This window comes from Phycodurus eques, chromosome 1, assembly GCF_024500275.1.
Source record: "Phycodurus eques isolate BA_2022a chromosome 1, UOR_Pequ_1.1, whole genome shotgun sequence".
Lineage (NCBI taxonomy): Eukaryota > Metazoa > Chordata > Actinopteri > Syngnathiformes > Syngnathidae > Phycodurus > Phycodurus eques.
Genome location: NC_084525.1, coordinates 31,116,102 through 31,242,865, shown reverse-complemented (window position 1 = coordinate 31,242,865; position 126,764 = coordinate 31,116,102). Strand labels below are relative to the sequence as shown.

Sequence of the window (126,764 nt, the reverse complement as noted above, 5' to 3'; positions counted from 1 at the left end):
CACGCCTCTTCAACATCGCATGGACATCGAGGACAGTGCCTCTGGATTGGCAGACTGCGGTGGTAGTCCCCCTTTTTAAGAAGGGGGCTCGGAGGGTGTGTTCCAACTACAGGGGGATCACACTCCTCAGCCTCCCTGGTAAGGTCTATTCGGGGGTGGCGGAGAGGAGGGTCTGTCGGGAAGTCAAATTTCAGATTCAGCAGGAGCAGTGTGGTGGAACCCCCTGATACGAGCTGTTCGGTCCCTGTACGACCGATGTCAGAGTTTGGTCCGCATATCCGGCAGTAAGTCGGACTCGTTTCCGGTGAGGGTTGGACTCCGCCAAGGCTGCCCTTTGTCACCGATTCTGTTCATAACTTTTATGGACAGAATTTCAAGGCACAGCCGAGGCGTAGCGGTGGTCCGGTTTGGTGGCCTCAGTATTACATCTCTGCTTTTTGCAGATGATGTGGTTCTGTTGGCTTCATCAAGCCGTGATCTGCAACTCTCACTGGAGGGGTTCGCAGCCGAGTGTGAACCGGCTGGGATGAAAATCAGCACCTCCAAATATGAGACCATGATCCTCAGTCAGGAAAAGGGTGGCGTGCCCTTTCCAGGTCGGGGATGAGATCTTCAAGAAGTATCTTGGGGTCTTGTTCACGAGTGAGAGAAGAATGGAACGAGAGATCGACGGGCAGATCGGTGCAGCGTCTGCAGTGATCCGTTGTGGTCTGTTGTGGTGAAGAAGGAGCTAAGCCGAAAGGTGAAGCTCTCAATTTACCAGTCGATCTACGTTCCTACCCTCACCTATGGTCACGAGCTGTGGGTTGCGACCGAAAGAACAAGATCACGGACACAAGCGGCCAAAATGAGTTTCCTCCGGAGGGTGTCTGGGCTCTCCCTTAGAGCTCGGTCATCCGGGAGGGCCTCAGAGTAGAGCCGCTGCTACTCCACATCGAGAGGAGCCAGATGAGGTGGCTCGGGCATCTGATTAGGATGCCTCCTGTGCGCCTCCCTGGTGAGGTGTTCCAGGCACGTCCCACCGGGAGGAGACCCCGGGGACGACCCAGGACACGATTGAGAGAATATATCTCCCAGCTGCCCTCAAAACGCCTCGGGATCCCCCCGGAAGTGCTGTATGGAATGGCTGGGGAGAGGGAAGTCTGGCTGTCCCTACTAAAGCTACTGCTCCCGCGACCTGACATCGGATAAGCAGAAGAAAATGGATAGATAGATGGATTGTTATCAGGGCAAAGTACAAAAGATAGCACCTGTGATGGTATGGAGGTGTGTTAGTGCCCATGGCATGGGTAACTTACACATCTGTGAAGGCACCATTAATGCTGAAAGGTACATAAAGGTTTTGGAGCAACATATGCTGCCATCCTAGTCATGTCTTTTTCAGGGATGTCCTTACTTATTCCAGCAAGCCAAGCTACATTATGCACTTGTTACAACAGCATGGCTTTATAGTAAAAGTGAGCACAAGACTGGCTTGCCAGCAGTCCAGACCTGTCTCCTACTGAAAATGTGTTATGGAGCATTATGAAGTGCAAAATACGACACTGAGACCCCGGAATATTGAGCAACTGAAGTTGGACATCAAGCAACAATGGAGAAGATTGCAGGCATCAAATTCATAATGAAAATGAAATAATGAAATTGAATGAAAGTGTTCAGTTTGAAGATAAAATGTCTTTGTATAGTATTCAGTTGAATATAGGTTGAAAATGATTTGCAAATCATTTCATCCTGTTTTTATTTGTTTTACACAACATCCCAACTTCATTGGATTTGGGGTTTGTATAAAGAACTATAGTGTGTTGCATTTATGAAATCACTGAACTGCCATAGATAACACAGCATTTAATTCCTGCATGTAGCGAAAACATTTTGAACTCTGAAAAAAGTAAATGTCTGTGTTCGCCTCATATTCATGAAACAAAGCCAAATTTAAATAATCCACCTGCAGCAAACCGAAAATGCCGTTTGCTTCTGTGTTCCGCCATCATTTTATCGCATGTGGAGAGTGCAGAATTAAAAAGGACTATTCTAGCTAACATTGTAAAACATATATTTGCAAAATAATAGCCTAATAAAATATTTATTTTACCTGTTTAATGTGATTTTTGCTCCTGAACCTCAGCGCACAGCGTCAGCACATCAGGGTTGTAGACGTCACTTTCATTTTCACACACATTGTAAGCTGTCATCTGTGAGTTAAATGTGTTTTTTAAATTTTCAAAATCTTTTATTTTCTTGGATTAATGCATCGTTTGCCTCCCGGGGGTGGAACAACTCAATAAATCTAAAGCGTCAGATGTCGCACATCGGTGATTGTAATGAGCGACAAGAGAAAAAACATTTAATGTTTCATGTTACAAGACCACCATAATCTTCAAATTCAGAATTAAATTTGAAAAAAGAAAGAACTCATTCAAATTTGAATGAAGTACTCATTATTTATTTTCCAAAGTCAAAGAGAGGCACAGCAGAAGGATGAAAGAGCCATATGTGGCTCTGAAACCGCGGGTTGCAGATCCCTATGCTAAATATAAGAACGTATTTGATTAGCAACTTAAAGTTATTAGGGCGTGTTTTCATGACCAGTGTCTGAGAGCTAAGAGAACGTCTCAATTTTTCATGATTTTGAAGCCTCATTTTATATACAGTACTTGGCAATCCATTCAAATTTGGCCAGCTTGTTAACAACACTCTTCTCTGTGATGTGTCAAATTGATGAGATTTTTATTTTCACTTCACGGGGACTTTAGGTAGTGTCAACTGATGTATAGATTGATACAGTAGATGTCACACTTATTCTGTCACTCTTTCATTATGATGTCCTTTGTGTGTACACTTAAACGGGTTGCACCAAAAACAGCAGATGTAACGGTATAATACTTTGTTTCCTTTGTGAGGACACACACGAAGTGAAAACTTGACGGAATAGTGGTTGGGATTTCTGAGCCCTCTAAGCTTTTGGCTCGCAGAGAGAAACCAATGGAGATTGGCTAGCCTTATGCAATGGAAAAGACAAGGGAACATTTAGAAAATAAAGGAGACACGGGGGTACTACCAAAAAGGAAAACAGCGTTATGGGGCAAGGTTCCACTTTAACATTTGGTGACCACATTTTTTTGGCAGCAAACCTGAATGAGCTCGGTATTCTAGAAGGAGCATTACAGAAGAGCTGACATGAGCTGATCTGTTTTTTTAGCTTTACAGTGAAACAGGCGAGCAGAGCAGTGGTGTGGTCCTGTGGTACATAGTGTTACTCTGAGAAAAAGACAGCCAGCGCCAGGAAAGAAACCTGACGTCATTCAACCCATGCGATGCTGTTGAGTGTTCTGCTGCCATGGAGATGGTAGTGATGATGAGTAGAGCAGAAGCAATGTTATATGCCGACAAGGACCGTTATGACCATAATATAATAACAAAAACCGTGTATGGAATATATATCCATCCATCCATTTTCTGAGCAGCTTCTCCTCACTAGGGTCGCGGGCGTGCTGGAGCCTATCCCAGCTGTCATCGGGCAGGAGGCGGGGTACACCCTGAACTGGCTGCCACCCAATCGCAGGGCACATACAAACAAACAACCATTCGCACTGACAGTCACACCTACGGGCAATTTAGAGTCTCCAATTCATGCATGTTTTTGGGATGTGGGAGGAAACCGGAGTGCCCGGAGAAAACCCACACAGGCACGGGGAGAACATGCAAACTCCTCACAGGCGGGGCCGGGGATTAAACCTGGGTCCTCAGAACTGTGAGGCTGACGCTCTAACCAGTCGTCCACCGTGCCGCTGGAATATATATATATATATATAAAACACCAATTCCAATGAAGTTGGGACATTTTGTTAAACATAAATAAAAACAGAATACAATGATTTGGAAATCATGTTCAACCTATATTTAATTGAATACACTACAAAGAGAATATATTTAATGTTCAAACTGATAAACTTTATTGTTTTTAGCAAATAATCATTAACTTAGAATTTCATGGCTGCAACACGTTCCAAGAAAGATGGGACAGGGTCATGTTTACCACTGGGTTACATCACCTTTTCTTTTAACAACATTCAATAAACATTTGGGAACCGAGGACAATAATTGTTGAAGCTTTGTAGGTGGAATTATTTCCCATTCTTGCTTGATGTACAGCTTCAGCTGTTCAACAGTCCGGGGTCTCCGTTGTCGTATTTTCCGCCACAGATTTTCAATGGGAGACAGTTCTGGACATCAGGCAGGCCAGTCTAGTACCTGCACTCTTTTACTATGAAGCCACGCTGTTGTAACCCGTGCAGAATGTGGTTTGGCATTGTCTTGCAGAAATAAGCAGGGGCGTTCATGAAAAAGATGTTGCTTGGATGGCAGCATGTGTTTCTCCAAAACCTGTATGTACCTTTCAGCATTAATGGTCCCTTCACAGATGTGTAAGTTACCCATGCCATTGGCACTAACACAGGCCCGTACCATCACAGATGCTGGCTTTTGAACTTTGCATCCATAACAGTCCGCATGGTTCTTTTCCTCTTTGGCCCGGAGGACACGACGTCCACAATTTCCCAAAACAATTTGAAATGTGGACTCGTCGGACCACAGAACACTTTTCCACTTTCTTAGATGAGCTCGGGCCCAGAGAAGCCGGCGACATTTCTGGGTGTTGTTGATGCATGGCTTTTGCTTTGCATAGTAGAGTTTCAAATTGCACTTACTGATGTAGCGCCGAACGGTATTTACTGACATTGGTTTTCTGAAGTGTTCCTGAGCCCATGTGGTGATATCCTTTACACATTGATGTCGGTTTTAGATGCAGTGCTGCCTGAGAGATCGAAGGTCACAGGCAATCAATGTTGGTTTTCGGCCTTGCCGTTTACATGCAGTAATTTCTCCAGATTCTCTGAACCTTTTGATGATATTATGGACCGTGGATGATGAAATCCCTAAATTCCTTGCAATTGTACGTTGAGGAACATTGTCCTTAAACTGTTCGACTATTTTCTCACGCACTTGTTCACAAAGAGGTGACCCTCGCCCCATCTTTGCTTGCGAATGACTGAGCAATTCAGGGAAGCTCATTTTCTACCCAATCATGGCACCCACCTGTTCCCAATTAGCCTGTTCACCTGTGGGATCTTCCAAACAGGTGTTTGATGAGCATTCCTCAACTTTCTCAGTCTTTTTTGCCACCTGTCCCAGCTTTTTTGAAACGTATTGCAGCCATAAAATTCCAAGTTAATGATTATTTGCTAAAAACAATAAAGTTTATCAGTTTGAACATTAAATATCTTGTCTTTGTAGTGTATTCGATTAAATATAGGTTGAACATGATTTGCAAATCATTGCATTCTGATTTTATTTAGGTTAAACACAACGTCCCAACTTCATTGGAATTTGGGGTTGTGTGTGCGTGTATATATATAGATACACACACACACACACACACACACAGTGCCATGAAAAAATACTGTCCCACTTCTCAAATTCTTATATTTCTACGTAGTATCCCAACTTTAATGTTTAAGATCATCAAACAAATGTAAATATCACACAACTATAACCCAAGAGAAATTAAAATGCTATTTTTAAAATGGTGATTTCATTTGTTAAGGAAAATAAAAACTATTCAAAATTACCTGGCCCTGTGCGATAAAGTAATGGGCCCCTAAACCTAATAACTATTTAGGTTAATAACCATATAATAATAATAATAATAATAATAATAACCATCAGCAGCAACAACTGAAATCAAGCATTTTCTATAACTGCCAATGAGTCTTTCACATTTCTGTGGAAATATTTTGGCCCCCTCTCTCTTGCAGAATTGTTTGAAATCAGCAAAAATTTAGGGATTTCCCACTCCATTTCAATCTGATTCAAATCTGGACTTTGACTTGGCCACTCCAAAACTTTCATTTTGTTTTCTTAAGCCATTCAGAAGTTCACTTGCTGGTGTTTTTTGGACCTGCTGCAGAATCCAAATGCGCTTCAGCTTGAGATCACAAACAGATGGCTAAACATTCTACTTCAGGATTTTCTGTCAAAGAGCAGAATTCATGGTTCCATCAATCACAGCAAGTTGTCCAGGTCCTGAAGGACCAAAGCAGCCCAAGACCATCACACTACCACCACCATGTTTGCCTATTGGTACAATGTTATTTTTCTCAAATGCTGTGCTCCATTTACGCCAGATGGAACAAGACACACACCTTCCAAAAAGATCAACTTTCATCTCGGTCAATCCATAAAATATTTTCCCCAAGTTCTTGCAAAGCATTCAGATGTTAAAGTAAGACAATCCTTTATGTTCTGTTTGGTCAAAGTTCACTTGGGCTACATTTGTCTGATATTTACATTTGTTTGATTATCTTCAACATTAAAGTGAGAAAACTATGCAAAAATATAAGAATTTGAGAAGGGGGCGAATACTTTTTCACAGCACTGTATATATACATATATGTACACTGCTATTTCAGTGAGCACCAGAATCAATGCTTTAACTGGGCCAGAGGTTAAGCTGCTGTCTGTGACAGGGTTTCTTTTTCTGTTGACAGGAATGTGAGTGTGGAAGTTGATGTGCTTGGGTTGCAATACCACTTAAGAAAATTGGCAGGTAGCCATGACATTTATAATTTACTCTGTCAAACATTGGAAGATGGACAAAATGATGCCATTGACTGTTTTCAATTTCAATACATTCTCTGCAAATGACTTTAGTGTAACAACCTTATGATGATGACATTATTTGTGCAGTCGGTTCCTGGAAAGTCTGGTAATCATGGCAATTAAGTTCGATAGGTTTGACATTTTCCCTGAGATTGGCATACTGTAGGGCTCCACTGTCTCTTGTTCAAAGTTAGCCGGGATAATCTCCAGTTTACCCGCAATTTAAATGAGGGACAAGCGGTGTTGTAATGGATGGATGGTTCAACACATTTTTTCAAACCCAAGACTTCAGCTCAAAGAGAACAGCGTGTCATTTAACATCCAGAATTTGGTCAATGGAAGTCATCTTCCAGACATTGTGCATCAACAAAAATGTTTGAGCCCGTATGTTTATGCAAATCAAGGCATTGAAGGCCTAAAAATGCGTTTCAATGGCCACTGCAATCACTTTCTATGATAGGAAAAAGAAGGCAAACCAGGGGCGGATTCATGCCGCTTCACAGATGCCCTGTGATTGACTGGTGACCAGTCCAAGGTGTTGTCTGCCTTTTACCAAAAGGCAACTCGGACTGACTCAAGCTCCCTGCGACCCTGGACAGGATCATCATTTCATGTTCCTTTTTTGGACAGATTTACAGTAAAGTATAGACCTTTTTGAGAAAGGTGTCTTATCTTTACATTTTTTTTTTTATAGTTTCATAGATTTGTCTGTTATTATTTTAATACTTCATTCAACACCAACAATTGGGTGTTACTCTCACAATAACGATGTTCTTGAATTCCTCACCTATGACAGGAGAGAGACATCCAAAAGCATGTAGACGTGCAAAAGAAAGTGTTTGGTTTACCCATCAAATTTGTCATTTTTTTCCTTTTTTTGAATTGCAGGAACAGTTGCAGTGACAGCAGTGCCTGGCTGGGGGGCGCCACCAGAGCAGCCAACGGCAGTACTTCCCTTGAAGTTGAACTTGTCACTTTGAGTCACTTGGTTTTGGTTATTCTCCACCAACTTTCACTGTGACACTTCCTGCATTAACATTCAGAGAGAAACTGAGTGGAAGTAGGGACTTTCAGTACACAAGTCATCCTTGGCCAGTCATCAGTCATCTGGCCTCATTTGTACATTGGGGTGAAAAAAAGGCATCACTCAGCAAGACCACCACAGACACATTAAGAGTCAAGCATTCTCCTCAAATCTCCATAAAATATCCAATCTGATGCCAGACAGGAATTAAAAGCTGTGATCAAGCATCTCATTCTGTTGGAAATAAGAGCGAAAAGTTCGTGTCTCTCTCCAAATGGAATAGACTTTTCCATACACGTATAATTATTAGTCTCCAAGGTAACTTTTTATACATTTTCCAAAAACACAATTATGTACCTTAAGTACAAAAGCAGAAGGTTTGAGCATACTAGCTCAGCGATAAGTCATCATATACCTTCAGTGATGGACTTGATTTTTCTGAAATTGTATACAATATACTGTAGGAGTTAGTGCAGCTTGCTCAAGGGCACCTCGACATACTTGAGAATTAAAACATGGGAAAAGCAAAACACTCACCACAACAAAACAACAAGGAAAAAGTGGCATGACAGGACTGAGGAAACATTACATGTGACAACAATGATCTGACAAAGACTGAAAGAAACCAGGAAAATAAATACAAGCAAATTGACGGGACAACGAGGCACACCTCAAGACACGAGTAGCTGGAGGGAGCTAATTGGTTGACACACGGTAGAGGGCTGACGAGAACAGGTGGAGACGAAATCCAAACGAGCAGACAAGACACGAACATGTGACTGACACAGGAATGAGACAAACTAAATCTAATCAAAACCAAGTCAACAAAAAGAGATCATGACAGGTGGTTAAGATTTCCTCCCAATTGTTGACATCAACACTTTCATTTCAATTATTTCTCCGACAGCTAGTTTCCTCTCTGCCTTTGTGCAGGTCAGCAGCGAGGGGGGTGGAGGCTTGTCCCTGGAACAGCCGTGCCTGCAGAGTCACTCACATTCCTGGCTGGGATCCAATGACTGAGCCAGACACACAAAGGGGAGGGGAGGGGAGGGGAGCGCGTGCGCGTGCGCGTGACCGCCAGACGCAGACTGGTGGGGGAGAGAGAGAGAGAGAGAGAGAGAGAAGAGAGAGAGAGAGAGAGAGAGAGAGAGAGAGAGAGAGAGAGAGAGAGAGAACTCATCTCCATACAGTCACAGTGAACTGCGGGGGCCGACGGAGCGGTCCTCGAGAGCGGAAAGAACTGCTGAACCAGGATTTCAATCCGACCACTACCGACTTTCTTACATCCGACCTTCATTTGCTTTCGCCCTCTATCCTTCGCAGTTGTTCGCAAGGAACTTTGTTTTTGTACTGTGGTCTTTGTGGACTTTGGAAAGCCAGCCCCCCTCCCCTTCTATCCGACATGGACAGTCCGAGAGCCGCTTCAGGGAGCTTCTGACCGGTGTTCACTCACTCGTCACGGACATACAAGCGTGAACCACAGGGAGTGTTTTTTTTTTCTTCTTCTTCTTCAAACTAAATGTTTGATGAAGTGCTTCGAAGTTTTGGCCAATTCTCGGACGCGGTGGATTTATCCGTTTCAGGCGCGACAAGACGCTCGTGGTCCCCGCTCGCTGTTCGCTGGTAAAGTTGCGGGGGAAACATGGAGACTGTGAGTCGGCAGAGCTTCCAGCCTCATCCGGGACTGCAACAAACTCTCAAGCAGTTTCACCTCAGCTCTATGAGCTCTCTAGGCGGGCCGGCCGCCTTCTCCGCCCGCTGGCAACATGAGCTTCTCTTCAAGAAGGACGGGAAGGAGCCCGAGCCGGTCCTGCAGCATCTCCCGCCGCCAGTGATGCCCGGGCCCCTCTTCATCCCGTCGGACCGTTCCACGGAGAGGTGCGAGACAGTCCTGGAAGGCGAGACCATCTCGTGCTTCGTGGTCGGAGGGGAGAAGCGGCTGTGTCTCCCCCAGATCCTCAACACGGTGCTGCGGGACTTCAGCCTGCAGCAGATCAACTCGGTGTGCGACGAGCTGCACATCTACTGCTCCCGGTGCACCGCCGACCAGCTGGAGATCCTCAAAGTCATGGGGATCCTGCCCTTCTCGGCGCCCTCCTGCGGCCTCATCACCAAGACGGACGCCGAGCGGCTGTGCAACGCGCTCATCTACGGGGGCGCTTATCCTCCTCGCTGCAAGAAGGAGGCGAGCAGCGGAGGGGCGCTGCAGCTGGAGCTCACCGACAGGAGCTTCAAAATCTACCACGAGTGCTTCGGCAAGTGCAAAGGCTTGTTCGTGCCCGAGTTGTACACCAGCCCCAACGCAGCCTGCATCCAGTGCATGGACTGCAGACTCATGTACCCCACGCACAAGTTCGTGGTGCACAGCCACAAGGCGCAGGAGAACCGGACTTGCCACTGGGGCTTTGACTCGGCCAACTGGAGAGCCTACGTCCTCCTCGGCCAGGATTACACGGGCAAGGAGGAGAAGAGCCGCCTGGAGCAGCTCCTGGACGAAATCAAGGAGAAGTTCGATTTCGCTAACAAGTACAAGAGGAAAGCATCGTCCAGGGTGAGTTGGCGTGAGCCTTTTAATTGCACGAGCTCATTTATTTCAGATCATGGTTCTTTAAAAGGCTCTTCAAGTGACTTCAAGTGCAGCAATTTGCATCTTCTTCAACGTCAATGTGCGTTTTAGCAACAAGGATATATGATAGGGTATGGATGGATGGATGGGTGGTATGTTCTCCACCCAACAATCTCATGAATATTATTAGGACAAATGGGAAGTGCACTCTTACTAACCCGCGGGGAGAAGTGGTGTGTGTGTGTTTTTTTAATGAGTGTTTGGTCATCATTGGCATGTTATCACTAATTAGGCCCTATACAGTAATGACACTAAAACACCTCTGGTGGCAATAAAGCCATTATTTGCAGGGGAAACACCTCTCAGGCTCAGTTTTATGGGGCCTTACTTTAAATACAATTCCATTTACCAACAAATGCCTCACGGGGACTGTGCAGCAATATTTATTTGAGGTGAAGTAAAAGAAACCATGTTTTAGTGACAACACATTTTTCTTCCTCTTCTCTGTGTATAGTTGACATAAATTGATATTTTGGTCTTGTATATTTTTTTCTGTTCTTCCAATCTGATGAGATTCTTCCAACTAGTTAGGTAGTGAGGATGAGAAATGTCATGTATGAGCAGACCGGCAGACATGGAAACCTGTATGAATGCATTTTAATGAGAGAATTGATGTGCCGGTAGGAGTTTGCAGGGAAGAGAAAGAGAGAAGTTTGTGTGGGAGATTGATAAAAGAATCCTACCCCCACCCCAGCCCAAGGAAAAAAGACTAGTGATGCCATTTGCATGAACTGTTACACATGAATGGGGTTGATGAAGCAGAGTTTAGAAGTATTGTGGTGGAAACATAATATGATCCCAACAAAGAGGAGCATTCAGCAAACATCGGGCCCACCCCTCCCCCAAACATTCACCTACCCCAGGCCAGTAACCCACCTCGGACACACACACACTGATCCTCCCCCTCCTTTACCTACTTTGTACTCCAGTTTGATTGAGTGGAATCGTGGGACGCAATGCTTGGTTTGAACAAACCTAGAAAGCAAAGTGTTTGCAAGCGTCTCATCTCCTGTTCAGCACAGAAGATTCTCTCAGACGAACATATCAAAGAAAGAGAACTCGGAGAGACCCTTGATGTCCTGGAGAGTGCCAAAGTTCTGCCATGCATGGTGAATACCCCCTCTTGGCACACACGTTCATTCAAGCTAGAGTGGGCACACCTCAAGGACTCCACTTTTGAGGGCCTCTTCAATTTTTACAGAAGAGCCCGCAGGGCACTCAAGTGTTATGCCAAAGGCTCATTTGCTTTTTAATCTGACTCCTTTATCCCCCCCCCACCCCCACCCCCAAATACTCTTGTTTCAAGAAACGCTAATGAGGGAATACATGCTGGGTAGGAGTTGAGGAAAATTGCTAAACTTACGGCAAAAGAGTTCCCCTTTGTCAGCACATTTAAGAAAAGAGGAGGCACTTTGAAAATGTTCTTGGAGCACGTGAGTAAAAAAGTGCCAGACTATGGTGCCTTATGCCTTTTTAGCTCACAAGAAACACTGTCATCTGTGTGCTGTCAGCAGCGGAACTATACAGCCTCTGTGAATATTAATGAGTCTGTTGCAGCAGTGTTAGCAGCAGTCTCGCATGCAGACAGACACAGGAAATGAGATTGCCACACTCCCCCCTTGCAGACACTCCTCAAAGAGCTTCCTTCCGAGACGCACACGTGCAGAAGTCTGACTATGAGAAAATTGTACTTTTTGCAGCATGTCTTTACTTATTGAAAGTTATATTTGTGTTCGCAATAAGAAATATAGATTATTTTTGTCAGGATAACAGCTGCTGAGACAATTGTAAAAATCAGCACTAATGAGGTTAAAACGAGTGAAACCCTCTTCCGAGTCACCAGTACTTGACTAGAGTTCTCTCTGGTTTGCTGGTTCACATGTGGGAAACACCCGTTATCTCTTTCTGTCCACTTTGGGATCATATGGCCAGGACTGATTTAATATGTTGCTTACATTATAGTATTTCTTGAAATGGAGTGCTCATAAGTTGTTTCTGATTGCATGGGAGACCAGTGGTTAACCATGGTTTGAATCATAGCTTGGGGTGTTTCTGTGTGGAATTTTTTCATTTTCCTCTGTTTTCCCTGTGTAGGTTTTCTCCTGGTACTTGTTCTGGCACACCCCCATCAATAAAAACATGTAGCAGGTAACCATGACTAGGGTGCTGACTCCATTCAGATCTGGTCCTTGTGAGGCGTACAATGGTTGCGGTGCAGTTTAGTTCGCATCGGTACGGTTGGAATCAACCAAAATCAGATCAGGCTTGTTGTCCACACTGGGATGTGTAGGCGGTATAGTGATAGCTGCATCAGCTATGTAAATAGTGTGACATCATACCAGAAAACAAGTTGCGTTTAATCCGATATAAGTGCAAACTACTAACATATTTGGCAAATCTGGTACAAGCTTTTCCGCTCGGGTGACTAGGGAAGGAACTTTAATCATCTACAATGTATTTTTTTTTTTTAAACACACGATGTCACCACAGAGCCATTAAAGATGACTTTATGCTGTTTGGGGTTTGTGCATGTTTACATGCCGGATACCATATTTGCAGAAATAAATGACGTGTATTTTTTTTCCAGAATCATCTTTATTTGCCAGGTATGTCAAAAACATACAATGAATTTGTCTCCGGTAGCCGCTCTAGTACGACAACAGACAGTCAATTGACAGAGAATACTTTTGAGACAAAAAAAACATAACAAACACCGTCACTGAGCAATAAAAGGTTACCAGTAATGTGGTAATGCCGGGACATTATTATTATTTTTGTTTTTTGGACAATTGTGAAAAAATGATGCTCAGTCCTCTAGCAATTATAGCAGTTTTAAATGACGAATAGAACAATATTCCGGTGCAGTGACCATTGTGCAGCTGACGCAGACTTCAAGGAATTTATGCAGTTTAAAGTGACGAGTAGTATGATAATCTGGGACAATGTCAATTGTGCAAATGGTGCAGATACTTCTCAAGCACATGAGAGGCCAGTATTGGTCAACAACAGATATGCAAGTAGTGCAGGGTGGCAAGACTACTACAGTGAGTGCACAAGTAATGTATAATTGGCCCGACAGAGATGTGACGACAATCTAAAGACAAAATTGGCAGCGTGTTACAATGGAATTGTAAGTTAACTGTTTAAGAAGTTAATGGAAAGAGGGAAGAAGCTGTTGGAATGTCTGCTTGTTTTAGTTTGTATTGATTGATAGCGCCTACCTGAGGGAAGAAGCTGGAAGAGGTGGTGACCAGGATGTGGAGGGTCCAACTTCAAGTTCGGCTTCAAACATTAATATAATCAATCCTAGTTATGATCATTAGCAAAGCACACACAGGAAGTTAGCTATTCCCTGTTCTGCGTTGGTCACATGACGTTCCGCATCTAGCGTATTAACCCGACATACTTCAAGCAATGTGTGGACAGTCCCTGTAAATCAAAAACATGGCTTTAAATTCTCCTTCTGTCATAATCCACTGTATTAGTATTCACTGTAACAATGAAGAAGACGGTAAATTCTCTGTTGCACAATAAGCGGACAGTGGTCTGTCTGTCTCCGCCCCCCACAAACATACCACTGCTATGCCACAGCCGTGGCCCAATGGTTAAGGACCATCCGCCAAGATCCCCCGGACTCACGGCTGTGGTGTCCTTGAGCAAGACACTGATACCCCGAAATGCTCCCCGGGCGCTTCAGCTGCCCCCGACTCCAGTGTGTTCCACTAACGTGTATGTGTTCACTGTGACGGGTTAAATGCAGAGAACAAATTTCATGTGCATGCATGTTCATGACAATAAACGGTGATTCTACTCTATTCTATTCTATTCTACCGGCAGACTAGAAAGTTACTGAAAGGTGGTATGGTTCAAGCTGGATATTTTGGGACCGTTATTAATAAAAAATGGATTAAAATGCATCCCGTAACTAAAAAGGAACTGTACTGCTCGTTGGAAATTAAGCTTTAGAGTGGATACTGAAATAAAAACGTAAATAGGGACAGTTGTGTAAGTGGGTGGATGCTGTAGCTCCCAAAATGGTTTTTGTTACGTGCCATATCCATCAGCGATTCTTTGGACACAAAAGAAACTGAATGTTTTGGACTACCATTCGCATTCTGATTGAGTGGTGTTAGACAGGCAGCCACAACTATGTTACATCTCAGATCTCCCACTAGATTAAAAGAATAACATCTTTGGGTAAGAAATTTGAATAAGCTTGTCTGATTTCATGCTTATACCTGTATGTCACATCCATCAACAACTCTGTCGCTGGGCTTTGAAAAAGAAAATGTTGTAACTGTCTGTCGTCATTGTGAACAACAAAGGTGAAGTAATTATGTTGTGTTTTGCCTCCTTGTATACATTGATGTGCTCTAACACATCCCTACAGGGTTAAGACCTTAATTTAGTTTAAAAACAGAATTTGTGCACTATGGAATTATTATGTCTTGACATACATACAATTCTCAATTTGGTTTTAAAGTCTGTACCCAGACATGTATATAGTCATATTTATCTGGTATTCTCTTTGTTAATACTGGGTCCCTTTGAGTCCCACCGTGAAGGCTCTTAGAATCCTTTATTGATCCTCTGGATATTTGGCCTCTATGTAAAGGGACCACTTGTTTCAGGGACGAGGTGGCGCAGTGGTGCTGCTGGGGGCTCAGAGGAAGTGAACTCCCAGAGGGGATAGTAGTCCATGTCCTATTTCATATGCAAGGCAGAGTGTTGGCTAAGCCTGCTGACAGCCAACCATGTCCACACAGTGGACAGAACAACAGCTGGTGGCTGTGCATTTCAGTGGCTGCAGAGGGAATATTTCCATCCTTCTTTAGTTGCAGATCAGCAAATGTGACAGTTGCAAACGTCTGCTGCACATCCTGAAATAGCAGTTGTGTGGGTTTGTTCCCTTATTTTCTTTTCCTTCATTTAATTTTCCAGAGAAAAAGTAACATTTTGATGTTTTCCCTCTATGGTTTGAAAATGAGGACATTTCTAATTAAATTAGCTCTTAGAAATGAGTTGCATGCTTGACGAGGCTGACGAGGCTAATGGAGGACTGTCAGTCCTCAAGGGTTGGGATACAAAGATAAAATGCTACATTGACATTTATATGTATTTATGACAAACACGATTGAAGACTTCGGCTCCCCTCGAACCTAATTTCAATGGAGCAACAGCAACTGGGAAAGTCCTCTTGCAGGAGTTCATTGGTTGGTCTGAAACAAAGTACATTTGTTATTTAGCAAATAACGTCAGTAGGATTATACAATGAATGGACCACATTCTGAAAAGACATTGTTTCCTAAAATGAAAACACATTTTCAATTACTGAGCCATAATAATTGCAAGAAACCAAAATGCGAAGCAAATGACAGCCAGTTCAAACAATGGTATTTAGAAGTTAAATTTAGGACTTCACAGATTTTCTCATTCATTTACATACATGTGCATTTTTATAACAAGCATATTCATTATTTTCCTGCAGAAACTGAATAAAAAAACCTGTACAATTATGTAAATAGCTCATTTCCATTTCTCACTTATAGACGTACAGAAGGCCCAACTTTGCTTAGCTCTTAATTGTAATGCTTATTTAGTACATGTGAACAAAAGTGTTTCTATTTCATCAAACCAGTTTCAACATTAAAACATTTACATTATTGTGTTTTTGGGGGATTTCAGACTTGAGTGCGTTTGTATTCTAGTTCGAACAAGTGCAATGGTAAATACCACAGATACTTTGACATAATTTGCAATAGCTTCCTGGAACAGATTTTAAGTTATGTAGTCTGTATTGTAGAAAATATCTTTGTAAATCCACCTCCAAACAGTTTTAACCTTTTTTTTAAGTGTTAACAAGCAAAATAGTGCAATGCTAGAATACTTCTTTTATGGTGATATTTCACTATAAATCTGTTTAACACAGGATTCTGATGAATTGTCAAAGCCTCTCAACAATATAAATGTTCTCCGATTTCTGGAGTCCTCCATGAAAGCAGACTGATCTTTGTATTTAATCAAAATCAGACATTTGCAAAAATCTGCTTTGACTTGGGAAAACATCAATCAACATTTGTGATGTTGACATGTTACGCAAGAGCATTCACAAACCCGACCCCCCTCCCGCGCAAGACCTGGACGAAGTGACTGGGAAGAGGGAAGTTTCGGCTTCCCTGCTTAAGCTGCTGCCCCCATGACCTGACCTCGGAAGCGGAAGAAAATGGATGGATGGACATGTTACGGACCAAACTAGTAACTGAATCATAATCAATTTATGTTTTTTACATTTTCTGCAATGTCCTGTTTTTTGAATAAAAGGATGGGAATTAAAAATATATTTTTTAAATCCAATTCATAAATTAATTGACAAAAATTATTGACAGATTCATCGACTATTAAAATAATCGTTAGTTGCAGCCCAAGTGCACAGCTTTATTTAATACACCATTCCAGCCTGCTGGCTTCTCCCTCCATCAACAATACGCTTGAAAAATCCACACTACATTTGAAGTGTACTTTACAAAGAGCCCAAACAGACTGCACTTATCAAATTGCAAATTTCCCCATTGTGGGACGAATAAAGGTTGTCTTATCTTATCGTATCTTAACAACTCACGAGTTTCAGTCCATTTTTTGGCCAATTGGCAAACAAGGCATAGAGCACTGAAACAAGCCACCCACTCGGGATACCAAGCTTTCTCCTACCTATTCACACATCTTCTTAAACAACACGGAGGATAAATCGTTTGCCATAAAGTATTGCATGAAGGCAGTGTTATAGGCAACCATGCATGCTACGAGCTGTCGTGGAATGTGCTACATGCAAAGTTCAGCGCACATGCGTTTCAGGAGAAAAGCGTGCATGGAAATAAAAGTATTTCCTTGGTGAAATCCCTGGCAGAATATTCATAGCCCTCTGCTAACTAGCACATTCAGCTCACAGTGTCTATTCTTAAATCTTCTAAGGACCTTAAGCATGTCTCATTGGGATTATTGTAAAAGCAGCACGGAAGGAAGAACTCAGTGACCTCCTCCAGGTGTTGCGTGAAAAGGAAGCTCTCTAAATCAGATGGTGCAATTTGATGACTGGACTGTCTGTTGGCTTGTGAACAACTGTCAATTTTTTGTGAGCATTCAATATTGATGGTAGGTTACCGTAGGCGTTGCAATCCAGCTTGTTTATTTAATGAGCTGGTCGTTGAAATATTCATTGACACACATGGTGCATAAGCCTGTCTATAGTGGCAACTACTCAATACAAGATATCTTTCTGTTGAACTATTCAACATGGTAAAGCCATTTTCTATCATGAAATGTGGACAATGTCCGAATGTATTCAATGGAGATCATAAAGGACAAGGATTATTGAGGATAATACAATGATTGACCAGTGAAAATATACAGCATCATGCTTGGTAGTTAAATCTTTATGTACATCACCATGAAAGGGCATAAATTCAAGATTGCTCCGTCGCAGGCAGAGTCCACAAGACTGGCGTGACAAAAACTTGTTTGGGTTTATGATTAGAGCAAATCAAGTTGTTGCTCACTTTAGTTTGATTTTAAAAAAAAAGTCCAAACCAAAGAGCTAATATATGATAATTAATCTGGACTAAAATTAAACATTCATTGACAAACCTTTGTTCTCGACTGAGTCAGACATGATGTTACCTTCAAGAAGCATTTCATTTGGTTCAGAAAAAGGGTGGTGCTTAGCTGAGCAGAAGCTATCAACATGTATTTTTCGGGCTATTCTTGAGCATGGGTGCAGGTTTTCAAGGGAAAAAGCTCCCAGCAACGCACTGCAAAACAACAGCAAAGCCAGCAACAGCATTCTCAACAAACATGGCAGAGAAGCTGCAAACATACCTTTCTGAAAAGTATTTTTCCATGTTGTATCTTTTTCCATAATTTCCAAGCCTTTAAACAAAAAAAGTCTGTTTTCTAGCTGACAGTCTTACCCCTTCCAAATTATTTTAAGAACAAGTTCTTTTGTGTGACCATGAAGTGCTGAGACTGTTACTGACGGTGCTGTATTGATGCTTGAAAGGCATCACATCGGATATGCTTAGTTTAGGCAAGTAACAATCTTCCTATTGTCTCCTGATTAAGTATTTAACACGTCACAATTTTTCTCCTTTGATATATTTCCAAAGATCCTATTTCACCAGATGTTGGGAACAACACAAGTAATCCATACATACAAAGAAAGTAGAACAAATAAGATCAGAAATTAAGTTGGGTGTAATAATGTTAAATGACACAGGGGAAAAGTATTGAACACGCCAACTAGTATTTATTTAATACTTTGTACAAAAGCCTTTGTTTGCAATGACACTTTCAAGACACCTCCTGTATGGAGAAACTAGTTGCATGCCTTGCTCTGGTGTGATTTTGGCCCATTCCTTCACATAAGCAGTCTTCAAATCTTGTAGGTTCTGCCGGCTGCTTTTACCTTGGGTTTCAGTTCTTTCATAGATTTTTGATTGTACTCAAGTCAGGTGATTGGCTGGCCCATTCTAGAAGCTTTATTATTATTTTATTTGAATCCAATGGAGAGTTTCCTTGGCACTATGTTTTGGCTCATTCTCCTGCTGAAATGTCCACCCTCGTTTCATTTTCATCATCCTCGTAGATGGCATCAGATCTTTGTCAAGAATGTTTCAGTACATTTGCCCATTCATCCTTCGTTCAATAATGTTAAGTTTACCAGTACCATTTGCTAAAAAGCGGCCCCAGAGCATCATGTTCCCACCTCCGAACTTCACTGTTGGTATGGTGTTTTTAGGGTGATGTGCAGTGCCATTTCTCCTCCAAACGTGGCGTGCATATTATGGCATCCAAACAGTTAAATTTTGCTCTCATGTGACCAGACTATTTTCTCCCAGTATTTAACTGGCTTGTCCAAATGTTGTTCACCAAACTTTAAACGAGCTTTGACATGGGTTTTTTTTCAGCAGTAATTCCAGGTCTTTTTGAAGCTCTCCACAGGTGGTCCTTGGCTATTGCACTCCTCTGTCAGAAATCTTGCAAAGAGCACCTGATCGAGGCAAATTTATGGTGGTATGATTGGCTTTCCACTTACGCATTATGGCCCCAAGCTTAGATATGCGCCTTTAACCAATGCCATTGTTATGTTTTGCAACAATTACTTTGCGATGGTCTTGAGACAGCTCTCTGGTCTTACTCATCATGAGATGTTCCTTGACTCACACCTGGGCAATGAGACCTTTGTTTTTGTTCAGTAAGTATATATATATATATATATATATATATATACTTACTGAACAAAAACATCTATGCACCACTAGGGAACAGCTAAATGGCTAAAGCATTCCGTGCCTCATTGAGTGCGTGATTGCACATCAGTCAGGTCTAGTGTATTATTGGCTGTGTGTGTGTGTTTGTTTGCCGCCTGGATCAGCTGTAGGAGCTGTAGGAGGAGATTAGCATGAGCTCACTGCCTACTCATTTCCATCCCCATCTGCCTGTCTCCCACCCCTAACCACACACATACACATATGGGTGCACCCCCCCCCCCCCCCCGACCCCCACCCCCACACATAGACACGCACTCACGGACACACACACAGATGCACACACACTACTGTCATTGTGTAGCACAACATCTGCCTGGAACAGTCTCCCTTAGTCACAATCCAGTGGTCGAGATCAGACTTTTTGGACAACATTCCATGGATGTGCAGTTTTATCTAAAGGGAAACTCCATAATTGAGTCTAATTTTGGAAATGGGAAGTAGATACTAGCAGATTTTCAAGTTAATTTTAACTGAGTTGATTCCTTAAAGGACAAAGCTGCCAAGTTAACCTTACAGCTTTGCAAAATCCCCCAAGACAAGTGGATGGGCTGTTGGTAGCAAACAGTCACTTAAATACTCTTCATCACTTATACTTTATCACGCAGGTTTAGTTTTGGAACCCATGGTGGAAGAAATATTTTGTGTGACAGAGAAGACATTGTTAACGTTTTAAGAAGTTTTTATCAGCACTGGATTTCTTTGACACATTGAAGTTGAAAATTCCTATTTTCATTTAACCACAGATACTAACAATGATTTTTGAAGAAAAAACAGGTCATCTCGCAAAATGAGCATTTGGAAAGCACTGAGAAAATGCTTGATGAGAAAGATCCTATGTTGTGCCATAAGATTAAAAGGATGAAGAAGGAAGGCGGGTTCACACTGGCTTTGACTCAGCCATGTAGAGTGGGCAGCTGACAGGAGCTCAGTGAGGTATCTGCACACTGACTGGTTATTTTCACCACTTTTGTGTTCGGTATCAGCTGTGGATCTATGACTGTGAGACAGATAGAGGTGATGACCCCCCCCCCCCCCCCCAACACTGGGTGATCAGGCTCGCAAAGCACCTGAGTCATAGGCTCATGCACGATACTTTTTCCATCAGTTTTAGATGTTAAAGCATTTAATATGGTCTCTGTTTTATAATGGGTCCCAGTTTAAGGGTTTATCGTCTAGTTTATGCATTCAATCTTATTGTTGACACTACAGCTGGTCCTCTCTTTTCAGAAGACCCCAAGCCGGAGCATTTATTTAACAGACCCACAGTTACTGTCAAGATGGTTTTAGTTACGACAAGGCCAAGTGGGTTAATCTTAAACAGGATTTATCAGTAACTGCCTTAATGATCCATTAAAACATTGTCCTGAACATTGACAAAGCCATTATAACCTTTCTTTGTCATAAATATAGTCATAAAAATAATGATTCACTTGTCAACCCTTCTGTAGATCTTAAGTAAAGTTACTATGTCATTGAAAACTCTATGGGGGTGAGATTACAGGTCCAGTCTTGTGGTCATACTGCTTTGACTGCAGAAACATTTAGACTGAGAGAACAGAACTAGACGCCTTTCATTGACGCTGCCTGGACAGAAAAGAAAACAAAAAACAAAAAGAAAACTCTAGTCACAATGTAGCTGTAGCTTTTAAAAACGTTCAAATGAATGTTTGTGTGCATTTTTGGGACTTCTTGTCTAGGAAGTGATTGGATTTCTCTCCTCGGGAATGAAGTGCTGGAAACAATGGGTTATAATGGGGTTAACATCTTTCCTGCAAACTGCCTGAGAATTCCTCCTTTCAAAGTCACCCAGCTCCTGAATTAATACGTATGTCCCAGCCACACCGAACAATGAAGCATCTATGCAGATTTTAAATAAAATAACATGCGGAAAGGGGATCCTTCCCTTTAGCATCTATAACTTCCTTCTTGGGTTCCAGAAGCCTCCACCTGTTGCAGACTTGTGCACCCACCAACTTAAGCCAATTAATTTCTGTTAAATCCTCTCTTGCCCTTCTTCATCAGTCACATTTTTTTTATTGCAAAGCTTACACAAGTATCAGACACACAAGTTTCTCTATTGGCGGACCTCTCAGGTACTGTATCGTCCATCCATGAAATTCATGCACTTACTGCTTCCATTATACTCAGTAGGCTAGTACGCTACAGGACAGACAATAGACTTTTTCACGGCCGTGCTGTATAATTAATGTAATTATAGATGTCTAGGACAAGGTAATGTGTGGACTGTGTAACCACCAAGTGCCTTCAACCCACTGTGAGCACAAAGAAGTTATTCTCAGCATCTTCCTTCAAAGAAACTCTGCCAAGGCCGTCTTGAGTAGTCGGACATCTGTTTATATAAAGCGGACTGCCATTTATATACTGTACGTCTGCTGTCAGTGTGTATGTGTGTGCGTGTGTGTGAGGGGGGAAGGTGAGGCAAGCTGACTTATCCCATGTGACCTCTATAGTCTTCTCAAAGGGCTCATCTGTCTGCCTTGTTTAATTATCTTTGAACACACACACACACACATGCACACAGACACACGCGTGTGCACACATGCAAAGGTCAGGGCTGCAACTGAACCTTGCCACACCATTGCTGCACCCCTTCCCTTCCTCCTTCCCCCATCCCCCAATTCCTTCTCTCCAGTCATGGCAGGATGCTGCCGGTTGTCTGCATGTCTCTGCAGAGGATTAAGTTAATTTGACGTGTGTTTGTGCGACTGCGCACATGGGCTCTACACATAAGTTACCACTTACCACTTTTAACACGTTCACAATGACTCTCCTTCTACAAATAGGAAATGTGATATATCATAATTTAGACTTGTTTCTATGACATGAGGGAATTGCATTCCCAGACAAAACAGCTGAAGGGAAATAAGTTTATAATACAATTCTTGAAATATGAATCCCCTCTAACTGGATGTCTTAACCCAGTGTGTAAAGACAATACAGGTAATTGCACTTCTGTCAGAAAGTGAACATATGTAACCGAGAACAGTATCCTATTAAAATCAAGACAATCAAGCCTTAAGGCTTCTTTATACTCGCTCTGACGCCACTACGGCTATCCCGCACGCAGTTTGCCTTTATGCCCGAGCGCAACCCATGCGCGCTGTTTTGAAAGTGTGCTGCAGTTCTCCCTCCAAGTCGGGGGTGTCGCTACGGCTGGTATTGGCTAGGACGCCACGGGGTGGAGTTTCCTCTGCATTTTGTGGCCATTTCCGGTAGTCACGTTTCCTTTCCTTTCCAGAGAACAGAACAAATGGACCTAGATGACCAGATGAAACGTTTAGTTATGCTGCAAAATCGATCGAGAAGGCGGCGGCGTAGGTGCTATGTGTAACCGGGAGGAACTCTGATTACATCATCACAGCACGTGACTAAAACGAACCAATCACGAGAGATGCGCAGCAACAATTTTTGCCATGCGGGCGTTGTCGACCGCGCGACCGTGGGAGTATAAAGAGGCCTTTAAACTCAACTCCGGCATTACAACATACTACAGCTGAGGCTGATAATTCTTCACATTATATTAACTACTGGCTGCCTTTACAGGTGATATAATTACATTTCAGCAAACATTCATTCACATTTGGCTGGCCCAGATGAAAAGACACCATCAAGGCCTAAGCAAGAGAGCAGTAAATTTGCTTCATTTTCCATGCAGGGAGGTTGGTATTCTGGGAGGAAACTGAGATGGGAGGTGGTGTTTAGTCTTGGCCCAAGGGCAAATCTGGAGGTGTTATGTCTCGCTGTCTCCTTGTCTTTCAGCCTTTCATGAACTGGTTTCTTCCCCTGTGTCACACCGCCTCCCCAACCCTCACATCTCACTGCTTTCACAGTCAGTGGCAAAGCCATCCACTCAGGAAGCACTGTGAAACATCAGATTCAACTTCCTGCAGAAATCAATACAATCTCCAGCACACTCACAACTGAGTACACACAATGCAGTCGCTCTTTCATTTACTTCTACACTTTTTGTGAATTCACACTTTGTGGAAATCACTTTAAAACAACAGCTGGATTAGACTCTTTCATTAGAGATGTTCCAATGACGTGGAGTCAGCTGTCAGTGTCCTAATCAATCAACTGAATAGTAACGTGTCAGTCAGCCACCATCTTTAAGTACTCAGTGTGGAAGCATCACTGTTGCTATTGGAGCCCAATGTCATCATGATATCCTGTCAACAAATTTTCTGAGGTGAGCAGAATAAGAAAAAAATATATACCTGTATTATTTTCACTACAGTTCATTGTATGTGTAACGATACAAATAACAATGTAAAATACCCGTTAGCACAGATTGGTTTCATGAGCAAATTCCCCCCCCCCCCATTTTTAATACTCATTTCACATGAGTTTTTCAAGCATTTGTTTTGGATAAATGGATGACTCTATGGATCAACTGGTGATTCATCCATTGCTCCTTCCCCCTCTCCTCCCCATGGCAGTAATGAAATGATAGATCTTTGATGTTGATGGAGCCTGAAGTGAAGGGATGACCTCACAGCCACCTAATCACCGCAGAGGGACAAGCAGGCAGCTAATGTGTCCATTAGCCATTTGACGAAGGAGAAACCAGGCTGGCTGTGAGAAAGACAGAGTGGGAGAAAGATGGAAGGGAGGACAATAAACTTTACGGCATCAATTTGGTCCCTTGACAGACTGATGCTTTAACTCAACTCAATTTGATCGACATACTGTACAGTATATTCTGCTGCTTTTGAGACATGTTGCATTTACTGGCCTTTTTGTACGGTTGCCGAGACGGGTCACAATAATTGCGTACGCCACAACAAATGCAAACGCCACAACACAACAACATTAACACACAACGGAAATGCAAAAGCCACAACATATGGTATTTAATCCACAACATAGTGGCTGTCAAGCTCCTTACATTTTGCCATGCAACATCCCCGCTTGAAAGGGATAGAATCGTCAACTCAGCGGTTTCACTGGAATTCGCTTAAAATGACCGGGCAGCTTTCCTTTTCTTCCTTTTATTTGTGTGCAGTTTTAGGACATGTCAACAAGCCGTTAGCCTCTAGCCTCTAGCCCCAGCCTCTGGTCTCAGGTGAAAAACCTTCAAATCAAAGAAACATTCAAAAAAATTATTTGAATTATGTACATAATGTCATTAATATTTCCAACAGCTATACACAAAATACAAGAGAAACACCTGAGAAAATACATCCTGTGACACCTGACCTATTCCATTAAATTGAAAATTAAGTGCAAATCCGGCGACCCACTGTCAATTCTTTCAGCCTGTTTGAAGTATGAATCTATGAAAGTATGAAAGTAAGTATGAATCTCACTTTTTAATATTTATTCTTAGTCTATTTTTTAATGCCTTTTAACATGTCTCGAGTTTATAACTGTTCTACCACTATTTAATATATTAATTACTTTTAAATCTTAGTAACTGATTAGCAAGATTTTAATAAAATGAACTTCATACCCACAGTATGAACATGATGTACGAACATTAAAAAATACTAAATGTTCAATCAATCAATTTCACTACATTTCAATAAATTAGAGACATTAACAAACAATTAGTAACAATTAGTTGCACAAGTTTTAATGAACAAAGTTGGACTGTTGATGATTTTTGACAATTCGAAAGTGCTTAGTTTCCGAAATAGCTTACTTTCAACTACTTTTCCAACTTTGCTCATCAAAACCTAATTAATCAACTTATTATCTGTTCTATAGAACTAAAGACAGTCCAAAAAAAAAAAAGTAAAAGTAAGTCAGAAATGATGTCAACTGCCAAGGTGAACAATGTAAAATGCTTGCTACATCCAATAAACTTGGACAAACAGCAGACCTCTCTCTGGGTTCAAGGCCCCCTCTCTTCACATTGGTGTGTGTGGTTTGACTACTGAGTTAAAGCTCTCCCTCCTTCTTTACGTCTCTTTTGCACTTTCTCAGCTCCCAGAATTCAACAGTTGAACAAAACGTCCGGCTTCGGAATGGAAAGTGCCAGTGTGTGCTGGCCAGCCAACTTGATTTTGACCAATGGCCCTCTTTGTGCTCTGCCATCACAAAGATATACACCACAGTGAAAACAAACAAACTAACTAACAAACAAAAAACAATTCTAAAAATGCAGGTGGAGACCACCTGCATTCATCCAGGCTCCACTGAGAGAACCTGCCAGAATTATAGGTTGCAAATAAAACCCAATGAAGAAACCCAAGAAGAAAATAGGAAGGAAGTTTTCAGTCTGAACTGAAAAGGCCCCACTTGGTTAACTTCCCTTATTCCTCTTCTTATTCTACCAGGCCATGATGGCTGGGCAAGTACTTTTGAACATGCATTCCACCATGGCCAAAATACTGTACATACTCACTCTCACCATGTAGAAAAATAATCATTTTAACAATCTGCAATCAAAGTTCACTTACATCCATTGTCAAAACTTAAAAAAAAAAAAACATTTTATTTGAATTGTGCATGGTTGTAAAACAATATCAAGTGATTCATCATAGTCTCGCATTTTCCAAAACCTGCCATTTTAACAGCACTATGTAGACATTTTATATCCACGAAAGCCCTGGTTGTTGGTATTGGAAAAGGTAACCTGCTTGTTAGTGTTTCTAATGTACAGCAATACATGAGAGCCAACATTTTATATTGTAAATATTTTTGCCATGTGTGGTATATAGACTTTACACCGCCGATCTGATTGTCTTGATCGGTATCGGCCAATAATTAGCATTTTATGATGATCGGCTTTAATGTCATAATAATCCGATCAATAACGTCATTGATCGGCTCCGCAAAAGACATTTACTCCGCGTCGCCATCGTGTACAGTATATTTGAATCCAAAAGCTAGTTTATTTTTAGCCTTGTCGTGTGTCTTTTGACGTACTACTGTAAATATCTGACCCCCGATAAAGTTATTTTTAAAAAAAACATGTCGGCGGTGTGGTACAAACAACACGTCTGAGACAGACAACACGTAATGCCTGGATCAGACTACAAGACAAATTTGGTCTTTCACGATTGCACTATGTCAGACTACTGCAATAAAATCTTGTATTCAGATACCACCGCATCCCGTCTTTTACGATCACTGGGCTACTGGATACACTCGTTACCATGGCGACTACAACAACAATGGATCGCGTCGCGTGTATGATAAAAACAAAACGGGAAAAAACGTAGTGGTGGCCACCGTTGCTCGGGACAGGACTTGAATTCAAGGATTGCTTGAGGTATGTTCACATACTTTTCATACGGTATGGCTCGCAGACAGGGAACAAAACGTCATGTAGCCTAGCAAGCTAGTCCTAGCACGAACCAACCTTTATGGAGCCAAGGCACATATTTTACAATTGAAAAATCTCACAGCACATCAACAAACAAAAATGTCACAAAAAGTGGATTCATTAATTACTGTATGTACTTCCTGCCATCTAATAGAAGACCATTCATTGGTTCTGTCTGTCACTATGCCTCACTGGCATAAATAAATGAACAAAGATACATTATTTCTTGTAAATAAATATTTTTTGGAGCAATTAAGTACAATTTTACAATTTCTCACGGCACACCGGAAGAGTGCTCACGGCACAACTAATGTGCCACGGCACACTGGTTGAGAATCACTGGACTACAGAATACTTTTGAAGATACTCAGTATAGAGTACAGTATATACAGTAAATGAAAAAGTCATTTAAATAGACACATTGCTCCATCTTGTGATCGGATCGGTGATCGTTTTTTTAAACAAGCTAATCGGTGATTGGCCCCAAAAATCCAGATTGTGTAAAGCCTGGTTGTATATTGATGGGTTTCTGCAATGACAATGTGATCGGAGGTTCACAGATGAATTGTTCAATCATTCAATAGTGCCAACAAGGTTTACACTCTTGACCAAGAAGCATTGTGTTTTAGCTGAAATAACAAAAACCCATGTCGAAAAGCACCTCTGACAGTCATGAAGAGACAGCCAGACACAATCTACAATGTTAACACAGCTCTGACCGGGCTTTATTGACTCAGAATATGTTTGTGTGTCTTCATACAGTGGTGCTAATGAACTTTGAGCCTCATCATGAGGCCTTAGCAGCCGTCTGTGATAGTGGAAACACAGTCGGCTGCTGCATTGATGTTGTTTTCTGCCCTTGATCAAACAACCGGTGTTTTCCACCGTGAACTCGTGGCTTTACAGCTTCACACACGTATTGCATGGGCCACCTTATTGTTGACTGCCGGCTGTTTACAGGGTGTGTTGAACAAAGTCCCATTCAGACTCCTAACCTGACACTCAGGACTTCCTTATATAAATAGTACTGAGGTCTTTCTGTGACACGTTTAAAATATTTTTTTGTGGTTTTTGTGCCACAGAGAACAGCAACAACCACTGACATTTCTATTTCAGTCTGATTAGGTTGATTAGGGGGTGTGGGGGGAGTAATGCTGCAGACAGTCAGACACCACCATGGTATAGAGAGAGGGAGGGAAAAAGCGATCATGGATTGACTTTAGAGTGTGTTTCAAGGTGCCAGACAGTCTCTCTCCCTCAAAGTGGGCTAGCTGGAGCATTAAGGCAATGCAGTCTTTCTTTCATGCTTGGAGAGAGTTGAATCATTAAGTGAGGGAGACCAGTGGCTAGTGTGAGTGTGTTTATGCTTGTGAGCCTAATGCACCGCCTCCACGCAGCACACAGCTCCCTGGCCCTGCATTATCCCAAATGCTGCTGCAGTGATTGGAGCTCTAATGTGGTTGCTAAGCAAATGCAGTCATCCTGGACTAAATCAGAATGGGAAAGACTGCTTCCTGGCGGGCTGGCTGGTGGGCTGGACCTCAGCTAACATGAGTCACACAACACGCACATGCACAGCAACAGATGATGCTCAGGAATTAGCTGCATTAGCTAGTTTACTCTACAAACTAAAAGCTGTCTTTTAAAATCTACTGGTCAATGAATTAGTGAGCAAGCACTTTTTTGCGGCTAATCTTATTCGATTGCAGAAAATATTAAATAAATGATGTTTTTCCACATATTCCAAGAATTATATTCTCAGACTTCTGCAATGCGTAAACATACCCTGTCTGGGTTTAAAAAAAAAACAAAAACAGAAAAATAGGATGAAACATAAATGCAAAGCTTCAACTAGCTAAACCTCTTAAGCCTTAACATGCTTAAATTTAAGAGCAAACTTTAGTGTAATTCATTCACTGCAGCAAAGTGATTCTTTTTTAAAAATATGAGCGTCTCATAATATGAAAACAGTCTGGTGAGAGTAAGCCTAGCAGCTAAACAAATTCTCCAAGGGTACCAAATTTGAGTTATGCAGCACTAAAGACGTGTCACCTTTTGCCACCTTTGTGGCACACCATTCACTGCCAATCAAGCATATATGGTATTGCAGTATTTACTAGGAAATATTTTTTTCACCTTTCTTGCCAACACGTGTGTGAGTGTATCTGCTGCTGGTTGCACCAACTGCAATTTATAGGACCGTGTACAATTATCACAAAATATTTATCTTGTTGCTACAGTGCAGTGAGGAAAGTTAAAAAAAAAAAAAAAAATTCTACATTAGACATCAAATTGTCTCAAAATTATATTTTTGAGCGCTACTGTCTATAAATAAAACGACAATAAACAAAACTATCCAATTCATCCAGCTCTTGAAGCTCCACGTTTTTGTCTACAGGATGCATGATTTGTAAACGTGTAGTATTGTAGGACAAACTGTTGTGCTTTTCTATGCACGTTGCATGATAAAAATTGTAAAAGGGAGTAATTGGCTGTGTCATCAATCCCTTCCAGTAAAAAAATTGTTTGATTGGCTCGTTATGGTCACACGAACACAACAAGGGATACTGCAGTATTGAATATACTGTGGCTGTGTAAACAGTGTGACAGCAGCCTACGTGAGAAAAATCCTATTTTATCTTTATTTAACAGAAATTGACCGCGGGTCCGTACGAGACCTTGACTTGGCCTGGACTCGGACTGCGGTCCCCGCCTTCAAGATACTGCACTTTGAGAAGTACTGTTTCCACAACTTCCTTGGTTTGAAGCACTAACTCCATTTGAATTTAAACAAATAGTTAAACAGTCTCTTGTGGAAACTACATCGTGAGGTATCTATATACAGTGGGTACGGAAGGGACGCCCTTAAATTTTTCACTCTTTGTTATATTGCAGCCATTTGTTAAAATCATTTAAGTTAATTATTTTTCTCATTAATGTACACACAGCACCCCATATTGACAGAAAAAAACTTAATTGTTGAAATTTTTGCTGATTTATTAAAAAAGAAAAACTGAAATATCACACAGCCATAAGTATTCAGGCCCTTTGCTGTGACACTCATATATTTAACTCGGGTGCTGTCCAGTTCTTCTGATCATCCTTAAAATGGATTTACACCTTCATTGGAGTCCAGCTGTGTTTGATTATACTGATTGGACTTGATTAGGAAAGCCACACACCTGTCTATATAAGACCTTACAGCTCACAGTGCATATCAGAGCAAATAACAATCATGGTCAAAGGAACTGCCTGAAGAGCTCAGAGACAGAATTGGGGCAAAGCACAGATCTGGCCAAGGTTACAAAAAATGTCTGCTGCACTTAAGGTTCCTAAGAGCACAGTGGCCTCCATAATTCTGAAATGGAAGACGTTTTGGATGATCAGAATCCTTCCTAGAGCTGGCCGTCCAGCCAAACTGAGAAATTTGGGGGAGAAGAGCCTTGGTGAGAGATGTAAAGAAAACCCCAAAGATCACTGTGGCTGAGCTCCAGAGCTGCAGTCGGAAGATGGGAGAAAGTTCTAGAAAGTCAACCATCACTGCAGCCCTTCACCAGTCGGGGCTTTATGGCAGTCTGAAACATGAAAGCCCGCATGGAGTTTGCTAAAAAAAACACCTGAAGGACTCCAAGATGGTGAGAAATAAGATTCTCTGGTCTGATGAGACCAAAATAGAAATTGTTGGCCTTAATTCTAAGTGGCATGTGTGGAGAAAACCAGGCACTGCTCGTCACCTGTCCAATGCAGTCGGAACAGTGAAACATGGTGGTGGCAGCATCATGCTGTGGGGGTGTTTTTCAGCTGCTGGGATAGGGAGACTGGTTGCAATCGAAGAAAAGATGAATGCGGCCAAATACAGGGATATCCTAAACCTTCTCCAGAGTGCTCAGAACCTCAGACTGGGCCAAAGGTTCACCTTCAAAAAAGACAATGACCCTAACCACACAGCTAAAATACCGAAGGAGTGGCTTCAGAACAACTCTGTGCCTGTTTTTGAATGGCCCAGCCAGAGCCCTGACTTAAACCCAATTGAGCATCTCTGGAAAGACCTGAAAATGGCTGCCCACTAACGTTCACCATCCAACCTGACAGAACTGGAGAGGATCTGCAAGGAGGAATGGCAGAGGATCCCCAAATCCAGGTGTGAAAAACTTTTTGCATTATTCTCAAAAAGACTCATGGCTGTATTAGCTCAAACAGGTGCTTCTACTAAATACTGAGCAAAGGGTCTGAATACTTATGGCTGTGTGATATTTCAGTTTTTCTTTTTTCATAAATCTGCACAAATTTCAACAATTCAGTTTTTTTCTGTCAATATGGGGTGCTGTGTGTACATTAAAAAAATAACCTAAATGATTTTAGCAAATGACTGCAATATAAAAAAACAGTGAAACATTTAAGGGGGTCTGAATACTTTCCGTACCCACTGTATCTGCAGTTCAGGAAATAAACACGTTTTATCAATCAATAAAGGATAGTGACATGTTGATTAGTCTAGCCAAAGCCCCAGCCTTCTCTCCGATTACCCATCAGCCCGCCAGCCACCAGCTCTTATTTCCAGTAAAGTGAGATGGCAACTTGGGCTCAACTGTCTGTCCGAGTAGGAGATAGCGGTGTAAGATGGGGGACGGGTTGGGTTTAGGGGTTGGATCCTGAGTGCAGCTTTAATTAGAGCAGCAACCGCTAAGGTTACCAGTCAACATTGCACATTCTTGTTAGAAGACCTGATAGGTCTTGGGACAGCAATTAGCATGTGTTGAAGTCAAAAGGTTCTGATGAGTAGTGCCAGGATGTACCAATGTGGATCCACTTTCAACAAGTTTGCGGTAGTATGCGCTTGTGCGTAAGAGCACAGTGTCATCTACTTTTAGCTTCACACTTTAGGTGTCAAATTTCCCACTTAACGCCCAGACTACTGGCTCAGTTTAACACTCGAGTTAAGATTTGATTTACACATGCAAACATTGGAATTAAAAGATTTTCAATTGTTTTGACGCAGAGGGGCAGCGCGGGCCAATTTGTCGGTCACGTGATGCAATGCGGGCGTTGTCGGCCGCGTGAGTGCGGGAGATTAAAGAGGCCTTAAGTGACCAGTTAGATAGGGATGTTTTCAACTAAACAAAACAAACATTAAATCAATTGTCCTTTTAGCAGTTAGTTTATATGACAAAAGCATTTTACTTCCATAACTCAAAATGAAATATACACTATGTGGAATATTGAATAATACATTTTGGGATAAGACGAGGAAGACAAGCAGTTGGTGCACATACAGGTATGTGTGGTACTCGACTGGCAATTGACTGTTTAAATGCAAAACTTTTCAAAACTGTAAAAAAACAAATAATCCTATGCTTGGTAGATTGTTGTCTAAAACAATAACAGTGCATGTTTCTCTGACTGTTTGCTCTATTGCACAATAATAATATTGTACAATTGATACATTAATAAAGAAAACAATTAGAATCTCAGATCGATTATGCGACTTTATGGCTGTTCTGCAGGAAATAATGAAGAAAAAATAATACTTAATAATTAACAGCAATAAATGATATTATTAATGGCAGCACGGTACTGGTGAGCACACCTGCCTCACAGTTCTGAGGACCTGGGTTCAAACCCCGGCCCCGCCTGTGTGGAGTTTGCAAGTTCTCCTCGTGCCTGCGTGGATTTTTTTCCGGGCACTCCGGTTTCCTCCCACTCCCAAAAACATGCGTGGTAGGTTGATTGAAGACTCTAAATTTCCCGTAGGTGTGAATGTTCGCGAATGGTTGTTTGTTTATATGTGCCCTGCGATTGGCTAGCGACCAGTTCAGGGTGTACACCGCCTCCTGCCCGAAGTTAACCGGGATAGGCTCCAGCAAGCCCGCGACCCTTGTGAGGGATAAAGCGGTACAGAAAATGGATGGATGGATGGATATTATTAATACTTGTGAGTTATTTGCTGAAAAAGGTTGAGATAGTAATAACAAATAGGTTGAACTGTTCCTTTAGCTGGTACCACGTGATGTGGTACAGCCCTGAAGAAGTGTGTTCTGCTGTATGAGCCGTGATGAAGGCCTCGTGTGGGCCTGACCTGATTCCAGCAGAGCATCGCGTGCCTGACCAGAGCGTCTCTCTGTTCTTGTCCTCTTTCTCTTTCGCATCCACCCATCCAACCCACTCTCACTTGCCCACTCCCCCCCTCTCTCATCCATTCTTCTGTCGCTCTCTTTTCCCTCTCTTTCCCCCCACATTACAGTGTGACTCACCACCCATGCTGCACAATTCACTGAAACACACTCTCTTTTGCACACACACATGTGCTCCCCCCCACACACACGATAGGTATGTTTTTAGGTAATTGTAACATGCATAGTATAGTCAATGAGCAGTCTTGAGGCCCCAGTTTAACCTGCCAAGTTGCCATTGGAAGGAGGCCAGCTTGAAGCGGAGGGCGTGACTCTGTCACGATTCACGTTTCACAGGGCAGGTGGAAGGATCGTGTGTGTGTGTAGTGTGTGTGTGTGTGTGTGTTTGAGCTGTAATCTGCAGTGGCAGTAGCTTTTCAATGTGCCAAAACGTGCCCACACAAATTCACCAACTGATGATGATGAGGATGATTAAACCAAAAGAAGAAAATGCCTTGCTTGGATTCGTAAGCATATTTTACCAGCAAGCGAGGAGAGCCATGTGCTTCACATACTCAACCAGTCTCTCAGTGTTGCAACTTGAAATTAAAGAAGCAGCGGTATGGTCCAGCTCTCAGGCTGCGCTGCGTCTATGCTGTGCCTCATTGCAAACACTGGAGCGTTCAATAAACCCTCACCACCCCTTCATCTTTCAGAGGTCCTGTTGTTGGGAGGGATGATCCAAGGCCTGTCATCCCCAATTACCCAGATGTGGGCCTCTATCCCTCTCTCTAATCCCCCCTTTTTCTCTCTCTTTCTTCTCTTTCTGTCTTGTGGTTAGGACACAAAAAGATAGCGGGCAGCAACATCATTGTTTGAGAGCCTTATATAAGGGTCATTAAGGCACATACTGTATGGGTGCTGCCTAATCCTGCTGTTTTCTTTCAAGTCGTTTTTGATATAGTGTAATTATCAGTGCTCAGCATAACCCTGTACAGTAGCATTTGTGAATTGAGATGTATTGATGTAGAGGAGCAGAATGGCAATGGCTTTAAGACAATCCCAAAATGATGTCCTTGAGATACTTATTTCCCTTAGTGGATGCAAAGGGAAACAACAGGTAGCTGCTTCAAAAATGTTACACCCGCTGGAAATCTAGATGACTTGGATTGAAAAACAGCATAGTGTTCATTTACTAATAACAAAATAATCAGGTAGACTTTTGTCAGCCTTAGTTTACAATCACAGCGTGATACGTCTCTATATGCTTCAAATGAAAGGCTTGCTATTTTTTCTTTCCTTTTGTGACAGAAACATCATGTACAGGGTAGCTCCACTTTTTTCACCTGGCTTTTTGTGCTCCAACTGGATCATCTACTGTATGTGGGCTGACCAATGCTGGTTAAGGGGAGAAAGGACAGGCTGCCACCAGTGCTGCGTCTTTAAAAACTCTACCCAAGCTGCTTATGAGATTACCAGGGCTGCAAACTAGGTAATCGCCCCTCAGCACGAAGGGGCTTATATACCAACTGCAAAGTACACACAATTCATTTCCAGCGCCACCTCTCCCTGCTCGCTGCGTTAATCCGATTCTTGCTTTTTCTGTTTTGTTCTCACTAGTATGCGAGTGGGTGCTGTTGTTTACTGCCCATTTGTTTAGATGCACTTACGCATATGGTTTTTATATGTGCGAGTGGCAGGATGTGCAAGCAGTGTGTTTGCTTCAATAATCATGCAACTCCTGCCAACATTTGCATGGTGGCACCAGTGCAAGGTTTATGAGTTGAGTGGAAAGTAAATATACAAAAGGGAGAGAAATATGCAAGAAGTATACAAAGTTCAACAAAAAACAAAAAACTACACAATTGAAAGAAATGTCTAATTGTACACAAATTGCTAAGAAAAAACACAATCCACTATATCTACTATATCTTTTAATGTTGACACAAGAGAGTAGGACCAGCCCAGAGAGTAGCACTGGGGGTTAGTTTTGGCACACAGAATGGTGCTGCTCTGGAAAGGGAACGTGAGCCAAAAAAATAGTGGGTAGGCAGGCATTACATTTTCCTTCTGGAGCCAAGACAAAATCTTCAACACCTCCTCCCCATATTGTTTACCAACGCAGGGGATCTTGAAATAATTGCTCACGCAGAGAGCTATTGCTTTAAAAGCAGCATCACATTTGGACAAAGACGGGAAATCTTTCATCAAATACATAGTCTTTCTAATATATTAGTAAACCTAATAGTCTTCTGTGCTACCCTGACTTGCTATGGTTGCGATGTGGTTTGATGAACATTTCAAAGCTGCTGCCCAATTAGAAAAAAAACATCCAGGAAAAAGTGAGTTTATTTTCTTTCTTGTGTGTTCTGGAGACAACACCCCCTTCCTCAATGTTCCCTTCTGAGCTCATATGCTTCCCATCAGGCAAAGTGATCTGGATGACGTCAGTGTGTACGTGTGTGTGGTGTGAGTGCATGGAGAATGGCAGAAAAACCAGTTCTGCTTTCCAGATGTGAGAGGAGAGGGGGAAATGTGGAGAACAGGATGGACGAAGGCGAGTTTAAGCCACAGACTGTAATGGAAAAACGGTTGCCCCTGTCGTTTCCATTAGTTTTGCCATCAATGTGGAAGTAGGATGGACCATGTAACCCAATGTCACCTAATGTCCAACCAGTTTCCTCATTTGCTCATTTTGCAAGGAATCTCTTATACAAATATGAATATTCCTTCCTTCCTCATCCTCAAATATTTTGGCATCCTCGAGTCCTCCTTCAGAACAAATACCCCTCTCAGAAGTCACAACAGCTTCTTTCTGAGGTGCTCAGTGTTAACCAGCCCCTACCAGAATAGTGACGGCTGTGAGTGAAGCCAAACATTTCTGTTGCCATGTTATTCAACCTGACCCTTCAATGACCTCGCTTTGGCCCGGGCACTGTGGCAGTTAAATGGGAGACATAAAAAAAGGGCAGTGACCTCTAGTCATTAAATGACATTTGGCTCAATTCAGCCTTTGAGTGCCCCTCCCTTGATTACTTCTCAAGACAGTGTTTGTAAAGTGAGCCAACATTTCTAACAGCCAGACACAGTCAACCCTCTGTGACTCCCTGCTTCTTTCTATTTTCACAGTCGTTCAGTAAAGCATTCGAGAGGTGGTTTGGACTATTTGTGAGGTCAGCAGGAGTCACCACCTTCTATGAAACCTTAAAATGCTAACCCTAGCCACGCCACACAATTCCTTTAGATTTTTCCATTGGAATAATTGAGGAGCTAATGAGGTCCCAGTCCAACAGCAAGCCAATTGTAAGTGACACTGCAGAAAAATACAAATCATCCAGCAAAAGAAACTGTAAAACCACAGTTTTACTTGCTATAGGAAACTGTAGATTTCTGTGCGGAAGGGTGGAAATCAGATGCCAGAGACTATATTATTGACAGTACTATTCCAATGACTTGATGAGAGTTAGTGTTTGGAGCCTTGTTGTTTTAGACTCTAGGTTTATATGACTCCAGGGTCAACTGGTCATGTTTTACAGGGGTGGAGGCTAGTTCACAGGCAGCTCAGGCCCCTCTCATGCCATCTGGCAGTCATAAAAGCAACCCAGTGAGCCTGACTTTTGTACTGTTTAATGGGACTCTATGGGGCTGAGCTAAGGTGGAAGAAGATGCAGCACTTGTTTGGTTCTTTATGCTTGACTTTCTAGCTAGCAAGTCTAGATAAATTTGTGTTAGAACTGGTGGAGTTCATGCCCCCCCCCCTCCCCCATATTCAACTCAAAATCACATCCTGCATAATTTTAATCGCTCCAAAAAGAGTCAAACATATAAAACAAATTTAGAAATGAACTCAAAGCCTGTACAGTGATGCAAGAATTGCGGGAATACAAACAAATAACCTTGAACCAGTATTAAGCAGTTTGGTTCATTTTAATATAATGGAGTGGGGAACCCGTTAAAAGCATGAACACTACATGGGTCCTCAAATAGGTAAAAATGAGGTCTGAAACCCTAGTTGGATGAAATAGCATTAAGCATCACACCTCTAGTGTTTTTTTCTCACGACAAAGTCCAGAACCAACAAAAACATTGATGTCAGCGAGCAAGTGCTCTAGCAGACTAGAATTAGATAACACAAAAATGTTTTCTCTGCAGTCTTGAACTTGCATCTCCTTTTTTCCATTTTTGACACTTCCTCTGCTGCTTTCGAGTGGAATCACTTCCACATGCAGTCAGGTTTAGCACACACGACAGATAAGAGAGTGAGAAAGGAAACTTTTGAGTACTCTCAGTGCCACTAGAAATTACATCTCCACCAGCTAATAGGTCACAGACAACTGCTATTCTCAGCCTCAACGCACAAAACTAGTAAATGATAACATCAACTATGGAATCATGTCTTGAATCGAGGATTCTTCTGGTTTCTTCAAGCATTCAAGTCCAAGCACAACAAATTTGACCAGTCAGAAATGAGGAGATTCCTGCAGAGGAGCTGAATGTAGTCTGTGGTCTTCCAGAGAGGGAGGCCCTGGGCAAAAAAAAAAAAAAAGCTTGAGGATAGTGCTTTTGTCACAATTACGGCTAATCCCTTTAGCTGCAGAGAAAGTGAAGACCCCCTATGAACCCACTCTCACAAAGGCGGAGCTATGTGGAGGGGAAAGCCAAGCTAATAGGGTTTGGAGGGGCCCTGTTGCCCCCCTCCCCCTCCGCCCAGAGAAGAGAATATCAGAAACTATCATCTGTCTTTTGTCTTTGCAATCCATCTACCTTTTCAAATGAAAACGTGCCACTTTACAGCCTGCATCTGAAACGTGTTAAGCAGAGAGACATTAGCCAGACCAATCCTGTTATGAGCATCATCAGCATGGGCAGGGGGGTGCAACGGGGGTGGGTGCAATCTCCTTAAGTGATTAATCACCATGTGAAAGTGAGACCAATTGAAGGATTTCTCCACCTCAAAACACATATACCACCCTCATTTTTGTACAGCATTGTACTCAGGGCACATCAAATGTAGCTTCTCAAAACATTATGCATGACTTTATTTTTATTTTTTTTCAAGTACCAAATCTCTGTGTGGTAGTTACTTGTTGGTGCTTATATCATCATATTTTCTTTCTGACAGCTTGTCCGGCCCAAAGGCAAGGGGAAAGGGCTTTGATGGGAACTGACTACAGTAAAATATAAAAAGATGTAAAATATTTCCTTGTTCCTTGGTATGAGAACAGTTGTTTGTTAAATGTTAATTAGTACTTTTAGTACTTGAGTGTTAAAAAAAACTATTTGGTTATGTTTCACCCTTATTGCATTCGTAGGTAGTGTGATGGAGAAAAGGAACCTCTTTTTTGCCTTCACGACTTAACTTACGTGTATAGAGAGAGATGTCAGTGGGGCTCAGTGCGCAAAACCCCAAAAATTAGGAAATGGGGTATACTGTATTGAACTGCGGGTCATAATCTCTCCACGGAGAAGGTAGTCCTGATTGATTTGTGTTATATGTTCTGTATATCACCAGTTAATCCGTGTAGTTGCCTGCACCCTGTTTGCATGATTAATCACTAAAACGCACAAATGCAAATGTATCTGATAGTGTGAAGGTACTTAGTGTTAGGTTAATAAGATGTTTGGTTAACATGGCAGCCAACAACGTCTGAGGTTCTGTCTTCTATTGACTATGTGGTAATGATCAATCGCACCTTTGCAGCAAACGGATGAAGTGCTCAAACTTTAGCATGAAGCAACATGTGAAGGCTACATAATGTGTATTCGCTACACCTACTTTTCCCAAGGTCGGGGTTCTCCTTCTCCTCCATCCCATGTTATCCTGACTCTTTCCTTATTATAGGATAGGATGTAGAAAGGCCTTTTTATGCTGCTGTTCAAAAGGTAATTACTGCACTTTAATGAGGCTGTCTGGGATTTCACAGGACCCCACTCCCACTACACCTTCATGTGACTAATGCAAAGCAAAAGAAAAATCTAGAACCACCACTGAAAGAGAGACTGCAATCCATTTGACGGCCATGAGAATGAAAAGAAACAGAAAAGTACCCTATCAGAGTGTTTCTGTGTGTGTCAGCACGGCAAAAGCAAATGTATTTAATTAAATTTAAACTTGCCAGTAAAAACCATTACCATGCTTCTATTAAACAACCCTCTCCTTTTTCTTCTTCCATGGTCCTCTGGCATGTTCCTGGTGCTGCTGATCAATAGGTAAGTGTCCATCACTACCTTGCTTTCTACCTTTTTTCCCATTTTTTCCTCCCACTACGGCAGTCTCAACACTGTGCGAGATATAGCAATGGCTGTCCATTTTCATCTTAATACCACATTACACATGCTTCCAGAGACACTGCTGTCTTTCACGCAATGGTAGTTAACCCTGAAGCTGCAATAAAAGCTCTTTTCAGTCTGACCAAGACAGTCCCGCTACATGTAGACTGTCGGGTAATTGTACGTTTTGGGTGACAAATGCTGCTTTGTTGTCTCACATGCAAAAAAAACATTGTCAACTGAGATTTTTATGGTAGTTTTTGGAGGGAGGTGCTGCAGCACGGGGAGGAAGGGTGCCGTAGTTCAACCAGCATTACAGACCGATGTGGGTTCAACCAAAATGGCTGGCCGCCACAGGTCTCGGAGAGATGTAGAGGGTGTAACCACAAGCTTCTGCTGTCTTCCACATAGCAGTGTTGCATTCTGCGACTGACAAACTGGTATACATGTTCACACAGCAAGGGTTCGCATTGTTCAGACTCATACTTTACAATGTGACAGTTTATTCACTGTTTCTCCAAAACCTGTATGTACCTTTCAGCATTAATCGTGCCTTCACAGATGTGTAAGTTACCCATGCCATTGGCACTAACACTGCAGCCTTTTGATTGCCTCTGTAAGTAAACCTAAGAAAACAACAGTAATTTGGCAGATAAATAGAGTATAATATAGCACATATTTTAATGGCATTTTGGATCTCTTTATCCTGACATCTTCATGTAGACACAGAAGCAGAAAGATGCTACAAGAGATTGTAAAGACAAAGAAAGCTGAAAAAGTGGCGGGAACTTCTTAATGCAGCAGTAAGCTTCAAACAAACACATACACGCACATACACACACACACACACACGCGCGTTTATCTGACACATAGGCTATATGCACGTCACCCAGGTATATATGTGTGTCTATTCCTCTAGGCCCTCTTTCACTCCACATTGTGTGCGTGTGTGTGTGTGTTTGCGCGCGTGTGTTTGCACTATATGTCTGTGTGTATGTGGCGGACGGCACACCCTTGGAGTTTTCTCGATCACTCACATTCCATTAATTTTTAATCCCTTTTTCCGCCCGGCACACAGCTCTACTTTGGTTAGTGAGCAGAAAGGAAGTGGAGATGGAGAGACAGGGCAGTAGGAGAAACAAGGAAATGTGGGAGGGATGGGTAAAGATGTGCAAAGACAGAATAAGAGGAGTGGTAAGGGAAATAAAATGGACGAGGAGACGGATGAGTAACTGGTTGTGAAAACTACTTCTACAAACCAGATCCGACACAGGCCAGCACCACAAACTCCTTGCTTGACAAACCCCATTTCACTTTTCCAGCCTCCTGCCGCTCTTCCTCCCAACCTCCCTCCACCCCATCCTCCTCTTCTCAACCCTCCCATTCTTTTCTGCATTGCATCCCATAGTCTCCTTTATCACCGCTGGTGAATAAATGAAAGGGAAAGGCTATCCAGCCTTTGATGGGAAACAGTAGAGTTTCAGCAGACTCGACAGCCCTCTACCATGGAGCACACACCACATTGTCCACCCCCTCCCGCTCTCTAAATGAAACATCAAAGGCAGAGGCCTGAACAAGGTGCTGTCTGCACCGCCAGCAATGCCACGCTGCTTCATCCTTGTTTAAAGTCATAGAACATATTTCACAGTCATTGTGACCCTCTTCTTCTGCCTGCGGTCTACTGAGGCTGCAAGTTATGACTAAACGAGAGAGGACTGTACTAAGGTAACACAATTTCAACAAAATATTCAAAACAACATACTGACGGATGGGTATTGGTTATTCTTGGATTACTATTCATCAAGAATATTGATCGGATGTAACGCCATGGCCATGGATATCTGGAGAGTAAACAGCAGTGTTTTCACAAAGTAGCTGAAGGTTTGCATGAATTAGGCAGCTGTGAGAGGGCGTGGATGAGCTGTGCAGCTCTGTGCCTGCCACTTTGAGGGGGAAAAAAAGTGAACACGACTGTTGAGCAGCCGCAGAGCTGAGAGAGCGAGCGAGAGAGAGAGAGATGGGTATTAGTGGAGGGGAGGGAAAGGGTGGGAGGGGAGGCGTGAGGATGGAACAGCTGCAGTCTGGGATTCCAGCCTACTGGCTAGACTGCTAAAAGTTATTATTGAGCTCCTGACCAGACTGCCTCCATCATTTGCCCATCCTAGCATCCCGAGGGGAGAAAGCTAACACAGCAGGCCTATAGAACTGTATGACACTCAATGATTTGTACAGTGTGTTAAAAAGTAGATAGATAAGCTAATTTGACTTTGAGTTGGGTTTATTTATTTCTGTATATATCCTTGTGTCTGTATATTTGTATAATGTATATGTGAGATTTTGTTTGCTCATCATATCATTACTCTCTGACTTCCTTTGGCCAAGTCCTTCTTTCACGTCATTTAGTTTTTTTAATCCTTATTTATGCTATGGTTGTTACTGTGCTTGTGCTTTCACTCAACAACTTGTGGTTGCTGTCATGTTTGAATCTATCTGGGGTCATTTTTCTATGCTCAGAGAAATTGTCCTGTGGTTAAACGTATGTACAACAAAAACAACAACAACAATAATAATAATAATAATAAAACTTTGATTCATGTAGAACCTTTCAAGGGACCCAAGGACCCTTAACACAATGTCCAGTTTCCCTGTCAAAAATGAAAAAGTACATTTTAATGTAGAATTGCTTGTGGAGAGGTGGCAGGGCTTCGATAAAAGACAGATGCGGGGAGGGAGAAGGGTACGGCGAGAGACTGCTGGCCCCTTGACGTGCCCTCTTTGAATGACCTTCCTCGTAAATAGCTTGTGCGACTTTCCCCCCGCTCCCTCATTCCGTTGGGGTGAAGACAGAGACATGCAGACATTAGTTTAAGCACTGCAACAAGCCCCTGTTTCATTTCTGCCAGTCTCCTTTTTGATAACAAGAAAGCCAGGTAGCAGATACCCACAAACCTGAGTTGTTGGCACCACGCATGAACATCCCCACCCCCTCATTGGTCTTGTTTTGATGGGAAGATGAAAAGTTGCAGAGGTGAATGCAAAGAAAAGGTTCCTTGTCAAAACGTCAAACAACATTGAAATTTCTCGCAAAGGTCAGAGAAGACTCAACTATTGCTCAAGCTGCTTTCCGATCGCATTAAAATATATTACATCACAAGACATATTCCTTAAATCATTTGACTGTTAAATAGAGCAGTGTTGCAATTAATGACTCCATAAACCGGTTTGCCAAATTTAATTGGCAGTGTGACATCAAGTCTCTATGGAGACGGGGGCAATCCTTTGGTGTCCGCCTGTTGGCTGAAAAATAGATGTATTTTTCAGCAAGTTAAAACGAAAGCGCTGGACTCAAATCAGGGGTTTCGGCAACACACTATTGTAAGTGTTGCTGACTTACTATATATCACACCATTCAAGTTTATTTTAATGAAGAAGCCTGAGCCAAGTCACTGTAATGGTTTCAAAGCTTCCACTTTGTATGCCGGATTATGGGCAAAAAAAAGGCTGTCATCGTCCTCCGTCCGTGTTCCCTCTTTGTCACCGGGATACTGTGAGTGCTGGCCTGAGCAGATGGCTCATGGATTGTGAAAGGGCAGGTCCCACCAATGCCCACCCGCCAACGCAGAAGCACCCACCTAGTTGCCACCTGCTCTTTTTGCCTGTTTGACCTTCTTGCCAGCACACTCTCACCAACGGACCACATGTATAAAATGGAGAACGATTTTACACTCAGACTCCGCCAACATCCCAATGCCCACATGCTCTCAGTCTGTTCTGCTATAGAAGAAGTTTAAAGTTAAGCCACCAAAAACTGTAATAGTAAACAATAAAAATAATTCAGTTTGCAGGGTGCATGCGTTAAAGATCTGTGTTCTTAGTTGCTACAACTATTACCACAAAAGCCTGAGACGATGTCCAGTGGTTGCTGTTGCTGGCTGAGTCTGATCGTCCACACATACTCTTGTGCTTCTATAGGAGACTTCAAGGCTGACCTACATACAGTAGCTAGATATAGACATGTGTTTGTTGTCTCCAACTCACCCACAGTGTCTCCCCCAAGGCTTTTTCATTCAAACTTGGTCCGATAGGGAATGATGGGCTTCTTTATGTTGCCACGCATGTAACACAATATTAGCCATTGGCATAATACATACATGTAACTCAGTCAAAATAGGCTATTTCACAGATCCGATGAGTTGTCTGGCACTGTCTGCCCAAACGTGGCTATTTCAGCTCACTTATAACTTGAGTAAACACTGTGCAGGAAATTGCAGATGTTTTGACTGTGCATAGACACGCCCACAGAATTTGCATTTTATTTTGTAATTTTTTTGTATTTTTTATTGCTGTTCATGTTGTGGTTAAAAAAATCAGAAGTTACTCACTATTTACTCAGTACGTAAGCTGTTATTTCACTGTGTACTTTTTACTCCTACTCAAGTAATTTTTTGGAGGACTACTTTTTACTTTTGCTTCTTTTACCTGCATAGGATTCTTGTTGCGGGACATTACATGAATTTGAGGTCCTCTCTTTGACAGTTTGATTTTTACAAGGGAGGCAGGGATTACCTCAGTGTGGGCCTTGAATAAGACTACTTGTTCCAAAACAGATGTGGTGTGTTTGTGCGGTGCTCTAGCAGAGAATGAGCTCATTGTTTACAGTTGAACCTGGTGCTAATCTTTTCTGAAATGCTAACAGCTGCCCAAGTGTACCCCCCAGCCAGCCTTGATATTGACTTTCACTGGCTTGTGTGTGTTGGGCCTGGCACACTCTTCAACAGTTTTTCCCAACCTTTATTGGCCAAAGCATCCATTACGACACACCACTAAACAAAATTCTCACAAAAAGTATGGATACAGGCCTGAAAAATACTGATGATCTTGGGCTCTATTTTCATAAACAAACGCAAGCGCAAAGCTCACTGCACGTTTGCCAATTTTGCAGACCAGTCTGCACCAAGCTGGGCGTACCGGTGCAACGAGGGTGTGTCCTTTGAGATGAGCCTGGCGGAGTGACAATTTGGTGGCAGAAAGGTGGTCTAAACTTACGCCTGCTGGAACAACGTGTAGGTCCATCGCAGTAGGTAGACCACTGCTCTAACGCGATTTTGGTGAATTTGATTGGGGCATAAGCAGACAGATTCTGAGCTACATGGACATGTGTGAGGGGTTTCAGACATCGTCTATTCATACATATGTGAACAGTGGGCATCAAATACTCTGAATTATTCTAGAAATCAATTTCTTGTACGCATTATTATTATCATTATCATTATTATATTATTTAAATCATCCCACAGCACAAATTACTGGGGGTGTGAGGCGGTCTCTAAGTGCCCACTTCATGGCACAGATATTTGTGATGTCCTTTACATTATCTACCCGCGGAGGTCTGCTTGCAGTTCCATGTAAACGTACTTTGTGCGCTTCGACCTGCCGAATTTGAGCAAATAATTTTTTTCTTTCGCCATGTCCAAGACTGTCAGTGTGCTTCTAGCACGCCACACTTAAAGATAATGAGAGGAGGCACTTTGATTGGACAGGATTGAAGTCGGCTGTGATCACACTCACACCAGCACAGACGTCCCTCTTTTATATGTTCCCGCCTCCGCTCAGAGTTACGCCACACATTGCGTCAGATTTATGCCAGTCACAAAATTAGAGCCCCTCGTCTCAATTTACTCACAAATTGACCAGAGTGAAATATGATTCTGTTTAACTAAACACAAAGCTGATATACTTTCAGAAAGCTGTGACTTATTCTGTAATATGAATGGCAATAGGTGGACACACAGGTTTGTTGCACCTTCTGCAATCTAATGGAAGTGGATTTAATTCATGCCCACGACAACAATTTTCCACAGCACTCCTGATGGTGTCTCATGGCACACTAGTGTGCCACAGAATCCTGCTTGGAATTCACTGCTCTAGAAGACCCACTAGGCACTTGACAAGGGCGCTGGCCCAACTCCATTTCAGTACACGCCCAAATCTAATCTGTGCTGAAAAAAAATGATTGACAACACAAGTCTAAATCCTCCCATGTACAATATCAGAGCTTGCTTCTTTGACTCATTGGTTACACATTTACTCACTTTGACATTTAGCTTTGCAAAAAATAAACATACATTTATCGACAGTATTTCTCTCTGCTGAATTGCAGTTACAGTATTTCATACTCCACTACAATGGATTGTGCTATGCCCCGTTCAGTCTTGTGTTACTACTATTTTCGTTAAGTAATTGCATTACAGATCACCCCCCAAAATAAAATGCTACTTTGGCGATTGTTTTGGACAGCATTCCAGAGTGAGCCTTAGTCACAGTTGGATTCAACATGCTGTAATAAATGGATCTAGGTATGTCAGTAAGACTATGAAAGTTGTATTTGGTACAATATAAATAAATAAATATAAAAATGACTGGATTCATTCCTATTGTGGGTGCAAATAAAACTAAGAGTAGAGACAATTCTTTATTGTCGCAACACATTTTTAATGAACTTGGGATGAAGCTGTTAAAGTCTAATTGCACTGCTAATTGACCAAGGGGTCTTATCTATTGCAGCTCCCTCATATATTTTCTACATAACACTGCCATTTGGATTATTCTCTATGAAGTTTAAACCAGTATGTGGTTTCACCATGATGGCGGCAGCAAAGACGTGACTTTCTCTTCCTTAAAGTGTATGCATTTTTTTATAGGTTATAGAGGCTTTTGGGTGAGGTGTGGCCCCTTGTTTGTGGCTAGTGTTTGAGCTCAAGAGGGTTTGATGTTAATTTCCATCCACTTAAGCCCAACGGGCGTTTTCATGCCGGTTATACCTCTTGTTGTGTTTTTTATTTTTCTTGCGCCTCCCTTTCCCTTCCTCTTTTTCTTTCATTGTTCTGTTTTCCTCCTGTATGCTTTTTCATCTTCCTATTTCCCACCTTCTGGCATTGAGCAGTAATGGGTAAGTGAAGAAAATGGCAGCTTCCCCTATAGCAATAACATCAGCCTTTATACAGTGAGTTTTTCTTAAATTAAAAGATTTTCACAAAATGGTGACACTACAATATACAATGACAAAAAGGAGGAAAATGTGACCAGCACTAAACCACTGTGCGTGCCTGTTTCAACACTACCGACATTTCCGTAATTTAAGACAAATTCACGGTTTTCCTATTCTACTACTCGTTGTGGCAGAATTGCCAGAATGTTATATTCTAAAATAAGCATTGGATTATTAATTACTAATTCAAAAGTAATTTTCAACAAAAGAACCTGAAAGCTCTCATACTTAAATAAATTAAGATAGTTCTTATTAGGGCAGCACTGGTTAGCATCTGCCTCACAGTTCTGAGGACCTGGGTTCAAATCCGGCCTCACCTGTGTGGAGTTTGCATCTTCTCCCGTGTGCCTGCGTTGGTTTTCTCCAGGTAGTCCGGTTTTTTCCCACATCCCCAAACCTGCAAGGTAGGTCAACTGGAAACTCAAAATTGCCTGTAGGTGGAAATGTGAGTGCGAATGATTGTTTGTTTATTAGATTTTACACCGATTTTATCGGCCTGATCGGTATCGGCCGATAATTAGCATTTTATGCTGATCGGCTATAATGTCATAATTTGCCGATCGGCTCCACAAAAGACATAGACTCCGCGTCGCCATCGTGCATAGTATATTTGAATCCAAAAGCTTGTTTATTTTTAGCCTTGTCGCGTGTCTTTTGACGTAGTACTGTAAATATAAAAAAGTGGATACATTAATTACTGTATGTACTTCCTGCCATCTAACAGAAGACCATTAATTTGTTCTGTCACTATGCCTCACTGGCATAAATACATGAACAAAGATACATTATTTATTGTAAATAAAACATTTTGAGAAATTAAGTACACAAGTATATACAATAAATGAACAGATTTAAATAGACACATTGCTCCATCTTGTGATCGGATTGGTGATCAGTTATCGTTTTTTTTAAATCGCTGATGATCGGCCCCAAAAATCGTGATCGTGTAAAGCCTATTGTTTATATGTGCCCTGCGATTGGCTGGCGACCAGTTCACAGTGTACCCCGCCTCTCGGCCAGAGTCGGAGCATTTGAGATTGTACGGTGAAATCTGCAGCTGGCTATGAGTGCGGACTGAATTGGTCGCAAAAATGGAGAAAGGAAATGCCAGTATTTTGAGGGTAATAGCCCATCGGCAACATATTGGAGAAAAAAAAAGTTAAGTAGTTAAGTAGTAACTTAAGTAGTTCATTTTTGGAACGATGAACTAAACTTTGAACGAGTTCGCTTAGAAAATTAACTTTCCAAAGACTGATCCTGTATTATTTTGCATATCGTCTGTTTAAAAAAGATCACGTCATTTTTTTCCCCAATATCGTGCAGCCCCAGGATACTGTGACTACACTATTATACCATAAAAAACAGGTATGTTGTTTAGTCTTTCTCATGCAACGAGTTATCGAAAGGTTTCACGTTCATGGAATCTCTGTGCATCCTTCTGGAGATGTGAACAAAAAAACAACAACCACGAGTTGTCCTATATTGTTTGTTTAACTGATAACTAGGACGTGGGATTATCGCACTGCAACATTATCTAGACTTTCTCAGCAGGAGACGTCAGTCTGTACATTCAGCATTTGATTGGGAGAATTATTGTATGTTGTCTGTGTGTGTGTAAAGAAACTGATGAAAGTAACTTGTGTGTTACACAGTGCAGTAGCAAAACAGACTGTGATAAGTCTGTCTGGGACTCTTGTCTTCTCAGCCACAGACATAACAGAGGAGTGCAATGTGAGATTGTGGGGGAATGTCACATCATTTACAAAATATGATTATGTCACTGTGTCATGATGCAGGGAAAGGTGGATGTGGCGAGTGTGGGAGGGATCTGGACAAACAAAAGGAAAAGTCAAAAGCTCCTACTCCACAAAAATAAATTCATCATATACAGCTTAGTAATTAAATGCAGGCCTGCCTTTGACCAAATGAGCGTTTGAATTGTTAGAGACGGAAGCAAATATCAGCACTTCAGCAATGGATGTTTAATGATATACAGTCCACTATGTGCACAAAGTGGTCAGTAACTGACTGAATCCAGAGATAGCTGATTGGGACATTGTCTGCAGGAGTCTCTCTGGCTCTTGTCTGTGTGTCATGTACGCTTTTCTCATTGCCATGGTCAGTGCTCCCTCCCCTCTTCCTCTTTCTCTCCTCCCAGCCTCCTAGCCCTGACATCCCAGAGGCCTGGGGTTGGCTAGGGGCAAAGGGGCTTATTGTCTAGAGTGATTAACGACTGGCCTATTGGCCTGGCCTGGTCATTGTCAGCTGACAATGATTGTGTGTATGTGTGTGTGTGTGTGTGTGTGATCTACTGTATGTGAACAAATTATTGGCAGCAGCGATGATAAAAAACAACATAGCTAAAGTCCAAAACGTTTACACCAAACAGTACAGTTGAATTTTTGTCCAACATTACAAATTAACTGATTAACTGGTCCCATATATTGACACCCTTCTGTAGGGTCACCATCTGTATTTAGAAGTCAGGGTGGAGCTAGTCATACATCTGTCCATATTGTATAGTCACCTCTGCACAAAATTATTGCAATGAAAGTAGAAGACCAAATATGCACCCTTAAAAAATAAAATACACGGTGTATACATAGTATGTCAAATTTGTTACATTGCCGATGCAGCTATTGGTATCGCCACAGCGTAAGTCAGATCAAGCTTCCCCGTTATAAACTGCACTGAACTGTGGTGAGAAACACTTAAAAGGTAGCTTCAGTTTTTTTTTTTCCAGACGAGTTCATGATGTCACGTTTTAGCTCATAAATTCTTATTACAGAATTTATTTCTTAACCATAATCTCCTCGAAGGGTCATATTGAACATACAGGAAATCCACTTATCAGCAATTACAAAATTTTATTTATATAGCACTTTAAGAACAACCACAGCTGCGACAAAGTGCTGCACATGAATCCAACTCAACCATAAGACCATTTCACATAACCTAATAGAGAAACAATCAAACAATAAAGTTTAAACTGGACAAGTTTAAACTAGTCAAAGTCACCCAGTTGACGTTTGGGAAACTACAGCATTTAAGTATTGGCAAGTTTACAACATTGTCGGAATTTGTTGTATTACCCTATATTTTTCCCGACAGGCCACACGATGCAAATTTGCTTCCTTTACCTGCTGTTGTTTTCCACTGATTCAGACACCCTTTGATATGTGTGGGCATCAATGAACAGTTTGTGTCTCAGGAAATGGCTTGGAAGTCAGCCTTCCCTTGTCTTAGGCCAGGAAACACTAAACGTCTGAGATTCGTCATTTGCTCCATCTGGCCGGGCAAGTGGAGGCTTTAGGGGGGTCCAAAGGCTTACATAACTAAAACAAATATCCAACATTTTAGGGGATTACGTCACAAGAACAGGATCGAATTGAAGCGTTAGTTGCAGCCATGTGTTGGGAAGATACAGAGTTTTTGAACAAGAGACGTGTACCAAATGACGCCCCTGTAGCAGCTAGTCCTGGCTAACTACAACATCATTATGTCAATACAATCTAATGATCCAACATGCTGTCTTTTTCTCTTGTCAGATGCATGTAAAACGCTCAAAACATTTTGCAGATTTGCTGAATGACGTCTGTGTTCAAAACTTTGTACAAGCCCCCGCCCTCCTTGTCCTCCTGGAATTGCTCGAAAATATGGCTTGAGTGCCCGATGAAGAGCGAAAGAGTGGGGAAAGGGGAGGGGGTCCTTCACACATACCAAATGAATGATGGATTTTATTTGGTCTCTCTTTGCTGAGCCTGAACTTGGCTGTGTCAGTCTGTTATGTCGGTTTCTATGGAGAAAAACACGGAACATGCCAGACTCTCTGAGTACTACAAGGAATAATGAAAAAAATGTGTGCAGGGATGAGGAGAGGGGAGGCGATGTGGTAATGTTGAAGGGGGGAGTCTTAATTCCAAGAATTCGGAGGGTGTGGAATCGCAGAGCAAGACATAAGAGAAATACATTATATATGCAGCTGACTAAAGCACTGAAGAAACCTGCTTTGACCATGTATCAATCATAGAAATCATCAGATGTCTCTAGGGATTATTCTTAAATTTGTCTTGACACACAACAGTGCTGACAATATGTCATACTCGACTACATCTTCAATTTAGTTGGTTATAAAGGTGACATTTAAATGATCAATTTAAGGGGCGAATCAGATTAATTATGTGAATGTACACATTTTGTCAGTCGTGGGGGTCATAAACAACAAATACATTTTAACACAAGCAAATGGGGTTTGCTGCATGCGATGACATAGCCGTGTTCATGGGCTCCTACAATAATTTTCTATAGGCCAGACTGTTTCCTGCATTTGGATAATACATACTGTGTTTTAAGTAACTCTTACAGTGAGTGGAAATGAGCTGCCAAAGGTTTTTCGTAGTCCATTGCGATAAACAATGATTTTTTTAAAAAATTCTTTAACAGTGTGAATCCCACTTTTTAGCATGAAAAGAGCTGTTGCTTGTTTAGCGGTTTCCTGTCCATGAATGAAAGACGGGCTGCATTTAGCGCACACGAAAATGTGATTGATTGTGTGTGTCTGTGTATGTGTGAAGGAGAGAATGGGGTATGTTAGCAGCAACAACACTTGGATTGATCGAATGCATTTTAATGTTTAATGTGTAATTTTTAATGAGATTGAAGTGAGTGAAAGGTGAGGCTGATGCTTCCACTACTACCATTTCCTTAATTAGTGTCCATGAGTATGTCTGTCAGAATTGAAATGCGTTTCCACAGCTGTGTGAAAATAAATGTTTAGGCTAAATCAAAGTGCTCTGGTTTCATTTCTGCATAAACCCTTTCCAAGTTTATCATTCCACATCTGTATGCAGGTAGAATGTTTCCATATGTCTTTTGAGTCGCTACCTTTTTTGTCTGTTATCAGTCTATCCAACTCCTTCTTGTCTTATGGAATGCAGCTTATTACAGTAAAGTGCCCCTATGCACACTAGCGGGGTATTTACTGAATCCATCACCAGGGTAGTCAGTCATTTGGCAAACAAAGGCACAGCAATGCATGATGATGTACGCACTCACATGCACACACATTTACACTTCTCATGGCTAGTGTTGCATGTCTGCAGACAGCCGAGGTGAGTCATTTGAAGCCTCTTTGGCCCTCTTTTTGTATGTGTTCAGTCAGCCCACGCGCACACATTGAAAATCTAGCCAAATCCATTAGCAAACAGATGTCACTTTGACCAAGAAAAAAACAACAACAACCGTGTGTACCTCTTTGCTAGCAGGTCACAGTGATCCCTTATCTCCATTGTGTCTGTGAGCTTATTGAGTGAATCGGTTGTGGAGGGTCATTACACCATGATGTTGTTTTGACTCTGTAGCAACAGCTCGGTCTACCCTTAACAAAAGCAATGGGTTCAACAGTTGCCTTGGTGACAACGCTGGTCTACAGCCCAATTCCATGCTTCCATCATTCATTGCCTGTAAGCTGGAAGTGCTAACTCTATCCTCTGAGTATTGCCTTGACCCCGGCTACAAGGCAGGCTTGGGCTTATCTTAGTTTGCAATGGCCTTTTATTGCAACTACAATAAAGTGCCCTTCGGGTGTTGCTAGCTTTTCCTTGACCCTCGCCCGACCTCTCAGACTTTTGCCCCTTCTAACACAGCCTAGTATTACTGCAAGCATAATCCCGTCACTTCAAAACAATAAAATTCACAAAGGGAAGCCCTCCAAGCAAGAGGAATGGAGAAGTTTGAACGAATTTGACTCCAAAAACAGTTACGCAGCTGTACAGTGACGTGCCTCCTGATGACACAGGGCCAATTGATACCCTTCTTAACTGTATTTTAGATATTAAGTCATGGATGGCAGTGAATTCCCTGCAGCTCAAGCACGACAGAAAATAGGTTTTCGTTATCAGTCTTGAAGGCAAGAGAGAAACCTTTATCAAAACTACCCGCATGTGTTAAGAACCTGGGCATCATTTTTGAGTCTGAGCTTACTTTTATTCCACATATGAAGAATGTAACCGAGATACGTTTTTTTTTTTTTTTACCGTCTTTAGAATATGACCAGACTCCGCCCATTTCTCTCTCAGGCTAACACAGATGTGCTGATGCATGCTTTTCTCTCCTGTCGTTTAGGCTTTTGCAATGTCCTGCTCCCTGGTCTTCTCAAAAAGAATAACTTTCTAAAACTACTTAAAGAACTCAACTACGCCCAGTGTGTTTCAGGATCGATTTGAAGGTTCTTTAACTAGTTTTTAAATGTCTTAACGGTCTTGGGCTATCATATCTATCTGATATGTTTTTTTTGTCAATGACTTTATGTCTCAAAAGTGTTCTGTCAATTGACTGTCTGTTGTCGCACTAGAGCGGCTCCAACTACCGGAGACAAATTCCTTGTGTGTTTTTTGGACATACTTGGCAAATAAAGATGATTCTGATTCTGAAATGCCTTTATTATATAAACCTTCATGAGTTCTGAGGTCCTCTGCCACCGGCCTTTTAATTATTCCAAAAACTAGAACAAAAACCTACAGAGAGGCTGCATTCAGCTATTACGGCTCGCGCCTCTGGAACAGCCTGCCAGAGGGCATCAGTAACGCAGAGATTGTTGATGCTTTTAAAAGAAGTCTCACTTGTTTGGTTTAGCTTTTAACTGATTCATTTATTATTTCTTTAGCTTTTAACTGAGTGCTTTATTATATATTTATATATAAATTTTTTTAGACATTTATATACTCATTTGCTTATTCATTTATCTATTTATCTTTTTATGGATTATGTATGTAAAGTATGTATGTATGTATGCATGTATTTATCTAGTTTTACTCCAGTGTCTCCTCATAGGAGCCTCCATGCTGGGAAGTGTGTTCGGTCTGCCCGCGGAGATGTCATCCTGCAGTTTTCCCAGATTGTGTGGGTTGGGGACAATGTGGGGAGTCCCGCCTGCTCTAAACCGGTTGTGGTGGTCTCTGCGGTGGCATCCTCTGTGGTTGCGGGCTTTGGCACCTCTCGGTGTGGATGGCTCCCACAGGCGTCTTTCCTCGTGCAAGATCCTCAGTGCCTTGCCATGTCTCTATCTATACTATTCGTCGATAGGTACTCTCTTTGTGTCTACATGGGTGTGTGTGTGTGTGTGTTCATGTGGGTGAATTTGCATTTATATGTGGGGACTCAAGGGGCGGGTATTTGTATATTTCCTGCTATTTTAATTGTGTTTTTATCTCTGTGAAGCACTTAGGGTTGCATTTTTTTATGTATGCAAGCTGTTATATAAATAAAATTTGATTGATTAATTGATTGATAAAATGCATATAATAGAGGGCTGTCTATGTATGAGGACAACAAAAATGCATACAGTAATTGCTACTGGAGGCTCATGAGGAAGTTTGTGTATCAATGTGGGGCTTACAGGACTCGGCTAGACTGCCTGACATGAAAAGATAAATGATGAGATGGTCATTTAGTTGGAGGTTGTCAGTGAGATGGTCAGTGGTGTATTTCCAGGCTCCAGACATCCCAGGGGCTTTTTAAAGCTAATCCAGTGTGACTTCTGAGCTGTCTGCTGGTCACAAAGGCATGGCTGCTAGCCCAGGTGTTTGTCTGTGTGGGGGCATATTGCTTCTGAGGGAGGCATGGAAGTTGACACATCCAACTAAACAAAACTGGGTTGATGAGACAGCAGTCAATCTGACATTCCGACTCCCATTGACAGAAGCTGGAAGCCAGCTTGCTCACACATGCACACTGTGTGCTGTGGCAGCACAAGCTGTAGGACAAACAGCGAACTGTTCAACCGCTAAGCTCACTTGTCATTTATCTATTATCACCTGCAATAATCATATCCCCATCAACATACAGTCATTAAAAAAAATGTGTGTCACTCCAGTATATATATCCAGTATATCAGATATAAATCAAATAATTTGGTCTTCCCTAAATTAGATATGCTCTTTACAATACCATATCTAATTTCAGAAGTGGGTATTAATGCGCTACATTTATTGTTACATTTTACTGAAGTAACTTTATGGATATATTGTACTTGTCAGAGTAGTTTTGAGGCAACATATGTTTTACTTCTACTAGAGTATTTTTGTCAAGAGGAAATGCTACTTTTAGGGCCAGTCCCAATTCTACCTCTTAAGGGTTCTTTATACTCGTGCGGGTGGCGATCGTGCTGACGTCACTGCGGCTTTCCCGCACGCAGTTTGCCTTTATACTCGAGCGCAACCCACACGCTGAGTTCTGAAAATGTGCTGCAGTTCTCCTCCAATTCGGAGGTGTCGCTACGGCTGGTATTGGCTAGAACACCACAGGTTGGAGTTTCCTCTTCATTTTATGGCCAACTCTGGTAAGCAACAACAATGGCGACCATGAAACAGTGAAACTGCTAGAACAAATGGACCTAGATGATCAGATGATGTGTTTAATTATATTGCAAAATCGATCAAGAAGGTGGCAGCGTAGGTGCTATGTGGAACCAAGGGGAAAGCCGAGTACGTCATCACAGCATGTGACTAAAACGGACCAATCACGAGAGATGATCTCCGCGACAATTTGTGCCGTGTGCACGTCAAGTGACGCATAGAGGCCGCGAGGCCCAATGCGTCTGTCACGTGATGCAATGCGGGCGCTGTCGCCCGCATGAGCGCAGGAGTATAAAGAGGCCTTTAGCTCTTCCCCTTTGTCTTACCCCTTCCCCTTAGTCCTTCAAACGAAGGGCTAAGGGGTAAATGGCTTTAGGAATTGGGATGACACATCGTCACCCCTCAGCCCCTGCTGGCTGTTTCGTAGGCAGATGCGACAAGTTTACATTTGCAAGATGCTGTCTTCTGTCAAATGAATGTTACTATTACTAAGTTGCTTTTTTATTTGAATGTGTCTGTTTGTGCAGTTTCTAAAGGTGACTGGTATTTTAAAATTGTTTATAATAATGTTTCCTACCACGTGAAGGGTGCATACATTTCTATATTTCATTTTTTATCTACTCTAAAAACACATTTTTATCAAAGGAAAATTCTGACAAACTTTATGGCCTATAATGTTGGCCAATAAATAATTCCAACAACAACCATCACAAACCACATAACTAAACATTTGTAAACCCACACAAAAAAAGAAACTATCTCAAACAGAACAGACTAGAAACGTCACTGTCACAGGAATATCCATTGTCATTCTGGCACTCGGCTTGTCGTTTTTTGGAGTGTTGTGTGCTGTAGCAGAAGACGGTATTTATTACGTTGACCTTGTGTTTTTGTGCTAAGGAGCGGAATCTGAGCCCCTGTTTTAAGCTTGTATCCTTTTATTTTGAAGGGTGCACACTGGAACTCAGCAGTTTGGCACAAAAAGTAACTTCACACGGCACAGTTGATTTATTTATTTTTTTTTCTATTTTTTTATGGATGGAACCAAATGCTATAAAACGCTGACTCATTTCCCTACCCACTGATGAGGCATAAGGTTTGTGTTTGTGATACTGTGAGAAAACATTTTGAGACTTTGAGACAATATTTTTATTTTTGAGACAATATTTTGTCCCAATTCATTGTGATGTAAAGTTGTTACGGTGAAGTTTCAGCCCAATGTTAAATTAAGCTTGTTTTTTTCTTTTTGTTCTTTTTTTTCTTTTTTTTTTGTCATCTGCGCTTACGTTGGTTTGAAGACTAAAATAAACTCTAAAAACTATCAGTACAAAAGTGCAAGCAACCGTTTACCTTGTTAGCTGTCTCAACGTTGGCATAGACTTATTTTATTGTTTCACTCAGCCAGTTGACTGAGAGTTGACTTCACTGAAGGTTCGTGCGGTGTAGGCTGAGGCTCGGAAGCGCATCAGACGCTACAGATCGTGAAAGCCTCCTTTGCACAATATAATCTTATTCCAAGTGTTACGCTGAGGCATCTGGTCATTCATTTTAACAAAGACAGACTTTTGTTTGCGCAGCCGCGGTTGGGCACAAGCACGTTATCGTGCACGTTCTTCTTCGATGGTTTATGCCGCTTCTTCGTTGTTTTTCGCCACTTCTTCTTCGCGGCTGGAGGACCAATCGGTTCTCGATTCTCGATGCCCAACCCTAGTTGTAGTACAGCAGGCCCATCTGGGGTAAATCTATTCTATAAAACCATCCATCCATCCATCCCTTTTCTGAGCCGCTTCTCCTCACCAGGGTCGTGGGCGTGCTGGAGCCTATCCCAGCTGTCATTGGGCAGGAGGCGGGGTACACCCTGAACTGGTTGCCAGCCAATCACAGGGCACATACAAACAAACAACCATTCGCACTCACAGTCACACCTACGGGCAAATTAGAGTCTCCAATTAATGCATGTTTCTGGGATGTGGGAGGAAACCGGAGTGCCCGCAGAAAACCCACGCAGGCACGGGGAGAACATGCAAACTCCACACAGGCGGGGCCGGGGATTGAACCCGGGTCCTCAGAACTGTGAGGCTGACGCTCTAAACAGTCGTGCACCGTGCCGCCTCCATAAAACCAATTATTTTTAAATAGGAAGGATTACAGGGTGAAAGCTGTAACCTTTCCCCTCCACTTTCAAACATAATCACACACGCACACATGCACACACGCACACACACACACACACTCGCAGCACCCTATCATTTGGTTGCGTTGAATTTTCCATTTCTCATTGCCGCTTTTTTTGTGAGTTGTTCCTTCACATTTGTCTTCTGTAGTTGAAGGAGTGTGCTTAGAGTAAATGACACACTATAAAAGACTGTAGAGCAGTATACAGTACACGTGATTGACAGCCAGAGGAAGAGCTAAAAGTAAGATGGCAGCAATACTGACTGAAACACTACAATCTAAAAGATGCACCCTGGTTGACCCTAGATTTTAGTGGTAGGTTGACCTCCCTGTGAGACAACCTTCCCTTTCTGTTTTACGGAGTCCTTGTGTTTCTTGTCCCTTTTGCTACCCCTTCCACAACACACAGACCCACACCCTTGACGAGCCATTAGTCGGCAGAATGGAAAACAGAAAAACAAATCCCAATTGTGGCTATAAACTTCAGACTTGTTTACGGTGTGGGTCTGCTTAGTCACCTCTGTGTGAACTCCCAGGACAGACACAACTGTCCCCTCATGAAGGAGCAAAGAACAACACGACCCCAACTTCACCCCTCCCAACCTGCCCTTTGGGTGACTTATGATCGCAGGTTCTCACTATCACGCAATACATGCCTATGAATCTATCATTTTCGGCTTTATTCTTTTCACCTCCATTCTCAAAATAATCACCTCCTTTCATTTTTTTACATGTTTATTATGCCCATTTTGTTTTGTCAACAAGCTCACGTGTATGACATATCATAATGTGGAAGACGCTTACTGTGTTCGGATAGGTTGCATTTAATATTTCATTGAGTAACCAATTATGGTTGAATCAGATTTTCCTGTAAGGTTTGCTCAGTTATTTGGAGGATGGTGATTGGCTCAAAAGAGGATGGCACACCATTTGTGTGTGATTTATTGGTCGCGGTAGGGCGCTAATTCTAACAGGAGAGTGCTTGTTGGTGGTGTCCCATCCTTTTGCTCTCACAGAGAAATAGGCTAGCGTTGGAAAGGGACCAGACATTTTATGCAGCTTTGCAGAAACTTTCCATGGGACGTTGAACTGTAGAATTCTGAAAATATTCAAAGTCGGGTACTTTCCTTGGTAGTATATGGAATGGAAATGTACTGTGAACTGTGCGTGCTGAGCTCTGAATTGATTTACAGTATACAAACGGTATCAAACAGAAACAATGATGAGATCTTTTTTGTCATATGCAGACATGCATTTTAATAATATACATTGTTAAATGTTTTACTTTCATTTATTCATAGAACTTAATATTGCCTGTAGGCTAACCAGTACATTTGAAAATGTATTCAAATATAGTCCGTGATGTTACTTTTTAAAAAGTTCTTGTAATTATGCAAGTCAGTGTAAGACACAGGCTGTCTTTGAGAAGGGAGCGGAACAGGTAATATAGACTATAAGGCTGAAACTTTAAAAAAATCTGTATGTGTACTATTCTCAATAGTAATGACAGCAAAGTGAGATAGCTTCCTCACAAACTACTTTCAAATACTGTAGGTAGCATGTAGTACTTGGGTTTTCATTCACATCTTCTACCTATAAACACAGTTTACAACAATGTTTTTGTCTATATTTTTTTCCCTTCATTTTTAATTTTGCATGCAAATGTCTTGTAATTATCTGAGCTCCTCTTAAAGTTTTTCTATTTTGACATGGGGGCTGAGATTTTAATCTGCTCACCGAGCCATCTGCCGCTGACGCTGGGTTGCATATCTCTGGGATTAAATCAAGGATGTGCAGTACACGTTTTGTTCTCATGCACACTTGGACACATTTTCATACACACAATCTTCGAAGCACACACTTCTCAAGCCACAACAAAACCAAATTTTGTCGAGCACATAATGTCGGGTGTGCACAGGAATAAGTGGAAGGAATGTGGGCCACTGCCATTTCCCCTCCAGCACAGTCTGCCAAACGACCCTCCAATGCCTGCAGTTAAAGGCTATGATTACCATTTTATTACACTATGCCATTATTCTGATGCTATCAATGGAAATGAATTGGCCGACAATTGATTTACTATAACCGGCCCCTCCTCTTCGTTGGCCCTCAGGGTGCCTCTGGTGCTCATCGATTTGTTCACCCTCCACTGTAATAAGGCTTTCACCTATCACATCAGGGCATAGCAGAGATTAAGAGATGGTTTACATGATTTTCTATAGCCCCATTTTGTGGTACAGTAATTATGTTAATTGATTATTAACAAATAGTGTACTCATCCTATTGCGCAGTAAGTAACCTGTAATGGTCTGTAGTACAGAAACACAAACAATAGCTCTGTGTGCTCATATATTGTATTCAGTATAGTACAGTATAACCTGACAGCAACATCAAAATTGGGCGACTGTATATATTGGATGCCTGCTTTATGAGAACTGGAACAATCTGTTGATTTTTGTGGGTTGTTTTTTTTTTTTTTAAGTAAAACTATTTCAGCAGACTCTACATTTTTCTGAGCTCAGCATGTTTCTACAAGTTTGCATGGCTTGTGTTCAGCAGTCTGATTGGAAGTATAGGGAAACAACTCCCAGCTAGCCACAGAGCATGCAGAACATCATTATAACCTAGTGTCTAAAAGCTGTCGAAAACATTCTCACCACAGCGCAACTGGAGTGCTCACTAACAACCCAAACCATTATGCCTCTGCCCTCCGAGTTGGCACTTCAGCACACATTGCATAAGTACAGACAGACATTCTCTGTCACTTTAGTCCAGTCCATCAGGAGCCTATACTAGTTTCTCAAATGTGAGGGTTGTGAGATTTTCCTAGACAGTCTAATTTCATGAAGTCCCTCCATTGAAAATCAAAAGAAGCTGTAGCACTGGTTAGTTATTGGCTTGTCATTGCCCTTGTAGAGTACTAGAGCTGTGCGATATGGACAAGATTTTATATTCCGATATACAGTAGGTAATTTTATATCCCAATAATGATATACAGTATATATCCCGAGAATACTTTAAAAATACTTTAAATGAATGGCAATTTTCTCATCTTTCTTCATTTATTTATAAATCCCATTTTATATAGAAAACACAATAAAATGAATCAAACATACAGTAGATAAAAATAAATTAAAACACATCTAGTGGACAATTGCGATAGTGCAACCAGTTTTCTAGGAATCAAGGAAAGTGGAAAGAATTAAAACAAGTACAATAACAAAGTGCTTCAAGTAGCATTCAAGTATACCTCCCCTTTAACCAGTAAATGCACTAATAAATGAATTGTTTCAGAGGCTGAGTTTTAGGAACACAAGTTAGTCAGCTTGTTCTGTCATGAAATGAAACCACTTAAAATAACATTTTTGCTTTTTATTTCAAATGTTTTGTTTCAAATGTTTCACAGGTTGAGCGAAAGGAAGACAAGCTGGTCATCTCTTTCAGGCTTGAAACATGACTTCTTACATGTAATGTACTGTTAAAGAACTGTGCCATATACAGTTTTTTCTTTTCATCACTGTGGTTTTGATGTAACGTTGGTGCTTTTGGCGCAACTTCACGCTGTTTGTACATGTCTTGTCTTAGGTGGTAGAAAAGATTCATTGTGTTTAAATCCCTAGTAAGAACATGTTGGTGGCATGTTTTGCAGATTATCGTTTTATGGTTGGTGTCTGACTTTTTAAAACCAAACCTTTGAATTATGTTTCTGGGTTTTTTCAGCCCCAAATCCTCTTTGAGCACTTTTTCCACTTTCTTCACCACTATGCTCTTTACAAGTGGGATGTTGTTTACATTCATGCTCCTCTACTTGCAGGTGCTATAAAAATGCTACCACAAAGTAGTGGCGTTGCTGCAGTTAGATTAACGTTCATTCATTGTTTATACAATGTTAGTGTAGCGTCCCAGGTATAGGGTGTCGAAAGTCACTCTTTGTCACACAAAAACTCACAAACTCATACTGTCTTGGAGCACATGTTTTCATTCCCTTCATTTGAACTCAGCTCTCACACGTGAACAGCGTAACATCACAGCCACCTCTTTACCACATCATCCATGCATCCCACTCACCAGGTGTGACCAATCAACCCACACTTAATCCAACTGTTACGTTACCGCAACAGTTGGATTGATTTTAAATCGATTAGTCATGCCTGGAGATTGAGGCGCAAGGATGATTTAAATAAAAAGGCGTGTTGTGTTACGCTGTTCGTGTGAGCTGAGTTCAATCATGGTAGTGGGCACATGCGCTCTAAGAGAGTATGATGAGTTTGTGAGGTTCTTATCTGACATTGAGTTTAGACACCCAACACCATCATACGCTACGTTAGTGTAGCAACACTAACCCCATACCACACGTCAAATATATATATATATTTATATATAGACAATAGAAGGAGTATGATAGATGTTTTTATATCGCAAAGTGCACGCGACAGGAATTTGCATCATTCTACCTTTCTTGCACATAAAATTACATCCTATTAACCTAAGTCATATGAATCCATTCAACCTGTCTTTATGTAAAACACAACCTGTGTTAAATACTGAAAGTAAAGAAATACGTACATCAGGGCAATGGTAGATAGTCGTGTTAGTAGTAGTAGAAGTAGTAGTAGCAGCAGTAATGGTATATGGTTTTGGATTAACCAAACACAATTGTAAGACGATACAGATGTACCTGGAAGAACAGTTTTACACTTACGTCATCTTAGTACGCACTATCTACCACGGAATAGCTTTTAGTGTAAGATGAGTCCCATTCCCATTTTTTGGTCTATGTAGCAACACGTGAAGACCACAGCTTGCCTCTAAGGTCACAAAAAATAGTTAGTTTCCATGTTAAATGATGGGCGGACAATGGTTCTTAATTTGACTGGCCATGTCAGCAAATGCATTTGTGCACTTAATGCGTTTATACACCAAACATAGCCATCAGTGGACACAACGAGCTTTATATGCAGTATATGGGGAGACACTGTCTGTTTGTGGTTTGTCCTACAAAGTTGGTCGAGATGAGTGGCAGGATCTGTCATATGAGAAGCCCAGTCAGGAGAGTGGCTAGCCATGATTTCTGAAATAGCTGACAGACAGAACTAATCCTACCCTGCAGACAGGAAGGAAAAAGGCTGTAGCCTCAAGCCATCTGATCTCTGGCCTTTGGAAGACTAGTTGTTTTGTGTACATCAACCAGTTGGTCCTTGGACATGCAGTTGTAAGATCTGCTGAATTTCAACATGGCTATTAAGACTTTTTAAATTATTTATCTGATAGTGTTATTATTTAATTTATTCTTCATATTCGAAATTATTTGCAATTAGTGAAGAAGTGAAGAGGACACTCACTCCTGACACAGTAGTCATACACAGGTGGAACAAAACGTTGCAAGCTCATATTTGACCACAAGCAGGGTACACTACAGTTATGTTTGAGGCACCGGTGACAATCTTATTGGTAGTGTATTTTTGGAGAAACATTACTTTGATGATCATATTTTTCTTTTCTTTTTTTTTAAGGGCGGCTATGGATCAGTTGCTAGAGGGGATTGACCAAAGTGTCGCCGGTTCGAATCCCGGCTCTAACTGACATTGAACCCTAATTTGCTCCCAGTAGGCCTGGGACGGCAGCAGCCGCCCATTGGTGTATGAATGTGTGTGTGAATGGGTGAATGTGAGGCTTTGTAAAGCGCTTTGGCCACTGTGATGGTGTAGATAAAGCGCTATATAAGTGCTGTCCATTTACCATTTAACATTTGCAATTTGAGTGTTGAAAAGTACAAGTCCAATAGAGCACATATGCACAAGATTTTAAAGAAAAGGCTTAAAATATTGAGGAGGCAGCAGAAATAAATTTACCATCTCTGTTGATGTCTGGTGTCAAACAGTCTAACAACATCAACTCCCAATCCCACAATATCTTGCCCAAACAGCTTGATACCACACCTTAAACTTGACCACACTTGGGGGGCTTGTACTTGAGGTATCACCAAGAAACAATCAGAGAGTGGAGCTCGATGGAAAATTGAAGGTTTAAATGAATATGAGCATTGACTGTTGCAGGTGTCAGGATTGAAGGAATGCATCAGTTTGAGTGCCTAAATACTTCTATATTCGATAGGAGAAATGCTTGGAATAGTAATGTAACAGTACTAACGGATATAGGGCAGAACTGTGCAGATAGTAAAGTAAATTATGCTTAGCTGTTGACCTCTGCTGTCTGCCTCCTTCATGGAGTAAATGTAAAGTTGGTTGTCGGAGGACTCTGGGACGCACACATTGTTCACCTCTTACCTTTCTTGATACCTTTCATTATCCTCTAAACCACAGGTGTAAAACTGGTGGCCCGGGGGCCAGCTCCGGCCGGCCACATCATTTTATGTGGCCGCGAAAGCAAATCAATCCATCCATCCATCCATTTTTCATACTGCTTTATCCTCACAAGGGTCGCGGGCGTGCTGGAGCCTATCCTAGCCATCTTCGGGCAAGAGACGGGGTACACCCTGAACTGGTTGCCAGCCAATCGCAGGGCACATAGAAACAAACAACCATTCGCGCACACATTCACACTAAAGGGCAATTTAGGGTGAAAGCAAATCCAAATCGGTAATTGTGTTCTGGTCTAATACCATTGAGATATTTACTAGCATTTGTTTGTTACCAATCCCCCTTTGAAAAGAAATAGTAATCGTCAAAAAACATGTTTTTATAGGCTTCTGATTTCAAATCTGGTTATTCATCAATGTGTTGTGTACACTGTAATTACAGTATATGAGGCTTTCATTTATATGGGCCCACAGTCGTAGCGGCCCTCCGAGGGAAGTCATAACTGCGATGTGGCCTGTGACAAACTTTTTTTGACACCCCTGTTCTAAACCATCCTTTTACCTGTCACTGTAATGATTCCAAACCAAACTCAACAAGTAGAAGACACTTTATTTCTCCACCCGGTGGGACGTACCCGGGACACCTCACCAGGGAGGCGTCCGGTAGGCATCCGAATCAGATGCCCCACCCACCTCATCTGGCTCCTCACAATGTGGAGGAGCAGTGGCTCTACTCTGAGCTCCTCCCAGATGACCGAGCTTCTTATCCTATCACTAAGGTCCCGGACACCCTGCGGTTCTTCCGCGGGGTGTCATTTCGGCCGCTTGTATTCGGGATCTTGTTCTTTCGGTCACGACCCACAGCTCGTCACCACAGGTGAGGGTAGGAACGTAGATCGGGCAACTCCAGAGTGGAAGAGAGTCCAACCCCTCTCGAGAGGACTGGTACCAGAGCCCAAGCCGTGTGTGGAGGCGAGCCCGACTATATCTAGTCGAAACTTCTCGACCTCACACACCAGCTCGGGTTCCTTCCCTGCCAGAGACGTGACATTCCACTTCCCTAAAGCCAGCTTCTGTAGCCGGGTATCGGATCGCCAAGGTCCCCGCCTTCGGCCACCGCCTAGCTCACACTGCACCGACCCCTATGGCCCCTCCCACAGGTGGTGAGCCCATTGGAAGGGAGACCCACGTTACCCTTTTGGGCCCCATGGGTAGAGGCACGGTCACCAGGCACTTGCCTTCGAGCCCCATGTCCAGGCCTGGCTCCAGACGGGGGCCCCGGTGAACCGCTTCCAGGTAAGGCAAACCTAAATCCATTAATATTTTTCATCATAGGGGTCTTTAAGCTGTGCTTTGTCTGGTCCCTCACCTAGGACCTGTTTGCCATGGGTGACCCTACCAGGGGCGTGAAGCCCCAAACAACTTAGCTCCTAGGATCATTGGGACACACAAACCCCTCTATCACAATAAGGTGACGGCTTCCAGGAGGGGGACACACCACACAGAAGAGTTTTTATTTTATTTTTAAAAAGCCTGCCAAATTTAAATGAATAAAAGTATCCCCATGGATGCAAAATAAGCCCTGCCCTCTAGCTACAGGATTGTGTGTGTGGGCGTTTCAGCTGAAGGCGCTGAAGACGACCCCTTCACTTGTCAATCAAATAGATTCACTGTTGTCAACTACTGGCTGAACTATGTGTGCCGCTGCTGTTAAGATTAATAAACAGTTAACTTTACCCTGTGTGTGTAATGTGGGGACTAACACACACAACAACTCTGAGCAAGGTGTTGATGTTTTAAGCGACTTTGTTGTCGTCGAGCGAGTTCCTGAACTCCTGAGCTACTGGGCTAGAACTCCTGAGCTACCGGGCTAGCGAACATACCGGGCTAGCGAACATAACAAATAGTCCCTTTAGTGTCTCTGTTGTGTGGGTCTACGCATGGCGCATGGAGCAAGGCTGTGGAGTATTGGACGGAGCCAAGGCTAGTTTGCCGGGAGGTTAACTAGCTCACTCTGGGCTAATACATAGACCAGTATTGGTAATTCCGTAGACCAGCATAGCCCGAAGCAGCCGAGAGAGGGCGGGTTGCGCCAGTGTGGGTTTGGTTACAGCCGACTTCATTCGCCGCCAATCAAATCTCTCATTCCCTTGGTATGTGGTGCAATGTCAGTCTCAACAGAGACATCTCTGTGCAGAAGAGGACGTTAGGTAATCGCAGCGACCACTTGAGCAATTGTCAATGCTCTTGGACGGTGTGGCAACAGACTATGTGAGCAGGTACCCTTATTAAATACAGAATGAGCTGGCGATAACCGCTGACGACTCAGAATCTGTCTGCCGGTGCGGCGATCAAATTCACCAAAATCGGGTTAGACTGTCTGCACCCACAATTTGATGTAGTCTCAGCAGGCGTCCATAGTCCATTGTGTGACTTAATAATCAATTGACTCTGAGATAAGCCAATATAGTGTCCAGGTGAATTAAGACTTCCTCTTGCATTGCAGTCATAGTAAAACTAAAACTAGGAGCATTAATGGGGGCACCACGTCTTCTTATTATAAATCCTTCAAGTATAGGTGTCAGTGGGATGAAGACCAAAGGTGCAAGAGGGGCTAAGACTATAATTGGTGGTCTGTCTCAGGTCTCTGTTACAGGAGGGCTCTACGGAGAAGGCTTTAGGAGGCGTAATGATGTCTGTAAAACGAGAAGGGATTTGACTGCAGGCCCCCGCCCTCATTTAAATCCCCTTCATCCTCTACTCTGACACGAGGATCCAAGCAGGGCAAGTTGCCAGCGCAAGGCTGGACACACGATGTATTCACAATAGCAAACTGTTATTAGCAGTCATTGGTCTGTCCCATTTTAACACTACCCGGCATGGAGTGTGCCATTAAAAACAAGACACACTATAGAGGTTGGATTTTAAATTGTAACATAATACAATTCTAAACCACATAACCCTCTTATTAGCTAATTTTAGTGAAACAGCAGAAAGTTTGAGTTCCAATGCTCTGCAGCTGACTGCTCTCTGACAACCACAACACATGGTTATGTGTGTTTTTATTGTTTTTTTTATTTGCTATTCTTGCGAGTTACGAAAGTTAAAGGTTTGTTTTAGATTTTGGGATATGTACAGTACAGTTGTATGAACAGTACATGAGTTTACATTTCAGCAATTTTAAAATGGAGCAAGCATACACTGTTCTTAAGTAGTCCATCATGTACACGTGTTTTTTTTTTTTCAGTACTCCTTGGGTTTCACAGGTTATGACATGTCCTACAGTCTGGACTGAGGTGGAGATGCAGGTGCTGGTGTTGCATCCAGTGGCCCTTAAGTCATAATTGGAAATCAAAGTGCTGCTTTGCATGTGCATGCATGCCCTCTCCCTCTTTGCCAGCTGGCAGGAGCGTTCATGCCCACACACATTCCCGACTGCTATTTATGTATTTGCTCAACCGTGCGACTTAACCCTTTCACTAGCAACCTCAACCTTAGGGCACGTTACACGTCAAGCAGAATTATGCCCCATGATCCACATTCTGCCGTCTTGCACATACACAGACACATTCCTCCCCTTGTTAACCATAATTCACATCTGGCCTCCTTTAAAGGAGGGCAGCTATTTGCACTGATGCAAGGCTAAGAGCCAGCAGCATATTCCTCGCGGCACGCTCCCCTACAACCTTCTACAACTTTTATGAGTGCAGTAAACAAAGGATTTTTTCTCTCTCATCTGTCATTCAACAGTTCCTATGCCAAACGTCATCCTGGTTTATCACCTCCTCCTAATTAAAATGTGAATTATAAAAGCTACTCAAATCAATACTGCAAGAATCAGGCAAATGATTAACAGGCCCATTCAAAAAGCAAGTGAGATATATATGGAAGAATTTTTTTTTATTCAGTTTTGGTTTCTGTGATCTAATGTTAAGAACAATTAGTATTGAGATGTCTTGAGGTAGGACACACAATTTAAAGTGTGTCCATACCCACTCACATGCCTAACTTGGAAAAGAAACAAATTATATATTTTTTAGGCTTTTAAACATATAATCAAAGACAAATAAAATAACACTAAATACATTTCTATGCTTTGTTTGAAAACTAGCTGCAATCGGGTCTTTAATTAAAATATACACATTGCAAAATTTAATATGCTGACTAAAAATGTAGAGGATTCCCATCTTTAATTACTGTAAACAATATATTTTAAATATATAAATAATTTCTATGAAAGTACTTTAATAAATGGACTGTGTAATTACTTGTACCATAGTCAAAATTCATAGCTTATAGTTTTACATGAGAAAGGCAGACAGATGCATTCAAGTTTGATCCTGCAGGTCGGGCAGCTGACTTGTATATGCACGCGCGTACGCACATTAAATGCAGAATTAGGCACTGCAGGTATCTGCTCAAATATAAAAGGTGTGGTTGCTGAACTATAACTGCTGCCTCAATAATTACAATATGGCGTCGATTTGTACTATCCACATTTGCATCAGTTCATACCAAACTCTCTAGTATATTGTGGAAATAAATCAAATAATATCTCCTGGAGACCAGTGGTATCATATTGACTCTTATGTCAAAAGTCATAAAAATACATTTCTGTATGTAACATTTCCTACACTGGTAATTGTGTAATAGCTGTATCAGCATTCAAACCATGAAGTGGATGCAACCATGTCTTGTCACTTGGGGGTAAGCGATGGAAAAGGAACAGGGATGGAAAAGTCCAGCTGTATTTACTTACACCCTAACCCTTCTCCCTGTCTCTATCTTTCGTCTTTGAGCTTTCCCTCTCCTCGGTAGGCGGATCCATGGCTCTCTTCGTCTGAGAAGAGCCAGTCTCTCACCATTCCCACAGAAACAGTTGCCAAAGCAAATTTGGCGAGAGGATATGGAGACCCTGTTCTCTTTCCAAACCTCCCAATCTCTTCCTGTCTCTGTTCTTTTTTCGTGTGTGTGTGTGTGTGTGTGTGTGTGTTTCTTTCTTTCTGTGTTTTCCAAGCCTGTGGTACAAGAGTCATTCTATGCCTGCTCACTCTTTTATTACATTACAATATTCCTTCTCCTTCCAGTCTTATAATATGAAATGTCTATGTTTTCTCACTTAAGACAGGCAGACATATGGTTTTAGTATATATATATATATATATATATATATATATATATATATATATATATTCACACATACATTTATATGTACAGTGGGTACGGAAAGTATTCAGACCCCCTTAAATTTTTCACTCATCATCAACAATCATTTGTTCATTTTTTTTCTCATTAATGTACACACAGAACCCCATATTGACAGAAAAAAACGGAATTGTTTACATTTTGTGCAGATTTATTTAAAAAAAATAAGAAAAGAAATATCACACAGCCATAACTATTCAGACCCTTTGCTGTGGCACTCATATTTAACTCGGGTGCTGTCCATTTCCTCTGGTCATCCTTGAGATGGTTCTACACCTTCATTGGAGTCCAGCTGTGTTTGATTATACTGATTGGACTTGATTAGGAAAGCCACACACCTGTCTATATAAGGCCTTATAGCTCACAGTGCATGTCAGAGCAAATGAGAATCATGAGGTCAAAGGAACTGCCTGAAGAGCTCAGACAGAATTGTGGCAAGGCACAGATCTGGCCAAGGTTACAAAAAAAAAACTGCTGTACTTAAGGTTCCTAAAAGCACAGTGGCCTCCATAATCCTTAAATGGAAAACGTTTGGGAGGACCAGAACCATTCCGAGAGCTGGCCATCCGGCCAAACTGAACAATTGGGGTAGAAGAGACTTGGTGAGAGAGTAAAGAAGAACCCAAAAATCACTGTGGCTGAGCGCCAGAGAGGGAGTCGGGAGTTGGGAGAAAGTTCTAGAAAGTCAACTATCACTGCAGCCCCCGAGTGGCTTCAGAACAACTCCATGACTGTTCTTGAATGGCCCAGCCAGAGCCCTGACTTAAACGCAATCGAGCGTCTCTGGAGTAGACCTGAAAATGGCTGTCCACCAACGTTCACCATCCAACCTGGCAGAGTATCCCCAAATCCAGGTGTGAAAAACTTCAAAGCATCATTCCCAAAAAGACTCATGGCTGTATTAGCTCAAAAGGGTGCTTCTACTAAATACTGAGCAAAGGGTCTGAATATTTATAGCCGTGTGATATTTCAGTTTTTATTTTTTAATAAATCTGCAATCATTTCAACAATTAAATTTTTTTCTGTCAATATGGGGTGCTGTGCGTACATTAATGAGGAAAAAAATTACTTTAATGATTTTAGCAAATGGCTGCAATATAACATCCATCCATCCATTTTCTGAGCCGCTTCTCCTCACGAGGGTTGCGGGCGTGCTGGAGCCTATCCCAGCCATCATGGGGCAGGAGGCGGGGTACACCCTGAACTGGTTGCCAGCCAATCGCAGGGCACATGCAAGCAAACAACCATTCACACTCACATTCACACCTATGGGCAATTTAGAGTTGTCAATTAGCCTACTATGCATGTTTTCGGGATGTGGGAGGAAACCGGAGTGCCCGGAGAAAACCCACGCAGGCATGGGGAGAACATGCAAACTCCACACAGGCAGGGCCGGGGATTGAACCCCGCTCCTCAGAACTGTGAGGCTGACGCTCTAACCAGTCATATATATATATATATTTTTTTTTTTCATGAGTGGAAAGTCTGAGGCTTAACATTTTTTTAAACTAGATTTTGAATTTTTGAGGACCAGATAGATAAAAAGATGATGTAATGACTGACTTGCATGTCTTTCTAGGCAAGCAAAAATGCTTATGTTCTATGTGTGAGTGTTAAATACTACGAAGACCTGTTTTCTGGACAATCTCTAGCTTTCTTTTTTTTTTTCCAGCCCTATTGACCTTTTTTTCCTTCTCTGTTTTTACTGAAGTGGCTGGGAGAGTTGAACTTTCCTTCCGTTTGGGACCAGGGGACTAATGTAGCTTCTTGTCCTCTCATTTGTTCCAAAGGATCCCTTAATGTTTCTATTTATTTATATATATTTGTTGTATTGGATAACTAAGAAAACACTGTTACCCATTATTGTAGAATATACAATCAATACATCCGATGTCTTATTTTTATTAGTGACGTTTAACCTTGAGCCCATCTTAAGGCAGCAGCAGCTCTGATTTCACTTGTTTTGTCTACTAGCCTCTCTGGACTCTTCCAGGAAGTAGAAGCCTCTCAAAAACAGCAGACCTACTACTGTAAAAGTGTACTCGGAACAGATAATGTGGAAATACATGTTTAAACATGAAATAAATGAACGTTTTGTTTCTACGGTTGCACCGTCCCTCCAGGAAGAGACGTGAAGGCTAATAGGAATGACATTTTGTACAGTGCTGTGTCACTATAAAACATTTTTCTTTATTTTGGAAATTTAGGAGATGTTTACCTGATAATGGGATAAATGATGGTTTAGGTTAGGATAAGTGGTACGGACAGGTACCACGCGGGCCTCTTCGCTTTATGCAGTTACAACCCCAATTCCAATGAAGTTGGAACGTTGTGTTAAACAAATAAAAACAGAATTCAATGATTTGCAAATCATGTTCAACCTATATTTAATTGAATACATTAAAAAGACAATATATTTAATGTTCAAACTGATAAACTTGATTGTTTTTAGCAAATAATCATTAACTTTGAATTTTATGGCTGCAACACGTTCCAAAAAAAACTGTTACATGTCTCTGTTACATCACCTTTTCTTTTAACAACATTCAATAAATGTTTGGGAACTGAGGACACTAATTCTTGAAGCATTGTAGGTAGAATTTTTTCCCATTCTTGCTTGATATACCGCTTCAGCTGTTCAACAGTCCGGGGTCTCCGTCGTCGTATTTTACGCTTCACATTTTCAATGGGAGACAGGTCTGGACTGCAGGCAGGCCAGTCTAGTACCCGCACTCTTTTACTACGAAGCCACGCTGTTGTAACACATGCAGAATGTGGTTTGGCATTGTCTTTCTGAAATAAGCAGGGGTGTCCATGAAAAAGAGGTTGCTTGGATGGCAGCATATGTTTCTCCAAAACCTGTATGTACCTTTCAGCATGAATGGTGGCTACCCAGATGTGTAAGTTACCCATGCCATTGGCACTAACACAGCCCCATACCATCACAGATGCTGGCTTTTTAACTTTGCGTCCATAACAGTCCGGATGGTTCTCTTTGGCCCGGAGGACACAACGCCCACAATTTCCAAAAACAATTTGAAATGTGGACTCATCGGACCACAGAACACTTTTCCACTTTGCATCAGTCCATCTTAGATGAGCTCAGGCCCAGAGAAGCCGGCGGTGTTTCTGGGTGTTGTTGATAAATGGCTTTTGCTTTGCATTGTAGAGTTTCAAGTTTCACCCACCTGTTCCCAATTAGCCTGTTCACCTGTGGTATGTTTCAAACAAGTGGTTGATGAGCATTCCTCAACTTTATCAGTCTTTTTTGCCATCTGTCCCAGCATTTTTGGAATGGGTTGTAGCCATAGATTTCTAAGTTAATGATCATTTGCTTCAAACAATAACAGTTATCCGTTTGAACATTAAATATCTTGTCTTTGTAGTGTATTCAATTAAATATAGGTTGAACATGATTTGCAAATCAATGTATTCTGTTTTTATTTATGTTTAACACAAAGTCCCAACTTCATTGGAATTGGGGTTGTACTTGATAGCCTGAATAGCTGTCTGTACATTGACAAATGCACATTTGCAGATATGTTCATGTTCCAGACTAAGCGTGTTCTGCAGCACAAAGTTTCTCAAACTTATAGAAATTACTTATGTGCTGAGCATTGAAAACTTTGTACTGTACTTCCTTTATCAAAGTGAATTCTATATGAGGGCATTTTTAAGTTTAGTCAGCAAATCAGTTCAAACTGATGTCAGAAATCAGCCTAAGCAAACCAGTCTTGAATAATAATTATCCTTAACATTGTTGTGTGCCAGTGGTTTTATGGTGACTAAAAACTGTTTTTGCTACTTACCTGATTGAATACAGTCACTGTTCTTCACAGCAAATCCCCAGCCGCTGGAAAGATGGCAGGAGGAACAAGTTAGCAAAATTTGAGCTTTGCATGTGCTTTTGAGGGCATAAAATACAAGCACTGTTCAGGAAACTTACTCAAAAGGCGAGCTGTCTTTTCCTCTCTTTTGTCCTGCGGATTAAAACTGTACTGTAAAATGGTACCCAAAAAACAAAAAAACTATCACCCTTTCAGAGCTTAGCAACCAATAGCAGATCTTTTCATACCTGAGACAAAAACTTGAGAGATACATATCGTTTGTTTATTTTCTCCAATATTAACAGCCATTTCATTCTTTCTTGACCCTGTGGCCAGCCTTATTTGTGTTAGCAGCGGAACTGCATATATGCGAGTTGTTTGTTGATGTACAGGTATGTGGCCGAGGCAGCAAGAGGTGAGCAGTTCTACCTTTCCCGAAACAGGGGGCACCTCCTTTTTCAATAACATGAGGGCCTCTTAGTAAGACAAGCAGAGGCCAATGTTAGGTCACACGCAGGGTGTGGCTCCATTCACCCAACTGATTTAAAAAAAGAGCAAAGAAAACAGGTTTTTGGACCTTTCATCTTAGCCTCCAAAGGGGGATGTTACGCAAGGCAACCAGTTTAGCACCATACCAGAAAAGACTGTTTGCCACTTACAGTCAGGCAGTCTTAAGTCACATTATGCGGTCAAAGCAAGAATTGTTTCCTGTTTAAGGAAATGGTAACCGCGGTCAGTGGAATTTTCAAGAGTGCCCAAGATTTACAGAGTTGGACAACATTTTAAAAGAGCTTCATGGGTCACTCTTAAATTTTCTGTTTTGGTCTTCTTGCAGGAGTACTATACTACCTGAAAATACTACCTGAAACAAATGTGTTTTTTTTGGGGGGGGGGTTCAACCAGAATCTTGCTTGTTTGTTGAGGACATCCTGTAATCTATGACACGGGAAATGGTCTCAGACAAACAGACAGCTACATGTGGGAGGGAAGGCGATGGCAGAATATGAAGCAAGAAGGGGGGGTGGGGTGTAGGGTGACAGAATGTGTCAAGAAAGAGATTCTGCATTACCTCATAAATAGCTGTCTGTCACAAGAGAAGTAGTTAAAACCCTGTGGGATTTGATGACATTTTTATCATCTGACACCACAAGCATGCTGCAAAGTCCTCACTTGAAACTTTCCTTAAGGGAGTTTCACCTTTGCCGAGAGCATATTCCCCGCAATCAAGTTTTCAGACAACAGGAAGGTCTTCACATGCCCCTTTGGAATTATTCCAGCAATGTTGAACGGATGTAACCTTTTCTACAAGTCTGTTGCTTTTCTGACTGTTGTCAAATCTACAGACCCTGATAAAATAAAAATGTAACCGATTGTCTACAGCAGAGGTCGGCAAGTAGCGGCCTGCGGGCCATAATTGGCACACCTAATGATGTTTGTGAAGGTACCATCATGAGCCGGGCTGCCACAGGGCAATGGTGGTGAAAAAAAGGCTGCGCCATCGCTCACTTCACTTCCTTGTTACAGTATTTTAGCACCTGATTGGCCTCATAACCCATGTGACGTGACGACGCCCACGTGACTGAAATGCGGCATTCAATGCGGAAGTAATGTCTACAAAACGGTGGCTGCGCCGGCTGTAACTGTTTACACAATGGGTGTACATTAATCGGCCAATTAAAAAAAAAAATAGTGATGACAACTAATGTCAATTGCAGGACAAATCATCGTCACTTCGAACGCACCTAGCCTGACTAACCGTCGCTTTGCAATCGATCGGGCGAGAGGTGCCCCTCGCACTGCTTCCTTCGCCCCGAGCATAACATAGTCCGGCAGACCTCCGGGAAACTTCTGGTCTCCGTCCGCTCCGTGCAGCCCACGTCCCGCCTCCAACCTCTTTACAGAAAAGACAAGTTGGCTTGGCATTTATAAACACAGGTAGAATAAATGCATACTTTTCTTTCCACTCTCCTTTGTACTGTACTTCCTACAAAGATCAAAATGTACCTCGATTTCGAAAATTACACGTTCATAGGATTTCGACACAATCGACAAGTATATCAACGTATGAACCATTATTAATATTGTTTTCTGTGAAGTTGGATGTAAACCTGACGTCATATTAGGTTGGGTTCGTCGTCGTCAGGAATGAGATGGCTCGAGCGGACACAGAGATAAAAAATTTGAAAATGGCCTATTTAAACATCACGTTTTCATCTCAATTAATAAGAAACATGGGGTTTTATCTACCAAAGAGTCAAGATTTTGGTCACAAGTTTCATATTAATTTACATTGCTTTCTGGACAAGTCAATTTGGGCTGATTTGCGACATATAAAATGGTATAAAATCCATCCATCCATTCGCACTCACAGTCACACCTACGGGCAATTTAGAGTCTCCAATTAATGCATGTTTTTGGGATGTGGAAGGAAACCAGAGTCCCCGGAGAAAACCCACACAGGCACGGGGAGAACATGCAAACTCCACACAGGCGGGGCCGGGGATTGAATCCCGGTCCTCAGAACTGTGAGGCTGACGCTCTAACCAGTCGTCCACCGTGCCGCCGGTATAAAATCCTTAATACTTAAAACATCTATCCATCCATCCATTATCTGAGCCGCTTCTCCTCACTAGGGTCGCGGGCGTGCTGGAGCCTATCCCAGCTATCATCGGGCAGGAGGCGGGGTACACGCTCAACTGGTTGCCAGCCAATCACAGGGCACATACAAACAAACAACCACTCACATTCACACCTACGGGCAATTTAGAGTCTCCAATTCATGCATGTTTTTGGGATGTGGGAGGAAACCGGAGTGCCCGGAGAAAACCCACGCTGGCACGGGGAGAACATGCAAACTCCGCACAGGCGGATTGAACCCCGGTCCTCAGAACTGTGAGGCTGACGCTCTAAGCAGTCGTCCACCGTGCCACCATATATAAAACAATTCTTACAAACTAAAGCTCATTTTATGGGTTTCAAATCTTTATCCAATGGCATTGTCTCTTAAATTGAGTTACTTAGCAAGTAAGTTCATTAAATTATGTTTGTATACAATAGTATAAATGAGGAAAAAAAATTTGTAGGAAAAGCAGGTTTCGCCTGATGAAAATGTAATTTTGGCCCGTGAGATTGTCAGGAAAAAATGTGGGCCCTGGGCCAAACCTAGTTGCCTGCCCGGGGCTACAGCCACAATTCTCATATCGCTCTCTCTCTCACTCGCTCTCTCTCTCTCTCCCTCTCTCCCTCATGGTTTGGCATTTGTGAATTTGCCTATATGCGGGAAAACTTGCCTATTTGCGATTTTCTCAAATGCATCAGTGAACAAGCACTCCGTCTGGTGGTGCGTTCTCGTGTTTATCTATAATGTTGTGCAGGAGGGCAAACGCTGTAGTTTGTGGGCCCGTAGTTGCATGTAAACAGCTAGGATGAACAGAACACTGAATTCCCTTGTTAGATAGTATTTCACTATCAGCATTTCAATGTCAATCAAGCAGTGTAAACGGCTGCGCACATCCTCTGTAGCTGGATGGATGACTGGCGAGTTGTTAGTGATCCATATCTATAGTCTTCAGCTGAGCATTTAGACGGCCATTCTTGCCGCATCGAACCCTTCAACTGACGACCAAAACATTCACTCAGGCTCAGTGCTTTAGCGGCATGCTAAATTCTCAGCAGCACTGGAGCTGCTCATGGGAGGCTAACCAGGTAGCTGTAAGCTACTCCAAGTTGCTGATTGTAACCCCTGGGGTTCATGGATTCCCAGCATTGCAGAAAACATCTAGGAGGTTCAAAGAAAGCTCATGGTGAGCTATTCCGATGTCCAAAAGCACTGATATATGTATGTGTGTGTGTGTGTGTGTGTGTGTGTGTGTGTGTGTGTGTGTGTGTGTGTGTGTGCGTGCGTGTGTGTGTATATATATATATATATATATATATATATATATCCATCCAACCATCCATTTTCTGTACCGCTTGTCCTCACAAGGGTCACAGGCGTGCTGGAGCCTATCCCAGCTATCTTCGGACGAGAGGCGGGCACATATAAACAAACAACCATTCACACTCACATCTATGGGCAATTTAGATTTGTCAATTAACCTACCACGCATGTTTTTGGGATGTGGGAGGAAACCAGAGTGCCCAGAGAAAACCCACGCTGGCACAGGGAGAACATGCAAACGCCACACAGGCGTGTATATATATATATAAATTAAAAAAAAAAAAAAAAAAAATTAATTAAAAAATGTAAATTATTAAATTAAAAAAAAAATAAAATTATTAAATTAAAAAAAAATTAAAAATTAAAAATTAGTATAACTGGTTAGCACATCTGTCAGTTCTGAAGACCTGGGTTAAAATCTGGCCTCCCCGTGTGGTGTTTGCATGTTCTCTCTGTGCCTGCGTGGGTTTTCTCCGGGTACTCCGATTTCTTACCAAATTCCAAAAACATACATGGTAGGTTAATTGAAGACACTAAATTGCCTGTAGGTGTGAATGAGAGTTCAAATGGTTGTTTGTTTATATGTGCCCTGCGATTGGCTGGCGACCATTTTAGAGTGTACCCTGCCTCTCGCCCAAAGTCAGCTGAGATTGGCACACCTGCGACCTTACTGAGGATAAGCAGTTCGGAAAATGGATGGATGGAATATATAAATTATAATACTTAAATGTATAATTTAACTACAAACCAAAAGAGATAACATGCCTTTATTACCTCGGCCACTATGTTTTTTTTAAGGTGGAAGGTGAAAATAACTGTCAGTGGGTATTTATTTTTTCAAAAAGCCAACTTTTGGCAAACATCAGTGGTTTACAGACAGTGGAAGTGCTATGAAACTCTGAGGATTTCAGAACACGCAGGCTGTCTTCTAACTGAGAAACTGTTATCACCCCACCCATCCTGTCTCACACACATAGACACAGAGACATATTAACAGACATCCAATTGCCCAGACGCGTGCACATAGGAGCCCCTGCACGGCAGGACCCTATGGCAGCTGAAACAGGGCTGCCACTCTCAGTTTGTCCACATATGCTGTTCCATCACTATGACTGGATTCCTCAAGCAGGACATACTTTATTTCTAGGCCCCCGCTTGACATGTAAAGTGATGTTATTTTTATTGCATTGAAGAGCATTACACAATTAAGACTGCGCAGTACCTCGATGCTGGCCTTTAACAATAAATTCTGTCTGACAAATCAAAAGGCAAATGATGCATTGCAGACAGCAGGATGATAAATGTGCATGGATATTGTAACGTGTCATGTATGAGGTTTTGTAGTAGTAGTGCAGAAAAGTAATGTCTAACACACACAGCTAATCGGAAACCCTTATCTGAGAAGTGTGACATCCGGTATATGTTGTGTAATCCACACAGGCTCATTAAAGGGTTGGGCAGATAAGAGCACGGTCACATGCTTTCCCAAACACATGCATATTTTTGTCTTGTTTTATGCACAATTGATCATCATACATAATCCACAGGACAACATACTCTCATTTAAGTGGATCAGATTTTAGCCAATTATTGCGTGCCACTCTTGATTTGGTCGCTTGGAACCACTCTATGGTTGTTGAGTGAGTACCACAAGCACGGTCAAGCCTTTAAAAAGTACGAAAAAAAAACATTTTCATATTTGAAAACCACTCTTGGCGGCAACGATGGCCAACTGGTTAGCAGATCTTCCTCACAGTTCTGAGGAGGTTCAAATCCCGGCCCCGTCTGTGTGGAGTTTGCATGTTCTCCCCGTGCCTGCGTGGGTTTTCTCCGGGCACTCCGGTTTCCTCCCACATCCCAAAAACATGCATGGTAGGTTAATTGAAGACTCTAAATTGCCCGTAGGTGTGAATGTGAGTGCAAATGGTCGTTTGTTTATATGTGCCCTGCGATTGGCTGGCGACCAGTTCAGGGTGTACCCCGCCTCTCGCCCGGAGATAGCTGGGATAAACTCCAGGACGCCCGCGACCCTAGTGAGGATAAGCGGAACGGAAGATTAATGAATGAATGAAAAACCACTCTTGTTTGGATGGGTGTTGGACCCCCAAATGAGCCCCATGAATTTTGCTGATACTTGGCTCCCCCTCTGCCTCCTAATGGAGCTTTGACGTTGCTCTGATGCACTGGCAACCCATAATCTACGAGAAGAGAACAAGCATGCGGCATAGAGACTTTGCCCAGCGCACCGTGGTTTGCGTCTGCTCGTGTGTAATTCGCTACATTCTAAGCTTATTTGTCGGCCCAAAACCCCTAGCCCTAATTCCCTAGACTGAAATGTAGGACATAGAATATCTCCCACTTTTTGCCTACAATGCTGGTAACCACAGACAGGACTCCCCTAAACTAAAGTCTGTCTGAAGTCCTGAACTGAAACAATAATATCCATCTGAATTCATGTCAAAAGGTAAATGGTCTCTACATTTTTTGTTGCTTTTGGTTGATGTCATCAACAAACTGCTTGATCGACGAGTAAAATTTACTCCAATCTAACGTGTTGTGTTGATACTGCACAATGAACGGAATTTATTCCACATGGCTTGTGCGTGCAAAATACATGCTGCATAAATAGCCGTTTGCAATTGGCTAATTTAAATCCTGTTGTGCTTCAAGATTGATTGTCCAACTATCGATTTTGAGTACCATGACAGTGGTTTAAAAAAAAAAGTATAAATATAGACAGACTGTCCGTGTGCGTGCGTACGTGTGTGTGTGCGTGTGTGTCAGCTAGTGACAGCTCCACTTTCGAGAGGGTGAGGTCAGTGCCACAAAGACAGCCTAACTGAGGAAAGTAATACAAACCCCTACTTGTCTGCTGTCTGTATGTATGCTTTTGTGTGTGACAGACACCCATGCACGCATGCGCACACACACACACACACACACACACACGCACACACTGCCCTAGTCACCTCCTGCCTTCACTCTTGGCAATTTATGAGCAAACACGCCTTGTTAGATTGCTTTGGTTGGTGTGTGACAACTGTGTGACACATTACCATCGTCTGGACAGTGTGTGTGTCTGCGTGTGTGAGTTGCTTCAGGATTACCACACCATCAAAGTCAACTAAAGTCAATACCACATCTAAATTTAAACACACTGGCACTTCCAGTTATCAGTGACCTCCTCTGGCACTCCTCTATCAGTCATCCCTGTATGCACACAAACATGTTAGTTTTTCTGGCACAATATAGTGCATTTGCAGTTCACTGACCTTTTTGTGTGACAGTTATTGACTGGTTGCCAAGTAGGGAAGACCCTTTGCATGATATGATAAAAGAACATGGATTTGGATGTGCATGGACCCATGTGATTATTTAGTGTATAAACTACGATTCGTGCCCTGCGATTGGCTGGCGACCAGTTCAGGGTGTACCCCGGCTCTCGCCCAAAGATCTCTGGAATAGGCTCCAGCACGCCCACGATCCTAGTGAGGATAAGCAATTCGAAAAATGAATGAATGAATGAATAAACTACGATTCTTGGTGATAATTTTTGAGGCTTCATATCAAGTGTTAGCAAGAGCACTATTTCACAATAGAAACTGGTTGAAAGTCAACCTACTGCTGTATCCTAATCAGTCAATATCCTTTTCTTCAAGGTATCAGATCCTGTTCCAATCAAAAAGCCCAAACATGAAGACATCCCAATACAATCCACTGTGGCTGACAAGGAGAAGCAGCACGACTGGCTACAGTCCCTTTCCAACTCCAATAAGGTTGGTGTCACTATACACAGGACAAAATACATGTAAAAATGCAAAACCGTAAGCATTAAAACACTAATACTTAATATTCGTCCCAGATGTGTTCAACTGCAGTATGGGAGGTTTGCATGGGCACCTATTCTAGTCTTAGAACAATTGAACCTCAATCCATTTTCTATATGGTCAGAAGGTGAGCTGGAGCCTATCCCAGCTGACTTTTGGAAGAGAGGGGTAGTACACCCTGGACTGGTCACCAGACAATCGCTGGGCAACTCCAACAGCTCTTCCACCACAACAACAATCTTAATGTTGAATTGTCCAACAGCATTTTTTATGTTTGCCATATTTGCCCTGACAACTGGGGGTAGTGATTTTTGTCTTAAGTACCTGGCTCTGGGGACCAGAAGAGGGTAGTTTTATGACTTGCTGTGGAGTACAAATGTGAAAATTAGTTGTTGGACAAATGCAAATCTGAGCACCTAATTGCCCAAGTCCTATTGGTCAATACCCTTCGCATTGTCCCCTTAAGCCATGTTTGTAGGAACCCAGTGTGCATGCGTCTGTGTTTTCTGAGTATATATCTTAATAATTAATCAATTCTGAAAAATTATATTTCTTGCCAAAAACATTCCTTCAACCACATTTCATGCATTTTTCCCCAGAGTTTCAACTGCATTCAGCCGAGACAGAGGCCATCAGCTTTTAGACCCTGGTCGCCACATATCTCTGCCAGTGATAAGGAGCCCCCCATTCACCCCTTCGCTCTCTTAAGAGACAAGTAAGTCCATAACTATTTTTGAAAAAAAAACATCTGCTTTCCAAATACTTAGCTTTGCGATGCTGATAATGATTCCAGTTTTTACTCTGCGAGATGACAACCGCTTTGTTCTCCTGGATCTGATTAACTCTTTCTGCTTCTACCACAACCTCCCACGTTTCAACATTAATAGACATTTGATACACTCATACTGTTAATACCCACTTGGCATAGTGCTGCCAATGCTGCCTTTAACATAACTGTAGATCTGGCCCAGATTCTCATAAAGTGGGAGTAAAATGGGATGCAAGTACTGTATTGCATTTGAATCTTTCTTTACACTGGTTGTTGTAGAAAGTTTTCAAAATTACCTATGCAATATGGCACCGACATTGTTCATACTTGGAGGCAAAAAAACAAAAAAGCTTTTGACATTGATCATAAAGACTCAGAGATTTCTTTCAACTACTGTAAGTTGAGTCTGGTTGGTCTGGTATACTTCTAGCTTCTACAACTACAAGAGCCTGGAGAATGCTGTGGCCCCTAATGTTGCCCTCACACCACTGCCACTGGGAAAGGTGGGTCCATTGTCCCCGTCAGTCCCCAGCACGTCACACCCGAGCACAGGGGAACCCCCAGGTGAGGGGGCCAATGCCAGCTCTAGACCTCGCAAGAGAAGAGCCACAGGGGAGCGCCAGCCTCCAGCACCCGAGGGTGCCTGCTCCCTTACCTCCACTGGCAGCAAGCAGCCACCACCCCAGGATGACAAAGACTCTGAGGTGGAGATTGAAGTTGAGAGCCGTGATGAGTGTAAGCTAAGAACATTATCCCAGCAGTGTAAGCAGAATATAAATGAAGTGACAGAATTTTTTTAAGCATCTTATTCACCGCCTCAAACTCTCTTCTATCTCTGATCTCTCCCGCCAGTCACTTCATCTTTGTCCTCCCTGTCATCACCATCCTTCACTTCGTCCAGCTCAGCTAAGGACCTGAGTTCGCCCGGTGCGCTTGGGTCCCTCTGCACAGTCATAACAGCTGAGGGCACTACCCCTGCAGCTGTTCCCATTTCAGCCCCTGTGACTCCTCCAGAACTGGGGTTGGAGTCAGAGTTCGAGAGCCTGCGGCAGGCACTAGACAATGGACTGGACTCCAAAGAGTCAAAGGAGAAGTTCTTGCATGAGATAGTTAAGATGAGGGTGAAGCAGGAGGAGAAGCTGGGATCCGCCTTGCAGGCCAAACGCAGCCTTCAGCAGGTAGGTTTACATGTGTATGACAACTAAATTCTTGCAAATGAGAGGATGGGTTTGGAATTCCTAGATTTTATTTTCAATCCTCACCTTAGCATTAAGAGGCTTTGGAATACATCTTAATGCATTATGTACTCCAAAGTAAATCCTATAATCAGTAGTAACCTCAACAAATGTGTCATCACATGGTTCATCAAGACCACAGCGTTGCCATTATTACTCTGTTATATGGGTATCATTAATGGCTCTTCGCAGTTGTTATCCCTCTCATTTCAGTCTTCAGTACTATAGGAACAACATGTAACTATTGAACATACTGATGTACAGTGAATTCTAAATACTGGACCATGGGGCAGTTCTCAACATTTACAGAATAGCTATTTATTGAAATGAAACTCAGTAAAAGGTTCTAAAAACTCTTAAGTTGTGCTTCACAGTACAGAATTGGATTACAAAGAGGGCTTGACATTAATGCCCGCCAACCCACCTTTTGCTGGTGGATTTCACCAGGGTCGTGTAACACAGCCACTCCCACTAGCCACTGTGCAGGTTGAACTTTACACTTTGATGATGGTGAGCCCTCAAGACGAGTAAGAGGTACTGTGGTTTTGATAAAGAACAACTTTACTTCAAAGCACACGAGCAAACACTGATCACCAGCAAAAATGAGTGACAACGAGGCAAGTCATTAACCACAGCATGACACTCACTCGCGGTGTTCAATTAAATAAACCGTTAAAACAGTTAGTCAAGAATCACAAAATAAAAGGGGTGAAAGAACACACACAATGTCTACTACTCCTACTAGGTGTTAATAAACATCTAACATCAAGAATAAAGTCATTCTTAGCAACTATTTAAACAATGCCGCTTGGCATCCTGGGAATCCCACTGTCAACTTCCTCAGATGGTGCAACATTTAATTGCAGTGTAAAGAAGGTTACAGTAATTTATTGTTAAAGGAAATATTTGAATATTTATCATTTTTTAATTTTGTACATATTTGAAGAATGTTATGCTATTTGAGAAGTTTAGATCACGTAATTAGCACATGCGCAGTAGCATGTGTGACTCGAGAAGCGGAATATTTGACACCAGAGTGGTTTGTTAGTGTTTGCTGTAACTTTCGTGAGTGAACGCGTTTGCCTTGTGGCACTCACTAAGTTAGCATCAGTCCGCGATGTAGTGCACTTGCGAATCTGAGTGTCAAAATACAGTAAGTGCGTCAACCGGAAGTGCTCTGTTGGCTGCTTAAATGTTGCTGACTTAACAGCATTTTGATAATTCTGCTTTGTAAAGTGTACCGGTACCTTTTTACCCACTTATGCACTTGCCTATTGGTCCTTTTTTTTTCTTGTCCTTCTCTTTTAGAAAACCACACCCGCACACCCACACAACTGTACAGACATATGCACGATGAGAGAAGTGTATTGGGGGGGAGGAAAAGCCACTCATTTGGCCTCAAGTGGTGTTTGGCAACACACTCAGATGTGAAGACAGCACACTTGTTCAAAACCAGTGAGAAAGGAGATTAACTTCACTACATGTACGTTGTTTTCTCAAGTGCTTCGACCTGTGTTACCGAATGTGGAAGTTTTTTCCACATAACCCCTAATATCCAACAACAGAATTGTGGCTAGTGAAAACAATGAGTGGCTATTAACTCTGAAAAAACACTAGCCACTGTGGCTGGTGAGCAAAAAAAAGTCAATGTCAATCCCTGATTACACATGATGATCACTGCCTGCAAAGCTTTGCATGAGTTGGCAAGTGATAACAATGAGAGCGGATGTTGCTGCAAAAGGAAAGGCCAGACTTCCATTTTTATATTTGGTCTTGGACCGGGAACAAGAAAATGCAGTTGAAAGTGTGTGTGTGTGTGTGTGTGTGTGTACACACAAAAAAAACAACATCTCGAGCAACCCAAAGCTACTCCAGTGCAGCGACATTCCACTCACTGTATCCGTGCTCTGAGGAGGCGGCAAGAGAAAGCACAACCTACAGGAACAACTCAAAGCAGCCCACATGCTGCAGGCTGAATGAAGTGTGGTCTTACTTGAAACAACCACCATTCCTGCTGGGTTTAGCTGAACTAACACTAGATGTTGAGCTGGGAAGTGTTGAAAGTAGGGTCTCATTTAAAGCCTGTATAGCGTAAAGGGTGTGATAGGGATCGTCTCTTTTTCTTGGAACCAACAAAACTTGATGACAGACATGTTTGTCCAAACAGCAAAGTTCCCATGAGTAGGCTATGGTTACTATTAACACACACAAAAACACAGACACACATACTTTTAGTAATTTAGAGGAAGGAAATCTCTTCAGTTAGTCTACACATTGCCCTAACCTTTGACTTTTTGAAAGTAAACACTGACACTGTAGGTACTGGCTTTCCGTAGGCATCACTTTTGTAACGCCAGTCTTCTCAATGGCACATAAAGAAAATAAGTGGTGAATTACATACATACATACAGTACATAACCCAAGATAGTCCCCTACTTTGCATAGCAACAACTCCAACAAAATGGCTTTTTCCAGGAGCTGGAGTTCTTGCGGGTTGCAAAGAAAGAGAAGCTGCGAGAGGCGACTGAGGCCAAGCGCAATTTGAGGAAGGAAATAGAGCGCCTGCGAGCCGACAGCGAGAAGAAGATGAAGGAAGCCAACGAGTCGCGGATCCGTCTGAAGCGGGAGCTAGAGCAGGCCCGGCAGCTGAGGGTCTGCGATAAAGGCTGCGAGGCCGGACGTCTGCGTGCAAAGTACACTGCACAGGTCAGTTGGACTTTTGATTCCAAACCCTTTTTTAACTGCTCTTGTTATCCTAACTACACATCCGATAATCGCAGGACATATAACCTCGGTTCAAGAAAACCTTTGGGTCTGGAAGTCCGCATGCTTATGAAACATACACGTACACCTGTACAGTAATTGCAGTGGTTCAGGGTTTCTGTCTTAAGCCCTTTCAAGGTCCCCAGAGAAGGAAAGAAAGAAAGAAAGTAAGAAAAATACAAGTTCCGTTTCCCCGGTCACAAATAAATGAGTGCTGCCCTAAATGCAGAGACCCGAGTTCAATCCCCCGTCGGAAAGGAAACAGGACGAGATGTCGACTTCCCCCAAGCATCATGGGAAATGCAGATTAGACAAAACAAGAGGGAGGTTGTGCTCTCAAGCGGTGTCTGCTTCCCTGTAGACACTGTGCTATTTGAGAGGTTGTCTTTAAAAAGACATTGACATCAGACATTGAAAACGCAATTCGAAGCATTTTCACCTGTTAAATCTGGTTTACAACGAAGACACATGTTGGGTTTAGACCAAAGATGAACATTAGTAGCACAGAAGAGAATAATTTCCATCCAGAGATTATCAACTGGGATACATACGCCACGTTTCCTCCAAGTGGTACAATAGACTTTGGTTTGCCATGATGTGACGCAATAAATTTAGACCAGGATTTTCCTGGCCTGCATGGCGACAGCTGGATCGGTGGCACGTGAGAGCAGCACCAGCAAGTGTAAGTCACCAGTGAAATTCAAGAGCAGTTTCGGGTGCTGACATTACCTGTAAACGAGTGGCACAAACGACATGTCTTCCTAAAGATTTCTTTTTCTTCCCATTTCCAGTGTGAACATGGAAGCGGCAATTCACTATCAATCAATCAATCAGTGCACATTAGCATGTTTAGCCTCACCCTACAACACTACGAGGACTAAGAGCCCAACAGTTCACATTAAATATATTGAGATCATTTGCAATGGAAAGTATGAAAAATGCATGCTGTACCGAATACAAGCCAATTCTGCATAGTACTGAAGTCAGTCTTTCTGCTTTAGTGTGTCATGTGTCTCTGTCTTGTCTTCATTTTTCTCCTTCGATCTGATTTTGTCTTCCTGGCCTGCTTGTTTAATCGTTCCCCCACCCTTAACTCACTGCATCTGTCTGTCTTGTTTTGTCTGTTGTGTCTCATGTCATCCATCTATCCTGTCTCGTCTCATTTCGTCTGTTCCTTTGCCTCGCCTGTCCATCTGTTTGTCTGCAGGGGGAATGGGGTCAGTAATTGGATCATTGCTCTCACAGTCAGAAATGCTCTGGTGTATGATTTCACCCGTGTCCCGTGATGTTTTCCAGATCGAAGACCTCCAGATGAAGCTGCAACATGCCGAGGCTGACCGTGAGCAGCTCCGGGCCGACTTACTGCACGAGCGGGAGGCCAGGGAGCACTTGGAGAGGATGGTGAAGGACCTGCAGCAGCAACTTTGGCCCAAATCCAGCAGCAACAAAGACTTGACAGCCAAGGACAAGGACATGCCATCAAAAAAGTAACCCGGTAGCCAATTCCCTCAATTCCCTTCCATCCCCACCTCCAGTGCAGAGATCCCATACACTTCCCACACGCCCGAGACCATAATACACACCAGTGTTCTTCACGATTGCCCTTGAGTATACCGAATAACAGTGACCTACAGGATTTGGGTCCTCATCCACATCCAAGAAAAGCAAATGGTCATCTGGAGAAAGACAACGAGCTGCAACGAGGAAGCGCGTCACTCGAACGCTGACTCTCACCTTCATACTTGCAGAAATGAAAAGTCGATCACAAGAGGGAAAATGTGGGTGTGCCTGTCTCTGATAAGACAAGTTGGCCAGTCTGTGATAAGAATGCTAAAAGATGATCATATTATATTAGTCATACAGCAGAAGCCTCCACGTTTGTCCCTCGACGCAATGAGGACGGAAGATTTTGAAGACATGATAAGCTACATAGACTCTGTAAAGAAACATATATCCAAATAAATCTGAAGATGAACAATACAAACGTACTATCCACATGTGCCGCCGTGTTATTTTTATTTTTATTTCTTTCATTCTTGCTTTTAGGGAAGCCATCGCAGCCCCCCCCCCCAAATAAAAAGTAATATTTTATTTTGAATTTCTTCAAGCAGTGAGCACAACCTCTTGCAAATTGATGTCATCGAAACTTGGATTTCTTTAATGCTCCAGAAGTGAGCACTTGATTTGGAATAATCAAACTTATCAGTCTACCATCAGTCTTTGTCCCAGTGTTGCTCACACTAAGTCCAATGAACACGGGTCACCAGCCATATTTGTGTTGAAGCATTTGGGTCAAAACCCAGAGGTGTCGAATCTTCTAAAGATACAAAATTCCACATGTGAGCGTGGCCTTGTTTTCTCATCTCATTCCACAGGAGTGAGGAAGCTGGCATTTATTTTACTTTCATTAATCAGCATATTAACTATATGACTATATGAGGCACCCTTGGCAAGAACCACAAATGTTCATGTTAATTAAATTAAGGTATGTAAATATATATTTTTTTTGGAGTTAACAAAAATGAATGGCACTTTGTCCTAACAACAAACTGTTTTTATGCATTGTAATTCCACTTTTGTCTTCAATCTTGTTTTGAAAACATCATTTTATCCATGAACGTTACCGTATAAATCCAATTAACATTTTGTTGCTTATATTCATTCTCTATTAAATATTGTTCTGTTTACTTAAGGCAAAGTATTGTAAATAAACCGAAAGAAAAACAAGGCTCTATCTGTTACTGCCTGATGTAGTCTGGGATTGATGGAACTGTTGGAATCAGTCGAGTTGGCTCAAACATATGAACAGACGACAAATTAAGAGGGAAACTTGAATGAATGGCTGCAGATGCATGGTGACAATTAGTTTTAGGGGTTTGAAAATGATGTCATAGTTTGCGGCCTTCAAAGTCACAACATCTCATTGCTTGACTTTGATGGGACGTATTGGTGAATTTCCACTTTGAATGAGGAAATCTATTTTGGTAGAAGTAATGCAAACACCATGGCAGCACTGTGTTGTTTTTCCCCACCATTAATTTGTCCCAGTGTGTATGTCAGTGGGGAGATTTCTTATATATATAAAAAAAAAAAAAAAAAAAAAAAGCCTGCACAAACAATCACCTTTGGATTTTTTTATTAAAAAAAAAGAAGACAAAAAAAGACATTTGCCAGAACATGCCGTCGCAGTGGGTACAATGCAATCAGAATGTACATGATGTTAACGCTATTTTTCCTTTGAATGTTAATGTTCTAAATGTGGAGATATATTATTGCTTGTCTATGTTCACTTTTTTTTTTTTGGAAGAAAACTCATTTTTCTTTATGCATGAAACTGAGAACGTTTGCCATTCATATCGTCAAATATCGGGCATTTACAGTATACTGTTCATGTAAGGGGTTTATTGTGTTATGCAATTTGAAGCAATTTGTCTTATCCAAGAGGAGGAAATGATAACTAAAAGCTGTATACATACTTGCATAAAACAAACAAACAAACAAAATAATAATACAAAAAAATATCAAATGCAATGCTGGACAACCTCAAGTGCCTGACACTGGCGAAAGGTTTCCAGAAGAGGAAAAGCTGAAGAAGAAGTTGTTTCGGGGGAGACAACTACTTTATTTAAAAAAATAAAAATAAACTCTCTCCCTTACTCAGCAGCTCTTTTTTAAAATCACCAATCCAAGTACAACAAGTTTACGTTTCTTTTTCAACGCAGAGAGCAATTGAACTATTTATACGTAAAGCTTTTTTCCAAGAGTGCGTGCTTTTTCTTCATTTGAAATCAATGATGTGCATGCGCAAACACTTTTGTAGATGACCTTTTTGGGAAAAGAAAAAAACACTTGCTTTGGTAAGTTGTTGCTAAGGGTTGTACATAAAGAGTTTTACGCATTTAATCCAAGTTTGTGGACATGCGGTCCTCAGGCATGCATGTTGAGGATGATTAAGAGGACTTTGTTATTATTGCTATTATTAAAAGGCCAGCTGAAATCCAACTGAAGGGCCCTCTCAGAGAAAGACACATCGTCTGCCACTTTGGCACACCTACGAATTGGTACATTTTGTAGTTGTTTTTACACTCAAAATAAAGTTGATAGCCTGTGTGTAGTTTTGTTTATGCATGATTTTCTATGAAGCAAGGGAGATGATAATGACATTGGCCCTTCGTTCGCCCGTGCACAGCAAGCTAATTGTCTTATTTTCGAAAGGAATTTGCTAGAAGAGCAATAACAATCCATATTAACAAACAAGTACTTGCCAGTGTGACGATTTGAATACGAATTTACAAAATGTAAATAATTTTTTTCATTAACAATATTGTATAATATATGTACATGGTGTTTCCTTTTGAAAATGAAATCTTTTCTTACAATAGATGTCTTGATTTACTGTTTTTTAATTTGTGTTTGGAAATGTTTCAAAAACAGTTCATGCAGTGCGAAAGAGACTATTCCCCAGGAGTCATTCAATTCTAATGTTTTTTTTTTGTTTGTTTTTTACTGTAGTCTTTGTATTGCATTTTTTTCACTAATTCATTTATTTTTCACTGTATGTTCGCTATCACATAGCAGAACTCTTTCTGTCTCTCACACTTGCACACACCAGATCATCTGAAAGATTGTTTCCCCCCCCCCCCCCCCCCCCCCCCCCCATTGTTCTTGTGTATCTGTTTAGCCCTGTGCTGCTGCTAATGCTATATGAAACTTCTAGAAATATTTTTATGTAAGAGGCAAAATGGAAGCTTTCCCATTTATAAATGCCACATATGCAGTACGAAAAGCTTTGGCCACTCATGTGATCCCTTCGTTTTCCCTCATCTTTTCCCAACAGCACCCCTCTCGCACACCGACAATATTGTAAAGGACTATGAGATTATGTTTGAAAAAAATGCAATGATTATACTGTATACTGCAGTGACTGAATGTACAGTATATAGATGCATTACCAGAAATAAAGTTGTTTGTCCAGATTGAATGGCCCAGTTTCTTTACTGCTTATGCGGTGAAGCCCTTAGACAATAATTATCTTGCAGACATTGCACACAAAGTGATGTGGCCCCTAATTCAGCTTGCTGATGAATGCAGTTTAGTTTGCAAGAAAATAAGGATGAATACGAAACCTGTTCTCTCATGTGGAAATACACATCTCAGTTCTACATCTTTACAAACCATTTTCTCTGGTTGAGTTTCTTCCGGTTCGGTTGCCACACCTATGCACTCCTAGAAGGATTCTTCCTGGATCCTCCGCAGCTCTGTAGTTCGGGCCATTTTGATATTACCCACTTCTTCAAAATGTCCTCTGATTGGGAAAGAGGGAGTCAGGTCGGGTGAGGAGCAATGTTCTTCTGAAGCAGGAACTGTCCAATGCTTAGGGCATTGGGCCTCGTTCACTCCCGATTTTTGTTCTCAGTGCATTGAATCAATCGCAACCGGAATGTTCTGTTTGTCTTAGAAGAGGTTTCGCCTATCATCTGAGCAGGCTTCATCAGTTCATGCAACAAGGCTTAGTTAAGACATACTCTAATCCAGTGTTGTGTGGAAAACTCAACTATTTACTCCACCGGCTAGTGCATCCTAACTAACAGATGTTTCTAATATTTTGGTAGCCTTATTTAGCTACATGAGAGTCAAAATACAAATATGAAAGTGAATTGACAATCCTTTGACAGTAATTCAAATCATTTGTTTTAGAAATTAGCGCAAAACAGAATTGCAACTTAGACGTGTTGACATTATCTACTCACAACAGATGTGTAAATATATATATGATATATTGTGCACATTGTAATACCATGATGCTCTGTGTGACATGGTTTCTTAGAACTATAATGTTTCAATCCTATTCACGATACATTTGTCTGATTAAAGTCACAAGTATCTTTTCCATATGAAGGGATGGTAAATGCCGCAGTACAATGTCAGTTGCCCCAGTATCAAGACAAGATGAAACAAGATTTCATATAAAAATATGGTTTTAGGGAATGTGCTGGAGAAAGCTCCATAATTACTGTACTCAGACACACACACAAAAGAAGATACGCAAGCACTTAACTAGAGATGAATTTACACTAGCTGTCATGTTCGCGCCCACTCAGCCTCACAGCATTTCATGTAAACACTCATTAGTGCGTAGACACACACGCGTTATGAGTTATATCATGCCTTCGTCCAATCAAGTGTGACGTGGTCTGATAAATTCACGATTTTCAAGTAGGAGAAAACTGAACATAAAGCCTCCCAAATTAAATTGTCTAGAAAAATAACATGGTCAATTCTGGTAAAACATTTAATAAAATAATAATATTGGCTACTGGTTTCCAATTAACTGGAGGAAATGCACAGTAGGTTAATTGAAGACCATAGGTATGAATGTGAATGCGAATGGTTATATGTGCCCTGCGATTGGCTGGCGACCAGTTCAGGGTGTACACTGCCTTTCGCCCGATGATAGCTGGGATAGGCTCCAGCAGCCCGTGACTCTAGTGAGGAGAAGCGGTGTAGAAAATGTATGGATGGATGGATGTGTGTGTGTGTGTGTGTGTATATACAATTGTATCAATTTTGACTGGACCCAGAAGCACGCGGAGGCTGAAGAGGTTTGTGGAGAATGCGGGAGGCGGTGGCGTGAGCAGGTGGAAGGGCTTGACAGCGTGGTTGGAGAGATCAGCAAGGCGGGGAGCATGGAAGGATCACTGAGGATGAGGAAGAACATGGAAGTCAGAACGGGCAAACGTTAATACTTTGGCAGTGGAGTCCTGAATCTGGCTGGGTTAAATTCAGGCAATGATGAAGGCTGATTGACAACAGGTGTGCGGCCGAGGTGGTGCTGATTACTGGGAAGAGAGAGAGAGAGGGAGAGAGGGGCGCAAAGCGCGACCCAAGCTCCAACAAAGGAACTGCAGGGCACAGCTCATGACAGTACCCCCCTCTCAACGGACGCCTCCTGGCGTCCTGCCCTGCTTCCCAGGGTGAGCCACGTAAAAGTCCCTAATCAGGGAGTCATCAAGAAGAAAGTCTGCAAGCTGTTTATTCCTCTCAACAGACCGAGTTAAAGCCGCCCTGACGTCCTTCGAAATGGACTGGACCCTGCACAGGTGATCCCTCACCGCAGGAACCACCATGAAAGGAGACATACCAGTGGCATAGCTGGTGAGGGAGTTATGGGCATATTCAATCCATGGGAGGAATGCGCTCCAGGAGTTGGGATTGCGTGCGGCAACGCAGCGAAGAGCCGATTCCAAAGTCTGATTTGCCCGCCCCGTCTGCCCGTTGGACTGTGGATGGTATCTGGAAGACAGGCTGGCTGCTGCACCCACCGCTTTACAGAACTCCTTCCATACTTGGGGGGAGAACTGAGGTCCTCAGTCCGAGACGATCTATTGGGGGAATTTGAAGACGGGATTGACAAGGAGGTTAGAGGTTTCAAAGGCATAGGGTAGTTTGGGGAGGGGTATGTAATGGATATATTTGGAGAACTGAGCAATAATAGTAAGAATGATAGAGTTACCTTCAGAGGGAGGTAGGCCGGTAACGAACTCCAAGGCGATGTGGGACCAAGGGTGGCTCGGGATAGGAAAAGGGCACAGCAGACCAGCTGGGGGCAGATGTGAAGTCTTCCCTCAGGCACAGATGGAACAGGCTTGGACGAAGTACCGGGTGTCTTTCACCAGGCTGGGCCACCAGAAGTGTTGTTGTACGAATTGAATGGTGCGGGTGATTCCAGGATAACAGGTGAGTTTTGAATTGTGGGCCCACTGAAGAATATCAGAACGTGCCGAGTCGGGTACGAACAGCCGGTCGGGAGGTCCAGTCTTGGGATCTGGTTGGGTCTCTTGAGCATCTTTAACTATCTGTTCGATCTCCCAGGTGGCTGCCCTAAAGAAGCAGGAGGAAGGGAGGATGGTTTCATGTTCTGCAGGGCTGGAGGGGGGTGAGTACATGCGAGAAAGGGCGTCAGGCTTGCTGTTGCGGGAACCAGGGCGGAAGGAGAGGCTGAAGTTAAATCAGCTCAGGAAGAGGGCCAACCGAGCTTGTTGGGGGTTAAGACGTACGGCAGAACGGAGGTAGGCAAGGGTTTTGTGATCACATCCAAATGATAAACGGAGAGTCAGTCAAATTCACCAATGCCTCCACTCCTCCAATGCCCAGACAATGGCCAGCAGCTCTCGCTTACCAACGTCATAGTTCCATTCGGCAGGGGACAGATGAAGAGGAAAAAAAGCACAGGGATGTAGTTTCTGGGAAGTGGGATCCCGCTGCGAGAGAACGGCGCCCGCCCCAGTGTCCAAGGTGTCAACCTCCACAATGAACTGGAGGGAGGGGTCGGGTCCCTCAGGATGGGGGTACTGGTGAATATGTTTTTTAGCTGGTCGAAGGCTTGGGATGCAGCTGGGGTCCACTGGAATGGAGAACTGGTGGAGGTAAGGCTAGTGAGAGGAATAGCCGCCTTACTGTAATTGCGGATGAAGCAGCGGTAGAAATTGGCGAATCCCAGGAAATGTAGTTCTTTGTGGGTGGAGGGAGTGGGCCACTTGACAACTGCTTGGATCTTAGCTGAGTCAGGTTGTAATTGTTCTTTGGCAATGATATAGCCTAGGAAGTGTACGGAGGAGAGGTGGAATTCACATTTTTCAAGTTTGACATAGAGGCGGTTCTCAAGGAGATGCTGGAGGACTTGGCAGACATGATGGTGGTGTTCTTCAGGAGAGCGGGAGAAAATGAGAACGTCGTCTAAATAGACAAAAACAAACCGGTTCAACATATCACAGAGGACGTCATTAATGAAGGTTTGGAAAACGGCGGGGGGTTAATCTGAACGGCATGCCTAGGTATTCAAAGTGTCCAAGGGGGGTATTGAAAGCAGTTTTCCATGCATCCCCCTCACTGATGCGGATGAGACGTTATGCATTATGTAAATCCAATTTGGTGACTATCTGGGCGTCGCAGAGGTGTTCAAATGATGGGTCAATGAGGGGCAGTGGAGATTTGTTCTCTACAGTGATGTCATTAAGTCCACGGTAATCAATGCAAGGGCGGAGTTTGGTCTCCTTCTTCTCAACGAAGAAAAAGACGGGCCACACGGGAGAAGAAGAGGGCCGAATGAGTCCAGAAGGCATGTAGTCACGGATGTAGTCCTCCATAGCTTTTTTTCTCAGGAATGGAAAGGTTGAGGAAGCAGCTGGAGGGGAGAGGGGCTCCCGGCAGAAGGTGGATCGCGCAGCCATGGGGGGGAGTGAGATCCTTACTGAAAACAGGGGCGAGATCATGATATTCTGCTGGTACCCGGGAGAGGTCGAACGGTGTGGCAGGTGGTTGAGGTTTGTTGGAGGGTGGCATGGCAGAAAGCAGACAATGCGAATGGCAGTGAGGACTCCACCCAGTGATCGATAGGTGGGTCCAGTCTGTGGTGGGGTTGTGTTTTCTGAGCCAGGGAATACCAAGGACAAACGAAGTCTCAGGGAAGGGACAACGAAAAGGGAAGATGATCTATCCAGGGCTGTGACTTTTTTTGGCGACAGGAGGGGTTTGAGAGGGAGTTGGAGCTGACGTGCTCAACCCTCGTGAATTATACTATCATCTGCGCCGGAGTCGATGAGGGTAATTACAGGTCTGTTGTGCACGGGACCTAGAATACACACGGGAACGGTCATACGGGAGGGAGAGCTTGGTGAGGTGGTGATTTGGCTCTCGGGTCGTGATCAGCCTGGTCTTTTGGTCTCAAGGGGCACGTGGAAATGAAATGGCCTGATTTTCCGCATTAAGTACACAATCGCTGGTTGAAACGGCTCTGACGTTCCTGAGGGTCTAATCTTGTGTTGCCGAGTTGCATGGGCCCATCTGGTACAGTGGGGGCTGATGAGGAGGAGGTCGGAGGTTCAGAATGGGGTGGAGGTGCTAACGGCGCAGTGCCGCACTCCTACCTCCCTCTCTCGTGGTCTTTCCCGCAAACGGTTGTCCAGGCGGATGGACAATGAGATTAGATCCTCGAGTGAGGAGAAGTAGAGCCCTGAGTGAGCATAAGGAGGCGTCGAGTGGCTTCCCTGCCCTGAGTGGGGTGGTCGAAGACTTTTAAGTTCGGCAGAAAAGGAGTTAAATTACGCGAGTACCAGGGAAGAATTATGTGCCCATTTGGCAGCTTTACCATGTAAAAGATTGGTGACAAATGCGACGATAGATGGTTCCGTAGGATAACTCACCGGTTGCAGATTGAATATGAAGGAGCAATTTAAAAGGAATTAGCATCATGCACCAAAGTCCCCTGAGTAGGGCTCGGGTGGCTGAATGTGAGGCTCTTTGTACGGGAGGTGGAATTGATTGGAGGCTGCGGGCTTGGAAGGAATACTCACGGGAGGATGGCCATAGTGCGTTTGGGAAGATATGAGGGATACTTGTTGGGAGAGGGTGTTTAAAAAATCCATAATCTCACAAATAATCTTATCCTGTCTACCAATGAGGCGCCTTGGTGGATGAGCGCTTCCTTTAATGCCTCCGGGGTTGCTGGGTCGATGATGGCCAGAGTATTCTGTCACGATACAATTGCATCAATTTTGACTGGACCCAGAAGCAGTCGGAGGCTGAAGAAGTTTGTGGAGAATGGTTTATTGAGATTGGATTCGGAGTTGGACCTCTGAGGCATAATGGCGGACCGTTGAGACAGGGGACGTGTGGGAGGCGGTGGCGTGAGCAGGTGGAAGGGCTTGACGACGTGGTTGGAGAGATCAGCAAGGCGGGGAGCAAGGAAGGAGCACTGAGGACAAGGAAGAACATGGAGGTCAGAACAATTGCGAGCAATGGCATAGTTTAGGTGCGAGTAGAGAGCCGATGTACCACGGGTGAAAAAAAGAAAGAAAAACCGAAATATCACACAGCCATTAGTATTCAGACCCTTTGGTCAGTATTTAGTAGAAGCACCCTTTTGAGCTACTACAGCCATGAGTCTTTTTGGGAATGATGCAACAAGTTTTTCACACATGGATTTGCCATTCCTCCTTGCAGATCCTCTCTAATTCTGTCAGGTTGGATGGTGAACATTGGTGGGCAGCCATTTTCAGGTCTTTCCAGAGATGCTCAATTGGGTTTAAGTCAGGGCTCTGGCTGAGCTATTCGAAAACAGTCACGGAGTTGTTCTGAAGCCACTCCTTCGGTATTTTAGCTCTGTGCTTAGGGTCATTGTCTTTTTTGAAGGTGAACCTTCGGCCCAGTCTGAGGTTCTGAGCACTCTGGAGAAGGTTTTTGTCCAGGATATCCCTGTACTTGGCGGCATTCGTCTTTTCTTCGATTGCAACCAGTCGTCCTGTCCCTGCAGCTGAAAAACACCCCCACAGCATGTTGCTGCCACCACCATGCTTCACTGTTGGGACTGTATTGGACAGGTGATGAGCAGTGCCTGGTTTTCTCCACACATTCCGCTTTGAATTAAGGCCAACAATTTCTATCTTGGTCTCACCAGAGCAGATAATCTTATTTTTCACCATGTTGGAGTCCTTCAGGTGTTTTTTTTTTTAGCAAAATCCATGCGGGCTGTCATGTGTCTTGCAGTGAGAAGAGGCTTCCGTCGAGCTACTCTGCTATAAAGCCCCGACTGGTGGAGGGCTGCAGTGATGGTTGACTTTCTAGAACTTTGCAGCTCTGGAGCTCAGCCACAGTTAGCTCCCCCGATTGCTCAATTTGGCCGGACAACCAGCTCTAGGAAGGGTTCTGATCGTCGCAAACGTCTTCCATTTCAGGATTATGGAGGCCACTGTGCTCTTAGGAACCTTAAGTGCAGCAGAATCTTTTTGTAACCTTGGCCAGATCTGTCCCTTGCCACAATTCTGTCTCTGAGCTCTACAGGCAGTTCCTTTGACCTCATGATTCTCATTTGCTCTGACATGTACTGTGAGCTGTAAGGTCTTGTACAGACAGGTGTGTGGCTTTCCTAATCAAGTCCAATCAACATAATCAAACACAACTGGTCTCCAATGAAGGTGTAGAACAAGTTTAAGGATGATCAGAAGAAATCAACAGCACCAGAGTTAAATATATGAGTGTCACAGCAAAGGGTCTGAATATTGATGGGTGTGTGATATTTCAGTTTTTCTTTTTTAATAAATATGCAAAAATTTCAACAATTCCGTTTTTTTTTTTTCTGTCAATATGGGGTGCTGTGTGTACATTAATGAGGGAAAAAAAATGAACTTAACTTATTTTAACAAATGGCTGCAATATAACAAAGAGTAACACATTTAAGGGGGTCTGAAAACTTTCCGTACCCACTGTATATCACTTTAAAGCTTTGAATATTTTGTGCAGATGCTTCAAATTCAATTTAAATTAAAAGCAACTTTTTTTTCACTTCAAATAAAATTTACTGCGCTTTTTCATGTCATTTTCAAATCATCTTAGGCAACATTCATTCCAAGCATGTGTAAGACCTTAAATATGTTCTAATTTTGTTGTAACGACAATGCAGAACAAAAAAACATGTCACAAAGTACCGTATTTTCACAACCATAAGGCGTCTTAAGGCATCTTAAATTTTCTCCAAACTGGACGGGGCGCCTTATAATGCGGCGTGCTTTATGTGTGCACCGAGTTCCAAAATCTGTAAATGTTGTGTGACTTTATTGAGCGCTCCGCTTGACTGACTGGGAGCATGTCCTGCCGACACGCTGCTTATATAGAGGAAAGGCGGATCTGACTGAGGACTGCATGCAGACGTTAAAGGGGGAAGGGTGCGTGTGAAAGAGGACGCTAAAGGCACGCCCCCAGTAGGTATATCGCGCCGGTATGTGCATTGTGCAAAACAACATCGGTTTGGCGAAGGACCCCCGAAAATGGCACCTATGAAGAGACACGCTTATGACGCACAGTTTAAACTGCAAGCTATCAGTTACGCGGAGGAACATGGGAATCGAGCAGCCGCGAGAGAATTCAAGATCAACGAATCCATGGTTCGCAAGTGGAGGAAGCAGGAAAACGCCAGCATCATTGCTGAACAGCCCCCGGCAATGACACTGACTCCGACAATGACGAGAGGGAACCCAGCTCTTCATTTCGGATACAGAAGATGAGGACTTTGATGGATTTGTGGATGAGGATTGATCACAAAATAACGTGAGTACATTGTTAAATACTTCAATAAAGTACAACTGAACTCAGTTTTGCTCCCGCTGCCTTTTTAGCGTGCATGCATGCTACCATATGTTTTAAGCTAGCTATGTTTGCGCCCAATAATACGGTGCGCCTTATGTATGTGTTAAATACAGAAATATACCCCGTAACTGAGACTGCGCCTTTTAATACGGTGCGCCTTATGGTCGCGAAAATACAGTAGTAAAAACTTCCCATAACAGAGGGGGTCGGGCTGTCAGACAGCAGCAGAACTGCATACAGGACTATTGACTGACCCAATTACAGTAGTCACATGAGGAACAGTCAGCTCATTAGTCTCTGGAGTCTCTCCGCAGCTCTCAGTCTTCCTCAGCCTCCGCGTCTCCTGCTGTTTTATAATGTACAGTCAATTACAAAGTCATGTTTAATTCATGAAAAAAAAAACAATTTCTATTACAGCTGGATGGCGTGTTCTCTCATTTTCTGGCACATGTTGCACATATAACACATTTCTTATACAACTCTATAGAGTTGTATAAGAAAATCAAACATTGCAAAATACTATAATATTGGGACGCTTTTATTAAAAGAGTACTACTTAACAAGAGTACAACTCCCTCCATATGCTTATACTATAGTGTACTACAGTATTATACTATAGTAGTATATAACAACTTTCAGTTTGTCTCATCACGGGTTCGACACGGCAAGTCAATCACATAATTTGTTTGGCACAATTGTTATGTAGTTAGTGGCTGGGAATTGGGGCACTGGCAAGGAATCGAACCTACGGCCCCTGCACGACAGGCAGCTGCATGTACCACGACACTACCGGCGCAACCCTATGGAGTGTATAAATACAGTATATAGCCACATTGGTAAGCATCCTTGATAAATTATAAAACTCCAAGTTATTATTCTCATTTGAAGTGACAAAAAGTCTGATGAACAGTTAAGGGAACAATGGGAGCTAGTCCAACTCCTGAATGATGAATTAAGTCTTTGGACACATATTATGTGATGTATTGTAATTAAACATGCTTTTTGAGATCGTATTTTGTAACTGATGAAATAAAAAAAGTGGGCAGTGTGGCTGAGGGGTTCAAGTGGTCATCTGAATTTGAGCTGATGCTGATGATGTTGTCATTTGTGTTTGTTGTTCTATTTAACACTGTGAAATGAGTGATTTGGAAAAAATACAAACATTTCCCTTCGGCATGTTTGGCAATATTTGCAAAATGTGTAAAGCCTTGGAAGGCTATAAAAATCAGTATGTGTGGCTGCAGGTTTTCCGGCGTTATAAAGAATAATTTTGTAACTTAGATGGCCAAAACAAATGACCAATCATGAAAGGCAAACTCAGCATGATAAGATTAGAATAAAGTGGGCTACACACGTGCACATTTTGGACATCATAACTGATTTTTAAAGGCTGAGGGCTCGCACATGACGTGGAAAAAATAGCACGTATGTGCTCACTGCTCTTATAGTATGTGATGTAATCGAGATGACCAACACAGCACATTAAACGCATAACCGTAGCGATTGAAATACAGACAATGGTGGCTTTTCTGACTTTGACTGAATCAGGGAAATCAGTCTCAAAATTGGCCCAATTAAAAATAAGTGTATACATTGCTTTAAAACCAACGCAAGTTACCAAGAAAGGTAGACTGACTAAAAAAAAAGAATAAAGCCATCCCATCCGAGTATATATATATTTTTTCATTTCTTCTAATTCAACTCGTGTCAACAGTGGGATAAAACCCAAAATATGTGAAGTTTACCCACAAGGCACAGCTTAGATACAGTCGTTGTCCTAAAAAAGATGAATCTGTGGTTTTTTTTTTTTAAATGTTGTGATTGTCAGTGAACTGCTTTGTTCAATGGGATAAATTAGACCTCTAGCAAATGAGCCAAATTGTTTGATGACAGTGAAATCCTTACATGATTTGTGGTGTGCATTTGTGCTTTTAACAGACCATTCAAGATGAAAACTACTCCTTCACCTCTCCATGACCTCTTAGCACATTTTTCAAGACCTTGACTGTGACTCCCTTGGGAGGGTCTCCAAATAGATTTCATTAATAGACTTTGACCCAATAAATTGATATCATCGAGATCCAAAGCTATCAAATTGAAATTAATACTGTTATAATTCCGTTTTAGCAACCAAGCTGTGTTCACAGATCTCAGGAATGAACACAGGGTGTACAATGTTGCTGTTACTATATCACTATACGTTATTAGTGCAATGAGAACGAGGTCAAAGTTCTTCATATGGCGACCAATGGGATGGTTTGTGACAACAAAGCTCTGAATGAAAGTTGAAACTAAAACAATTAAGTCCCTTGTCAAAGAGGGCCATATTTAATGCATCATAAGAACTGTACGTATATATTTAATGTATACATATTCTAAACTATTTGATATAGAAGCAGTTGAAGCCTATCGCATAATAGTCACTTCAGTGGACAGCAATGCAAGCATGACAGAGAACATGCAAACTTTACACAGGAAGGCCGTAGCCTAGATTCAAACCAAGAACCTCAGAACTAAGAGGCAGACATGATAACCACTCGGGTGCTGTGCACCATCATATTTTAACTACATGCTATTTCTGTTGCTTTATTGTGTTAGAAAATGCTTCATCTGGAATAACATATTTGGTTGTAAAATTAATTAATTTATACTATTAGAATGTAATAATAAGAATAGAAAATAATAAAAGGCCTTCTCCGCTGGCCTAAACACTATCAGAAACACTGACCTACATTTAGAACTTACATGAAATTGTAATAATTGATTTTCAACAATCTACTGTCTTCATTTCATATCGTGTCCCCTGGCTGCTCAGCTTCCAGTGGTAAGTTAGAATTTTTTTTTCTTTTGTCCAATTAGATTTCCGATGTGTGGCCATGACAATCTAATCTGCCCAGGGCCTTCAGAATCAGGAGTGCTGGCCCTTGACACATACACACGATAAGCAATGTTTTCTTTTTAACCAATTAAGAATGCAGACAATGGTGGCTTTTCTGACTTTGACTGAATCAGGGAAAACAGGCTCAAAGTTGGCCCAATTAAAAATAAGTGTATACATTGCTTTAGATGAGCAACGCAAGTTACCAAGAAAGGTAGACTGACCAAAAAAAGAATAAAGCCAGTATGGTTTTTTTTCATCTCTTCTAATTCACCTCCTGTCAACAGTGGGATAATCTTCCAGTTATGTGGGCATTTTTCCAACCACTGATTGGTTGATCAGCACTAAGTAGTCGTGTAGTGAACTGCACGCCCACAACAGCTGACAGAAGAGGAGAAATCAGCTTATTAAAACTTCATTTTCAAGTCGGACTGTTTAAGAAAAACTGCAAATTGTGAGGGGATGGGAGCCAGCCACTGAAGCTGGCTGGCGTCTTTCGAGCCAGAAAATGATTTACAATATTCAGACTGGAGCAAAGAAAGGGGGTGGGTTTTACCTATAAATAATCAGCATCTTTGGTAAGTATGATGTATGTTATGAGATAAAAGTTCAAACGCATGTTAACCAGCCTAGGAACTAACTCCTTTAAAAAATGAAGAGTAATACAAGGGGGAGTATGTCATAATTCATGCAGGATAGGGTTCATCTAAATATGTTCTTTTTTATAGCAATATCTTCTTCACAATATGAATATACAATAAATAAATATTCTCATATTTGACTCCAGACTTCGAAAAAAATACTAACCTGAAGGCTAATATACACGAACGCTCACACAGACGAACATCCACATTCACACTTGTCTTGCTTGAGAGGCCACATTCATCCCCAGGTCATTGCCCCCAACCCCCACAGGCAGGTTCAATATTTATGGGTCGCTGCAGCATTTTGCCGTCTCAGCTTGACAAAAATGATCAGCATCTCAGCGTGCTGTCTGTCAAAGGGGCTGCTGCGTACATCATTATGTCAGTGGCTGTCACTGTCTGCGCTGCAGGATGTGTCTGCCTTTTTGGCCATGAAGCAGGTTTTCCCATCCAAAATATTTTCTGGATGCAATGATGAGCTGATGTATTTTTTGGCCTTGCATTTATTGTCAAATTAACAAGTAAAACCAACCTTGAGTCGTAAAATTATGGCTCATGGAGGGTAAACACACGATATTAGCACACTATTAATTCATTTAATAATATAAACAAATAATTAATTTAAAGGAGACAGTTTGCATTTTTTTCACCATTTAAAACAGTTCCCACCTTTTAATAATGTATCTGACGTGCTTCCATCTAAATACCCCAACGATTAAGAATTACAGTAGACTTTACCAACCCAATTTCTTATCTTGTTGATCATGTTGGCACGATACTGATTGTATCAGCTTTGACTGGACCCAAAAGCAGACTGAAGCGGAGGGAGAAGATTTAGAATGGTTTATTTGGGGTTGGCTCAAGGTAGGGATATCCAAGGTGAGATGGTGGGTAGTCGGGACAAGGAGCATGCAGGAAGCGTGAGCAGGTGGGATATCTTGACGGCGTGGCTGGAGCGGACAGCGAGGCGGGGGGCACGGAAGGAGCACTGGAGACGAAGGAGAACACAAGAAGGTAAGTATGATTTCGGGAAGTCGAGTAACTTACGTACGAGAGTCGGCCTGTGTACCACAATAACGTGTAAATACTCTGGCGATGGTTTCCTGGATCCGGCAGGCTTTTATGCAGGCAGTGATGAGTGCTGATAGAGGACAGGTGCGCGGCCAAGGTGGTGCTGATTGCTGGGGGAGAGAGAGGAGAGGCACGAAGCGCCACCCAAGTTCCAAACCAGGGGACTGCAGGAGACAACCGGGATCACAGCCTGAGCTTTGCAACTAGCGAGGCTACAGTGGCTGCCTTTCATGGTCTCACAAGCAATTGTATGCGTAACAGCAGGCTGGATCACCTCGGCAAGTTTGCACATTAGGCCACCGTTTGGCCGCCTCTTCTTCCATGATGCTCGGCAGGCGGGCTTTCGGTATCTCGCCAGCAACTTTTCAAAGTCGGCCGGCGTTTCTTCTTACAAGATGCTCGACAGGCCGAGCTGACGAGTGAACGTTTTACCCAAATTGTATGATTCAATCCAGTAAATATTAAAAAAAAAATTGTGTTTCTTGGGTTTCAGTTGTCCCAAAATTAAACATGGCAGCGCCACATAGTGCACTTTGATGTAAACAGTGTACTATTGCTATACTGTATAACCAGATGCCCAGAGCAACTAAACAAGTGTGAAAGACCATCACAGTGTTGACTCACCAGCTATGTAGCTTACGACTTATCCACAGCAGGGTGGCCTATGCTAGCTGTTGTTGGTTGAGAAGCTGCAGGCGCAACAGATCAATTCAACTGTATGATAAAGTCAGTGGTCTCGTATAAAGCTATCAGTAAGGAAAACACGGGAGCCTCAATAATAATGGAAACAAACTAAAATTACAGCATGTCTGCAAAAGAGTGTATCCCTTTTATGTATGTTGCTGAATTCACAATTAATTTCCCATTAACATGCAGTAACTGCCACGGTAGTCAGTGCATCTATTATCTTTTTAATAAACCCAAATAAAGTTACGCTGATCTGGATGTCCAGAGATTTATTTGGTTACAGTATAAGCTGCACAAAGAAAATATGGTAGAATGTAATACACATTGTGATAGTTGTCAGGATGTTTTTTTTTTTTTACAATCTTAATTGCACTGATACATACCGTATGTCTGGTTTCTGTTTCATTGCGAGAAACACTTTCAATTTCATGCTGCTGCAGATGCCCGCGCACACCCTCTACATCTTGAGCGTGTATAGGCCTCTATGTTTAAAAGGTGTTGTGTGGCTTAGTGTGCTATGATGCTTGAGCTTATCAGTGCGACTGAAATCAAGTTCAGTTTGGGCAAATACTTCCGGCAATTTAATTTGTCAGTTATTCTTTTTTCCCCACTCACTGGAGATCGGAGAATCATTGAAGTCGGTTTGACTTGTCAGATTTGGAAGGGTTCATCACTGGATTTGTTGGACACTCTGTAGAGTGTGAATCTCTGCTATGACTGTTTTTGGTTTGAGTGTGATCGCACGTCATTTTTGAGAATGTATGCACTGTGGGAGCTTGGATGGGAAAGTTGCTAGTCCATCTGTGATGAGTAAACCACCTGGTAAGGAGATTGATGCTGGTGCCTCGACTGTCACCCATTTTCCAGCATCTGGCATTCGGCATATCACTGATCCTTGGAGAACTTTAGTTTGTCCAGCTTCAGTGATTTCAGAATCAGTACCACACAGCCTAGGTTCTCCCAGGTTTAAGTCAACTCGATGTTTTTTCCTGCCCAGCAGTGTTTTGAGGACAAGTCTGAAGCCATCTCGCCAAGTTGTAGCACCTGTGCTGTTAGGCAGACGAAGATAAGCTACCTGGCTAGTTCTAGATTCGATGAGTGGTAAGACTAGCAAAGAAAACACCACAGTCGAAGCAGTTTGAACATGAAGCCGGTAGTTCACGTAGAGCAATTAACAAGACAGTGGACAAGACGACAACTAATATATAATTTTGGGCAAATCAATTTGCATATGCACCTTAAAATAACCCGTTTTGTTATATTAAATGGTAAATGGACTGCACTTATTTCTTTACTTACTTTATCGACACTCTCACAGTGCCCAACGCGCTTTACAAAGCCTCACATTTACCCGTTCACACACACATTCATACACCAATGGGTGACTGCTGAAATGCAAGATGCTGCAAGGCCCACTGCGAGCAAATTAGGGTTCAGTGTCTTGCCCAAGGACACTTTGACATGCAGACAGTCGGAGCCCGGATTCGAACCAGCAACCCTTCAGACACTGGATGACCCACTCTACCTACTGAGCCACAGCCGCCCATTACACCTTATTTTTAACTCAAGGAGTGTAACAAAAGGTTTTAAGTTTAATCTTATTTGTTTTATGACCAGTCATTTGGTCTAATTTTGGATTATAAACAATATTATTTGCTGAATTTATGGTGCAAGTGCAAATGTAGGTTCACAAAATTAACCCAAATCACTTTGTGAAATCTGTAGTGACACTTCAAATTGCACTTCAAATTGCCCATACAATATCCCTTTAAAGTTCACAATATCAAAGACAATAGGAATTACAAAGCAATCATAGAACAATGCTTTCAAATGTCCTTAGCTTGACAAAAATCACAAGAGTCCATAAGCAATGTGTGTTGAGTTCCACAGTGCTTTCAAAGTCCAATCAATCCAAATAAAGGAAAATTCCAATTCTGACCGTGAACTTGGTGTAGCAGCAAGTTTACAGCGAAGGTGGAATCACAAGTAGTCCTGGTAAAGGTCCTAGGAACCACAAATCCATTGGTAGCTCACCACTCGGAATCATCGAGGTTCATGTCTGAATCCCACGGGTTTGTCCAAGGGGAAAAAACCTGGCCTGTGGGTTAGGCCGTGAGGAAAATAAATGTTGTCCATTAAGTACAGTCTAAGATTAAAAGTAATCTAAATCAAATCTAGCTATTCACAAGGCTGCATGTCAAAGGAAAACCTTACAAAGCCACGTGACAAAGGAGCAGCACGAAATAGCGGCTGCTCTTAGCTCCAAACCTCTTGTGTTTTCCATCAAACTGGCAGATTTACACATGAAATTAACCTACATTACAAAAATATAATACAGAGAGGCATTAAATATAGAAAACAAGAACACAAAATACTTATAAGTATTGTTCTCGCTCTCTGTCAACGACGGCGGCACTTGAAGGGGGCGTAATGCCTCATCATACCATACGCATTACAAAGGTATGCAACTTACAAAAGGAAAGTATGCATAGTCACATATTTCACACAATGTAATTTTGATAGTTTTTAAAAAATATTTCATTGACTTATCTATTTATTGGTTTATCAACTGTTCATATACTGTTCAGTTGTGACCTGTACAATACTGGGATTACAACTTGAATTACTGTATTGTTTTGTTGTTGTTGTTGTGCAAGATACGGTTTGCTGCAGAAACCTACTTTTGATTATATTCAGCTGAACTGTCCTGTCTTTAGCGGGTCATAAATCAAGTGTCTGTTAAAAAAATACATTTTATATTATCATTATTTTATATCACTTTTCAAACTATATCCAGCCACAGGCAATGCCTTATTATTATTTATGATTGCACCTGGCAAGGCAGAACAAAGATTTGCGAAATGCTGTGTTCTGATTGCAAATGCTCCTGTGGATGCATGTGTAGGCTGGCTGTTGGTAGGAATGAAACTGGATATTGGCAGTGCTCCAGGTTCGAAGGAGGCTGAGCGAGACCTCAGCACGCTGAAATATTGATTGAGAGAGCTGAAGCACCCGCAGGCCCCTTGGACAATTCATGGCAGAAGGTTTTTCCACAATGCTACACAGCTGTACCGTTTAATGGGAAGATGGTCTGATCGAAGGCCGCCTTCAAACTTAATCAACACAGGCTACCTCCCTTTACACTTCACATTCTGTCAAGTTACATCAAGTGGGGAGGCTTCACGAACATCTTCGTCCACGTCATTCTTACAGATTTATGCAAAGATTTGGTATCAGTCTTAATGCAAGCCCTCTGGCCATTTGTTAGTTGTTTTATAACTGTGGTAGCTTGTCAGTAGGGGCAGAGGGAAGTCGTCTCTACTTCAATATCTGGAGAAGAAAAACACATAATGATCTCAGCATGGTGTTAGTAATAAAACAATTATATTTCTCTTGGGGGTGTTCAGAAAAATTAAAAACGATCAAGGGCATTTTTATATTGTATGCTGTCTGAAAAGCAGTACTGTACTGTAAAGTTTGGACTCCAGGCAGCTTTTAACCTCTGCAGCTTAAACAGTAATGCACATTATTTATCGATTTTGCCTGGTCTAAGGAGCTTTACATTGGTGTCTACTGTTCATGATTAAAAAAAAAAAAACTTTTTAAATCAAATCTGCACATATTGAAACATTTGGGTCGGTATTCAGAGTTGCTCTGCTCAAGAGCTATCCCTCATTATCCTGAAAACGCTTAATGCCTCTGATGCAAGTGAACGGCAAATTACCTAGTCATTGCTAAATGCAATTGAGACACCAAATCTAAACCATATTTTTGCTGTGCATATTTTGTTGTGGTATTAGAAGTATTTTCGCTTCTGTACAAATTTGTGCAGTTTCCACTTGTGTTTATTACCTACAGTTGGCAGTTTTGATGAGCTCTCTATTATCATTTCATTATGTATACATTCTCTTCTTACTGGAAACAATTAGAGTTAGCTTCAGCCTGAGTCTACTTTTTGTTTATGTATACTTGATCAACTCTAGCTGTGTCACACTACTGCCACTGTCAGGCTGTCACTGTCAGGCACTGTCAGAGGGGGCATCACACTCTTGTATTTGTATATGTGTAATATACATCGCCGTGAAAAAGTATTGGCCCCCTTCTCAAATTATTAGATTTTTGCATAGTTTCCCCACTTTAATGTTTAAGATCATCAAACACATGTACATATCAGACAAATAGTATAACCCAAGTGAACTTAAAATGCTTTTTTAAATGGTGATTTCATTTATTAAGAAAATAAAAAAAATATTCAATGTTACCTGGCTTTGTGTGAAAGAGTGATACCCCCCTTGTTAAATCGTGAATTAAATTGGATAATCACAATTTTTAGTTAATTTTCACTGACCACACACAACTCTGATTACCTCCAGACCTGTTCAATCAAGAAATCACTTAAACAGAATCTGTCCAGACAAAATATTTAAAAAAGCTGCAACAAAATTCCAGAACAGTTGAGAAATAAAATAATTGACTATCAATCAATTAGTCTGTGAAAGGTTACAAAAGCCATTTCTAAAGTTTAAGGATTTCAGCAAACCATAGGGAGAGCCATTATCCTCACATGGAGAAAACATGGAACAGTGGTGAACCTTCCCAGGAGTGGCCGGCCTAGTTAAGTTCAGCGTTCATGACAGAACAATAAGGAAGAGACTGGGAAAAAATGGCATCCATGGCAGAGTTCCAAGGCGAAAACCACTGCTGACCAAAAAAAACAAAGGTTTGTCTTACCTTTGCAAAGAAAAAAAAAAAACATCTGAATGATTCCCAAGACTTTTGGGAGAATATTATATGGACTGACGAGATGAAAGTTGAGCTTTTCGGAAGGTGTGTGTCTTGTTACATCCGGTGTAAATGTAGCAGAGCATTTCAGAAAAAGAACATCATACCAACAGTCAAACATGGTGGTGGTACTGTGATGGTCCTAGGCTGGTTTGCTCCTTCAGGACCTGGACAACTTGCTGTGATTGATGGAATCAGGAATTCTGATCTTTAACAGAAAATCCTGAAGGAGAATGTTCAGCCACTAGTTTGTGACGTTAAGGCTGAAGCGCACTTAGGTTCTGCAGCAGGATAACCAGTGGCTATGTTTGAACAAAGTTCAATGTTTTTTTAAATGCAGTAGGCGTGGGTTATGTGTTAATGCAGCCCTATAGGGGGCACAAGCCAGTGCAAGCCCGGATAAATGCAGAGGGTTGCGTCAGGAAGGGCATCCGGCTTAACATTTTGCCAAACAAATATGACCATTCATCTAAAGAATTTTATACCGGATCGGTCATGGCCCGGGTTTACAACGTCCACTCCAGGCACCGTTAAGCTGCATAGCGCCGGTGGAAATTCAGCTACTCTTGGTCGAAGACGAAGGAGAGGTGGAAAGCAGGTTCTTCGGCAGAAAGCACAGAGCCTAGAATTGAAAGCGGGGACTTTGAATGTTGGGACTATGACAGGAAAATCTTGGGAGTTGGTTGACATGATGATTAGGAGAACGGTTGATATATTGTCTGTCCAGGAGACCCGGTGAAAAGGCAGTAAGGCTAGAGGTTTAGGGGCAGGGTTTACATTATTTTACCATGGTGTAGATGGGAAGAGAAATGGAGTCGGGTTGATTTTAAAGGAAGAGATAGCTAAGAATGTCTTGGAGGTGAAAAGAGTATCAGATCGAGTGATGAGGCTGAAACTTAAAATTGAGGGTGTTATGTATAATGTGATTAGCGGCTATGCCCCACAGGTAGGATGTGACCTAGAGGTGAAAGAGAAATTCTGGAAGGAGCTAGACGAAGTACTTCTGACTATCCCAGACAGAAATCGAGTTGTGATTGGTGCAGATTGTAATGGACAAATTGGTGAAGGAAACAGGGGTGATGAAGAAGTGATGGGTAAGGAAAGGAACTTGGAGGGACAGATGGTGGTAGACTTTGCAAAAAGGATGGAAATGGCTGTAGTGAACACTTTTTTCCAGAAGAGGCAGGAATATAGGGTAACCTACAAGAGCGGAGGTAGAAGGACACATATGGATTACATCTTGTGCAGACGATGTAATCTGAAGGAGGTTACCGACTGTAAGGTAGTGGTAGGGGAGAGTGTGGCTAGACAGCATAGGATGGTGGTGTGTAAGATGACTCTGGTGGTGGGGAGGAAGATTAAGAAGACAAAGGCAGAGTAGAGAACCACGTGGTGGAAGCTGAGAAAGGAAGTGTTGTGCGGCTTTTCGGTAAGAGGTCAGACAGGCTCTCGGTGGACAGAAGGAGCTTCCAGAAGATTGAACCACTACAGCCAAGGTGATCAGAGAAACGGTCAGGAGAGTACTTGGTGTATCTTCTGGCAGGAAAGGAGAGAAGGAGACTTGGTGGTGGAACCTCAAAGTACAGGAAATCATACAAGGAAAAAAGGTTAACTAAGAAGTGGGACACTGAGAGGACCGAGGAGAGGCGAAAGGAATACATTAAGATGCGACATAGGGCAAAGGTAGAGGTGGCAAAGGCCAAACAAGAGGCATATGATGACATGTATGCCAGGTTGGACACTAAAGAAGGAGACAAGCATCTCTACAGGTTGGCGAGACAGAGAGGATGGGAAGCATGTGCAGCAGGTTAGGGTGATTAAGGATAGAGATAGAAATGTGTTGACTGGTGCCAGTAGTGTGCTGGACAGATGGAAAAAATACTTTGAGGAGTTGATGAATGAGGAAAATGAGAGAGAAGGGAGACTAGAAGAGGCAAGTGTGATGGACCAAGAAGTGGCAATGATTAGTCAGGGGGAAGTTAGAAAGGCATTAAAGAGGATGAAAAATGGAAAGGCAGTTGGTCTTGATGACATTCCTGTGGAGGTATGGAAGCATCTAGGAGAGGTGGCTGTGGAGTTTTTGACCAGCTTGTTTAACAGAATTCTAGCAGAGAGAAGATGCCCGAGGAATGGAGGAAAAGTGTGCTGGTGCCCATTTTTAAGAACAAGAGTAATGTGCAGAACTGTGGGAACTATAGCGGAATAAAGTTGATGAGCCACACAATGAAGTTATGGGAAAGAGTAGTGGAGGCTAGACTCAGGACAGAAGTGAGTATTTGCGAGCAGCAGTATGGTTTCATGCCTAGAAAGAGTACCACAGATGCATTATTTGCCTTGAGGATGGTGGTGGAAAAGTACAGAGAAGGTCAGAAGGAGCTACATTGTGTCTTTGTGGATCTAGAGAACGCCTATGACAGAGTACCTAGAGAGGAACTGTGGTACTGCATGCGCAAGTCTGGAGTGGCAGAGAAGTATGTTAGAATAATACAGGACATGTACGAGGGCAGCAGAACAGCGGTGAGGTGTGCTGTAGGTGTGACAGACGAATTTAAGGCGGACGTGGGAATGCATCAGGGATCAGCCCTGAGCCCCTTCCTGTTTGCAGTGGTGATGGATAGGCTGACAGATGAGGTTAGACTGTTATCCCCGTGGGCCATGATGTTTGCAGATGACATTGTGATCTGCAGTGAAAGCAGTTAGAAGGATGGAGGCATGCACTGGAAAGTAGAGGAATGAAGATTAGCCGAAGTAAAACAGAATATATGTGCATGAATGAGCGGGTTGGAGGGGGAAGAGTGAAGCTACAGGGAGAAGCGATAGCAAGGGTGGAGGAAGGTGTCAGCTGTGTTATGTGACAGAAGAGTCTCTGCTAGGATGAAGGGCAAAAGTTTATAAGGCAGTGGTGACGCCAGCCATGGTGTATGGATTAAAGGCAGTGGCACTGAAGAGACAACAGGAAGCAGACCTGGAGGTGGCGGAAATGAAGATGTTGAGGTTCTTTCCAGGAGTGACCAGGTTGGATAGGATTAGAAATGAGCTCATCAGAGGGACAACCAAGGTTAGATGTTTGGGAGACAAAGTTAAAGAGAGCAGACTTCGATGGTTTGGACACGTCCAGAGGAGAGATTGTGAATATATTGGTCGAAGGATGATGAGGATGGAGCTGCCAGGCAAGAGAGCTAGAGGAAGACCATAGAGAAGGTTTATACTGTAGATGTAGTGAGGGAAGACATGAGGGCAGTTGATGTTAGAGAGGAGGATGTGGGAAATCGGCTTACATGGAAAAGGATGACGTGCTGTAGTGACCCTTAACGGGACAAGCCAAAAGTAAAAGAAGTAGTTTTTCTATGCCAGCAATTGCCAGTATTGTGACAGGTGGAACAATTAAATGCTCTTCCACTGAATCAAAGAATGTACATGGTTCACCTATGTATCCACTTTTTATGACATTTTTGTTTGGTGGTGTGCTGTATATCTAATGTAAAATACGTTCTCGACTCAATAAAGGTTGGGAAATACTAACCTTGACATACAGTATAAAAAACAGTGTACAGTCGCTACCTCACTTACACTGAGTTCAATGAAAAGCTGTTATTTTTAAGAATTATTTACATGCAGCGTTCACAGGCGGTGAATGAAAGGTAAATTAGCATGTGTTCAATGGCTTCCACATAGCATAACAGCATCCATGTACATTCTTTCTGCGATTGACACAGTCACCCTCGCTACTATGGCTTCTTCCATGTTTTTCCTCAGTCAGAGAGTAAGCTGCCGAGTTCTGTGTTTTTCACTGGGAATACCTTTGATAAATTTTTTAAGACCCCGGAAGCAGAAGCACCATGCTTTTCTTTTCCTCTGCCTTTTTATCTTTCCCGCGCTCCTTTGCCTCCCCTCATTGAAAAATTCAGTAGATCTACCACACCTTTCCCCTCCCTTCTTACTGCATCTAAACCAACACATGGAATATGGTAGCCGAGCATTGCTTTGCTATGTAATTAATGCATAGTTTTTTTGTCTTGATCCTGTGCAGAGCTTATTGCCCCTGCAGGAGTTGTTTTTCCTCTCTTCTGATCAAAATATGCAAAGGCTTTATTGTCGAAAATGTTAATGAAAAGAGAGCAGTAAATTATTGTCAGAAGTTGTTGGGATGCAGCAATAGCGTCATTTGTGAAAATTCTGGTCCATGTTTCTCCATCTCCTCTGAGACAGTCGAAGGAGGAGGAGGAGGAGGAGGAGGGAAAGGAGGAGGAGGAAGACAGCCAGTTCACCTCGTCCCGCTTTCGTCCTACTTCTCTTTTCATTGCCCCCACCCCGCCTCTTATCCCTGTGCCTTTTCCTCTAAATCTTATGCCTACACCAGTCGCACACTGTCTCCTGCTGCAAAGCTCCATGCTGTTGTGGTTGCATGTAAACAACTGCACAGTAAAAAGGTACATTATAGGATGCGTGCTGTACGCACATGTGACAGCGGGCCGCTGTACACACGTGACGGCGGCCCACTGTGCGCGGCACCAACGGCGGTCTCGTCTTGTCGGCTCATCAAAGTTACATCCCAGCACCCACCCTAATGCGGTCTGTTATGACTTCCACTCGGAAACCACTGGAGGAGACCGGGCACCATGCATGGCCCACCAAAAAAACACTCATATCTCAAATCGTCTTTCCCGATTATAATAATTGCAAATGCGATTAATCCGTTCCAGCCTCCCCAAATAACCCCCCACCCCCCCCCAAAACAATAAAAAAATTGAAAGGTTGTTTTAATAAAGAAAATTGTAATTGTACTTAACCAAAAACATATAGTAATAACATTGTTAAATAGTATGTGGTTTGTGCATCACAATTAATTTATCACGGTGTGTGTGACCTGTCCACCGGGGGCAATGTAATAAAGTCATGCAGTCACAAACGAAGAAGAGTTTCACAAATACTGTAAGTGCCTCAGTAAGGCACACATAAAGACAATCGGGCTATTTTTGTCCCAATTTTGCCCCTTGCTGGGCAAGCATGTCAAACGCCACACTATTGTATGTCTTATAAGATTATCCTACAAGATTATCCTTAGGTCTGATGTGTGTTAAAAGTGGATTTGTCCTGATTAAAAGGTCCAAAACGGGCGTGGGGATGGTGGTCCGGTCCCCTCCCTTTGGCACTGGTCGGGGTGCTTCGGTTAGGCTGGGGACCACCCTGGGTCCTGGGGAGCGGGTGGCGTCACCCTGGTTGGGTCTCCCGCTGGACGGGCTCACTGGCTTGCCGGGCCCCACCCTTCCTCAATGAACTGGCTCAGCAACTCTGTACACCAGTTGACTAATATGCATGTGATATATATATATATATATATTTGCCCCTTCAAAACTGGTCAATAGTAATAATTTTCAGTTATTCTATGAAAAACTATATAATGCGCTATGACTTACTTTTTATCACTTTATTTGGAAGTGAAATTTATAATAACAATAATAAACTTTATTTGTATAGCACATTTCCTGCAAAGATTGCAGCTCAAAGTGCTTTACAGTAAAATAAACAATACCAAAAGGAACATAGGATGATTTAAAACACTACAATAAAGACATAAGACAACAACAGAAGAAAAGACTTGCAAGCTTATGTTTCAAACCCTGCTGTGTTTGAGATTTCAGATAGATATTTAAAGATATGTTGCAGCCATATACAAATAATCAACTGTAATAAAATGCATAAATAATACAAAATATTAAAAACATATTGCGATTGGCTGGCAACCAGTACAGGGTGTACCCCGCCTCCTGCCCGCAGTTACCTGGGATAGGCTCCACCATACCCCCGACCCTAGTGAGGGTAAGCGATGTAGAAAATGGATGCATGGATGGATTAAAAACATATTGCAGCACCATAGAGTAACACAATACAAAAAAATTTATAATTTAAAACTTAATTTCCGGTAAAACGTGATACAATATAAAAATCAATAGAGCAATAGTGCAGGAGGCTTTGGTGGAGCTTATTAAAAGCTAGTTAAAAGCTAAAGTAAACAGATACAGTATGTTTTTAGTTTGCTTTGGAAAATATCTATTGGCTTCCCTGATATCTAAAGGTAAAAAATTCCAAATGGGCATAGGTAACAAAGGCTGCATCCCCAACTTTCCTTCGACTGTTGTAGGGAATCTCCAACAAACTAGTAGCAGATGATCTGAGTGGTCTTGAAAGCGGATATTTAATAAGGGAGTTGGCGATGTAATTTGGTGCCAGCCCAGGATGTGCTTCATATACAAGGAGCAAAACCTTGAAGTCAATTCTATATTTTTCAGAAGGCCAATGTACTGTACGTAGTGCAACTAAAACTGAACTGATGTGCTCTCTCTTTCTGGTTCTAGTCAACAACCAAGCAGCAGAGTTTTGAATAACTTGTAGCTTCTCAGTGGTACTTTTGGGGAGGCCATTGAAAAGTGCATTACAGTAATCAAGTCTTTTCGAGATGAAGGCATGTATTAGTTTTTCTGCATCTTTTTGATTTATTCGTTGTTGCACTTTAGTTTCTAAGGTGGAGGAATGATGTCTTTATCCCCCAATTTATGTGGGACGTGAAGTTAAGATCTGAATCCAATACAACGCCAAGACCAACGACCTCAGATTTAATTAATGGAGCTAATTTCCCCAGATTGCTGGACAATTTTCTCCTTTTATTTTAGGGCCAACTAACAGAATTTCGGTTTTGTTTTCATTTAATATTGAAAAATTATTGCTCATCCAATTGTTCACAGCCATGAGACAATTAGTGATGGAGTTTATCACAGGAGTATCATTTGATTCAGCAGATACAGTATGCACATTTGCATGTCATCTACATAGCTATGGAAGTTGACGTTATGCTTTCTGATGCTGTAACAAAGAGGCAATATGTACAGGAAGTCCTCGAGTTACGATGTACTCGACCTACGACGTTTCAACATTACGACGCCCGTGCCTCGTGCGCCATTTTGTCCCCAGCGCCATAGTCTTTCTGCTTAGCTAGTGCATAGTGCTTGTCTGTGTTTGTGCGCTGGGAATATCTTTGCCTTTTTCGCCCTCCTTTTTTCACACTCTCAGCAGTAATGGTAAGTACAGCATCTTATTTTTTTATTTTAATATATTTTTGTTTCTTTATACGAAGTGTTAACCTTTCATGCTACGGTCACCTGACCGTGATTGGGAGACGCAGGGGAGACACCTTCTCCAGTGCCGAGGTTGTCCTCCTCGGGGTTAACTCCCTTCTCTCGTTGCACAGCTGAGCTGGGTGGCGGCAACAATAAAGGCATGAAGCACCAATTTGCTGCTTTAATGACTTTATTAGCTGCTCTGCACATTCAACGTCAATGGGTCCTCCGCTAATCGCTACTCTTCCCCGGTCGCCGTCACTACACTTGCCACTGTACACACTCGCACCTGCGCGCACTCCTTCATCCTTCACAGTCCCATCTCACTCACACATCAACTGCACACGCCCACACACACTGAGCTTGCTGTCACAATCCCGTGGGACAATACCCGTAACAGAAGTATTTCGACGTATATTTTGTTTTTCAAGAACAACGCGAGTTCTTCACATTTAGATGCAGAGAACTGTGAGGGGGTTGCGGGAGTATTTAGTAGCTGATCAATAGGAGAGAACAGCATTCTCAAATTTCCAGAATTCTCTGTATTGATTTTGGAGAAATATTTATGTCTCTCCATTCGTATTGCCATGTTATAGGCCATGTATGCCAAACTCAGGCCCGGGGGCCAAATTTGGCCCACGATGTAATTATATTTGGCCCGCAAGACCATATTAAATGTGCATTAGAGCTGGCCCACCAGTATATATATAGCGCACGAGCCACTAATATTACAAATCCCAGAATGCTTAGCTAGTGTGTTGGCCCTTCTGTCTAGACCGGCGAGCGCCCCTTCCCTGTCTGTTGCAGTCGTTAGCAACTAGGCTACCAGTCTCCTCGGGCAAATTTACACTTCCCCTTCCCAAAAATGGCCAAACGAAAGATAAAAAAACGGTGAACTTCCAAGACAGGTGGGAGGTAGATTATCTGTTCACTAAAGTCAAAGACAGACCTGTTTGTCGTGTGTGGAGCAACATGGCTGTAACAAAGAATATAACAATTGAATTCATGTTTTTTTTTAAATGCTCTTTATCACCTCTTCGGTATGGACTGTTAATGGTTTGAATTTTAGATTTTTATTGAAGGATATTCTTATTTTTTTGGGTTGTTTTGTTGTTGGCCTTTGAAAAAAGATTTACCTAAAAAAGAAAGGTAGTTAGAGATAGATAAAAAGAAGATAGCGAGACAGAAGAATTCTCATTATCTATTTAAATACAAAACAACAAACAAATACCAGTCATGTCTTTTTTATCATAAATTTGATTTCTCGTGTTTATAATATTCAAGTTTGTTTATTTCAGATTCAGTGTTTAAGCAAAACTTAAGTTTGTTGTCAATGATAAACTTTAACGCTGCAGAAAAGACAAACACATCGCAGTGATTTTTCATTAAATATTGAGTTTGGCCCACGACGTTGTCCCAATTTTTAATTTTGGCCCACCGTGAATTTGAGTTTGACACCCCTATTATAGGCTGTCATGGTTCCTTTGAATATATCTAGATGAATTGTCAGCATGGTCTTCCTCCACCTTCTTTCAGCTGGCCGACAAGCTCTCTTGTTTTCTTTAACACAACTGTGTGCATTTCACAATAAGAGCAAGTAAGTAAAAAGAGAAAGTTATACTTCTTCAAATAAAGTGCTTAACTTCAGAAAAATAAAGTTTGAATTTTCCCTTTTCTCTTCAAGATGGCAAATTTTGACACAACGGTGAAGTCTCAAACAATTTTACATATTTTAATTGAGCAAATCTTAACTGAACAGTTTCAGAGGTTATGTTTGTTCAAAACTCTTGTTTTGTTTCAAAATGGCATTTCGCATTCTTTTGCAATTTTAACAAGGGCTCCCTGTGGGAACTTCCCACTGAGAAGTGCAAACAAAAATGACTCAATTTACATTTTCTGATCTTTCTCCGTCTTTAGACACAACTTAGACGCTCCCTCCCATCCTCCTCCCTTGAGTGACTGAAATGGTAGCGGAACTCGCATGTGATTGGTCGGTATAGTTCATCACTACCGTAAAGCCTGTAATATGTTGCGCCGCTGAAAATAGAAGCACCCCGTATGTCTTGAATCATAACCTGTGGATCCATTTAGGACTGCGAGTTAGTGACCTCTGTTTTAAACGATGTTGCCACAATCGAGCAAGCCAGAGCGAAGAGAATCTATTATTAATATAAAATAGGATAACATAATGGGGGAGGTGAATTTAAGACTGCAGCTAACAAATATTTTAGCACTCGAGTATCCTACCGAAAATTCTATCAAATAATCGATTATTTGGATAAACTATATATTTGCTTGATTAAAGAGCAATTTTGAATACGAAGGAAAAAATAAGGCCTCTCACTTAATAACATACGGCTATTTGGTTTCCTTTTTTTATATAATGAACAATTTTTATTTCTTGAATTCACATTGTGCTAAAAAGATAAGACATTTTTTAAAAGCATTAAAAGCCTTTTTGCATCTTCACTTAAGCAGCTAGCATTATAGCATTTTGTTACATGAATACATTAGTTTCATGGCTGTGCATTTATGAGCTTAGACCAGCTGACTAGGAATAAGACAAATATTCTTTGTACTACTACATGTCAGAATCAGAATCAGAATCATCTCTATTTGCCAAGTATGTCCAAAACACACAAGGAATTTGTCTCCGGTAGTTGGAGCCGCTCTCGTACAACAGACAGTCAATTTACAGAACACTTTGGAGACATAAAGTGTTGGAAGTGTTCAATTTGTTCAAGCTAAAATGAAGAAACCTCGAGAGAAAGATATTTCCTTCATCTCCCTTCACCAAAACCCTCCTCTGTTTGGGAACATGATGATAATCCATTTTAGTCTTATTCCTCTCTAGCCACATTTGCCACATTTTTCACCTATTTGACTGCAAGTTTTGCCACTTGCAGATCATTAGATGGGCCATGTCAGACAGTGACTACACTGAGCAAAAAAGCACACAATATGTACCGCTACGGTCGCGTTATACTCTCCTTGTCACGGTAAAAAAAAAAAACAAGCCACACATTCGATGGTACTCATATTTAAAAGAGACACTCCGCAGCCCACAGGGCTAACGTTATGTTAGTAAAGTAGACTAACATTGAGATCACTAATTTGCGCTATGGTAACTTCACCTCTGTCTCTCGGGTCTCTGCGGCGTCATACTCGACGAGAAAGGTCGGTGTTACAACGAATGGGTGCTCGCCTTGCATTTCACTGTGAAATGCTACTACACGTTCGCCATTTGTCTTTTCTCTCTCTTCTCAATTTGGCATCGCATTTTGAAGCCGTTGTGTTCCTGCTCCTCAACCGAATAGCTTCATTTTCCCGTCCACACATCGGTGACGTAAGCACGTTGTTTCACATACGCCCCTGCCTGCCTCCATCTTCGCGACCATCTCTGTGGTAAAACTGTTTTGCAGTTTTGCTTTTCACTGCGTTTTTCGATGCACAAAATGTGAATTTTGACCCACAGAGTGCTATGTGAGACTGCTTAATTTGAGCTTTGCACAAATATGTAGGGAAGCAATGTTGTGCGTCTGTGGACGCCAAGCCACCATTCCTTATGCGTCCCTGATCATTTTTGTGCGTCTCAGACGCAGGACGCACATCAAACAAGATCCCTCTAAAAGCTAAACGAAACAGGTAAGTCTTGAGCCTCCTTCTAAACACATCAACAGTCTCTGCATTCCTGATGCCCCCTGGCAGGCTGTTGCAGGGGCACGGGCTATAATGGCTGAATGTATCCTCTCCGTAGGTTCTTGGAATAATTTAAAGGCCTGTGCCAGAGGACCTCAGGACCCGCAAGAGTTGATATCATAAAAGCAAATGCGATAGATAGGATGGCCCAAGACCATTAAGACATTAAAAGCTATTATTGTCCTTATCACTGGTTTTGGACAAGTGGGCTGACTTCACATCTGAGAGTGTTGCCACACACCACTTCAGGTCACTGCAGAGAAGGGATCACAATAAATGCACTTGAACAAATGTGTGCTTTTCCTCCTTTTACTTCCGTTTTCTTCCCTTCAATTCACTTCTCTCTTCGTGCATACTGTATGTTTGTTGTGTGGGTGCGTGTGTGGTTTTCTAAAAGAGATGGACAAAAAAGGACAAATATAGGCAAGTGCACACAACAAAAAGGTAGAGTTTACAAAGCAGATTTATCAAAATGCTGATAAGTCAGCAATGTTTAAGCAGCCAACAGAGCACTTCCGGTTGACACGTTTTGGAATTTATATCAGGAAACAATCTTGTCTTTTGTCATTTTAATGAAATCTTTGCAAAGAGAGAGACAGTCAAGAGAGGAACCTGCAGTTGCTTCGCGCTTGTCCCCGTCTCTAAAGAACCTGGAAGAACAAACGCACAGTAAACTAAAATGGGAGGGAATCAAGGAAGAAAGGCCTGTTCACACAGTTATCTTATCCTGTAATTGAGAGAAAAGGGAGGCTGGTAGAGCCACTGAGAAGAGAGGAAAAAACAATTAAGCTACTAGGTACATTTTAAAGTCACACAAGAACAAAGGACTTTAGAAGTAATAAAAATTACACAGAAACTATAGGACAATATAATAAAAGAATATAGACACTTTTTGAACTACAATTAAATGCATACATAAAATTCAACCGGCCAAAGTGGCTGTGGCTGTGTTACCCGCCACTGCTGGAATTCACCCACATTTGGCATGTTGGCGGGTGTTAAAGTGCGAACAAACAGACAAAAATGTCTCGTAAATTTGACACATCACAGAAAAGAGTGATGTTAACAAAGCGAATAATGAAATATTGCATAAAATAAAGAAATACACAGTAAAGGTAATGTAATTTCTCATGAACAATACGTACTGTTCTTATTTACTTGCTCTTATTTAGAAATTCACAGCCCTACTTTTATTTAGTAAATGAGAAAACACACAGTTGTGCTCATATGCAGTTGCTTTTTTTACCCAGGCAGAATTTGTAAGATGGGTACAATTCTTTAAAGAAAATATGAAGGGCCAGGCGATACACATTTAATTTTATTTTAATGGGATTCCAATTAAACTGTCAAGCATTTCAGAAAAGCATTATCATTAAACAAAACATAACCATAAAGAAATTAATGATGGTTGTTGTTCAGTCATAAGTCATATTTAAAAAAACAATATTTCACAGATTCTGCCAGGGTTGGAATGAAAGTGTAGGCTACACGTTTTTCATAACATCTATTTGGCGGTGACATACTAAAATGAAAGTGTACACCTTTCTCATAACTTCTAGGTGGCGGTGGCATATTGGAGTGAAAGTGCACAGCTTTTTCTTAACCTCGAGATGGCGGCATACATTTATAAAATGTGAAAGTTTTTTAAAATGAAAATGAAAACATTATATAGTATGTGTCATGCGCACTATTGACTTTTGACAATTTTGGGGGGGAAAACTGTGCATTATACACGAACAATTACGGTATGTGAAATTAGACTTCAAAATGCACCGGACCCCCTGGATGAATTTTTCACCTCCTCGCGGCTGGCAACACAACAGCCCTAAAGCTATTGTGCGTGACCTCTCTAACCACTGTTGGGCTGGCAATGGGAAGCAAAGCGACAAATCCCGTCCAGTTCTCCGCTCCCTCGCAACGCAATGTGCGGTGCAGCCGACACAACCTGGAGCTGAACACTCAAGACCGTAGAGATGATCGTGGACTTCACGAGGCATCCTTCGCCATAGCTGCCCGTGACGCTATCAACCGTCGACACCTTCAAGTTCCTGGGAATTACAGTCTCTCAGGACCTGAAGTGGGAGACCAACATCAACTCCATCCTCACAAAGGCCCAGCAGAGGATGTACTTCCTACAGCTACTGAGGAAGCACGGCCTGCCACCAAAGCTGCTGAGGCAGTTCCACACAGAAAACATCAAATCAGTCCTGTGTTCATCCATCACAGTCTGGTTTGGTGTGGCCACAAAAAAGGACAAACTCCGACTGCAACGGACAATCAAAACTGCTGAAACCCCCCTATCTACCCTTGAAGACTTGCACGCTGCCTGAACTGAGACAAGAGCATGCAAAATCCTCTTGGACCCTCCACATCCTGGTCACCACCTCTTCCAACTCCTGCCCTCAGGCATTACCAGATTACTGGTAACCATTTATTGCTCAGTGATTGTGTTTTTGGTTTTATGTCTCAAAAGGCCGGCACGGTGGACGACTGGTAAGCACATCTGCCTCACAGTTCTGGTGACTGGGGTTCAAATCCCGGCCCTGCCTGTGTTGCATGTTCTCCCCGTGCCTGGGTGGGTTTTCTCTGGGCACTCTGATTTCCTCCCACATCCCAAAAACATGCGTGGTAGGTTGATTGAAGACTCTAAATTGCCCGTAGGTGTGAATGTGAGTGCGAATGGTTGTTTGTTTCTATGTGCCATGCGATTGGCTGGTGACCGGTTCAGGGTGTACCCCGGCCCCCGCCCGAACATAGCCGGGATAGGCTCCAGCACCCTATGACCCTAGTCAGATCGTGGATGTCTCAAAAGTATTCTCAGTCAATTGACTGTCTGTTGTTGTACTTGAGCGGCTCCAACTACGGGAGACAAATTCCTTGTGTTTTTTACATACTTGGCAAAGAAAGATGATTCTGATTCTGATGGTGCCAGACGGCAAGACACTGTCGCCCAAACAACACACACCACATTAGACTTCAGGGAAGATGACTTTTTTTGAGTTGTTGGCATAGTTTGATGCTCAATTGCATGCTATACTGGTAGCAATGGGCTCAGGTTAAAAGGAATGAGAATGTGGCAATTCCACCAAATTTCCACTGTATGGAATAAGGGTGCTTGGTGTTGATGTAGCGGGGAAGGGCCTCAGGATGGAAAGTATATAACGCAGCCCCGATACAAAAAATCTGGCCAAAAGAGATGAAGAAAAAGAGTCTTAAGCTATATTTCAGTCTGTGCACGTTTTCAGCACTTATCTTCGAACATATTTAATGTATTTAGAAACAAAACAAGGATATGAGTTTGGTTGCACTTTTATGTCAAGCCCTGGTAGTAACTGTTAGTCTTGGCTGGACACTCATAAATACAGACTTAGAAACACGCACACACTCACACATGCATGTAATCACGCACGTACTCACGCACACACACACACACACACATACACGCACACACGAGGGAGGAGTCAGTGAGTGAATGGCTGCATAATTAAAGTGACAGGAGAATTCATCAGACAGTCCCCGAAACACTGCCTGTGACAGCGGACCTCTCCAGGCTGCACAGTGGCCCTGGCCTATCATGGAGTATTTGAAGGACAGGGACCAACAGCCTCTGGGCCAGTCGGGCGAAAACTCAATGTGTCTCTAGGAACCACGATCATTAGTTGGTGCTGCTTCGATGAAGAAATCAGACTCCATAATGACCAGAATTCTGCGGTATAGAGATACAGTACATCTTATAATATGAAATTAAAACTGCCATACTTGTTCTTATATTAAACCAAATATGTTGAATGTACTGGAAATTACAATTTATTTCATTAAACTGAAAATATTGATGGAAACTTCACCCATCCATCTATTTTCTTTTACCGCTTATCTTGATCCCCATTCAATCACTGGGGCACAAAGAGAAATACAAACCTTCATACTCATATTCACACCGTCACTGAGTGGATATAGAACCCAAGCTTTTTGCACAGAAGTCAGGCAAGAGAAGTGAACTACTACAACATGAATAACTGATGCATATATATTTATTATTGTCCCAGTAAGCTACGCCAGACTGTGACAAAGCCCAATACTTTAACTGTCTCTTGCATTACATGCTTTGACAAGTCTGAATACTGAAGAAGCAGTTAAAATATTGCATTTTATTGTTATGCTGATGGATCAGCTATCAGAGTAGACAGCATTTGTATAATTGCAGGTGAACACACCCTCCGCTCCAAAAGTAGTGGAACATTGAAACAAATTCCTTCATATTTGCTGTTGACTGAAAATATTTGCAAGATCAGCATTTTAGTTATTATTTCCTGGTATTTACTGGACAGCTGCATCTGATACTCAACTTAGAAGATAGGACCTTTTGGTTGCACCCATCCATTCTTTATGTGTGCAAAAGTATTGGAACATGTAACAGTTGGTTGCTGAGTGAAGGTGGTTGAGTGTAGGTAAAGATGACACGTGGAGTGCTGGGTTTTCACAAGTACTCCCAATTTATCAAGCCTGGTTGTTGTCTGATCATTAGTACAGAGACTACGCGTCCATCTAGTAGCAGGTGGACTCCTTAATTGGCGCCATTCAATAAAAAGGAACTGCCAGTTGACTTCACTTCTAGGCGACACAAGGTACATTACATACTTAAGATTGCTACAAAGATGTTAACTTAAACTTAAAATAGATTAAAGTGAATAAGGCTGTAACGGACATGCTCTCGCCCGATGATACCGTGACCCCAAAACCCAAGACGCCGAGGGAGACGACCACGGAGATGCGAGATTTCACTTCGCACACAGACGCTAAATGAATTACATGCCAGTAGCATCAAAGCCGAGACACAGATACTGGTGTCGCACCCGGACATTAAATTAATTAACTTCCAGCCTGGAGAGCCTCAACAACAACTCCTTCCTGCTGTTTCCCGTGACACCTGCCCATCTGGGCTGAGACAATGGACGGGGCACTAGTGACACACACAGGTGGCGGAAAGCACTGCAAACCCGGCTTAACTAGTCACAATCTTCACTGGAGTTGATTGTGATATAATATTTTAAGAACTTTACATGAACCCACTAGTGACTGTATTTCTGCAAATTTGAATGTCTGATGTCAAATCTGTTGTCAACTGAATCGGATGAAATGTTTCACCCCACACAACACAAATGCCACATTGCAAATATTCTGCCTTCCATTTGGTCAAAAGGGCCCAGACTCGCGCTCTGAAGCGGATAAAAGACCGAAGCTCCTTTGTCCTGCTCTCTCGCTCTCGCTCGCTCTCTCACTCTCTCGTTGATCAACCTGCTGAAGACCTGGCCCAGCCCGGGTAGCCCCCACCTCTCACCACGAGGTGGCGGAGGCTGGGAGACACCGAACTTCCCTGCCGTGCTGCCAAGCGTGGACCGCAGGAAGCACCTGCCAACTCCCCGAAGCCACCCTTTTGGGTGTGGGTCAGTTTATGGACGAGGCTCCGTTGGGAATTGCGGTCCGAGTTTTTCCCTGACTGCGTGGCAAGCATTGCCACTTCCAGCGCGTCAGCCATCCTACACCTGAAGTGCGTCTTTTTCTTTCCTTCCTTTTTCAGAATCAGAATCAGAATCAGAATCATCTTTATTTGCCAAGTATGTCCAAAACACACAAGGAATTTGTCTCCGGTAGTTGGAGCCGCTCTAGTACAACAAACAGTCAATTTACAGAACACTTTGGGGACATAAAGACATTGACAAAAAACAATTGTGCAAAAAGATGCAGAGTCCTCTAGCACTTAGAGCAGTTCGAACGACTAATATTGCAATAGTCCGGTGCAATGACCATTTCTTCAAACGATCCCTCGTGAGCACTCTTGCCAACCCCCGGAAGGTCGACCCACCTGCCTGAACTGGTCAACACATGTAAGTCCAACATTGCAGTCTACTAAAAGTACAGATTAGTGCATATTTGGGTTTAAACTAACAAGAACAGGAACCCCAGCTATACACATTGTCATCCCATGCTCACTCCCAACTTCACATCACATGTCAGTTTCCTTTGCCAATGTTCGTCCGTCCTTTGTTTGTGTTTTTTTCGTCTGTATTGTTTCCCTGTAGATTCCCCATGTTAGATCACATTAAGTTTTCCATAAAAGTCACTACCTGCATTATTGTGTGTGTTTTGGGTTCGAGAAAAAAAACTGGCGGTCTGGAACGCTTATCTAATTCATGTAGCAACCTTCAAATTACGAGAATGAGGAAAAAAGGTTTCTTGTCACTTTCCCTAAATTTGACACATACAAAAAGTGACGTGGTGCCCTTTTCGAGACATATTAGTTTGATTTTCATGATTAAACTTAAAATGAAAACTTAAAACGCAAGTAACGCAGGCATCGCTTCCGGCTTATTCTTTTCTCCTATATTAATTACATTTTTGTTTCTTCAGAAAAATTGTTGTTTCTTCAGAATTCTGTTTCTGAACTCATCAGGCAGTTCTTTTGACCTCATGATTTTCTTTGCCCTGGCATGCACTGTGAGCTGTAAGGTCTTATATCGACAGGTGTGTGGCTTTCCTAATCAAGTCCAATCAGTATAATCAAACACAGCTGGACTCTAATGAAGGTGTAGAACCATCTCAAGGATGAGCAGAAGAAATGGACAGCACTCGAGTTAAATATATCAGTGTCACAGCAAAGGGTCTGAATACTCATGGCTGTGTGATATTTCAGTTTTTCTATTAAATAAAACATTTATTAATTAAATTAAATTCAACAATTATGTTTACCCTTTCTTTCTGTGAATATTGGATGCTGTGTGTACATTAATGCGGTTATAAAATGAGCTTAAATGATTTTAGCAAAAGGCTGCAATATAACAAAGAGTGAAAAATTTAAGGGGGTCTGAAAACCTTCCGTACCCACTGTAATTCTGGATATTGACTTTGCCAGTTGATTTTTTTTCATTTTATTTTGGCTATATGTTATGGGTCAAGAGGAATAACCCCCCCCCCCCCCCCCCCCAAAGGTTTGATTGTATATTGCGTGACAAAATGTTTTCATAGACTTCTAAATTTGTTTTGCTGCTGTCATTATGTGTTGAATCAACAATAATTTTTCATTAAAAACAGTAAATATGAAAAGTCATGGATAAAAAATCCAATTATATTTTGGCATTAAAAATATATATATATTTTTAAAGAATGTAACTTAACCTTGACAGAAACAAATGATTCTAGGACTTGCCAATGCTCTTAATTTAGGGCAGCCATACCATAACGGCTCGTCACAGCATAGAGTGGGCTCTAATACATTTCTTAAGCACTGTACATCAAGGGGAGCATTTGAGCAATATTTGAAAAAAAGGTTGCAGGATAAGCCTGCCCCAGGAGCTGCTTATCTGAGATAATATTCAAAAACCCAGCAAACATCAAGCAACATTAGCTTTCATTTCAATCCTGTCCCCAGGAAAAAAACAAAATCCAAGGTGCTTTCTCAATATTTTAAGTTAACATCATCCTCAGTTGTAGACAATTAATGGGGGATTAAAGGAGCTATAGCGTCCAGATGGCCTATATTTCATTGGCAAGTTCTAATTATGTATTTATTTGCTCAAGACAATTAAACTGATAGTCATTTTCCAAAATATAAATCTGTTTTAGTGCAATCGGTAAATAACTAATTGCCCTGGGAGAGCCCTTTTTATATTGGCAAAGTGAAAAATTCAGCCATGGCTTGTTGCGACGTCATCAATAGAACTGGAGACCATTTCACTGCATAGCCAGTGTGGACAAAGGAATGCATTATCCTATAAAATGTGAGGATAAGCGGTACGTAAGATGAATGAATCAATGAATGTCAGTATTTACTCATATTTTATGTCGTTGCTGTCGGGTGGAATCCACCTCCAAAATGACAACTTTTCAGAAAATAAAAAAAGTGATATCTTGCTTGAATTTCCAAACACTGTTTTGTTTACGTTTGTATTATTCCTTATATTGCTATCATATACCATTGCGCACTG

General features: G+C 42.1%; 1 protein-coding gene across 1 annotated transcript; it reads left to right on the top strand.

The window, feature by feature from the left end:
- Positions 1 to 8,876: 8,876 nt before the first annotated feature.
- On the top strand, positions 8,877 to 89,747 carry skia (v-ski avian sarcoma viral oncogene homolog a). The gene is made up of 7 exons (XM_061687484.1): positions 8,877 to 10,232; positions 79,832 to 79,948; positions 80,599 to 80,714; positions 81,199 to 81,503; positions 81,621 to 81,946; positions 84,479 to 84,709; positions 86,063 to 89,747. The coding sequence occupies exons 1-7, from the start codon at positions 9,324 to 9,326 to the stop codon at positions 86,255 to 86,257; spliced, it is 2,199 nt and encodes a 732-aa protein (XP_061543468.1). The 5' UTR covers positions 8,877 to 9,323; the 3' UTR covers positions 86,258 to 89,747.
- The last annotated feature ends 37,017 nt before the right edge of the window (positions 89,748 to 126,764 follow it).

Coding starts and splice junctions, on each gene's coding strand:
- skia (XM_061687484.1), top strand. CDS start 9,324: ATGGAGACTGTGAGTCGGCAGAGCTTCCAGCCTCATCCGGGACTGCAA. Junction 80,715..81,198: donor TTCGCTCTCTTAAGAGACAA/GTAAGTCCATAA, acceptor GTATACTTCTAG/CTTCTACAACTACAAGAGCC. Junction 84,710..86,062: donor GTGCAAAGTACACTGCACAG/GTCAGTTGGACT, acceptor GATGTTTTCCAG/ATCGAAGACCTCCAGATGAA.